General features: G+C 38.3%; 2 protein-coding genes across 2 annotated transcripts; both read right to left on the bottom strand.

Annotated features, from left to right (window-relative positions):
* Positions 1-19,137: 19,137 nt before the first annotated feature.
* On the bottom strand, positions 19,138-72,903 carry LOC110381580 (uncharacterized). The gene is made up of 33 exons (XM_064041914.1): positions 72,479-72,903; positions 51,469-51,904; positions 50,722-50,803; positions 48,814-49,263; positions 47,403-47,545; positions 47,085-47,173; positions 46,734-46,803; positions 46,589-46,644; positions 46,060-46,189; positions 45,018-45,148; positions 44,463-44,565; positions 43,525-43,654; positions 42,401-42,487; positions 41,625-41,754; positions 40,947-41,045; positions 40,005-40,135; positions 38,458-38,568; positions 38,153-38,216; positions 36,149-36,246; positions 34,475-34,831; positions 32,901-33,003; positions 32,361-32,440; positions 31,616-31,712; positions 30,510-30,600; positions 29,919-30,021; positions 29,345-29,476; positions 28,039-28,224; positions 27,414-27,548; positions 26,616-26,755; positions 25,885-25,970; positions 23,482-23,666; positions 22,913-22,961; positions 19,138-22,557 (listed from the first exon to the last, which is right to left on the bottom strand). Exons 3-33 carry the CDS (start codon positions 50,785-50,787, stop codon positions 22,505-22,507), a joined length of 3,885 nt encoding a protein of 1,294 aa, XP_063897984.1. The 5' UTR covers positions 50,788-50,803; positions 51,469-51,904; positions 72,479-72,903; the 3' UTR covers positions 19,138-22,504.
* Positions 72,904-96,291: 23,388 nt separating this feature from the next.
* LOC110381583 (uncharacterized) lies at positions 96,292-117,598 on the bottom strand. Its single transcript, XM_064042238.1, has 4 exons — positions 117,243-117,598; positions 103,168-103,337; positions 100,355-100,481; positions 96,292-98,085 (listed from the first exon to the last, which is right to left on the bottom strand). Exons 1-4 carry the CDS (start codon positions 117,511-117,513, stop codon positions 97,901-97,903), a joined length of 753 nt encoding a protein of 250 aa, XP_063898308.1. The 5' UTR covers positions 117,514-117,598; the 3' UTR covers positions 96,292-97,900.
* Positions 117,599-126,089: the final 8,491 nt, after the last annotated feature.

Here is a 126,089-nt window from a genome sequence, read left to right on the forward strand (position 1 = left end):
GCAGCAGATTTTGTGTTTGAACAACGAAATAATGTTCTTTAGCTCGCTTATTTTGTACTAACGACGTATTTTCAAGGTAGTTTTTTTGTTTTCTTGTGCTTTTTATAAGAGAAGGTTTTGAGCAACGGGTTTCATTTTTAGAAGGGTTTGATGAGGATTTTCGTTTGTTATAAAAGAATGCTTACTTCGTTTATGATTATTTTTATATGCGTTTGGAGTTTTATTGATTCAGATGCTCTGTTCTAGATTTAGAAGTTGTGAGTTTTTGTTTCAGGAATATTGTAATTTTGAGTCAGTTTTTACGTATCTCCAATTTTATTGGGTTGAGGAGGTCAGGTGGGTAATTTGCTCCTTGTAAAACACTGGTACTCAGCTGCATCCAGTTAGACTGGAAGCCGACCCCTACATACATAGTTGGGAAAAGGCTAGACAGATGATGATTTTATGAAGCTCCAATATTACGTTAAGACTCTAGTTTTTTTGTCAATTTCCTTGATCATTAAGTTTTAATATTTAAGTTACTTTTAATATTACATACAAGCTTCTAAAGCCTTATTTCTTATACAAAAATGTCCATTCATGATTTCATTGTTTCTTTATACGGTTTAAAATAAATAGATAAAAAACGTCATTGATAGATCGATTTGTAGATAAAATGGATCAAGATCGTTTCTCAATATGTTATTGATGTATTTTTTCTGGTTTTTCCTATTAATCTACAATGAGATATATCGTGGTTTTCAACAATTTATCTTGTGGCTTATCATTGTTGAGAGCAGTCTTATTTTATTTTGTGTGTCACGTTATGTTGGCAATTATTGAAGTGAGGCTTAGATGTGTGATTGAGAGTTTGAAATTGTCATTGTTTTTAACTGACTTTTAACCGATATCTCACGTGTGTCTGAAACGATTTTGATGCGGTTTTTGAGCATAGTATTTGTCAGACTTCGGAGAAGGTTTTAAGTTATCAACTTGAAATTCGAGTCATTTTATGGGTCTACTATTGTTTAGGTCCTTGTAAAGCTTTTCTTTCTTCTTCTTTTCTTTCCTTGTAAATCTTTGTAATAAACTTTGTCATTTTACCATTGGACTTTCGATTTCTTGTCAGTGGGAACGGTTTATTTATGTACCTACATGTATACCATATACCAATTTGATTCACCATCCCCATAATTATTGTCTTCGAGAGTTCAGAGCTTTGAAAAAATCAGGGTACCTATTTGTACTTAAGCAAAAAGAAGAAATACAAGGTAGGTATAGCTTTATAGAGTGGAGACCACGGACTAGCAAGCGCAGCGTAGGACGTCCGCCAACAAGGTGGACAGACGACCTTATAAAGGTCGCCGGAAGACGCTGGATGCAGGTCGCCTCCAACAGGTATCTGTGGAGATCTAAAGGGGAGGCCTATGTTCAGCAGTGGACGTCCTATGGCTGAGATGATGATGATGATGATGATAGCTTTATTTAGTAATTTTCTCATAGTAGGCTTTAGTTAGGTACTGTGGAATTTCTCATGACACACTTCAGTGATTCACATTTACAGTTTTTGAGCGTTCATGATTCATAAGCCCTTGAGACCTTGATAGCATGATTTTATCAATTGAATTCACTACGTGTCGTTATTCATAACTTTATGAAATAACCCAGTTAAACCTAGTTAGGTACAGGTACCTGATAAATGATGATGTAGTCAATATTTCTAGACATATTCAAATTTTGTGTAGGTGTAGCAACCGAGCGTACCTACATTGAGAATTATTGAAACGATTTTCATGGAATTCTGTATTCCGATGGAACATGGCTGGTTAAGCTACTCCTTAAAAAGGAGGAGGTTCTCAATTTGTATGTTTTTAAGGTTTATCTTGATGGTTGGAAGTAATGTTATTCATCATCATCATCCTCCTGCCCTTATCCTAATTTTACTTGTAGTCGGCGCAACATATTTTCTTATAGGTAGAGGTACTATACCTACTCTTCTGTCTGCCGTCATTTCAAAAGTAACATTCTTATAAAGAAGTTAACGTTAATATGACATTTAATTATCATTCGATAATTATACCAAAACAAAAGAAAACATGTCTAAACATTTCTCATGCTTTTTTACATTGTAACTTAATCGCCATGCCCCCATAGGTTACAGGGTCCAACGAGAAGAATGACCCCTCGGGGTCCTGTCATAGTACGTACTTATCCACTGTTCTATTTGTCACTGGGGCCCTCGTTTACTCACGTGACAAGCCCTACTGTCAGAGTTTTGTTAAATTCACCTGACGACTTTTGACTTGGGATTGTAACAACGACTAGCTGTCAAAAAGCTGTGGGCGAAGGTTTTATGTGCTGTTTTAAATACTGTCAATCTACGCTGTGTGAATTGTGAAAATTAAATATAGTTTTGGTCCGAATTGGGGTTGATTTTTACATGCTGACCATAAAGGTTTATGGTTTAGTGTTATAATATTTATGTCTAGTTTTTTTTATTGGCCTTAGACACCTGAGTTAAATTAAATAAAAAGAAGTATCTAAGCAAAAAAGAGGATGAGAGGAGGAGGAGGAGGAGGAGGCGGAGGGAGAAGAAGAGGATATTTTTTTTGGTTTGCTTAGGTATTATAAACTAACAAGCTCCGAAACTATTTGTGTGTACGCTGTCTGTTAACAAGCTACATTATTCCCGAGTATCATAGGCCATATTATATTCATCCGATAATTAGTTAATAGTATATAATAATTAGTATTACGCGAGAGAAACCGCGGTTAACAGCTAGTTTATGATAAACCACGTTTTTACTAGTTTACGTTAATATTAAAACGCTGTGAACCAAACGTGGCGCTTACACGCGATAAGCGACAAACATCAAATATTGACTTAGTTATAAACACATTAAGTACCAATAATGTCATATTTCTATTTGTACATCAAAGTGGTAATCACATTTTACTTTTACGTGTGAATGGCTCGTTGTAAAACGGTTAAGTGATCAATTTGAAAACGGCAAAATGTCACGAACAGATATTTAAGTAAGTAGGTATACTAGAGTTATACAGATAACGCACGAAAATATGCATATGTTAGGAATATTAAGATAAGTAGGTATTTTTAGTTTTTTTTTAGGGCACGGGAAAGACCTACAGTTATAAAAATAACTAAGGGTGCAGTTTTCGAGCCAGCGTGCGTCCAGTTATTTCTCTAAATTCTAGTATTTTTTTTACGACAATCAAAGTAAATACAGTATTTACGCTAAGATTGTATTACTTTTACTTTAATTTACGTGTATCAGCTACGTACATATTACTACACTAATAATATTTCACTTATTATTAGATACAAAAAGAACGACTTACAAAAATCTAAGTAGCAATACCAAACTTCACTCCTACAACGACAAATAAAACTTATTTAAACAAAATAAAATCACTCTGTAATGCACTTACAGACTCACAAGTCACAAGAAAACAAACGTCCATGATTATTCTCATTCTTACGGCCATCCCAATATTTTATCCATCTGTTGTTTTGGTTACTATGGATAGGAAATTGAGATTACTTGTATGTTGCAATGTCAAAATTGGGTATTTGATGAGGTCACAAATTTAATCTTTTATCATTATTAATAGTACCTAAAGCATGTTAAAATAATGACACTTTAATATATCGTTTTGATGGAAAAAATATTTTAATTTTTTTATCGTTTTTGTAGTCAAAATAAGTACGCACCTTTTTGTAAAAAATCTGTAACGTCATAGTTCGTAGGTATTTTCATACATATTGCATAGAGAGTATCGGTTTTAGACATACCTAACATTAAAAGTATTCAATTTGACTAGTTGTTAAGTACCGTATTATATCTCTAACGATAGATAGCTCGAATATTGGGATCGAACGCAGTGCGAAAGAGACGCTAACTTTTTTCACTTACATCCATTGTTTTTGATGCAAGGCGGGAACTTTTCTAGCTAATCATTGTGCGCGAGAGAGAGAAGGTTATACACTTTTATTTGAGTTAAAGAAAGAGTAAGATGATATTCTTGAAGTCGATTTTGAAATTAGTAAGTATGGCGTTTGGTTTTAATCGCGGGGTAAAATGTTTGACATTTGTTTTTGTGATTCAGTAATGAAAGTGTTATGATTCATTTTTGTGATATTATTGTAAAGTTGCTTGTAGCTTCTTTCGTTTGTTGTTTTTATAATATCATGCACGTTCTTAGCAAGAGTTTTAATTTCTTAAATGTTTTATCTTTATGTACTGCATTTGGATAGATTAAGAACCTATATGAAAGTAACGCCACAAATCAGTAGACTTCTAGACTAAAACTTAAGTAAGTACCTATACTTTTTTCACACCGTTTTTTTTTGTCACCAATTGATAATTTCAGTCGTAGTCGTAAGTAGATTAAGAAGATTTACTAGGTAATTAGTAAATTGTAACCTCATTGCAAGGCTAGGTCAAAACCATCAAAATGAAATTATGAGAATTTCGTAGCAAATAGAAAGTAAATTAGAACTGCAATAAAACTTTTCTTAGTTAAAATGTGAATATAAAGGACAAACAACCAAGGAGTTCCATCAAAAGAAAGAAAAGAAGAACATCTCAAATTATCATTGCCATAAAAAAAAACAATTACCAAAACAAAATGGCGTAACTTTCAAAAGACATTTCGCGCGCAAATCGCAATCTACATAAAATTATATAATGTCGCCGAAATTAGTCTGCTCGGGGTATAATTAATAAATAGCTGTTAGCAAGGGATGAGGGATGGAAGGGGGATGAGAAATATGCACGGAGGGATGAAAGATGAGCGGAGATGCCATTAGGATGGTAGGTCAGAAGACTTCTTGTAGGTCAAGCAATGTATGGAAAGCGTCATCAGGGACACGATTCTACTAATTTTACTCAAGCGACATACGATTCACATTCGACTGAGAGCCAATCACGACTCAATTACGATTGAAGCGTATGTGGCATTCCACTATTTTTTCTTTGAAATAAACGTTTTTATCCTTTTCTGTGATTCAATATTGAATCATATTGTCTGCAAATGATTTACGATTACAACATGATTGTAGAGCAGATTACCCTATGGACCAAATGACAGACCAATCACAAACCAATCGAATGTCACTGGAATACGATTGGTCTTTATTATTAGCAGAATTCCCGATATGGTTAAAACTGCTATTGCGATGCAATTTCTATTAAATTTTGACATTATTAACTTAGGAGAATCGGGCCCCAGTATTAGAACTAACGAGGCTTTTAGGTTTCTTGACAAATCTTGACGAATCGGACAATAACTGTTTTTTTATTTATTTGATTTTTGAAACAATGGGTGATTTCCAAAGAAGGCGCGTAAAGTCTGAGCTAGTAACATTCCTCGTCCCCCTCACACCCGCATGTTGTCGCGCTACTTTCTTAGGAGATTTTGCGTTATGACATCTCCGCTAGTCATTTAGTTCTCGATGGCAGTATGGATGAAATTCATTTGAACTTAAATTGGCGCCATTAGGGAGGATTGCCATAGAGAATAACTCGTTATTGAAGTGGGGTAAGGAGGTTGGTTATTAGCAGCGTTTTACCTGAAATAAAACGCATATTAAATACTTACCTTATTTGAAGCTTACTATTTGAGATAGGCCCTTTCCGTTTTCCGGTTATATATTTCCTTCTCCTTCACTCCTTTACGTCTGTCTCGCTCGCACACTCCCCACCAGGCAGGTCCGAGCTCAGTCGGAGGCTCGAAGGCATATCATGAATCATTGAGTCGAAAATACCAGGCAGAAATTATTTGTAAGCTTCAAATAAGGTAAGTATTTAATATGCGTTTTATTTCAGGTAAAACGCTGCTATTAAATCCGTGACCGTTATTTGAAGCTTACTATTTGAGACGTGTTTGTTATCGCCTGGTGGTGGGGACGCCAATGTGAAATAAGTTTGACTGACTTCAGAAAAATAAAATAAAAACAATTAGATATAGATTAGCAATTATTTGAAGGGTGAACTTCAGAAAAATAAAATAAAAACAATTAGATATAGATTAGCAATTATTTGAAGGGTGATGTATTATCACATAACCAACCAGCTGTATCAGCTTCAGAGTGTGCCAGAAATAAAAAATAAAAAATGCTTTTCTTAGAATCAAGTTTTTTATTCAATAAAACATAATATTTACCTTGTACAAACAAAAAAAAAAAATAAACAATAATTAACAAATCGTAATAACAAACATCAGCATTGTAATAATCAACAGATCAATAGGTATTGAAAATCAAATTTTAATCAGCTGCATTAAACATTCTAGTAATGCTGTTGCTAGCAGGGGCTGGCATTACCTCTCGCCTGTAGAAACGTGTAAAAGTATCTTTGGAACTCCAATTTCCTCTGGACAGAATCTCATCGAGAGGAAGGTTATCAGACCAATTTTTCGAAGACACAGCTGAACGTAGACTTCCCGGTGTAACGGGTATACCAGCCTCGGTTAGTACAGTTTTAACCCATCCCGCAATCACAGTACGAGATGCCGCCTTTGCTTGTCCTCTGATGTTTATAAATAAGTTTGGACAGTTACCCGAAACTCGTCTATCCCTAAGGAGAACAATCATTCTTCTTACCCAAAAAACAGGATCCAGATTTTTATCACTGGCATTAGGCAGTAACTTCCAACCCGATTGCCTATGAGTGGCACTGTCGGTTTTAGAGCCAAATATTGGTTTTAAAACGATGCTGCTGCCATCGTCGACGCAATGATCTGAGTCCACTAACAGCAATGTGAGGTCATGAACTCGTCTGCCCGAGCACAGGAGGAGGAGTGTTGCTGTATGCCGAGAAACAGCAAAAGCGTTATTTCCATCTATAGTGTTAGAACTTAAGAAGGCGGTCAGTGCATCTATATTCCAGACTGGAGGCTTTCGGGTGATCGGCTTCTTTAAAGCAATTGACTTTAAGACGTGCTTAACAAATGTATGCGAACTTATTCGTCCAGCATCCTCAGCATTGCTAAGTGTAGCCACCACCGATTTATGAAGTAAAATAGTGTTGTAAGAAAGCTTGTCGATTAGATGTAGGTCTGCCAGATATCTAGCAACGATGGGCCCGGTAGGATGACAAGGGTCAAAATTATGCTTTTTAGACCAAGATACCCATCGATCCCATGCTACCTTGTAGGTTCTAAGAGTGGAAGGACGCCACGAGGCTTTAAGTAATAGTATTTGGTCTTCATTCCAACCTGTTAAACTTTTCGACCACCCCCACATTTCCATACTTCGAGCGCCATCTCTTGAACCTTGGGGGGTGGCAGGCCGGTCGTGGTGTCTATTATATTCTCCCTGAGATTGGTGATCGACCACGGAGCTGCTACTGCTCGGGCTTTGAGATCGGCCCGCCAGAACACTCGACCCCACCGGGGGACAATTAACAGGTACAGCCCGATCGCCGAGTTGAGATGGGCTAGCACCTTGGGTATTAGGTACGGTGGTGGGAACACCCACGCCAGGTGGTAGTTCCACTGCCGGGAAAAGGCATTGTGGAATAAAGCTTGGGTGTCTGTTAAATCCAAAGACACGTAGTTGGATACCACCTTTGCCCGACTGGACGCAAATAGATCCACTACCGGAATACCAAACTTGTGAAATATCTTGTCCGTGCATGCGGGTAGAAGATGCCACTCTGGAGCTCGTTTGTGTCTGGATAGGTGATCTGCATGTCCGTTGTAAATGCCGGGTATATAACTGACTGTAAGATTTATTTGATGAAACTCTAGTAAGTTGAACACTCTCCGAGTTACTTCCATTAGAGATGGTGACCTCGTACCGCCCTCGTTTCGCAAGTGGGACACAACTGTTCGATTGTCGCACTGAAACAGAGCAGTGGACCTGCCCATTACAGGCCCGTGGGATTCGAGCACCTTTAAGATCGCCAACATCTCCTTGAGATTGCAATGTAGATGCCGTTCTTGAGCGGTCCACGTACCCGACACTGCATAACTGTCCACCTGAGCTCCCCAAGCCAGATCGGAGGCATCTGTGGTCACAAAATGAGTTGGTGGTGGCAGATGGATAGCAGATGGCTGGTGGCAGTTGTGAAGCCACCACCGGAGATCTCCTACGACTTCGTCTGGTAAGGGGATCTCCTTCCTGACTGGCATAGTCAGAGACGCATTTAGGAAGCTGAGCAGAGACCGATGATGTAGTCTGCCCTGTGGTACTACAAAACTCGCAAAGTTTAGAAGGCCCACTAGGCTTTGTAATTCTTGCAGGCAAGCCTTGCCTAAGTTTAGCATTAAAGAGACCTTGTGAATAACGTTTTCGACCTTGTCCTGTGGAAGGGATTTTGTGTTGTCCCAGGGATCCCACTGAACTCCCAGGTACACAAGACTCTTCTGCGGGAATACAACAGATTTCTTTAGGTTGACTTGCCACCCTAGATATTCCAGACGGTTCAGGAGAGTATGAACATGAGTTTGCAGAGTGTCTTTGTCTTGATGAGCCACCAGAAAATCGTCTAAATAGACAATTATGCGCAGATTCTGCTCCCGCAATGTCTGAGCGACCCAGTTGCTCAGGGAAGCAAACACCTTCGGTGCTGTACTGAGGCCGAAGGGTAAGCAGGTCATTTCTAAAAGTTCCCCTTGATAAATGAGGCGCAAAAATCTCCTGTGTGCCGGAGAAATCGGTAAATGAAAGTACGCTTGCGATAGGTCTATTTTGCAAAGCCAGTCGCCTGGCTGAAGGAACTCTGGTACACGAAATACATTTATCAGGCGGAAGGGTTCCGTTTTTACATAGTTGTTTAAGGCTCTTAGGTTGAATATTGGGCGATCGGAGCCATCGCTCTTTGGCACAAGAAACATGGTTGACAGGAAGCTCGGGGAAAGCGGCACTACTTCTAACACACCTTGGTCTTTCATCTGACTGATGAGTGCCGACATCGATTCGGACTCCTGTGTGATGTAAGGACCTTTCCTCACATGTGGCCAGATTAGGGGTGGTTTTAGAAGAAAGGGTATGCGATACCCTGTTATTATGCGCAACAGAAAGTTTGGAGCCCCCATTTCCTCCCATCGATTGTAAAATCGTGCCAGTTGACCCGCCCTGAATTTTATCGAGTCAGTACTTACGATTTTTGTTCCCAGAGTTATAGTCAGAGGAGACTCCGGGGCGTTTACGGTTTCCTTTGCCCTGACTCTGCGGCTTGTAGGTTTGGCGGCCACCTCGTGAGCGAAAGGAACTTCTGTTGTTACTTGCAGGCGCCGTGCGACGGTCACTCAGATTGTTCTGTTGTTGAGGGCGTTCATGATAGCAGTCCTGTGAGGACTGGCGGTATTGATAATGTGGATGAGGCAAAGAGGCGCAGCATCCATGGCTGGTACCCTGCGAGGGTCCATGATAGCGAGCCGACCCCTGGGGGGGGTGGCGTGTAACATTACTTGGTCCTGCTTGCGCAACGGAGCCACTTGTAGGTTTAGATAAGGGCCAGAAAGTCTTCTTAACTCCGCCCATCTTCTCAAGGGCAGCGGTAAACGCTTCACATTCGAATAAATGCCGGTCCGATGGTGGGATCTTGCTTAGCGTTGCCCTCATTAAAGGATCACGAACCTGATTAGTTATTCCGGCTCGGCGCTTTTGTAAAACTTCCGCTCTGTGTCCACAGATAAGCTGCAATAAATCAGAAGACACTTTATGGAAATCACCTTTAGAAAAAACCTCCGTGATCTTGTCCTGCAAGCTATTAAAATTTAAATCCTGTTCTGCGTGAGCCCAGGATAGTAGTTCTGTCAGGGTAGATGATAAGGCCTGCCTTTGTTTCAGTGCACAAAAGGTGAGAGCGGCGTAAGCTTTGTCAATAGAGGCCAAAAAGCGCGACTGATCATACCCACGAATCTCCTCATTGGCCTCTAGGTCAATAAAACCAGGTTTATGGCAATATGATTTTTGCACTTCAAAATACCTAACCTCACTCCATTCACTTTTGTTAAAATGTTGTATATCCTGAAGAGATTTCAACAAGTTTTCTGGTGCTTTAGGGTACGCAGGTTCCTTCAGCTTTGTTTCAATATCAAAATTAAACGGTAGTTCAACTTGACAAGGTTCACTGGTGCACGTGTCGCTAACCTCCTTATACAAGATTCCACTGACACTATCATCAATCGATAAATCATTGTCTACAACTGACGGGGGCTCAACGCCACCACAAGGCACTACCGATGTTAAAGAAATTTGCTGACGTAATGCACTCACCTCTCGAAATAACTTGTGCATCTGCCGATCGTCTTTTCGTGATTTACGACCGTGTTTGCCCCTCCTTCTTTTGTGGCCACGTTTCTTCTTTCGGTCGGAGGAGGACGTGGAATCCGTGGTATCACTTGACGAAGAGTGGCTGCTACTGGATGAACTTCTAACTGAGCGTGCACGTTTCCGAGAGCTGGATTGAGTTGGCTTTGGTACACAATCCCGCGATAAATCGTGTCGCGGCTCCTCAATAATAGCGGTCACACATGTATTATTGTCTATATCATCCATCCTGAAAGTAAAAACTTTCCAAAAGATAGGTAGGTATCTGTAAAACACAAATTTACAAGTAAGACACAGTATAAATAGACACTACACCGAGACCAGGAGAAGGAACAATAGGTAAATGTCACTAAAAAGAACAGAAAAATAACGTTAATAACAGGTTACATACCTTAGTAATCAATTCGAATTACAACAGCTATATTAATCGAATTTAAAAAAAAACGAACGGTAAAACCGTTAATTTTATATATATAACAGTAAATTATCGCGCGCAGCGATACTTTTATTTACGGTTTGTTGGTGAAGACAACCGTACTGGCCGGAAAACAAGACGCCAATGATTCATGATATGCCTTCGAGCCTCCGACTGAGCTCGGACCTGCCTGGTGGGGAGTGTGCGAGCGAGACAGACGTAAAGGAGTGAAGGAGAAGGAAATATATAACCGGAAAACGGAAAGGGCCTATCTCAAATAGTAAGCTTCAAATAACGGTCACGGATTTAATAATTGTATTTATGTATTTGAATTTTGATGTTTGTTTATGCTTGTGTTTTGTTTTTTTGGTTATAAGATTAGTGATTAAGAAGAAAATAATGAAAAGGTGACAAAGTATATATACTTACAGCTCTAAAAAATACAAAACTACCTACGTATAAATCTAATAAAAATATGTGGTTTTGTATGTTTTTAGAGCTGATAAATGCTTAGGTAGTTAGTAAACAAAAATACTTAGTTAGAAGTTCGTCTTTTCTCTGATTCTTTCTCGATTTATTTTACTGATTGTATCTGCATCGTGGACTGCGAAGTGGTTTTTAGGTATAAGTCTAAAAATAATGTTAAATTTAATGTTAAATTATATAAGTACCCTTCTTAACAGCATCTATTATGAATCTATAAAAAATACATCCTAACAAGTTAAACAGCCTCAAAATCTCAAATATTTTCCTTCATGTACGAACATCAATTTATTTACCGAACAAACAAGTTTAGCCTATTTAAACATGTTAAAGAGACATGTTGCAATCTCCGATATATTGTCGTTATCTTAGATAAACTCATCTGAATTGTCACGAGAAATGAATCACATTGTAATTTCCGAACCATTTTTGGGTTTTCTTGAGATTATTGGTGTTGCTAGGTTAAGGATTGATTTTTTACCTAATGTAAGTAACCAACCCGCATTGAGCAAGCGTGGTGATTAATGCTCAATCCTTCTCCGTGTGAGAGGAGGCCGCAGCCCAGCGGTGAGGCGATAAAAAGGCTGTGACATTAAGGAACAGCTACACGGATTGATCTATCATAAATCGTATAGTTGAGCAAAGTTTAGAGCATTTCGATTCGATCTTGACATGATGATTTCTTCCGTGTTTCGGAAGGCATGTTAAATTGGTGGGTTCTGGCTGGCACTTCAACATCTTTGGCCGTCGTAACAGGTCAGAAGTCAGAATGTTTGATAAGCAGTCTTACTAAGGGATATTGGGTTATCCGGGTAATTGGGTGGAAGTGGTGATTTAGGCAGTCGCTCCTTGTGGCACGATGGTGCTCAGCTGCATTTACTTAAGACTGGAAGCCGACCCCAACATACTCTATGAAATGGCTAGGCAGTTGATGATGTAATAATGGGGCTTACTTTAACCCCATAAACTATGATAATCATCTAAAACACAATAATAGGTGTTAATAAAGATACCGTAAGCCTACCATCAATGACCCACAATTACAGTAAAGTTCCTAGTACTAGCAACACCGGCTGCCGTCAGTTATGGCGGGCAAATTGACAGCTGTCACAGATAATGTCAGGCTAAGTATGAATTATTTACTTTTTAATGTCCTTTTTTTATCTATAGGCACGATTTGTTGACGAAATGATGAAATGTATGATCGATAAACTGTTTTTTTTTTTGTATGAAAGATTATTATCGTCGTGTGAAGATCTTGTATGATTTTTAGGTTGTTTACATCTTGTCTGGGGATAAATAGATTTGCGTTAGGGAAACTCGAGGAAAATTATATTTTAAAGTCTGAAATTGGAAATGCGCCTTGAGCGAGCGTTGTGATAAATGCTCATTCCTTCTGACTATGAGAAGAAGCTGCAGTCTAAACGTGGGGTTGTAAAAAAGGCTGATGTGGAAGAATTTGACTATTTTTAGATTCCTTTAATTTAAGACAATCAAAGAAAGAATCAAGAGAATTTATGTTATTCAGAAAATATGTTTTACTAACCTTTTTTTATATATTTTTTAGTAGTTTTCTCTCTGAACTCAGCCATTTGACACCTTGCACATTCGTAGTTATATTGACCTATGTTTTGTTTGTACATTTTTTACTATCATGAAAATACCAGTTACGAATTTCGGAACCTTCATTTTGTCAATAGGTATTGTCTTAACATATCGAATCTTACTATTTGTCGTCAGCTCATAATATATTATATTGTCATTGCTTGTCTATATGGTAGTTTTTCGAGCTCTCTAACTAACCAGCCAACTTAAACCACACTTATCAATATAACCCCCAATAATCTCCCACGGCCCGATTCCCATAATCATATTTTAATACGTACCTGTCTATCTGTAAAAACATCGTGTGGCCGGCTTATCTGCGCGAATCGGACAGACAAACATACAAACAGACTGAACACACATATTATGAGGTGTGGGAAGATAATTACCTATGTGTATGTGGTCTAAAATACTGGCGTTTATGGGGAAAGTGGTGTGTGGCCTATGGTGTTTACTTTTTGTACTGTTTTAGCTGTGTGCCGTGGTTTTTTATGTGCCCTGAGAGTGCTATTGCACTCAATGGGTTGGTTGGTATATTTCTCCCGTTTTCATTAGGTACATAAGTATTCACACTTTTTATCATCAAAATTAGTTCGACTTCTATTCGTAAAGCCTTTATGACTAACTAACGAACCCTTTAGCTTCTCATACCTAATGATGATAAAAATAAAGATGAAAGACTGAATGTAATAGGATATGCTTTATATAGATAGTTACTATCCTGAAAACAATTACACGTAAGTACTATCCTGAAAATAATAATGATTTTTCAAAAGATCAAACGTCAACCTAGCTTGTTTTTAATTTGCTGGGATTTTTACATACAAATACAAGACAAGGGTAATACAAGACGTGCTGTGAAGCTTGCCATTGTGCCAGTGATAAGGACGAGAAAGAAGGAAATACCCTGTGCCTTCTTAATACCGATTTGCCAACGCGTCAACCATCAAAAGTCCTCTAAATAGGATTATTATTATTAAAAGTTCAACATCAAAAAACCCTTCACCAATTCAGCCCGCAGATCAGCCTTATCATCCAGGTAAACCACTAGGTAAGCATAAACAAACATACATAATATACAGTGTATATCATACAGTAGCACTTGTTTGCCATCACTCGCCGTCACTTAGTGTCAATTAGTGCTGAGCTGATAATAGCGATAACGATAAAACATTGAAAGCTGGCTGTTAGGGGTCGGTAACAATTTGATAGAGGTAAAATAGGGCATCTAACATAGCCATTTATCATCAAACTTTTCTCTTGTCATCTCCAGGATTGTTCGCACTCATTACCGCGGCGCTGGTACATAAAGGGCTTAAGAAGGAACATGATGGGTTTTAGTCAGTAAGAGTCTGACACTGTCGGGAGCCGACATTTGATGATTTCCCATCAAAAAAGGGGGTTTGTATTATTCTACGGAGATTATAGAAGTCCGCTTCTAACAGTAGGAAAATGCATTTAGCACTTGTGCACTAATTTCCCTGACGTAGACATTTAAATCGTCCATAATCCATTATAAGATTTTATAATCGTTAATCGTGGTATTCATTATCATTATCTGAAGAAAGTGGGTGAGCCATACTAGTATATGATGCGATTTCCCACTTAAAACTTCAGGTTTGCTCAAGATGTTTTCCTTTACCTTAACACAGTCATTGATATCTATGATAACCTACTTAGAAGACACACATAGGTATGGGAAAAAAGCCTTTTTCTACTGAGTAGATTACTTATATTCTTGTTTCATACAAAAATTGCCTGTAATTAGTTACGGAACCACCATAATAAAACCCTATTCGCGACTCCCACATTGTTATTTAAACAACTTTGATCCGCAGTGGACGAGTATTTGTCGAAAAGCAAAGCTTTTTATGTTACCAATCAAGATAAAATAATAATAATATACACGAGAAATACATAGATAGGAAAACAATGGACTTTACTGGGTACTCTATGAAATATTGCTGTAATCAATACTTATAGACAACTAGTTGTGTTTAGCAGTTAATTCTTTGAATAAATGACTTTGATTTTGGTTTCATCAGCGTTTCGAAGGAAATTATTCCAGTAAACGGATAAAATATGGTCTATGTTACCTCGGGAATAAAGAAGCTTTCGTAAATCACTTTAGTGTAGTTAGTTTTAGAACCAACTAGTGTTGCTTATGGGTGCAAAATACTTACTCAGCATATTCGTAATTCAGAGAAAAATCCGTGCTAATATCATAAGTAAATGCGAAATTAGCCCTGTCTGTCATGTTTTCACGTTAAAAATACATTGAGCCTGAAGTATCTAGAGCCTGAGAAAGGACATAGGCTACTTTTTACCCGAATGTGGGAAATAGTTCCCTCATGAATGAGACTGTCGTTAGTAGATAGTCTTAAATGAAAATCATAGGCTGAATAGATTCATAATACATAGATAATTAGTACATTATGAGTAGGTGTAGGAACATTCTTTCTACATACATATATGTATATAGTGGCTATATATAAATGTATACAGTGGCTGTAGTCGTATATAACGGTAGGTGAGTGCGATTAAAACAATTAACAGCGAATGAAACGTACAGCGTTCGTGCGCTGGCGCATGGCATCAGCGAAAGCGGTTAGAGAAGTTATATTGTTTCTAATGGTATTATACTCAGCTTTATTAATTATTTCGAATGCAAAAATAATTCTCTTTTTTGCTACAAATCTATTGAACTGTTCTTAAAATGAAGTTAGAGTTTGACTTATAGGCTACTTTTTATCCAGGCGCGAGAAGTAGTTCCAAGACTCGAGTGGACCTGCAGGGAACAGCTAGAAATGTATATAACCTTTGGTGCATTTATTTATCTTTCAACATATCATTAATATTTTTAAATATTAGATTATAAAAAAATAAAATAAAAAAACATTAACGTATATAACCTATTGTTACGACCGTGATATAACCACGATCTGTTAAAAGTGCACGATAACAGCAGAGAGTAAATAACAATTTCAATTAAATAGGTAGGTACGTATTTTAATACACCCCATTTTCCAGATTCACAGAGCGTCACAGTGTTGCAAACCGGTGGAATGTCGCCCATTGATAAATGAGCATAAAGGGCATGATGTATTCATCATCATCATCATCATTCTACTATACCACTATACATTTCTCCTCACTATTTTTCCCAACAAAGTACATTACCAAATAATTCCCAACCCCGCTCCCGCTTATCCCCCGTTCCCTACAGGCGGGGGAGTGCCGGGCGGCAGTTCCACCGTCGAGAGGTAATTTGTTAGGTAATAGCTCCCCCGGCATATCTTTAATCTCATCGCTAATTGGATGGCGAACAGGGACGGACTGTGGGGGATGAAATGTGTTAAATGCGGTGGTGAATTGTCGTGCATTGTTTTTACTTGGCTGAAGAAGGGTGGTTGTTTAGTTGTAGGGTATCAAAATCAAAACTCATTTATTCAAACTTGGCTGCAAAACAGCACTTTTCGGACGTCAAAAAAAATATATAAGACAGCCCCCAAAACGCCCACCCTTCACCACTTCCTATGTGTTAGTAATGAAAAGTAAGTAGTTTTTGTTATAGTAATTTAACTGTAAGGTGAGGTAAAAAAACTCAATGGTGTACGATTCAGGATGTCAACAAAATAAATACGTTCTTTTATAAATGTTATTATATCCTAACACACAAAATGGATTATGATGGACTCATTTAATGGATCATAGAGGCCAGATGTATGTATTAGTATCTCGCCGACAATATATTGGCATCATAGCTAATTTCCAATAAATTATAGAAACACGACTTACTACGAATAATCGTTGTTATTAATAATAACAAATTAATGCTAAAACTATCACAATTTAATTTAAAAATAGCCCGCCAACCCATCCAAATCCCAGGCTAGCACAACCGCACAGATCTAGCGATTGTGCTCACAATAACTTTATATAATGTCACATTATTGCCTGACTACCCCCCCCCCTCCCCCGGGGGACAGGGGAGCGGAGGGGGAGCAATGAGAGAACATTTGCAGTAATTGTCGCAATTAGAGAACTTGCGATGTGCTGGGGGAAGCCGGGAGTCGGGTGTGTAGGATGTTTTTTTTTATTCTTTGTATGTAGTTATTTTTGAATGGAAAATCTGATGTTGATGAGGAGTATTTTTGCGTTAGAATAGCGTTTATTGTTTACTAGCATCTGTATCTAGTGATTTTACACGCCTCTCGTGGGATTTTCTTTCCGTACATGCGTACCTAAAATATAGCCTACAGCTTCCCTTGACAAGTGGACTGTACCTATATGGCCTTATGAAGCTTCCCAAAAGTGAAATAAATTTTCAATTGTTTTCAGTAGTTACGGACTTTTTAAAGAACAAACCTTCAAACAATTTTTATCTTCTTAATTTTAGTTTATAAGTGTTGAAAATCTGAACACAAAAAAAAGATGACCTTACCTGCATTTAATAATTTATTTTTAATTTCAAAGTTATTAACGAAAACTAATTTTGAAAATAATATCTATCTATACTTCTTCGTGATACCAAGCTCCCGGTCTACGCAGTGTAGTCGGCTGACAGAAACGAACAAATTAAAGATGAGAGCCGACGAAACAGACAAACTGTAGCCACCGACGCTATAGCTCAGTGGGTAGTAGTGTGCTTGAGGTAAGGGTTCGATTATTGGCTTGTTATTTTTAGTTTCTTAGTTAGGGTTGATGAATTTGTCTGTAGGTTATTTTGTGTTTTATAGTTTGCGTAAAATAACTTTGCAACGATATTTATAATGCTACGTCTTACTACAAACAAATGTGATAGAAATGCGATCACTCCAAAGTTATGAAATAAGCAATAGTTAAATAGGGGTGCAAGCCACAATATGATGTTTAACTATCTGATATTCGCGATTCCACACGCGTCTCGAGATAACTTCATTCCCGCACCCGGTTCGAAAGTAGCCTATGTTCTTTCAGGCTATTAATAGATTATCTCAACTGTACAAAACCTTACTTAAATCGGTTCAGTAGTTTTTGTTTTCAAAGTCAATTTAGGTAGGTATACTTACCTATTTCCTCGTTAGGGTTGTTTTGGGCGTGAAAGACGGACAGACACTTACACATTCATAATATTCTAGTTTCAAAAAAAATCTAGTTTGAAGTAACTATTAGTATTCCCAATTAAAAGATTCAAGTAAAGCTACCACAGCTAGACAGAGACAGAACACCAACCGTGTACGCGAGTGAGCGAGACAGCTGCAGTGGTAGCGTTAATCAACTGGCTGTTGTTGTGAGAGAGACGGGACGGATTTAGGAGGGAGGATATTAGCCAAGAGAGAAGAGAGAGGTTGTGTGTTTTAGTGGGTTGGTAGGCTTTTCCTTTTTATGTTTTATTTAGGTAATTGTGGTTTCTTGAACGGCATATTTTGATGACCTTTTATAACAAAAAATATTTGCATGAGTGATGAATAAGTCGAAATATAATAATATAATTATTTTATATATAATATAATTATTTTATTGACAGTATTTATAATGGGCGTATATTCTATCAAATAAATAAATTTCATTTTAGGTGCTACCTACTGGTTAAATTAAAGATTGAAGACAATTCAAATATTTTGCATTAAAAATGAGAGAAACTTACAACTTTCGGAGTTAACACACGGACAAAGACAGTTTGGGACTTAGATAAAATACCTATGAAATTAATATTGTTAATTTTTCTCAGTCATGTCCTGACACTTCCGTGGGTATATCCTAGGTACAGTTTTAAGAGCCATTCCCAGTGTCATTCCCAGTGTCAGTCATTTAGGTAGTCAACTAATTATTAAATGATCACCAGCTCTAACCATGTGACGAGTCTTCAGCCGTAATAGGCTGTTACTGAGAATATCGTGCTTAACCATCACCGAAGTAGCTTTTTTTATTTTTTTACTATTAGACCCTAAGATGAGATCCTAATTTCGAGTTCTGAAAAAGAAATACAATTCGTAATTTTCAACTGAAAAACTGGTGACGCCATCTGTTGATGATTTCCCAGACTATTTCTCAACAGTTTTTAGTTAAGCTATTCACCTATAGATGGCAGCACATAAAATATATCTAAAAATGCCGCTAGATGTCACTATCAACAGTTGTAACTGTAGTTAAGTTTTGAGCTAATAGATGGCGCTGTACAATATTTACATTGAATTTTTCACCTTGGGAAATTGTTTCAAAATACTATGTCCCATGTTTGTGTAAATTCTTTTCATGAGTATTTCACTCTACGGTACTATTAATCCAAATCGATCGAGTCTTTACATTCATAACTAATCCTAACGCTTCCACTTTCAGGATGTACTATGGTTGAAATAAAACTCAACAATATAGGCTAAAATCTTTATTATTAACAATAATATACTCTACATGTTACAATAAACTTTCTTATAAATAGCGTTCTACTATCCGTGACATTTGAGACGAACTGTCTCTATGGTATCGATCGATAGATGACATTACAATTTTTTTACACAGATCATTTATATTTCAATCAAAATCATCTTTATTTTGTAGCAAGTTTTAATAATTCTGTACTTAATGAGAATAAAATAATTTTGGTTACAGTTAAATCATGTTAAGTACTATTAATCAATCAATATATAATTTTATGTTGTTATGCAGGTATAAGGCCCGGGCACCAATTGAAGACACTTTACGTTGACGCAACAAAAACCTTATCAGTATCGATATAAAGTTGGATATACAATTTATTTCTATACCAACGGATATTAATCAGGGAAAATAATAATGGTTCCGACAAATAAATTAATCTCCAGCGATCTGTGGCTGACTATTATTCTAATTAGCCAGCGTTATAATGAATTACCGACAAAAAATCCAAAACATTAACATTATTCAGTGGCTAGAGACGAGATGTTTGAAGAAAGAAATTTTGTTGATTGTTTAAAAACTCCGCTCCGGACCTCATATTACAAGAAGTAAAAAATTACAACCAAAGTTATATTTTGTATGTCTCTACCCGACCACGGGACAGAGTCCCGGATTTTTGATTATTAAAAATCGCTACAAAATCACAGTAATTTCCATCAATCAAAACAGTGTTTATTTTTAGTCAAATGCCAATATCTCTTATACTTGTGAATACTCATGTATTTTTTATTTAGTCGAAACATTTCTAGACTTTTTGTTAGACTGGAAGCCGACCCCAACATAGTTGGGAAAAGGCTCGGCATATGATGATGTTACAGATTTGTTTAGTTCAACTTTTATACAGGGAACAGTTTTATTTTTCAAAGATTTTATATCATGCAAAAATCTGATGTAGAGGTACATAAATTAAATGATTAAGTTCCAAATACTCAGTCAAATAAATAACAAAAATATACGTCAGCGTTACATATACTTTTGTACTATTTACTCAACTTTAAACCTTTAAACTTGATATATTGCAGTTTAGATCTTTTGAAAAAATACCATCCATCTTTTAAGTCGGTTAATAGTGTGTTTTTAATCATGTTCAATCAAATTTGGTGAAAACTTTAGATGAGTAAGCTGAGTAAAACATCCGTTGTTCTTAAAACAACTGTATACTATGAAAATTGAACTTAAAAATTCATAGTACATTTATTAGTTATTTTAAGAAAACTGACGCTTATGTTGTAGATGAACTTGGCTTTTGTTTTTCACAAAAGTAAGTTTTCCATTGCTCTGATAATTTCAAATAGTTTTTTTACAGTGTCAAATAATTACAAGTTTTGCCGCAATTTTGCTATTGTCTCCATTTAATGTTGTTGTAATGTTTCCTAAATAAACATTTTTAGTTCTTGCCAAATAGCTCTGCCAGTCTGAAGTTAGCCATTTGACGCCTTAATTTTAAAGTCATTAGTAGCTAACTTCAGATTGTCATAGTTATGTGAAAACTGTAAAATCGGGTATGTTCTTAACGGATACTTAAAAACTATTATTACATTGAATGATGTGGGATTGGATTTTATGAATTACAATATGAAGTTTTAGAATTTCAAATAGTACGAAAAATGATACGGATCTCATTAAATAGCTGTGCCACTCTGAAAACCCCCTTTTTTTGAAATTTGAAGCCTCATGCTTACTCAGTATTTTTACCCCGACGTGAAAAAGGGTTGTTATAAGCTTGACCACTATTGTTTGTTTGTCTGTGGCATCGTAGCTATTAAACGGATGGATTACTTAAATGTTATAATTTTTCAAAATCGACTTACTATTTTACGTTATTAGCTATTTTGTGTATATTTTGATAAGTTGAAGGCACTAGTAAACCAACTTTGGTACCTACGGTAAAACTATTTGATGAAAACTTTACATTTTCTTTTGCCATTTTTTATCTTTTAAATTTATTTTTCAAAAAACCCAATCCCACATCGGTATTAACTAAAAAAAAACAGAGAGAGAGAGAGAATGGTAGTTTTTAAACTAAAAGATAGAACTTAAAATAAATTAAGCCTTACTTAGTCAAAGGATACCTATTGCGCAGTTTTTACAAAAAAACTTCAAAAAAAAAAACAAAGTTCTATAACGATTAATCTATGATTGTTTTTAATTAAAAAAATGACTAGATCCGGTTTGTGTGAGATCTTCCGACTACGTAAGATTCCTTTGACTTTTTTGGAGGGTAGGCAGAAATGTAGTGTATACATGGTGTTGTAAAAATTATTTAATGTAACAGCATTTTCTTTCAAATGGTATATTATTTATTAAATTTTGTATTAGATGTTGCAGTCGCTCCTTGTAAAGCACTGGTACTCAGCTACATCCGGTTAGACTGGAAGCCGACCCTAACATAGTTGAGAAAAGGCTCGGAAAATGATGATGTTACAGAATTGTTTAGTACGACTTTTATACAGGGAAAAAATTCTCAGCAATTTTTCTTCATTTTTCAAAGATTTTATATCATGCAAAAATCTGATGTAATGCAATTATTTATTTTCAAATACTCAGTCAAGTAAAGTACATGAAAATATACGTCAGCGTTACATATATTTTTCATATTATTTACTCAACTTTAAACCTAATTTCATTCTATTTTAAGGTTTATTTTACAAAATGGCTGTCACCCCGATGTTTTCTTACAGCCTAAATAGATGTTAACACTCACTAGATGTTAAACTCGTCTCTATCTATGGTAAGCACAACCATTGTATTTATTAATGTTTATTTTTTATTTATTTAAAAAATACCACAACCTTTGTGTAAGCGTAAAGTATTACAATCGTTTTGGTATGCAACCATTTTGTAAACACCTTTTATAAAGTTAGTTTTAATTTTGCGTCAATCAGTATAGTTAGTACCTACTATTGTTGTTTTACAAAATATTATTGTGAACATTTTTGCAGCACGCTGTATAGTTTATTTATCCTTTTTAAACACCATGTATTATTAGAGTTACATTGTTAATTGTTTTGCAGTATATTCTCAACCGATTTCAGTAAATTCTGGGCTATTTTACAACTTAAGTTTTTGTAACACCTTGTATATTATACAGCATGTTCAAAAAATTACAACTGCTTTTTTGCGAACACCATGTATACAAACTTTTATTGAAAAACAAAATCTACACTTCTGCCTCATCACATGACTATACGATGTATGTATATCTGTATATACATGTATGTATAACTGTATATACATGTATGTATACTTGTATATACATGTATGTATATGTATAATGTATATTATTGCTTGTAAGTCTGTTTCTAACGACGTTGGTTCCGATTGTCCGGGTGTGGACGCCGCGGGTTATTTAAAACTGGAAATATAGAAAAAATCATTATAATTATAAAGTTGCTTATTAACGCAAAATTCGATGAACGGATTTAGATGAAACTTTGGGTGTAATATAGCTTATACGTCAGATTTCAAATTATACGTCTGATTAGTTGGAAAAGTCTATATTTTTTTAAATTATATGTAATGTAGGCGTCCTAGGCCGATTTCGTTTCTCTTATATAAGGAAATCAGCCAGCTGCGCAGGACATGTTATAGTGCACGAGCATTAGCTTGGACTGCGGTGCACTCACTATTCCTTCACTCTCATAGCGCGATGGGACTACAATCCGACACCAGCGGAGAAAGAAGTATTATTAAATGAGTTAATTATTTACCTGGATGTACTGGTCCCGGGGAACGTCGGCACCACGTTCCTGGTGACACCTGGTGATAAGAACATACAACAACTCTTCAGTTTTATTATATAAGTATAAATATTTTAGTTTTGTTTAGTTGAAACTATAAAATTAATTAGAGCAGTTCCGTGCACGGGTGACCATCTTGTCATGACGTCTACATCCGTGTATTGGAAGGCACGATAAACTGTAGGTCCCGGCTGTCATTTGAAAATCTTTGGCAGTCGTTACGGGTAGTCAGCTGCATCTATGGAAGTCGAACCCAACGAAGTTGAGAAAAGGCTAGGCAGATGATACAACAATAAAGGAGGCTGGGGAGTTTGTTCCACCATATTATGATTTACTTCTTCCCAGCAAAAAACCGTAAGTGGAAAAGATCGGGTGTTTTTGGGGGCCGGTCTTTGACCTTCAAAAAGTTCTGATTTTCAGTCTACTTTGAAGAAACTGACTTGTCTAATCAAATAAGGCTGTCGGCCTCGCGTCGAAACGTTCCGGCTGATGATCAGCCGACCAGCATCTTTTATTTACTACAAAAATACTTTTCTCACCTGTCTAAACAAATAAGGCTGTCGATACACGGGCACGTTGACCCGGTTCCTCGCGTCGAACCGTTCCGGCTGATGATCGGCCGGGCGGTTGTCCTTGTCCGGTTTGTCGTCGCGGTCGCGGCGCCGGTAGTCCGGTCTGTCCGGTTTGTGGTCCGCGCGGGGGTAGTCGCGACGGTTGTCTTGATCTGTGGGGAATATAAGAAATATTAGCTTTGTAAAGACTTTCTGTCCTGTCGCCTTTCTTTATTTATTAGGATTTTTTTGTGCATACAATAAAGATAGAATGAGTGTGTGTGTACATAAACAAATCGTATAAAAAGCAATGAAAACTTTTGGTTTATCATTGAAATACTAGTCGTTTTTCCACGGTTCCACCCGTGTCCCATGGGAACCACTGCCTGTACGGGGATAAAAATAGCCTATGCCATTTGGAAAGTGTGTAACTTTCCAACAGTAATAGTTATTTGTTATACAAGAGTGCAAAGTTGCTTTTTAACCGCGTGCTCAATTTTGATGACCGAGCAAGCGAAGGATTCTAAAATTGAAACACGAGCGTAGCGAGTGTTTCAATAATTAGAATCCTGAGCGATAGCGAGGGAATCAAAAGAGCACAAGGTGAAAAATCTTTGCACTCGAGTGCAACACGTAACTTTTCATCCCACCTCATCGAGGAAATTACTAAATGTAAAAAAACAAAATGGCGCGCACATATGAGTATCAAATTAAAAAGAAGTGCCTATTAAAGTTCATTTATTTGATAACTCAGTTTAAAAATGAAACGAGGTTAAAAATCTATGTAAAAACAATAATAAAAATTACTTAATTAATTGAATAATTATTTTAAGCAGTATTTTATTTGTTTAATATGTATTTGTTTGAAAAGTCTTATCAAGATTGTCACAAATGGAGTATTGCACACCATGTTCTAAATTCAAATCACTTTGCCGCTCTAGAGGATAAAAACGACTTTTGCGCTCAGATATCAAAGGGTAAAACTACTCTTTCCGAGATGGTGAGATGAAAAAGTATTTTTCAAATCAGTTTAGTAGTTTCTGGTTCACAGGCTTCGGGAAACAAACAAAATAACAAAAAAAAATACTTCTTTATTATATTACTACAGAATCATAAGTATAGATCATTTTATGTAACCTAACTGTGTCCGAACAGGGTCCATAATAATTATGTACCTAGCTTTAAGCTTCTTCAAAATCTATTATGAATATTTTATTTATTTATTTATTTATTTAGTTTTAAAGAAAGCTTACAGACTAATTACACCAATTATTTAACAAAGTATATAAAATAATTGCTAATGACAAGCTTCCACATGTTAACATAATTATATTAAGTTCATATTTTTAACAAACGTGTTTCACTTGCTACACTTTTACGCTTAATTCAAGTAGGAATAGGAGGATGGGAACATTTTAGCAGGAAACACAGGTAAATTGACTACATGCGTCTCCCATCAAAATAGTCCATATTCAAAAATTTTCTTATTTTTTGTGCGCTAGTGCAGAATAGGTCAATATCCAGGTGAGATGGCAATTTATTAAAAGCTGTAACGCTGCGTATGCAGAAGGCATTACCCCTATAATTTGTTGATGCGTGTGGTGCCTGTAGTAGAGGCCGTTTTCGTAATTTATTTTGATTGGTACGAATAAATATTTTGCTCAGCAGTTCGGGACAGTCAACAGAGCCATTTGCGATATTTATTAAATAACATATATCATTAATATTACGCCTTAATTCAAGTGGTAAAAAGTGGTATCGCTTACAACGGTGCTCATAGTCGTCAGAAAATTGCTTGGCTTTGTAATCTAAGTTAAGTAAAAATTTTTTCTGAACAGATTCAATGCGAGATTTGTGTATCTCGTATTATATATATATATTGTGGGTTCCATACTTCAGAAGCGTATTCGAGGTTGCTGCGCACGAGAGAACAGTATAGGACTTTTATTGGTTTTAGTGAACGGAATTCAGAACAGGTTCGAATGATAAAGCCTAACGCTTTGAGTGCCTTCTTAACAATATTTTCAACATGCGTGTCAAAAAGTAGTTTGCAGTCATGTACAACACCAAGGTCTCTAATGCTTTCCTCTTTGCCAATAGGAATACCATTCAAAGTGTAGCCCGTTCCTATTATTGATTTTTGGCGGGTAAATGTTACGTAACAGCACTTGGAAACGTTTAATTGTAATTTATTATTCTTAAAATATAATTCAAAACTATCAAGGTCCGATTGAAGTAACTTAGTGTCATTTAAGGAGCGTACACGTTTGAGGACTTTCATATCGTCGGCGTATAAAAGGATTTGCGAGTTCTTAAAGCAATTGTTTATGTCAGATATAAATATGGACAATATATACGTATAGATTATGTAAGTATAGATGAATAACTCACATGTATTCTTAGCCTGCATACTCCTGATGGAGTCGACGATGGCACGCGCCGCTGACGTCAGGTGGCGGTCGTCATTCGTGCTGCGACTGTACACAAACAGATGTTCATTTTAGTAAGAAAGATGTCTTAAATCCTGCAAGTATAATACTTGCAGGATTTAAGACATCTTTCTCAAAAATAATACAATTCACTTAATATGAGAAATACGTATAATCTTTAAAGTAAACATATAAGAATAACATATGATTAACCGAGGGGTATTGGGTTGCCCAGGTAACTGGGTTGAGGAGGTCAGATAGGCAGTCGCTTCTTGTAAAGCACTGGTACTCAGCTGAATCCGGTTAGACTGGAAGCCGACCACAACATAGTTGGGAAAAAGGCTCGGAGGATGATGACTTACCCCATAACCCTGGCACTGAAGCTGTTGACAGGACAGTTCCCGAGCAGGCATCTGCGTGTTTATCTGTTGTATCTATGGTACAGTTATCGGCACGCATCTTGACCTCTGACCTACATCTGCGCAGAAGTAATTTATTGGGTCCCTTTTGTGGTATGAAGTGAGGCGTGGGGGCGGGCTAAAGCGGTGATTGTCCCGCAGTGCATCGCCGTCATAGCCGTCACTCGGGATTGGTTCTTTGCTAATTAATCACTTATGCGCAGATGTAGGTCAGAGCTCAAGATTCGTGCCGATAACTATATCTATAGTTAATAAGAGTATACATTACACGTACCCCATGACCCTGGCACTGAAGCTGTTGACAGGACAGTTCCCGAGCAGGCCGCTGCCGCTGTTGCGTCGGCGCCACTCGTCGCGACGCTTGTCCCTGTCGCGGGTGTTCATTTGGGCCATTTGGGTTTTTATTTGTTGTATCTGTGGGAATAAGATTAAATAAATATAATTGAAGTTATAACTTAAGTCTTAAAAAAATAAGCTTTCGCTGAGCTACTCGCTAGGACAAAAAGTATCTTATATCCTTTATTCATAAATAGGCTATCTAACACTGAGATCATTTTTATATCGGACCTGGCTATAGAGGTAAAAATTATGTACACCAATTTATATTGTAAAAAAAAAACAAAGTTAAGATAAATGGGACATAATAAGAGGTTTTATTGGGTCTATTTGGCCCACACAATCCTATTTATTCGGTATTTGTGTGTTTAACGAGACCTTAAAAAGATTTATTTATGTATATAAAATTAAGATACATAATACATGTAAAGAGTATTTAATTCATGGTTTTTTATTTCACCTCTTTAGTTTTTATTTTATTTATTTATTATTAAATTAAATACTATTTGCTGTGGAAAAAAATAAATATTGTCGATGTCAATTTAAAAAGACGTTTGAGAAATTATAAAAATATTGTAAAATGTAATAAAAAAAGCTTTGAATGTAGTTTCTTTTTTAAAACCAAATTAAGTTATTTTATTTAGACTTAAATACCTACATGTACATAACTGCATGTTACAATATTTCCTTTCCTTTTTATTTGAAATACCAACTTCTAAACTGCCATAAAACCTACCTTAGCAGCAATATCATTATGCTGCCTATTCTCTTCGAACCGCTCATCATGAGGAGTGTTCCTTGAGGAGCTGGAGACAGAGTTCCTCTTGGAAGGTCGGCTCGACAGGTTCGAGGGTCGCTGGTCTACCAGCTTCTATTTATTTTTAACCGACTTCAAAAACAGAAGTCCTCAATTCGACCGCATTTTTTGTCAGTTCGTTACGCGATTTCTACGCCATTTATTAATCGAACTAGCTTTTGCCAGCGCTTTCACCCGCATTTCGTGGGACCTACTTCCCGTACCGGGATAAAAAGTAGCCTATAGCCGTCCTCGATAAATGGGCTATCTAACACTGAAAGAAATTTTCAAATCGGACCAGTAGTTCCTGAGATTAGCGCGTTCAAACAAACAAACAAACTCTTCAGCTTTATAATAATATTAAGTAGAGATTTTAATGTTTTTTTTTCATATAAAATATTAAAAATAGCCTAAGGTTAGGAAGTCCTTTTATCAGCGAAGGCTATAGGCTAGTTTTTATCTGGGTTCGTGCAGAGGTTTAAGAGGAGATGCGGGTGATTCCGCTGGCAGAAGCTAGTTCAAAATAAAGAAAATTGGTACTGGTAAAAATTGACAAAAACCCCACCTTAGCAGCAATATCATTATGCTGCCTATTCTCTTCGAACCTCTCATCATGAGGAGTGTTCCTTGAGGAGCTGGAGACAGAGTTCCTCTTGGAAGGTCGGCTCGACAGGTTCGAGGGTCGCTGGTCTACTGGCTTCTCGATCACGGGGTAGACTGGCTGGCATACTTGGTAGGGCTGTTGGATTACCTGGAAAAATGATATAGGAATATGTATGTATTTAAGAATGTTAAAATCTTGGCATTGATGAATTTATCTGAGGTTTTAAGTATTATTTAATAGCTCTTTCTCGTGGTTTCGTGGTATTTTATTTTATTTTGTATCCATCATTTTTGACATCGCCCATGGGACAAATATGAAGTAAAGTTCCTTGGAAACAAATAGTCCCGTATGTAATAAGTACCTGTGGATATATTATATTGTAGCGCTGGTACGAAGTAGTTATTTATGTAAAATTCCTTTGGAATCAAGAAGTCCTCCGTGGAAACAAGTAGTCCCCTATAGAAAAAGTAGTCCCCTACATAAACAAGTAGTCCTGTACAGTTACCTGTGGGTAGACGATATTGTAGTGCTGGTAGGAGGGCTGCGGGTACTGCACGATGGGGTACAAGTCCGGTAACATCAGCTTGTGTGCAAGTAGTCCCCTACATAAACAAGTAGTCCTGTACAGTTACCTGTGGGTAGACGATATTGTAGTGCTGGTAGGAGGGCTGCGGGTACTGCACGATGGGGTACAAGTCCGGTAACATCAGCTTGTGTGCAAGTAGTCCCCTACATAAACAAGTAGTCCTGTACAGTTACCTGTGGGTAGACGATATTGTAGTGCTGGTAGGAGGGCTGCGGGTACTGCACGATGGGGTACAAGTCCGGTAACATCAGCTTGTGTGCAAGTAGTCCCCTACATAAACAAGTAGTCCTGTACAGTTACCTGTGGGTAGACGATATTGTAGTGCTGGTAGGAGGGCTGCGGGTACTGCACGATGGGGTACAAGTCCGGTAACATCAGCTTGTGTGCAAGTAGTCCCCTACATAAACAAGTAGTCCTGTACAGTTACCTGTGGGTAGACGATATTGTAGTGCTGGTAGGAGGGCTGCGGGTACTGCACGATGGGGTACAAGTCCGGTAACATCAGCTTGTGTGCAAGTAGTCCCCTACATAAACAAGTAGTCCTGTACAGTTACCTGTGGGTAGACGATATTGTAGTGCTGGTAGGAGGGCTGCGGGTACTGCACGATGGGGTACAAGTCCGGTAACATCAGCTTGTGTGCAAGTAGTCCCCTACATAAACAAGTAGTCCTGTACAGTTACCTGTGGGTAGACGATATTGTAGTGCTGGTAGGAGGGCTGCGGGTACTGCACGATGGGGTACAAGTCCGGTAACATCAGCTTGTGTGATACGCCGTGGGTTGGCATCCCCCAGGGGACTTGCTCTTGGTATTGCTGTGTGAAAAATGGAGATTTTGTTGGTTAAAAGTTAGCTATTGATGCAAGTTCCGTGTAATTTTTTAAATTCTTTAAACTCGTAGGTATTGTTTTATACTTATTTGGATAAATAACGTAGTTTATTTAAAACTATAACGCTCAATCCTTTTCCATGTGAGAGAAAGCCTGTGCCAAGCAGTGGGACGATGAAAAGGCTGCAACGATTTAAAACTAGCGACCCGCCCCGTCATCGCACGGGTGCAACGCTGATACACAACATTATACATATAAAAATCCCACTTTAATCATTCTATCTATTTAAAAACTGCATCAAAAGTCGTTGCGTACTTTTAAAGATTTAAGCATACATAGGAATATAGGGACAGAGAAAGCGACTTTCTTTTATACCTATGTAGCGATTTTAATATTTTTATTATCTTCATAGTAAATAGTATGTTACCGGGTAAGGCTGTAGATGAGGTTGCGGCATCATAACGTTAGGTATTGCGTAGGGTGGCAACACTGGTTGTGGCACTTCCACCGGACCGTAGGGTACACTGTAGCTGAAACAAATACAAATTACAATTAGTAAGTTACTTCGGGAGCCCGTGGCTAGACATGTTAAATTGGTCCCGGCTGTCATTTGAAGATCTTTGGCAGTCTTTACGCGTAGTTGGAAGCCAAAACGTCATACTAAGAGGTATCTTGTTCCATGGGTAACTGGGTTGAGGACGTTAGATAAGCAGTAGCTTCATGTGGCATACTGAATGTCTAACGGAAAATAGTTTAGCAAACGGCTAAGCAGATAATGACGATTGTTGAGTAGAAATGAGTATGTTTACGGACAAAATCAGGTATTAGTTTCTTTCACCGAAAAAAAAAAGATTTTAAATATTTCTCTATATTTTGAATATGTGAGGATGTTTAACTTTTCTAATTGATGAATTAAATTAACAATTTGCTGCATATGGACCATTCTTATACTACAAAGAAGACATTACCACACAAGCACTATATAGACGTGTATCAATCAAGATAAAACTAGCAATACCTGCGTGGCTGATGCTGCAGCGTGTTGGTATCGACGCAGGCGCCGCACGCCGCCGCGGTGTAGTCCACCGCCGCGTACGGGTAGCTCGGGTCTACAACAAATGTACACAATTTATTGAAATGTAAAACAAATGAAATATTTAATAATACTATTTTTGAGGGGTTTTTTTTTAATATATTTTTTTACTTTGACGATTAATTATACCCTAGAGATGTAACTTATGGATATCTAATGCACTGTTTCATAATATTGAATGAGTACATTAATTTTAAGATGGCCGAACCCCTTATCGATTTTACCGACTTGTAAATAAGGAATTCAGATGTTTAAATTTTTTTTACTATCGATTCAGAAGCATCAATTTCTTTTAACGCAAGTTCCATTAAAATTTGATCCTTTAGTCACTTTTCATTACCCATTTCTTTGCCGCCAATTCTTCGAACAAGCCTATAGTTTAAGTTGTTTATAACCAACTATAGATATACGGCCCGAAAACTCTCGACGTCCAGTTAGACTGGAAGCCGACCCCAACATGTGTAGGGAAATGGCTAGCCAGATGGTACTCACCGATCCTGAAGCCGGTATCGTTGGGCTGGGGGGAGGGGGTGAGCTTGTGCTCCTCGGTCGGTAGCACCGGTACATGTGTAGGAAATGGCTAGCCAGATGGTACTCACCGATCCTGAAGCCGGTATCGTTGGGCTGGGGGGAGGGGGTGAGCTTGTGCTCCTCGGTCGGTAGCACCGGTACATGTGTAGGGAAATGGCTAGCCAGATGGTACTCACCGATCCTGAAGCCGGTATCGTTGGGCTGGGGGGAGGGGGTGAGCTTGTGCTCCTCGGTCGGTAGCACCGGTACATGTGTAGGGAAATGGCTAGCCAGATGGTACTCACCGATCCTGAAGCCGGTATCGTTGGGCTGGGGGGAGGGGGTGAGCTTGTGCTCCTCGGTCGGTAGCACCGGTACATGTGTAGGGAAATGGCTAGCCAGATGGTACTCACCGATCCTGAAGCCGGTATCGTTGGGCTGGGGGGAGGGGGTGAGCTTGTGCTCCTCGGTCGGTAGCACCGGTACATGTGTAGGGAAATGGCTAGCCAGATGGTACTCACCGATCCTGAAGCCGGTATCGTTGGGCTGGGGGGAGGGGGTGAGCTTGTGCTCCTCGGTCGGTAGCACCGGCGGCCCGTACATGTGTACAGATGGCTCCTGTTAAAAACGTGGTAAAATTATTATTAGCTGTTTCGTTTTAAAATATAAAATATGTATAGCTTATGACACTCAAAAATAATATGTCTTTTTATAGGAAACTAGCTTCTGCCAGCGGTTTCACCCGCATCCCGTGGGAACCTCTGCACGAACCCGGATAAAAAGCCTATAGCCTTCCTCGATAAATGGGCTATCTAACACCGAAAGAATTGTTAAAATCGGACCAGTAGTTCCTGAGATTAGCGCGTTCAAACAAACAAACAAACTCTTCAGCTGTATAGTAGGTATAGATTTCTAGTTTTATGAAGAGTTTCAGCCAGTAAAATACTGCTTTCCGTTTCCACGGACGGTCTCTTTAAAAGGTTTTCATACGCCAAAATGAAGTGATGTGGACTTTAAGCATTGCTTTCTAGATAAACTTTGTATTGGTAACTGACAGTCACCTGCTGATTTATGTTGTCAATCAAAAGAGCAACAATTAAAGAACATATTTGAATAATATAATTTTTGCTGGGGCTAACCCGGTAAGAATTGGACGTAACACGTGGAATATCTTTAGTATCTTTGACACCTTTTAAATAAACAGCAATTCAAGGAGAAATTAACTAATACATTATTAATTAAAAGAGTAAATTAGTTAATACTTACGACTCTGCATTGGTAAGGATATCCTTGTGCCATGGGAGCTTGATACACCACGTTTGTCATGCTTGGCATAGGCATCGGTCCTGTCAAAAAGTATTGAACATATAGTATGATGGGGTGGTGAAATGCTTATGTTATTATATAATAGTGTGGTGGTCAAAGTCTATATAATTTATTTATGTCGAGGAGTCCTGTGATGTGTTATGTGAACGAGATATTGAGAGAACAAAAAATAATGGTAAGTGGTTTTGTTGTTATTTTCGGTCATTTTTTTTAAACGAAAAAGCTGCTTTCCAAATTATAACAGCAATCGTTGCTGTATTATATTCATTTCGTAAGATGTCTGTCCGCAAATTATTTATTTGATGCAAAGAATTTGCTTTACACAACAATAAGCATGTATTTGCTTTATTGAAAAAGTCATCTACATGATAAAACAATCGAAATCTGTCGTCCATTCTGAGGTTCTTTTAAGCATTTTACAACCTTCTTAAACCATAAAAAATAACAACCTTCCCATATAGTAATAAGAGAAATACTCACGTAAATTAGGATCGGGTATTGGAAGCGGTGCCACTTTTGGCATCACCTGCATCGACACGTCGTGTGGAACGAACTGCTGAGCCAATTGTGGTGGGGATGTTACCTGGGGATTAGGCAAGTGGTTATTGTGGTGATTTGTAAAATATTCTAGGTGTAATCACCTCTGGTTTGAAACTTGCTGCATTGTTTATAACATTATGTACTTATATTGGTTAATTGTTGCTAAAATGTATATGGGCCATAGTTGCTTAATGATAAAGAACTGAATTACAAAAAAATAACGAAGTATTGAGGTAAGAATAAATCTGTTTATCACATAAAGTTCGAGAATTACGTAGCTCATATATTTTAAACAAAAAATAACAGGAATTTTTTGGAGACAATTTCACAACCATACATTTTTAGTTGACCTCTATTGAGACCAAGCGGGAATAATTTGGAAAAAAATGATCTTTATAGTTTTCAATAAAATTAAGAATTTTTACATGCAACGTCTTGATAGAAAGAAGGCTTATTATAGCATTAATGATTATTTAAATGATAGGAATAGTTGGTCGCTAAGTTGAACGCAAGGCAGCTCATTCTTGTTATCACTGTAACTAAATTATTAACTTATTATTATTATTTTTTTTACATTGATTGACATTAATTCAGACATTAATTCTGTTTTTTTCTTTTATTTCTCTTGTTAAATTTTGCTCAGCGTTGTTGCTTTATGGCTTGCTAGTGACTGCAGCACTTCTTACATGTTCTACTTTTGTTGAATAGCAGCAAGCACGTCATGCTCCCTTAGACGGTATGGCCAGCGGTAGCGTTGGGGGTCGGGTTGTCCCCTTCCCTCAAAAATGTGCGAAGGGGGCGATGGCTGATCCTCGCGTTATACTCGTGAACGGGTGCTGCTGGCGGTACCAGGTCGTGTTGGTGGCTATTGACACTATTATTAATAGTATGATTTTCTATTAGCTTATTTTGGAGAAAATAATAATACTGTAGTCCTGGCAGGTATACACCTTGTTTGTGTTGTACAGCTACAACATATCCATCTGCGCATGTGGGTGGGCACGCCGATTTTATGCTTATATTAAAAATACATTCTTATTTTATTAACAGGAGGCTCTAGATACACTTAATAGACTGTAAGTAATGCTTGAGTACTTAGTCTTTATAGGTGTAAATCTGTGTGCTAGCCTACTTGTGTTAAACTTATGTTAAGTTTGTATTGTTTTTTCCTTTCTTAATTTTATATAATGGTTATCATGTGATAATGATATTTTTATTTGACTTGTATACATTCTGGTTCTTCAAACCTTGCAGACAGACATGTGTTGCTGGGGAGTTTGTTGCGCCACTTCTTCTTCCCAGCAAAAACACATAGGAAGTGGTGAAGGGCGGGCGTTTTGGGGGCTGTCTTTTGTTTTTGACGTTCGAAAAGTGCTGATTTATCAGCCTAATTTGAATAAACGATTTTGAGTTTGAGTTTGAGTTTGATATAAGGTCATTGAATTCCGTAGATAGAGGTTCAAAATACCTAAAACTACTAGGTATATATCAATCTGAAAACTTCAACTACGTACCTCTTCAGTCCTATATCCTTGATTATACTGTTGATATCCCAACTCTTGTCCCTCATTGGTCACTTTACCCGCTCTATTACTCAAACCGTTATTCCCAACGCTCTGATTGGTCGATTCAAACGTCCTCGTCTCAAACGGCTTGTGATTGGCCGGCGGCTCGTAAGCCGGCGTCTGATTGGTCGACTCAAAAGTCCTCGTCTCAAACGGCTTGTGATTGGTTGGCGGCTCGTAAGCTGGCGTCTGATTGGTCGGCTCGTATTGTTCCGGCGTCTGATTGGCTGGTTCGAATTCTGGTTGTGTTTCTTGTGTTTCGGTTGGTTTCGTTTCGAATGGGCTTTGTGGTTTTGTGTTTGTTTCCTGTTAAATAAATAAATATCATGAAGTTTATAGTATAACTAGCTTTTGCCCGCAACTTCGTTCACGTGGAATAGTGACTTCCGGCAGATTTTTGGTTTGACCAATAGATGGCGCTATTATGTCCGGAATAAATTTCATTTTTTATTTGGTAATAAAAGCTATCCTATGTCCTTTCTCAAGTTCTAAACATGTCTGTACCAAAGGAGATGGCCAAATTTTCATAGAAAAAAAACCCAGAATCGACAGCAATGAAATGGTTACCAATAGGTTCTTTATGACAGACCTTTGATGGTGCCAAAAAATCCAGACTGAAATCCATGGGGTTTTGGAGCTATTTCATATTATCGCAAAAATAGGTTATGTTGAATATATGTTGATTTTAAAGATTATTAACGTCAAGGGACATAAAAAAGCAAAGTAAACTAACATTATACAAGCCACTAGTAATAAAATAACCCCATAGTTTCAGAGTTAGCCTAGTGGTTAAAAGATCTTGTATTTAACCACTCCAGCTACGATTAAGCACCGACCTTACCTACTTGGAGAGGTTTCGCAGTTACATGCAACCTTCACAAGTGGCTATGAAATGTTTTTGGAGAAATTGTCTTTGAAAATCGCGCCATGTGACATTGTCAAATATAACAAATGACTTAGAAATGCAAAACGGTCCAATCACGAGTCTGCATTCAACTTCTAACGAACATCAAACAGTAAAAGTAAACTTTTTTGTGAACTAAAATCTTGATCGAAAAAACGTTATGAAAAGAGAACCCCATGGTTTTTAGATGATTTGAAATACTTTTTAAAATCCACAAATTATACTGAATCCAATCATACATATGAAGTTCCTGTCGACTCTGGGTGTTTTTTTGGCCATCTCCTTTCACACAAATCGGTTCAGTAGTTTAGGCGTGAAGAAAAGACAGACAGACAGACAGAAAGACAGACAGACAGACAGACAGACAGAGTTACTTTCACATTATAATATTAGTTAGGATGTTGGGAAACAAAAGAAATCGGTTCTTTCATTGCCTATGAATTTGACGTCCCATTTTGGTTTTTCAGTTTCGTATTTAAAAAAATATATATTTCTATCTACTAGCTGTTTCTCGCGGTTTCAACCGCTTCCCAAGGAAACTCCTTCCCGTACCCGGATAAAATACAACCTTGTTACCCGGGGATAGTATAGCTTCCAAACAGTGAAATAATTTTTCAAATCGTCCAGTTATTTCGGAGCCACACCAACAAAAAACTTCTTGTAATTGCGTTTGGATATATTTAGTCAAGTCTGTTTGTCTACAGTTATGTATAACATACCTTGTCATTATTATTATTCTTAAGATGACAGGCTTCGTGTCTCCGACACTCGCAGCAACACTTGTTGCGACACTCCTCGCTTGGTTGACACTCGCACTCTGACACAGTAAACGAATAAAATATTTATACACTCTTTTGCAAAAAAAACGGGCACCTATGCGAAAACTTGGTTTAAAGGACTTTACGTGTATTTCAAAGGGTTTTAATATCTGTAGGATGTTACTAGCATCAAAAGGGTTAGACAAGCGTGCGTGAGAGTGTATTCTAAATTTAAATTTTGGAGAAATGTTAAGAAAATGGTTAAACCTTGCTTTGGACTAGTTCCTGGTAGAAAGTTCGTCGGCGTTTTGAAAAGTTTTTGACGTGATTTTCAGAAAACTGATAATGCAGTTTTAATAAATGATTAATGGACTTTTCTTTTACATCAAAACATTTTTTTAGAACTATGCGTTTTTGATAAAATGTTCACCTTCTCTAAATGATCTATAGTTATGTTTGATGGCAATGTTAAGAGTTTCGGTATTTTTGTGTAACGTGTTCTTTTGTTTAGATATTGTACCCACGCGGTTTAAAATATCCCTTTCTCATAAATAAACACAACTTAGAGTAGTCTTACTACTTTGGGCTTCGAGAAAACCAATTTAAAGTTAGCAGTGCCGATCACAATTCGTCTCCTATCAGACTTTGACATTCAAAAAATACCGAATTTTGTGATAAATTTTAAATTAACCATATTAAAAATAAGGAGGAGGGTTAAAGCTATCCAAACAGTTAAATTATTGTCGCGTTAAAGCTCTGGATAACTCCATAGGTGTCGGGTTACTAAACGATGATTTAGCTGAAAGGGCGTCATGAATTCAAAATTATTGGCCAAAGGTATGTTTCTTAAGAAATGAGCAGGTAGCCAATTATTGTTATGATTTAAGCAGGAAAGTACTGTAGATATACGAAAACCTCGGCGCAGGCAAGTCTATTTAACAAAATGTCCGTTTGATGAAAACACGTTATTTTAACGCTCAGACTCATAGATCTTCAGAGGTCTACGGGGTTTCCCCAGAGGCGAGGTTGTTTAAAAATCAGTGATTACGAGACCTTAAGACCTTAAGCTTACAGTCTATCCGTTATTTTCTGTATTTTGTAGAATTTCAAGATTTTTCAAAATGTCAAAGTCTGATAGGAGATGAGTTGTGATCGGCACTGCTAACTTTAAATTGGTTTTCGTGCAGCCCAAAGTACTGCGACTACTCTAAATTGTGTTTATTTATGAGAAAGGGATATGTTAAACCGCGTGGGTACAATATCTAAACAATAGAACACGTTACACAAAAATACCGAAACTCTTAACATTGCCATCAATCATAACTATAGATCATTTAGAGAAGGTGAAAATTTTATCAAAAACGCATAGTTCTTAAAAAAATGTTTTGATGTAAAAGAAAAGTCCATTAAGCATTAATTAAAACTGCATTATCAGTTTTCTGAAAATCACGTCAAAAACTTTTCAAAACGCCGACAAACTTTCTACCAGGAACTAGTCCAAAGCAAGGTTTAACCATTTTCTTAACATTTCTCCAAAATTTAAATTTAGAATACACTCTCACGCACGCTTGTCTAACCCTTTTGATGCTAGTAACATCCTACAGATATTAAAACCCTTTGAAATACACATAAAGTCCTTAAAACCAAGATTTCACATAAGTGCCCGCTTTTTTTGCAAAAGAGTTTATAAAGTTTTGATTGCAAATTCTGAAGTTAGCCTTTTGACAACTGACGACTATTGTGGAAGTAAACAATTTACTTCGGAAAAGAAAAACATCTCGACAATATCTGTACCTATGAATAAATGCTCAAGGAGTAAAGTAGCTAACTTCAGAATTGCAAAGCGTTTTGACGGGAACTGAAGTCTGTAAAAAACAAACAAATATAAAATCATCTGAAAAGGAAGGTATTTCACCTAACCATGACTCATATTTTCCGCATTTTATGCAATAGAAATAGACTTACCGTTGTCGATAAACGAATGCTGTTTCTCCAATCTGCCGCGACGCTTCTCGATATTCGGATCCAACTGAGAAAATTAAAAACAAAACAAAATGTAATACTTGATAGAGTGACAAATGTTACAACACAAAATAAAATACATACATACTTCAATAGCAACTGCAACGTAGGTATAGGTCACGAAATATTTCTTGAAGCAAGATTACATAATAAAGGTTGAAAAACTCTGGTTTACTTCCTTAGGACGGTAAACCTAAGGAAATACAGGAAGTATATAAAAAGTTAATAGGTATGTAATATGTACTGACTTGTTGTTGTTGCTCATCATTTTGTACGGCAGCTGGGTCGTACAACACCGGCGGATTCGCCGGATCGAACGTGTATACGGTACCATCCGGGTTTGTTAGTGGACGTCCCGTCTGAAACAAAACATATAAATTACATCTTCAGATATTAGTTAGTAAATGCATCGTGGAAGGGAAGGTCAAAAAAAGAGGGGGGGGGGGTTTCTACGAGTGGTAAGAAGCCAGTAAATCTGCCAATGAGTCTTACTAAGGGGTATTGGGTTGCCCAGGTAACCGGGTTGAGGAGATCAGATAGGGCAGTCGTTCCTTGTAAAACTCTGGTACTCAGCTGCATCCAGTTAAAATGGAAGCCGACCCCAACTTAGTTGGCTAGTTACATCATCAACGCTTGCCCTGATCGCTCCGTGGATGGGTGATCATCTTGTCATCACGAGTTCTTTCGTTTTTCGGAAGGCATGTTAAACTGGTGGGTCTCGGCTATCATTTGAACATCTTTGCCAGTCGTTACGGGTAGTCAGAAGCCAGTAAGCTTGAGAACTAATCTTACCTAGAGCTATTGGGTTGTCCGGGTTGTGGAGGTCAGGTTGGCAGTCACTGAATGCGGTAGTTAGAAGCCAGTAGCTAGCTTGACAACCAGTCTTACCGAGGCTATTGGATTGTCAAGCTTGAGGAGGTCAGATGTGCACTCAGCTGCAATATATTTACCATGGGGTGTATGAGCAACGCCCCGGCATGTCCGTGACGCACCACACGACGCCCGTGTCCGTCACACCGGCGGGGCTGCTAGCTAGGGGGTCAGTGAGGCACTCAGCTGCAATATATTTACCATGGGGTGTATGAGAAACGCTCCGGCATGTCCGTGACGCACCACACGACGCCCGTGTCCGTCACACCGGCGGGGCTGCTAGCTAGGGGGTCAGTGAGGCACTCAGCTGCAATATATTTACCATGGGGTGTATGAGAAACGCTCCGGCATGTCCGTGACGCACCACACGACGCCCGTGTCCGTCACACCGGCGGGCTGCTAGCTAGGGGTCAGTGAGGCACTCAGCTGCAATATATTTACCATGGGGTGTATGAGAAACGCTCCGGCATGTCCGTGACGCACCACACGACGCCCGTGTCCGTCACACCGGCGGGGCTGCTAGCTAGGGGGTCAGTGAGGCACTCAGCTGCAATATATTTACCATGGGGTGTATGAGAAACGCTCCGGCATGTCCGTGACGCACCACACGACGCCCGTGTCCGTCACACCGGCGGGGCTGCTAGCTAGGGGGTCAGTGAGGCACTCAGCTGCAATATATTTACCATGGGGTGTATGAGAAACGCTCCGGCATGTCCGTGACGCACCACACGACGCCCGTGTCCGTCACACCGGCGGGGCTGCTAGCTAGGGGGTCAGTAAGGCACTCAGCTGCAATATATTTACCATGGGATGTATTAGCAGCGCCCCGGCATGTCCGTGACGCACCACACGACGCCCGTGTCCGCCACCCCGGCGGGGATGCTAGCTGGGAGGTCAGTGAGGCACTCAGCTGCAATATATTTACCATGGGGTGTATGAGCAGTGCTCCGGCCGGCACGGCGGCCATGTCCGTCACGCACCACACGACGCCCGTGTCGGGAACTCCGGCAGGGATGCTGGATGCTGTGCTGCAAGCTGGTTCAGGACTGGCACCTCCTGGTAACAGGTAATTGTCATGATCAGAAGCCTTTTTATGAGTCCACTGCATAACTTAGGCGTCCTACACAAAGAAGGATTGAGAGAACACACAGAAGACGCAATATGATGTGTATAAGAGCGTCTTGGTTTGCACTTCTATTGCAGTCATGTCAATAACTAAATATACCTAACTGATGATATGATGTCCTCCTAGCCGATTATCGGCTACAGCGGCTGTTCTCATATAAGGAGATCAGTCAGCTGCGCAGGACATAGTATAGTTTGGGCACATTAGCTTGGACTGCGGTGCACTCACTATTCCTTCACTCTCATAGCGCGATGGGACGACAATCCGACACCACCGGAGAGAGATCACAAGCAGGACCGACATTTACGTGCTCTCCGATGTACGGGTGCATCAATCACCAACTTGAAGACTACGGACTGCTTTTTGAAAGTTTCGAAAACGTATAAAGCGATTGCGGCCCGATCCAGGAATCGAACCCAAGACCTCAAGAATAGCTGTCATGCAATGCGACTGCTAGACTAACGAGAGATTCAAAATACGAATTAAATATACACAAAAAAAATTGTTAATCAGTTAAATATAAAAACAATCATAGCAGACATTCTAGACACAAACCGTCGTACCACAAAAAATTTTAAACGTCTGTTGAACACTTGTCTAAAAAAATGTCAAATTATATAACGTTGAAACAAGGTCCGTTAAGCAGCCATATTTTTATTAGACAAGTGTTCAACAGATTTTTAAGTTTTTGTAGTAAGGGCAAAATAGTATATAGACAAAAATGCTCTATGTCAAACTCACCAGTGGGTGAAGGTGTGATGGAGTCGGTGCTGCGAAGACTAAGCGTCTTATACCCTGAACTGGATGGAGAGAGACGCCAACTGCTGGATGCCAGGTCACCTGGGTAAAAGTAGAACAAAATTGATAGATTTTCCCGAAACAGTTCGCAGTTGATGCGTTTTTAATGAGGTGCTTTTGACTCCACCAGCGTCATAAGGGAGCTACTTCCCGCATCAGGAAAAAGTGTATCTTATCTTCAGCTTTAGGCTGTCCGTGTACTTATTTTCATTTAAATGGATTAAATACTGACAAACTGACAAGATTAAAAAAAATATATTTATTTATTTATAACATTTTTTAATATAGTAAGCCTTTTTGTCATTTGGGATTCATGACAATTAGATAGAATGTCAAAATAATTTAAATACTTATAAACATACTAGAGTTGTACTGTGAAAAACAACAAAAAATCATTCATTCCTTATAGGATTGATTAATTCAGAATTTTACTATGAAGTAATTTTAAGTTCCAAAATATTTACTTGTTTGTAATATTTTATGCAGATTAAATTAAAAAAAAAACGATTGTTTGATTTGAACATCCCAAAAAAAGAAATGAGAAAAGGCTCGGGAGATGATGATGGTTTGATTACAACACCATCACCATTTTAAAGGATACCGACGGGATCTAACACATACCCTGCCTGCTCAACAGCCTCGGCGGCTGCGGTTCAGCGGCAGCATACCCTCCGAAGCTGTGACTCTTGGAGACAGGACCTCTTGGTCCTCGCCAGCCGGTACCAGGTCCGGTGCCTTCTAGAGATTGTACCTGAGAAGTATTGTAAGAAATTATTGTTCTCCTGTATATAATCTCCCTTTATATACTCTTATCTATACTAATATTATAAAGCTGAAGAGTTTGTTTGTTTGTTTGAACGCGCTAATCTCATGAACTACTGGTACGATTTGAACAATTCTTTCGGTGTTAGATAGCCCACTCCTATTCTTTTATGTACTACCATTATTTACTCCTCTTATGTACTACCTTCATTTACTCACCTGATGTACTACATTTATTTAATACTCTTATGTACTACCTTTACTACTCTTATGAACTCCCCTTATGTACGGTAGACCGCACATCAGTGGTAACTGTCATGCACCTTAACTCAATAGTAATAAGTACGATTTTCCTATAAAACTGTTACCACTGACCTGACGTTGACTGTACTACCTTTATTTACTACTCTTATGTACTCCCCTTATATCCAATCCTTATGTACTACCCTTGTGTAGTACTCCTATGTACTAGCCGTATGTACCCCCTTTAATACTCCCTTATATACTCCATGAAACAATACAACAATACATTAAACTTGTCTTTTTTCTTCACATTCTCAGTCTACATACAAAAAAATAATTTTAGAAGGTTCCTAAGACTAACAGGAGGAGACTACGTGCTTGAAAATGTATACCTTTAATAGTTTATTTCTGCCTCCTTCAGGAGTCAACAGTTTGATAGGTCCTCCTGAAGTCAACCACGGCCATTGAGCTTCGTCTTGCTGCAACCAAATACATTAATAAATAAAAGTTATATTGACTATATATAGTTCTATTACATAAGAGATAAGGTTAAAAATAAATAGTTGAAAAGGATCATGTAGTATTGTTTCGAAAGGCAAATGAAACTGTAGTTCCCGGCTGTCATTGAATATCCTTGACAGTCGTTACGGGTAGTCAGAAGCCAGTAAGTCCGACACCAGTCTAACCAAGGGGTAACTGGGTTGAGGAGGTCAGATAGGGCAGTCGCTCCTTGTAAAGCACTGGTACTCAGCTGCATCCGGTTAGACTGGAAGCCGACCCCAACATAGTTGGGAAAAAGGCTCGGAGGAGGGTTAAAAACCGTTTGAAAAATGGGCAGAGGTCATGTAGTATTGTTATGTAACGTATTTTTTGACAACAAAATTGGGATAAGGGTAGGATAATGATGATGACGATTGACAAATGAAAGAGAATTCGATAGACGTACATTAGCAAATATACCAGCCGAACATAAAACCTCCTTTTTGGGAAATCGGTTAACCAGAAGACCTTTTCCTGGTGGTATATACTCACTGAGCTGAATATCCTGCGTCGTACCCGCTCTAGGTCCCTCTCCCTCTGCTCCAGGGACTTGCTCCTGTTGCTGGCGAGGGATCCTGTGCCTGCTCGTCCAACGAGTGTGTGATATACTCACTGAGCTGAATATCCTGCGTCGTACCCGCTCTAGGTCCCTCTCCCTCTGCTCCAGGGACTTGCTCCTGTTGCTGGCGAGGGATCCTGTGCCTGCTCGTCCAACGAGTGTGTGATATACTCACTGAGCTGAATATCCTGCGTCGTACCCGCTCTAGGTCCCTCTCCCTCTGCTCCAGGGACTTGCTCCTGTTGCTGGCGAGGGATCCTGTGCCTGCTCGTCCAACGAGTGTGTGATATACTCACTGAGCTGAATATCCTGCGTCGTACCCGCTCTAGGTCCCTCTCCCTCTGCTCCAGGGACTTGCTCCTGTTGCTGGCGAGGGATCCTGTGCCTGCTCGTCCAACGAGTGTGTGATATACTCACTGAGCTGAATATCCTGCGTCGTACCCGCTCGTAGTCCCTCTCCCTCTGCTCCAGGGACTTGCTCCTGTTGTTTGCGAGGGATCCTGTGCCCGGCTCGTCCAATGAGTGTGTGTCCCTTTTCAGTATAGACCTGTAAATTATAGCCAAATTCATTTGCCAGTCCTTCTAGGTTTCCAATCCAATCGGTTGGTAGTATAAGAGTCTGTTCATGTAGACCAGCTCGGAGTGCATTCAATCGGAGCCACACGTCTGCAAGACGCGAGAAAAAGAACGCGATCGGAGCCGATCAGCACCTCTTATTATTTCACACCGAGCGCCTTCGAGCATTCTTCATGACAAAAGCAGTGCACATGCAAAAATAAACCTTACTACATTATACTAAGTACTCGGTTTTCAACGTGTTAAGAATTTGCTCTCCGCTCTGAGCCGGTCTGTGTCAACGGACCCTAAATATTAAAACAGTTACAGGAAGAAAAAAATACGGATCAGCTGCAATCTCTGGACTCTAGATTGGTGTACCGTAAAAGAATGGAAAAATATATAAAAAAAAATCTTGATGCTCGTTTTTAGTTTTAACAAAATGTATATGACGGCGCCACCGTCGATGTGTCAACCGTCGATCTGTCAACGGTGGACCTTATATAAAGCGGCGCGCGCGCACGACTCGGGTCATTCGTTCGCCGACCGTTGCCGAGTGCACACCTCCCACAAATTCGTGATAAATAATTGTAGTGACTAATACTGTGTTAATTGGAATAAACCAAGTGATTGTGTGAGAACCCCTTTGTTTTATTTAACGATGTCGGATCCTGACGCCGACATATACATAAGACTTCCACCCGCGGTTTCACCCGCGTCCTGGGTTTTCCGCCATTCTAGACTCACTGACACATATTTTTTTATTAAATTTAGAGTAGATATAAGTAAATAATACTAACTTGGCATGCGTATGATCTGGCTGATGGCGTTGAGGACTGGGCGGGAACGTGGTGGTACACCACTCCTTGAAGCTCGTACATGGAATACGACCACCTGATGTGCCTGTGACGAACAAATGTATGTGGAATAGATCATTTTAATTGGTTGAGCTATAATGGTTACTCTTTCTTGGTATGAAATAGACGTATTGACAAAAAACGTGTTTCTAACTTGTCTTTCTTTTAGATGAATAAAAAAATTGTGCAAAAGTTTATTTTTCCAACAATTTTGTCTTATTTGGGTGTGCCTGTGGAACGCTAAACAAGTATTTAATTATCAAATATTTTAAATTCATTTTATTTAAACAAATCTAACTGGCCACTGGCCGTTTTTGTTGTTGTATAAAATAAATTTTTATTTGTATACTTTAAATGTTTTGTATCAAATCATTTAAAACAATTTGTGCCCTATATTTTATCCAATTCTAAAAGACAGACTAAAATTAAAATTATTATTATTTTACCATGCCACGTCTATTTCAATGTTTACCATACTGCATGTCTACATTCACTTACCACTTTTGGACACCATGACGGAGGTCTTGTTGGTCATGTCGAGATGGTGCGAGAGCTGGAACAGCGCGGCGCAGCGGTGCACCAGCATGCGCCCGTACGACGTCATCACCGGGAACCGGACTATGCAGCGGCTGGAAGGTACGACACGAGTGTCATCATCATTTATTTAAAAACCCTTCCATTTACGCCTATCTAGCGCCAATTCCTGAACTTCCTTATACGTCACAACCTTCACCTTTTCTTTAATTTGCTTGATGTAGCTGTACCTTGGACGACCCCTTCCCCTCTTTCCTTCGACCTTCCCTTCCACGAATGTTTTTGATAAAATCGTCGTGACGTATGAGGTGTCCTATCATTTTTCCTCTCTTGTTCTCTATATTTTGCAAGGGTTGTCTCTGAGTTCCTATTTTGTTTAGTACTAGTGTAAGATGGCGTAATCAGAAAGAAACAAAAATCAAATCAAAATTGAAAATCGTTTTCCCTTCAAACTTTGTGTACGAGAAGTTCTTGGGTACCAGTTTATTGGGTAAATGACCGACGTTTAAATAGCCAGATAATTTACACCAATTTTTATCATGTTATTTAAGTAGATTTTCTTTAAGAAATATATGTCGTTTATTTTCCAGAACTTTGTATGAGAAATTCTTGGGAACCAATTAATTGAAGCATCAAAATAAAGTTAGTTAGCTAGTTATCGCAAGCGCGGCTGCTAAGCACGAGGTCTCGGGTTCGATTCCCGGATCGGGCTGAAATTGGGTTTTAGAAAACTTTCACAAAACAGCCCGAAGCTTGAAAGTTGGTGATTGATACACCCATGGATTGGAGAGCACGATAATATCAGTCCTGCTTGTGATCTCTCTCCGTTAGTGTCAGATTGCCGTCCCATCGTGCTATGAGAGTGAAGGAATAGTGAGTGCACCTGTGTCCAAGCAAATGCTCGTACACTATAATATGTCCTGCGCAGCTGGCTGATCTCCTTACATGAGAACAGCCGCCGTAGCCAATCATCGGCTCATCAGCACCTGGTAATGGATCCACTCACCCGGTATCATTGACCAACGCATGCAGTTCTCTCTCGATCTTCAGGAGTGCCATTCTATCGCGAACGTTCTTGTTCAGCGTGTCTTTGATAAACGCTACTAGTTCAGGACCTGTTGGCTCGTAGCGGTCATCTGAAAAATATTAGCAAAATTAAAAAACGTTTATTGAAATGAGGATTTATCGAACTTAAAACAAAAGACAGCCCCAAAACCGCCACCCTTCACCACCTCCAATTTGGTCACTTCTAAGTGGCGGTATCGTAAGTCGAAATGGACGAGTAGTTAAAGCACCAATGTCTCAAATATGAGTGTGCTTAGATTTCACCAATCTACATTGAGCAAACGTAATAATTAATGCAAATTCCTTTATTTATAAATAAGGAAAAAACGTCCAGGAGCGAAAACTTATACTAACTTACGTACAGTAATATGTTGGTAATAGGTTTCTATAATAAGTTTATGACTACTGTGACTTGAATGAGTGAATGTAGACAATATTTTATATTTATTTCATTTTTGTACTTAACTTACCGGAATCATTTCTAGTTAAAGGTGTATTCTTTGGTCTCTCTTTACGTTCTGGGCATCTGAAAATGTTTTGGATTATTCTTTCATGTCTTTTCTACTTAGCCACAAAAATATAACAAATTAAAAGTATCAAAGTAGTTGTACTTACCTACAATAATAAGTTTGGTCGTCAACATCGAGACTGCTCGATTTTCTTATTGTATCATTGTTAGATGCACCTGAAAGTAATTTTATCGAAATGTTACAAATCCTAAGCTAAAATTAAAAATTATATTATCCAATCCCTTAAATACCATTGAAAAACTGAAAAATGAACTTCTTCATACTCCATTCATAGAACTTTTTACATTATGTATTTGATGTTAAACAAATAAAATACAATAATACAATTATACAATATATTAAGGCCTCTTGCCTTGTAGACGGGATAGATAATTATAATCCAAGGAGAGAGCTTAGTTTATAGTGGGTAAGCATATTGTTTTTATATTGTTCTCACCATTATCATCGGAGCAGTCGGCACAGTCGTCCGGGCACACGATACCGGAGTCCTGCTTCGACGCGCAGTAATGGCGCCGACGACGACCCCTGTCATTTGAAAATGGAAGTATTGTAATACAGAAACTAACCACAAGGTTGGGAACAGTAAAAAAAACTTTTGCGTAAAAGTTAGCACATTTTTACGCAAGATAAAAAAAACTTTTGCGCAAACTTAGTACATTTTTGCGCAAAACAGAAAACTTTTGCGCAAAGTTAGCGCAGTTTTGCGCAACCCAAAAATCTTTTGCGCAACTTTAGCGCAGTTTTGCGCCGTCACCTGCAGTGTGCACAAGCAGCACAGGAGCCGCAGACGCAGCTGACGCGCGGGTTGTTGGAGAGCAGGTCGCGCGGCGCGTCTGAATGCCAGCGTCGCGTGCGCTGCCTCTCGTGGTGGTTGTCATCCCAGCTGCCTGATGTTATCTAGAAATATAATTAAAATAATTTACACATGTAGCATTGGCACATGATACTTCAGGGATCATATTGAAGCCTAAATGACTGAAAAAGATATGTCAAAAACCGTCGGAACGTTTGGGTGACATAATTATTAACTAGAAAAAAAAATCATTTAAATGAGCGCTAAGTGCAATTTCAAGGAAAAAATTAACAAGTTCCCACACAGTATAAATTGTAAATGAGTTTTACTAAAATCAATCCCATCTTTCTAGAGGTACACCTACCTAATAAAACAGGCAAAAATTCAATGATTACCTGTAAATCTTTTAGCATTCTACGGCCCTTTTTTTTTTTTTTGCGACGTAAAATCATCAAATGACCCCTCCCGCTGTGGGTTAGCAGCGGTGAGGGAGTGTCAGACTCTTACTGACTAAAATCGTCGTGTTCCGTCATAGGCCTTCTATGTACCAGGGCCGCGGTATCTCTTTCGAACAACCCGCAGCCCCGGCAGGCCTTGCCCTGCTGGGCCCGCTGGGTTGCTGACGTCTCTTTGAGGAGCGCGTGGAACAACGCGCGCCGTCGACACGGGTCTGTCGTCTAGAAAGACAGAGGGACGATGAGCCACCCGAACTCACCGCCCACAGACCCACGCCTACGGTGGCCGGGAGTCATCTCGCGACACCCGGCGCCCATGGTGTCTACCTGGTCCAGCGCGGCGGCCGGGATGAGAGGTGCGAACTCTCTGGCGTTCCGCCTCCTCCTTCTCGAGCATGACCGCTTCGCAGAAGGAGGCGACGGCATCCCATTCCCTCTCGCCCCGGACCATGGTCTGAACCAGGGCCGGACGCGAGAGGTCGCCGCCGCCCAAAGCCTCGACGAGGACCCGGCGGTGCCCCTCCCATGCGGGGCACACCTGGACTGTGTGGTCCACCGTGTCCTCGGGGCTGTCCGCACAATGGTGACACCCGGGCGCCTCCTCACGACCGATGCGGTGCAGGTACCTCCCGAAACAACCGTGTCCGGTGAGGACCTGCGTCATGCGGTACGTGAGGGCGCCGTGACTCCTCCCGAGCCACTCCTCAAAGAGGGGACTTACCGCCACGATGGTGGCGTGCCCTATTCTACGGCCCTTAGAATTTTGTGACAAAACAAAAAATATATATATTGAAGAAACTATTGAACGGTACAACAAAGAGAATCGTGATTTCTTTGACAGAGCACATTCTGGAACATTTATAATGTTCAGATATGTTTTCTTAACATTTTATATAATGAATGAAAACTGCACTCACCTGAATCTCAACTGGCAATTTCTTCTTAAAATCATCACTATCACTATTTTTCACATCACTACTGTTAACCACATCACTACACCTAACGCTAACATGACTAGAATCCCCACTCACGCTCACAGTTCTATTTTCATCACTATTTTCTGCGCTAGGACTTTTGTTTCCGACGCTAGGACTTTTGTTTCCGACGCTAGGTGCCGAGATTCCTGCGCTAGGCGACGTGATTCCTGCGCTAGGCGGCGCGTTGTTGCCGTTTTCGACGGGTTTTTCGACGCTAGGAGAGCCGTTGAGTTCTGCGCTTGAGTTTGTGACGCTAGGCGAGATATTGCCTACGTTATTATTGATATTATTGGCGTTTGTGATTGTAGGTTGCGCTGGTGATAATGCTCGGGGCGGAGAATGTGTTTCGCGTAGCGCTTGACTGCGCACCAGTTGTTTTGATTTGAAGCTCTGGAAATACAGAAAAAACGTATATTTTAAAACTAAAGTTCATTTCCTTGAACGGGCTTTTTTCATAACGTCAGGTCCAATTTGAAAAATAAAAATTTCACTATTACATAGTTTATTCATCGAGTCTATCCCAAATTATATTAACTACTGGATGGATGTTTATGTAACTTGGTAATGATAAAGCTTATTTATCAGAATAACACATAGGCTACTTGTTATCCCGGTATGGGAAAAACTTCAAAGTAAAAGTCAAAGTCAAATGTTTTTATTTCAAATAGGCCTTTGCAGGCTCCTATGAAAAGTCACACTAGTTGCACGGTTCCAAAAAGTTGGTCTCATGGAGAAGAGCCTGCAAGAAACGCCATAGACACTTTTTTTAAAAACTCTCTTCACCTGGGGCGCGTGTAATCATGAGAAACAGCTAGTAGGTCATTATTTGATATACCTACATAGTCTAGTTTAATTACCAACAAGACTTGGAAGCTCATTAACTAGATGTTACGTATAACAACCTTGCGAGATAGCGAACACCATTAATATAGCAACCTTGTGATGTCTTGGCCTTCGCCTTGGTAATGCAAGGGGTTTTATATGGTAAGAGAATAGAGGTAGTTTGTTCTTATATGTTTTATAGTAGACGAGGTGTTCGTTTTCACGGAAAAAGCGGAAAAAATGTAGGTACACAGCATATCTATACTAATATTATAAAGAGGAAAACTTTGTTTGTTTGTTTGGTTGTAATGAATAGGCTCAAAAACTACTGGACCGTTTTTAAAAATTCTTTCACCATTCGAAAGCTATATTATCTGCGAGTAACATAGGCTATATTTTATCTCGGTGCGGGCCGTAGCTCCCACGGGACGCGAATGAAACCGCGTGAAAACGACTAGTTATGAATAAAAGTCAGAATATTCCCGAGGTAACTACATAGTTCGACCGTAAAAAAATTTAAAAAATAAATAAAAAGTATCCTATGTATTAATTCTTCCTCGAGAAAAGGGATATCTAAGGGTCTATGCACAGCTCGTTTGGAAACGCAAGTCGACGGCATGATTTTACCCTAGTGTGCAAAGGTACTAACACTGAAATTTTCAAATCGGACCTTATCTTGTTAAGGTAACATTAAGCTGAAGTACTTGGTCCCTTAATATGTTTTATTCTTCTGTACATTTATGTAACTTATTAGGTGGTACCAAGTCTGCTGGTTAGTAGGTACGTAAATAAATATCTATACTAATATATAAAGAGGAAAACTTTTTTTGTTTGTTTGGTTGTAATGAATAAACTCATAAACTATTGGACCGATTTTAAATATTATTTCACCATTAGAAAGCTATGTTATTTGCGAGTAACAAAGGCTATATTTTACTCCGGTGCGGGCAGTAGCTCCCATGGGATGCAGGTGAAACCGCGGTAAAACGGCTAGTAGATCATAATAACGTCAGGAATACCACTTACCCTATTTCTGTTCAGTTGGTTAGTATCCTCAGCGCCTGCGCTCTTTTCTACTTCAGTGGTCTCCATTGCTTATGTGTTCACACTGAAATTATAAAATAAATACCTTAGCTTACAGTTTACTTGAATCTTCGTTGTAGGAGGACACATTTATATCCTAAGGGTGCATCTACACGGTGCAAGTAGCTTGCGCATCTTGAAGCACATGCGCAGGTTACATGCATTTTAAAAACGCGGGTCCAGCAACTCGCGTATGTACTAAAGCAAAATACCCAGCCGCGTGCTCTTGTCACTTGTCATTTGTGACTTGCGCAAGTTAACTTTCTTCAAATACATGCACCATGGAGAAATGTAGATGCACCCTAATTTACGTAAACTTTAAGGTATACTTCGGGCACAGACGCATGGCTGTCGGTCATCGGATATGAGAGCAGCCCGCAGCCAAAGCTGTTCTATGTTTGGGTATGTATGAGACCGTTTCAGAGGCACGCGACAGCAGTAGCGTTAGAACCGCGATAGTAGCTTGTGTCCGAAATGTAGCTTAAGACTGATTTTATTGAGACTAGCAATGTAGATAAAGATGTTTCAAACCTGGCCCACTATATGTACAGTAACTCGAAAAATCAAGAAAAATCTATAAATTGCTTAAATTCGTACTTTTCTTGTAATAATTTATTATTTATCAATGAGTTTTATTGACTTATTCTGGGGATAGCTTTAATATTAATTAAATTATGATAACATACTAACCTTCAATCACACGTTTAAATATAACACCTCTAAAACACAGGTTTTTATATATAAAGGGGGAAAATTATTACTTATTTATTTATTAGAGATTGGACCAACACTGTCTACTGCTAAAGAAGGCAACTATTTTAACATTACATCCATAAACTACAGAGTTAAAGCCTTTTTAGTCAAAAAACTCTTTTTTTAAAACGAAAAATTCGCGCGCTCACGTTGGTAACTATAGTTTGGAACACAGTATTTTTATTTTTATGTTGGTAAGCTCGTATTTCTTTTTTATTTTTAGTTTTTTTATGACTTTTGATGGGTGTGCACGTGGACGGCAGTTGACGGAGCGCATTTTTTTTTAAAAATTCGTTATTGCAAAATGGCGGAAAATTGAGGGGGGACTTGTGTGTTTATTTGGTGTTTCTTCTGTACCAAGGTCGCCATGTATCTGTAACAAAACAAAGGAAATAATTAGGGACTTAGTTTTTAAAGTTTCTGAAAAAAATATCGACTATGTACGAGTCAGGTTCCGTATCTACCACAAGAACACGTTTCTTGCATGAGAGCCTTAACTAATGTTGATATTATTTCGATTCAAATAAAGTAATTAATGTGCACAATATTCTGTCAATATTTCCATCGTCTACTAAAAATATATTACTTACTAGCTGATCTTGCGAACTTCGTTATCGTTTAAACCTTCCCTGGCCCTCTACAAACATTTTAAAACCAAAATGAGCCATATCGGTTCAGCCATTCTCGAGTTTTAGTCAGACTAACGAACAACAATTCATTTTTATTTATATACCTCTAGATTATATAGATAGATAAAATAAAAAAGACTACAGATTTCCAGCAAAAAAATAACTGTTACTAGGATAATTTTCATCAATAATTAGTAAGTGCGTCAGACAGAAGCCAAATAACAGATTCGCCAACAGACTTAGGGATTAGAGCTAATTTCTTTTTTCACGATATTGGCCTTAATTTTTTCCTGCCACGTGATAATTTCAGAAATAAAAAATATCTTATGTATTACTCATTATCATCTCTAGTCTTTCTAGCCTTTTCTTAAGTCTGTTGTGGCCGGCTCCCTGTCTAACCTCCCTGCAGGATGCAGTTGAGTACCAGTGTGCCGTATGGAGCGACTGCCTATCTGACCTCTTCAACCCAGTTACTTGGGCAACCCGATACCCCTTAGTAAGACTGGTGGTCATCCTTTCTGACTTTTTCTGGCTAGTTAGAACTAAAAGTCGAAGAATAATATAAGATCTATATGTATGTACCCATATTCGCAGAAATAAATGAATTTGAATTTAAGTACCGACGAGGGACGGCATACAGTAGTGTTAGCAGTCACCGATCACATAAACGGCAGGCAAAAATCATCACATGACCCCTCCCGCTGTTGGTTAGCAGCGGTGAGGGAGTGTCAGACTCTTACTGACTAAAAACCGTCGTATTCCGTCGTAGGCCTTTTATGTACCAGGGCCGCGGTATCTCTTTCGAACAATCCCGCAGCCCCGGCAGAACGGCAGTCATCTTAAACCTACTTTACACATAAAATTTTTAAAAAGAACAGTTGTTTTAATAAAACCTAACGTTTATATTGTTGATGAACTTGGACCTAGCTCGGATAGGAACCACTATCGTGCTTATGTAAGCCGGAACGAAACGCGGCAATCACTCACTGGTATCGAACAATCTTTGTGTAAGTGTCCAGTGTTTGACGATACGGCATTTATGTATACGACAGTTTATTCAAGAAATAATAAAATTGTATAATGTTACATTGTATTTTGGGAAAATTTCGTCTGGAAAGATTAACCCTGTTGGCTCTGATACATAAAGGTTGAACCAGAAAAAGCCTGACACTCCCTCCCTTTGCATCCACAGCGGGATGGTTCATCTGTGATTTCCCACTTAAAACATAGGGGTGTGTCATTAAAGTTCGATAAAAAATATGAAATCTTAACTTATAACAAACAGCAAGAAAGTTCGTTTGTTTAAACGTGAAATGCTGGTCCGATTAGCACATTTATAGAAGGCAATATGTTACTTTTTATCCGGGTGCGCGAAGTATTTGCCACGGGTTGCTGAAGAAATATTAGGAGAAACTAGTAGGTATTTATTTTAGTTTTAATTTCCATAAGATTCAATTACCTAATAAATGCCGTATAACAATGGAGCCGCAGCTGTGAGGAAATAGCCGTGACCTAATGCCGTGGCAAGTTCAGACGTACGTCACTGACTCACCTCACTTGCTTATACATATACTGTAGGTACACATACTTAGTTATTTATTTAGTCTTTGTAATATTTATTTACTTGCTTCTAACAGCTGTTTCACCTGCGCCCTTTGGGAACTACTTCATACAACGAGACAAAAAGTATTCTTCCTGGATATATATCCATCTGGCTGGGCTTTCTGACACTGAAACCTTTTTTCATAAATCCGTCGAGAATCCAGTTCCTGGGATTAGTGCAAGCAAACTCTTCAGTTTTGTAATTTTTGTGTAAATGTTGCGCTTTCTTAATTAAACAACTGAGCGCATTGAGATCAAATTTTCAAGGAAGATAGTAATTGAAGTACCACAGAGACTGGTTTCTTTTTCAAAGCACAGAATATACATAGTCGTATGCGAGCAAAACCACAGGAAAACCTAGCGAGATGATAAAAAGAACATATATTCATTATAACACACAACTAACTTTACTTTCTTATTTGTTTGATGAAACTCGGCTATGTATGAGTCACCAAGCTACGGGCTACGAGCCTCAACTTGCTACGGTCATTACTACGGCGTAGCAGAGCCTACGTAGCGTCACAAATCGTCCACTATATGTCATTAAGTATAATGTATATTTCAATTAATAAATTGATTTAATTAAAAAGTCTGATTGTTTTTTGTTATAAGACAGACATGTGTTGCTGGGGAGTTTGTTGCGCCACTTCTTCTTCCCAGCTATAACACATAGGAAGTGGTGAAGGGTGGGCGTTTTGGGGGCTGTCTTTTGTAAATTTCTGACGTTTTACAGTAAGTACCTATGTATTGTATATAAACGATTTTTTAAAAGTAATAATATGAACTTCTTCTATACTTCACTGTGACTTAAAGACCTTGCGATACTTAAAGGAAACAATTTAATATGTAAAAAATTGTTGACAATTCATTCTTCATATGAATTACTAACTTTCAAAAATTAATATTTTTTTATCCATATGTAAAACTGAATATGTTCTTATTCTTTATTGCACACTAAACAGTAAATACATACGGGATACAGACAGTTATGTACAACGGCGAGCTTAACCCAGAATTGGGTTCTCTTACAGCCAACCTTAAAGCGATAGAGATATTCGATAGAGGTAGGGTCAATTATATGTGCACAACAAATATGTAATACTAAACAAATATTAAATAACAATAAACTAAACATATGTATGTAGTAGAGCTACACAGTATATAAACATAATACATATAGAATATAATATATATGTAATATAATATAATATAAATATATATAAGAATAGAAATATCATCTTGATAAATAGTGATATATATATGATATGTATGTAGTTTATTGATATGTATGATCTTGATATGTATGTAGTTTATTGGTTTCATTCATTGTTTAAACATTTATTTTTGTGTTTTTGTGATTATTATTTTTCACATACTATGCAAAGGTATGAAAATTATGTAACATTTCTGCCAACATGATTAGCACTGAACCTAGCTAGAATTTAGGATTACGAAATCTGACCTTCATACACACCATGAGTCACCATAGTTAACTTCACGAGTTTTATAGGGCACAACAAATATTTTGAAACAGCCTGAATTTTCCTATAACAGCTTATTAATATTGTGGTGGCTTAGTGGGTAAAGAACCAACCTCTCAAGTATGTAAAAGGTTCAATTCCACTTCAGGCAAGTGCCAATGCAACTTTTCTAAGTTTGTTTGTACTTTCTAAGTAGGTATCTTATACATCAATGATTGTGGTTCAGAGGGCACGTTAAACTCTAAGGGTCAATCCCCACTGAAAGAGCAGCGGCCGGCAGCGGCCGTAAATGCAAGGGATTGAGCGCGAGCGCGGCAGGCCGGGCGGCGCCGCGCCGCGCCGCGCTCTTACATTGTCCGTGCTCTTACGGCCGCTGCCGGCCGCTGCTCTCTCAGTGGGAATTGACCCTAAGTCCCGGCTGTCATTGAACATCCTTGGCAGTCGTTACGGGTAATCAGAAGCCAGATAGTCTGAAACTAGTCTAACCAACGGCTATCGGGTTGCCTGGGTTGAGGAGGTCAGATAGGCAGTCGCCCCTTGTAAAGCACTGGTACTCAGCTGCATCGGGTTAGACTGGAAGCCGACCCCAACATAGTTGGGTAAAGGCTAGGCAGATGATGATACAAAGTCTGATATTCTCAAAGTTTTTAACATTTCTGCCAACATGATTAGCACTAAACCTAGCTAGAATTTAGGATTACGAAATCTGACCTTCATACACCATGAGTCACCATGGTTTATAGGGCACAGAAAATATTTTGATACAAGCCTGATTTTTCCTATAACAGCCCATGAATAATACGAGCTTTGGAATTCGTGGAAATACTTAGGGTATTGCGTGGTAACTATAGAAATTATTAGGTATGGGATTTTTGTTTCTGATTTAGCTGTTTTACTTAGGTGGGTCTAGGTTATAGGTAAGTATTTTTATTTGATAATATTTTCAATCTGATCGATTTGTTTGTTTGTTTTTTGAACGCGGTAATTTCATGAACTGCTCATCTCCAATTTTAATTTTTTCTTCTGTGTTAGATAACGATGTATCCATGAAGTCTATATAAGTGTTTTTATCCGGGTGAAGACGAAAATTTGTGAGAGTGTATGTTTCTTCTCTCGCAAACGGTTATACGGATTTTATGGATATTGGAAATAATATAGCACAATAGTAATAATATATTCAGGTAAAGACAGTTCAAGATTAGCACATCCAAACAAACTATTTAACTTTATAATATTAATAGATTTAACTAATCAACTTTACCAAAGAAACTAACCTACATATTTATTTATGCACCAAACAGCAAACATACAAAAATTATCAAATTACTGTATTTGCAATACCATAATTAACTATCTTAAAATCAATTAACACACCCAAAAAAATTCAATGTCAAAACAAAAAAAAGCAGCCCACAGAATAACGATCAGACCTAGTATCCTAGTTTGCGTATCCCGGGCGGGGTGAACGACCTCACAAATAGGTCGGCGCTCCAGCGAGATGCAATACTAGGCATGACCCGGTTGCAGGACTTGGGTAAATCGGTCATATGGTACAGGGATACTAGGATTTATGAATAATTATGATATTTATAATTAAAGAAGTATAGGTTAACAATGTAGCCTGTAATAGTGGCGTCCAAGATGGATAGCTGTCACGGCGGCTGTTCTCAAAGAAGGAGATCAGAGAGATGACAAAAAAATAAAACCGACTTCAAAAAAAACTAAAAAGCAAAAAAAAAAAAAACTATGTAATTTTGGCGCATCGTGACAGTCATCGTGTTTCAGTCGGTTTTATTTTTTTGTAAAAAGTTTTTTTTTATTTTCAGCTTTTCAGTGTGATACGAATAGTTGTCACTATCCGCATAACTTGAAAGTTCTCATCAATACGAATAATATAAGCCCAAACACGAGGTAGTTTAAATATCCGGTTGTCGAGTTCCCTCGACCTTCTCTGGTCTCCATCATCGGTCGAATTGAGAACCTCCGCTTTTTGGGTAGTCGATTAAAAACTAGTACCTCATTGACGTGCTTCCCGATGGATGGGTGTAAGGCAGAGTCATCATCATCCACCGAGCCCTTTTCCCAACAAATGTTGGGGTCGGCTTCCAGTCTAACTGGATGCAGCTGAGTACCAGTGCTTTACAAGGAGCGACTGCCTATCTGTAAGGTAAAGTCATCCTGCATCAATTGCGAATTGCAATATTTTGAGTTTGAGTTTGTCATCCTCACCGATCCATGGTGCACACTACTGAAAAACCGACGAGCTAACAAATACCCCCTGGCCTTAGTAATAGAGGACCACTTGTACAAACGAGGACCTAGGGTACCAAAAAATATTGATTTAATTTGGTTCTAAACTAGCTTTCATCAGCAGTTTCAGAGCCACTTACCGCAGCCGGTTAAAAAGTAATGTGTCCTTTTTCAGGATCTCTGTATTTACCAAACGTTAAAATTAAATCGGTTGAGTAGTTTTGGCGTGAAAGCCTTTCCCATTTACTAGTATAGTAATGATTATAACCTATTCAATATTATTTCAATATAACATAGGACTCATAGACTATCCCAGTCGATGCGAGGGGCCGGGGGAGACACAGGTGACCTACTTGCCGCTATCCAATGCATCTATCCAATCTAGTCTACACTGACCTATCTATCGTTTGTGCAGGATATTTTATGGCAAATTGACCGGTTTAACCGCTTCTATGCCGCTAATTAGGGAATGATAGAAAATCTAATGTGTTTTGCGTAGATCTGTGCACTGGCTTACAAGGGGTTAATGGTCATGAAAGTTAGTAGTGGTTTTCTGGTTTGGAATAGTTTTGAGATAAACATCTATTTAAAATTGTACTTTTGCAACAATAGGACCTAAAATACCAGCAGTTTCACTCGCACCCCGAGGGAATTTCTTCTCACAAAGGACGAATTAAAAGTAGCCTAAAACTTCTCTCAGTAAATCTAACACTGTAAGATTTTTTCAAATCGTTACCCAATAGTGACTCAGATTAGAACAGTATATACTTTTAGGTCTTTCTTGCAATTTCTTCTGCGTACCCGACGAACTTCTTGCTGTAAACGAATAAAATGTAGCCTGTCTCCCGGGGATAATGTAGGTTCTATATTTATATCAAGATTGTTTAAATAAAACTACTTTTACGGATTTTATCGCGGTTATATTATATTATTTAATCCCGACGTTTCGGATCCTTTACAGCGTCCATGACCACGGGCAGACCATATTGTCATTGTTATCTTGCAAGCCATATTGTTATCTTTACTTAAATACCTAAACAAATAGAGTGTACATTAAATTCCATCAAACTAACAACTAGCAAACCTTTACTTGAACTTCAACCCCTGAAGCTTGTCAGCCTTGAGGAGCTGACTCACGCGACCTTGACTCCCACACGGCCGGTAATCAGCCGTGAATTTCGCTCACGATGTACAGTCACCACTACTTATTAGAGGTAGAAACACTATTAAAATTTTATTAAATAAATAAAAAATAGATAGTTTCGTACCAATAACATAGTACCAATGCAACTTTTCTAAGTTATGTACTTTCTAAAAAGGTGAAGGAAACCATCTTGAGGAAACCTGGACTACATAGTCTGAAATCACCTACCCAGATTGAGCAAGCGTGGTGATTACTCAATGCTCAATTCTTCTCCGTGTGAGAGAAGGCCTGTGCCCAGCAGTGGGACGATAAAAAGGCAGTAACAGTAACAACAGCAGTTTTTGTTGAATCACATATGTTTTAGAAGTAAGATATTTTGGGAAATGTTATGATGTAGTACTGGGGACTTTTGTGCGAAATCTAAAAGCTTGCAAGCTTAGACATATTTCTTAAGAACACACAAAAATTAACTTCGTTTTGGTCAGTCAATAGTACATTTAGTCATGACTGTACTTTGGTAAGTATTGGTGTTCCGAGAAAAAAAGGTTTTTAGGGCATTCGAATATATGGTAATGTTATAAAACTGTGTAGATTTAGATTTTTGATAACGTTTTTAGGGTAGAGTGATGTATGGGCTGACTGTTTTTTTAGCTGAGGTTTTAACTAGATTGGAGTGTGAATATAAGAGAGTGAAAGGCTATGTATGTATCAATATTGAAAATGGTCTAGTTATCTGTCAAATATCTTTATTACTTTTCTGTACGAGAAAAGGCGGCTGCCCAGAGGTAGGATGATGAAAAATACTAACGTCTGAACTGAGAACCTCCTCCTTTTTGGGAAGTCGGTTAAAAAGGCTTATGTCGATGATAATAATCTGCCAAACTGACCGAACCAAGTAGTGTTACATGAACGTGGTATAATAGGCTATTTATTTGGACTTGGTTATTTCTGAAACTGCGGTTTCCTATTATCACATAGAAAGAAGGAAACGAACATACACAGAAGGAAGAACTTTTTGGGAAGTCGGTTAAAAAAAAAATATTTTTCTCTGGAGATTGATTTACCGTTTACATATCATTCTATATAATATATACCTATTTTCTAAGGTACTTTCATCCCTGTACCCTTGCATAAAAACTGCATAGACAGGACAAAGGGCTGTAAGAAGGGTACGCGCGTGTGCGATGCCCCATTGACCTGATAACCGGATAGAACCGGATCGCACCGGATCGTTCGGTTCTCCCGAGCTCGCCCGAACTCTCCCGAACGCAGAGGGCCACTTATTGGCTGCAAATTAGCGGGATTTTAGTAACGAAACGTTTTTATAGTTTTGCTAATATTTGTTGGGTGTTAATTAATGGTTTTTTATGTGATTGCGGAGATATAAAAGTGCTAGATTAGGTTGGGGAAGGTCATTGATATTTTCGCGTGGATATCTGACGTCAGTAATATGGTGTTACTTTTATTAAACGCTATTAAGCATTGCAAAAGTTTCTGTTCAATTTCAATAATAACGAATACTGTTTCAGTTTGTATGTTTAAATGTTTGTTCCTTTCGCAAAAACTGCCGAATGGATTTTACAAAAACTTGGCAGTAATTGCAGCTAATAGGCTACTTTTTATCCGGTTACGGGAAGCAGTTGCCTCTAGAACTGGAACCACTAGCAGAAGCTACTAATAACGTAACTTCTTCAAGATTGTCAACATCTCATCTGATTATAAAAACACAAAATTATTTTTCTCACATAAGTAGGTAGGTACATAATAAACGAAAAGACACCGACTTTACCATGAGAATTTTAAGCACATAAAAATTACTAGAAGTGTAAAGGGCACTCGGGGTGGCTGTGACGCACACACTTTTATTTTTAGTGTCAAGGGTGAAGGGTGAAATAACGTCGATAGGGTGAATACATGCTTATTGAGAACATGGCGGTGTATGGACAGAGAAAATCTCATGGTTAAAAGCATCTGCCTAGCCTTTTCCCAATGATGGGATCGGCTGCCAGTCCTACTGGGATACAGTAATTAGCATGCATTTGTGTAAATAATCATCTCCTGAGTCTTTTCCCAACTACATTGGGGTCGGCTTCCAGTCTAACTGGTTGCAGCTGAGTAGTAGTTTTTTACAAGGAGCGACTGCCTATCTGACTTCCTCAACCCAGATACCTGGGTAGCCAAATATATATTCCATCCAACAGATCTAGTCAAAAGATATGTTACTCGGTCATAATGCAACTTCCCAACAGCGACAGAATTTTTCAAATCGGTTCAGTAGTTTCGGAGCCTTCAGGGTTCAAACAAAAAATAATGTTTCTTCTTTATTGTATCAGTATAGATAACGAACATTGATAATGACATCAACAGAATTAAATTCATTATAAAGTCCCCTCATCTTGCAATGGTCAACCGTTTAGTGCCTATGAACAAAATCAAAACACGACAGAAAAAAAAGTATCTAGACGCCCTTTGAAGAGCTTTAACCGTTATTTAGATCTACCCTCCTAACACGTGTATTTAAACCAGAAAGGGGGATCAAATACAGACAGACAGATGTTCTAACTGGTTTTCATTGTTTTTTGAAGATAAAACTGTTACGGTTAAAAACCGTTGGTAAATCCAAGGATTTCTTGTTCTGATGAATCAGGTAAGATCATAATCTCGAAGTAGTAAGTTTAAAGTATGTGAAAGCTTGAGTGGAACCCTGATTTGAAAGTACAGCGCCTCGAAACGTCTTTTAATTTTTAACCGTCTGCCCAAAAACAAGCAGGTTCTGAATTCGGATGTTTTTAAATATATTTGCGATGAGACATTTAAGTTTTTATTTGGACAATTTTAAACTATAAGTCGGAATGAACACAAACTCGAAATATCTGTTATTCTGTCTCTGAAAAATATTCCTACAACTGTGAAATGGCTGAGCCGATTTCGATGGAGCTAGTCGCCATCACTGAAAAATTTAAATTTTCATCCAAATGTCCGAAGAAGAGCTACAATGTCACATATACTTTTTAAAAATCCTCTTTTTTGTGTCGAGGGATAAAAAAAATGTAGAAAATCTTGACCCCACCCATTTCTAAAACTACAACAAAAGAAAAACAGACGCCGACAGGAAATGCCTACGTATTACATGCAGACACCCACACACATACAAGGTCAACTCAACACGTCAGACAGTGCGCACACATGTAAAGCGCATACGTCATGGAACGCACACATTTGAAGAGGGTATCATTTGTATTGCGGGTGATATTTGGGTGCTACTGTACTGGGTTTTGAAAACCCAGATTACCATGTCGGAGTTCTTTTTTTGAGTTTCTTGACGGTTCTTCTCCATAAGACCCAATCTTTGGAACCGTGCACCTAGCTATTGACGTTTCGTAAGAATCTGTCATAGATCTATTGAAAAAAAAAACCTTTGACTTCGAATTGTAGGATGGAACAATGCGTCAGTCTTTTACTGACTAAAACTAACCTATGTTCCTTTTGGAGTCCCTTATGTACCAGGACTGGGGTAAGGCTTACGAACGGACAGCCATTGCAGTCATCAAATGCCTAGTCTTTTCCCAACTACTTAAATGTTAAGTACGACTTCGCAAATATTCTGTTGGCTGGGTATCTAGATTGTGGAGGTCAGATATGCAGTCGCTTCATGAAAAACACAGGAGCTCATGTCATGGAAACCTACCAAAAACCTACAATTTAGACGAAAAACGTTAGAGTCAATCTTCGGAGTTTGCAAAGTTCGGAAAGATGACATTATAAAGTGGGTATTTAGGAAAGATTTCAGCAATTTTTTCATCAGTTCCGTGCAATATTTTCGCAAGATAAACATCTACTTTTCCGTTGTACGTTACCCACGCATACAGAGCCCGCCAAATGCTGAATACTCATACGTCATTTAATGAATGAATTTCTCTTTGAGTTGCTAATTCTCCTTTTGATCTACTATTATTGCTAACATTATAATATCTTGTATATTTACATCATGTCTATAAACATTGTCGGAATATTTCTGTAGTTTCTTTCAAACTAGATGTTTGTTTCGTGTTTAGAATAAAACATAATAAAAGATTAGTTTTTGTCTGTTTTGTTTTGTCTAACGTTTGCGTCAGGATTAGATACAGTGGTTTAGTGAAATATTATAGTTTATTTTGGTCTAGGCTTTTTCCCATACTGGCTACACGATACTTTGGAAAGTTCCAGCCTTGGTATTGAACTTGCAATATCAGTGTAGGTGTTTTTTGTTGTTTCTGTTGATTCTGGTCAGTTCCAAATATCTGTTCGTTTGTTTATACCCACCGATTTGAAAAATTCACTGCTGGGAAGCTACACTATCCCTCGGAGACATAGGCTATATTTTATACGGGTGCTGGAAGCAGTTCCCTCAAGACACCAAGGAAACTGCGAGAAACAGCTAGTAACTAATATTTCAAACAACTCCTGACTCAAGAACCAAGACTTGCCCACTCATAGTAACTCCTCAATGATCAATAGCATAGAGATGCAAAAACTAGATCACACATAAAATATTTTACTTGATACTTAATACTACATATATTATTTTTGCAGCATCCCAGCTCGAGTCAGGTTAAAATTTAAAATCGATACGGATCCTAAGAATAGACTATCGAAAAGTCTACCAGAGCGATCCGAAATAAAAAGGTTACTAACGAGACCGGTGTTAATAAAAAATTAGGGCCTCTGTCTATGCCCACATTATCACAGCCTGATGAGAACCTCGCCATCCGAAAATACTTAGAAGATCCATATAGAGTGCTGAAAAATTCGCATGTGTTTTGGTACTTTAGGTAAACCTTCCAATTTAAAAAAAACGGCCAAGTGCAAATCGGGCTTGCGCACGAAAACTTTCAAGACATTATCTGCGAAAAAAAATACCCTGTAACTATCACGGTTCATGAGATACAGCCGGCTGAAAAACGGATAGATGGGCAGCGAAATCTTAGTATTATAAGAGCTCAGTTTTACCCTTTGGGTACTAAAACGTAGAAACGGAACGCAAAACAGAGATCAAAAACAGTCAGACACAAAAAAAAATACTACAATTTTATTGTATCGATTCCGGCTTCATAAAAGCATTAAAAAACTCGAATTTCAGTGCGGAAATAGTGTTACAATTTACAAGAATGAATGAGATAGAGAAATATTACAATGTTATTTGTGAGATGACGACGATGATGACGTCAGACTAAGAAATATGGAATGGAAGAAGACATGCTACGCAGTCCCAAAATAATAATAGGGATACGTTCACCACATTGATGAAAATTATGAAGAGGAGTTTTGGATATGAATGAATTTGGGATAAGACAAAAACCAACAAGGCTTGACAAGACAGCGTGGGTGGAAAGGACATAAAAATATTCAAGAGAAAGCAGATGAAAAAACTCAAAATATTCCCACAGAAGACCAAAATTTAACAATCTTAACTTCCAAAATACCATCCAGTTACCCATCTTCCTATAGCAAAAACTTGGTATTTGTAAACACTTATACACATACATAGTTGGCACGCGAGCCGGGCCGCTGAACGGGGTATATAAATAGCACACCAAATGTAATGTGACGTCACAAGCGCTTGCGCATAGTGAGTTACAAGACGGTTTACGACGGGTAATTAGCTCGGCGGTATGGGCTGTTCGGAGGAACTTCTGATTTTGAAGTTTAGGAGATTGTGTCATTTGAGATGCCTAGCCTTTTTGCAGAGTATGTTGGGGTCGGCTTTCAGTCTAAATGGTTGTAGCTGAGTACCAGTGTTTAACAAGGAGCGACTAACTATCTGACTGGATCATCCCAGTTATCTGAACAAACCAATACCTCTTACAAAGACTGGGTTGTCAGACATTCAGGCTTCTGACAACCAGTAACGACTGCCATAGATGTTCACATGACAGATAGGACCAACCAATTTTAGTTGCTTTGCGAATCATTGTGAGAATTATCAGATCTTCCAAAACTAGCAGATATCACCAATTTTATGAACTACGTCGGCAATGCTGGTTATTTCAGCTTCCTAAGGTATTACCAATAAATAAATAGAAGGAAACATTTACATGGAAATTAGTCATAACACGGGCTTACTGCCAGAGAACTGTCACTAGACTGCGTTACAAAAATTCTTGAAAACATCACTTGAAACACGTGCCCGTCATTCGCTACACATGCTGAAACTAATTTTCAAAGTCAATGAAAATTTTGAGAACACAAATGACCCTTCCCGGGGCTGCGGGATTGTTCGAAAGAGATACCGCGGCCCTGGTATATAAAGGGCCTAAAAAGGAACATGGTGGGCTTAAGTCAGTAAGAGTCTGACACTCCCTCACGCTGCTAACCCACAGTAGGAGGGGTCATTTGATGATTTCACATAAAAAAGGGATCACATTAGAGGACGATCAAAGAAACGATGTATGGATTGTGTGAAAGTCGACATGGCTAGAAAGAATGTTAGTTGTGAGATGACGGCAGATAGAAGAGTATGGAAGAAGAAAAACATGCTGCGCCGACCACAAATCAAAATTGGGATAAGAGCAGGAGGATGATGATGATGAAATGACCCTTCCAGCTGTGGGTGCAGTGTTACTGACTAAAACCGACCATGTTCCTTCTAGAGAACAACACAAAGTACAAAGGATTGTATACCAGGGTCATGGTAACCATTTGAGCAATTCCACAGAACATTATATTTTGAATCATTTATATGTACATAAGGCTACTTTTTCACGCGATGAAAGTCGACTGGTCTGGTTGCTTCTATTTTATCATCATCTGCCTGGCCTATTCCCAGCGATGTGGGGGTCGGTATCCAGTCTAACCAAATGCAGCGAGTACCAGAGCCTTCTTCCCTTTTATACTCTCAGCAAATACACATAGAAAGGGGTGAGCATCTTGGGAGATGTCCTACAAAAGGTCTGATTTTCAGCGTACAAAGAGTAAGTTTATTTTACACAAGTGAATTAGACAGTTCAGATTTCAGGTGAAATTAAACAACTAAAAAACAATACAGATATTAAAATCATAACCCTTTTTTCAGCCAGTTAAAAACTTAGCCTTCAGCCAGGCGAGCGTGAAAAACATCAGCATTATAGTCCATTAGCGACTGAATATCGTTACAGTTACATCACTAGCTGGAATGGGAGCATCACTAACGGTCAATGTCGAGGCATAGTGAGGGAAAGTGTCGATGAATTTTTTGTCGATAATTGATGAGGGTTGTTTAGTATTTGAACTTGGATTTTCATTGTGAATTTCTTAAGAAGTTATTTTCAAGTAATATTTACATTGTCAACAAAGTCAAATTATTTATTTCATTTAGGCCTTTACAAGCACTTATGAACGTCAAAAATTATAAATAGGTTTGATTCTAGTTGTCAATTCCAAAAGTAGCTTCCTATGAAGAAGAACGGGCAAGAAACTCCATGGTTAAATAATAGGTTTTACAGTTTGTATGTATTTATACATACGATAATAACATGCGAAGATCATGTCACCATTATTAAATTCTTAACCGACGTATTATATTGAGAAGGATCAAAATTCACAACGCACATAAATCTCTCATATACTTAAATTGACAAGGTAAATACATACATAAGATTCTCTCTAAGATAGATTTGCATGTAAAATTTCAATACAAACCTATATCACTACTATTAACAATGTCATATTAAACTGAATCAACAAACTACACTCAGCGGCACGGAATTTGGCCCAAACAAACACAAGTAGATATCAGCCCAGATAGCTGTTGTAAATTCTAATTTCATATGACATATTGTCTGTCCTTTCGTATTTGTTAATTAAAATACAGAAAAATGTGTGTCTGTTTAACTTTTATAACACTGAAGCAGATTCCGTTGTTGGAACACAAAGCAGAAAGTTAAGTTTAAATTCAGATAGAAATTGCCGAAGTACTAAGCACGTTCCAAAAAAAATTAATGATTATGATCGCTTTTTGTTTCTCTTTTTTCACAATTTGATCTGAAAATTACCCTTACTGCAGTTCAAGTTGCTCAAGTAGTGTTGTTAAGACGTCAAGGGCGTACGCAGTGGATGATGGTTGAAACTTTAAGTGCACCGCGTATAAGTGAAAGATATGCATAGAAAATGCATGACCAGACTGGCCTTTACACAAGAAGACCAGAAAGTGGGGTGTAAGGTGTTCGTCGGCGCACGACGACCGATTTATCGTACGTGCAATAATGAAAAATCGGTTTCTCACTGCGTTAGAGATACGCCAGCCTTTGCAAACAGCAAGAGAAGTCAACGTCCGTAAGTGCACAATAAGAAGAAGGATAGAGGAACGGGATGTGCGTGCTCAAAGACCAACTCGAGGCCCGGAACTCCTCCCGCACCATCGCGTAGCCAGACTTAGGTTTGCAAGAGAACATGCAAATTGGACGCATGACTAATGGAGTAAAATTTTATGGACCGATGAATGCAGAGTTGTCCTAAGAGCTCCAGACGGCCGTGAACGTGGATGGGGAAAGCGTGGACAATGGTTTCTTCCCACCACTACCAAGCAAACAGTCGGTTTTCATGGTGGGTCCATCTTGGTTTGTCGAGGCAGAAGTTCAGAAGCCCTTACTGAATTATTGGTTGTCGAAATTCGTCTGACAACTGTGCGGTATATTGCAGAGATCCTTCTAAATCATGTTTTACCCTGTCAGGGATTCATAGGAAGTGAAGAATTTCGTATAATGCAGGACAATGCTCGACCTCACGCATCTCTTTGAGTAACCGATTACTTGTTCGAGGTCGGTATTCAAAAATTGGACTGGCCTGCAAGAAACCCAGCCATGAATCCTGTAGAACATGTCTGGAACATGCTTAAAAGACAGGTCCGAGCAAGTCGTAACCCACCAAGGACTTTCAGTGAACTGAAAATCGCGCTGGTAGCTGCCTGGGAGGAGATCTCCCAGGTGGAGATAAAAATCACGATCCAGAGCATGCCAGATCGTATGCAAGCATTCACCAGATCAAGAGGAAGAAACATCCATTATTAAAATTCGATAACTTTCTGTTTTGTTAAAAATGTTGAATTTAAAAGTTTATGGTGATTATTGCGGTAAAGGACTCTGTTTTCTAACTCAATTAAACTTAATGAAAATCCTCATAATTCTGTGGTCTGTTAGTCATTTTCTATTGGAAAATGAGTAAATTAAACAATTTTAAAATAAAAATTCTGATTTTTCATTTCAATAATGGTTATAAGGCCAAAATGTGCTTGGGCCAGATTCCGTGCCGCTGAGTGTATAATACCCAACATCGATAAATCAAATATATCGATAACATAAGGCACAACACTACGCCATAAACGCCGGAAATATCGCGTAAAAGCAATCTATCAACATATGCCAGTGAGTTGCGAGATTTTCGTCAGCATACGATATTAAAATTATGTCTGTTTTTCTATTATAACAGAACAACATCAAATATCCATTCTTGTTATGAAAAAAAAACTTTTATCATCATCTGCCTAGCCTTTTCCCAACTATAGGGTCGGCTTATAGTCTAACTGGATGCAGCTGAGTACCAGTGTGCCACATGGAGCGACTGCCTATCTGACCTCCTCAACCCAGTTACCGGTGCAACCCGGTACCCCTTAGTGAGGCTGGTTGTCAGACTTTTCAGTCCAGGTTTCCTTAAGATCGGGGCTGTGGTATTATTCGCAAGAGTTACCGCGGCTTACATAAAAGGCCTACGAAGGAACACGATGGGTTTTTAGTCAGTATAAGTCTGACACTTCTTCACCGCTGCTAATCCACAGCGGGATCACCTTTGCTCAGCCATTGGTACCAAGATATACTTAGATAGTACATACAACTTAGAAAAGTTACATTGGCTCTTGTCTCCACACACTCATACTTGAGAGGCTGGTTCTTTACCCTACCCTTACTAGGCTACCACGCCTTTTTTGACCTGTTCATTCGACCTTTATTGTTTACAGGTCAAAATGTTTCAGTAACTAATAATAAATATTATAAACAATAGTTTATGCATGTGTTTATAATTATAAACTTTTGGCATAAACTTTTAGTATAAGCAACATTAATATTGTTACGCGTTTGCATAAAAATGAGATCTGAAACTATTAGTCATGGTATTTGTCTTGTTAGAACCCCCGCATACTGCAAACTTTTAGTCGGCCTATAGTAAAATCAAGCTTATAAATCAGTATGTATTATGACTGTGCGCACATTACAATGGTTGGTGAGGTTTCGTCAATTTGCCTCTAGCATACATGGTGATTGACACGTGTTACTTCTCAGTATGAAAAGAGGCCTATCAGGGGGGACAATAAAAAAGGCCGACGATGATGATAGGAGAAGTACATCTTTGGCTGACGTTACGGGTAGTACAGCAGCCAGAAAGTCTTCCAACCAGTCTTACCAAGGGGTATCGGATTGCCCGGGTAACTGGGTTGAGGAGTTCAGATAGGGCAGTCGCTCCATGTGGCACACTGGTACTCAGATGCATCCAGTTAGACTGGAAGCCGACCCCAACTAGTTGGGTAAAGGCAGATGATGATGACGGTTTCCCCTCAAATATCGCCTCTATGTTTCTAGACCCATAAATCAGTTCTCCAATCAAAGTTAATACAAAACATAAGAAGATAAATCGTACTACAATCAATCTAACTGGTAAACATTATACCTGTACAACATGGATCCAATTTTAGCGCTGACGTCATCACTCCCGGATCTTAGTACTAAGATGTAAACTAACTTGTGTTTTGTAAAAGTTCATTGGTATAGTTTGAATCAAAGATTATGGCGGTTGTGAACATCGTGCGAGTTGATGTCCAGAAACGGTTTTTAGGGACCAAAAGTGACGCCACTTGCTCCTACTGGTTTCAGGAAGTTAGCTGCGAGACGACATTGAATTTGACGAGAGCAATTCAATCACCGAACAAACCCTAATGTCAGAATTTTCTCAAATCCGCCCGACGGACTCTGACACGGAATTGAAATATCGACTGCTACTGACTAGCATTCGGGGACGCCGGCTTTAAGCGCCTTCCCAAACACGGGGGTGTAAAACCATAAGCTTCCAGACTGTTATTTCAGCCCGACCCAGGAATCGCAAAGACCTATCCTACCTATCTTGACCTATCTTCGAACGAACCCAAGCAAGCACCTCCTGCCCTTATCCCAATTTATATTTGGGCTATACTCTTCTATCTGCCGTCATCTCACAAGTAATATTCTTTCTAGCCACGTCGACTTTCACACAATCTATCCATAGTTTCTTTGATCATACCCTAACAGATCATTATCTAGCTCATAAAACATCAACACAATTGGTCCACCTTTAATGTCAGGGTCGTTTGACTCACTGCAACTGTTTCAACCGACCCCACGAGGCCCACCCCTTGTGGGGGTCGGTTGTAACACCCTTCGTAGAACTATGACTATAAAGGTTAAAGATTAAACTGATTAAAGTTAGTTTTTTGAGTTATTGCGTAGGCTGTTGTAATGCTGTATTTCAGAACTAGGTTTTCTAGGAAAACGCGATAATTTTGATAGATGAGGCCTACGTTCGGGAGTGGACGGTAATCGCTACTACCTATAATATTATAAACGCGAAAGCTTGTATGTATGTATGGATGTTTGTTCCTCCTTCAAGCTGTAACTATTTTATGGATTTTGATGAAAGTTGGCAGTTATATAGCCTGTAATATCAGAATTAAATATAGGCTACTTTTTATGTGTGTGAGGGAAGTAGACACGGATGAATCGCGGGTCACAGCTAATAAGATGATATAATAGTTTTGGAATCTAGATTAATGTCTAAAGTACTTGTTATCATAAGCTATTGTCACATTACATAGGATTTTGATTCTATTAATTATTTTGTGAAAGCTTTAGGTACTTTAAATATAATAGGAAAACAAAGTGATTATATTTTAATAAAATATATATCTAAATCAGTACAGGAAAACCCATAGTTATTCATACTTATCAATCTGTTAGTACTATATGAAGGTCATAATAATTATTTTTGAACTATTAATACGAGTTAACAGTTCAATGATGTTCATATAATAAGTGTAGTTTATTAATTAGTAACTAAATTAACAACATTTCAACATAGTAGTGATTAATGATCCGATTTCAGTATTAAATGGAGGAAATGCTACATATGTAAGTTGTTAGTACATTTTTTCAGCGCCTCGTTCTAACTATTGCAATTTCTTCCTGTTTATTCCTTCTAGAATCTAAAAGGCAGGTGATAGTAATCTGCCTAGCCTTTTCCCAACCGTGTTGGGGCAAGCTTCAAGTTTAACTGTATGTTGCTTTTACATAGAGCAACTGCCTATCTGACCTCCTCAATCTAGTTAACCTGGCAACCCGATAACCTGAAAGCGAACTGAAGTATTTTTAATATTCCTTGTTTTCAGGTTTCCCAGTCTTTTATTTTATTATTTATAGGAATGAATAATAGACACATTACTAACCAACTTCCCAAAAAGATTTTCAATTTTGATGTTTACATTTGTGCCTACCAAAATCAGTTTTACTTAAAGTGCAAGCTGTGTTCTTACAAATATTAAAAAGACTTTTGTTGTGAATTACAGTTAGCTTAAATTTTTTCAGCTATACAGAATATAAACAATGCTGATCTAAGCAGCAAACTATGAGATGTCAGTATAACTTTGCCAAAAAGAGCTCGTAAAAAATCCATCACATCTGTTTTTCCAAAACTTTGGCATGTGCCAAACACACCCACATTTTTGTCATAAAAGTATTTATATACTAATTGTTTCCCACGGGTCTACCTGTGTCCCGAAGTAACTACTCCCCGCATATGGATATAAAGAGCCTTTGTAATATCTCAGGCTTTAGACAGTGTACTAAATTGTATTTAAATCAGTTTTTTTATTTTATTTATTAGGGATGAAAATCAGCTAAAATAAGAATAACACAATGAAATAACAATTTCAGTATATAATAATATTGCAGCCTACTACATTATCTATGGATTACCAAAATGCAGCTGCTTAAAAATTAATGAATTAAAATTGAGATCAATAAATTGGTTAAAAACTATTTCAGTAGTTTTGCATTAAGTTGATCCAATTAGGTAAAACCATAATTACATATAAATTAAATTAACAATTAGATTGCCGGGATAATATACAGTCAGAAATTCATTATTTGAACTGTGGCTAACATCCTGGTAACAGGTTGAAGAGGTCAGATAGGCAGTCGCTCCTTGTAAAGCACTGGTACTCAGCTGCATCCAGTTAGACTGGAAGCCGACCGCAACATAGTAGAAAAAAAAGCTAGGCATATCAATTAGTTATCTAGTAAATAAGCTGAGCTTTGTACAGTGATCTTTTTTGAAAATTTCTCCTATTATGAGCATGAAATCAGAAAACATCATATTTTCTTATTAGACTCTGCATAGCCAACTAGATTTTATAATATAGTTGTCCATACCAGTATGTTATTAGGTAAGAAACTATTATCTAAGGTAAAATAGTTGTTTGTAGTATTCAAATTATATTATTGTTAATTTTGATGATAAAACTAGAATCATTTGTGTTTATTTTTAGAATAAATTGTCTAAAACCTTTGCAGCTCCAACCAAAAACATTTAAATTATGCAACCTTTTTTACTACCTACAAAAAAAACATTGCTATGTACCAAAACATAGCTGAAATTCATTCATTGTCTTTGTGTATACACTTTGTATGTAAACAGAGGTATAATGTAGATTTTAAGCATTAAATAATTATGTATTTCTTTTGTAAATAAAGCACAACAGTCAAACTATGATCAGCACGCTAAATAATAAAAAACAAGTGTGAACTTACGCAATTTGCTCGTATTCATAGAAGTTATTCATTAAAACCGTATCACTCCCGATAAATATAGATCGAAAACGCAGTCAAAAATAGATAATAAGTTATCCACTACACACACGAGTCGTAATACAGTCACATCATCTTCGGAATGTTAAACTAAACAAGAAAATCAGTGAACAGGACACTCCACACGGAAATTCAGAGGGAAACTGCGAAAGAGTCGATTTTCCTTTCAGGATTTAACCACCATGTTAAACTCCCGTTTTGTAGTCCACTAATACATTGTCCAGGGTATTTTATTGAACACAATCGTTCGTTTGTAAACGGCACTCATGCCCGAAGACACCACGTCTTTATATTTCCACAAATTCAACTCGTTTTTACGATATCACTAAATAAAATGATGTGTGAATGACATGAAATTTTGACATGCGTACTCCGTCCATTTGTTTAGCTGGCTCCACCTAGTTTGGAACATACGCGAAATTTTGTACGCGTCTTTTCTTAGCTTTGCAGCAGTACTGCTACTCGATAACAGATATCGCTAATAAAACTGTTTACATTTATCTCTCACTAGATGGCGTTAACAAACACTGAAAAACTTGTACCGTTACTTGGCATTCAAATCGTAAAATAATCAACGACTCGTAACAAATTTAATTATCTTAAGTAATAATATGTTAATCTCGGCTCAATGCTAATCTCTCAGTTACATCACACCTTGTATCAATCAGTATTCAAGGAATATATTTACATTTATTTTACGACAACATGGTAATTAAAATGTAGCCAATTCTATTATTGCTAGCGCCGACATTATAGTCGGTTTATAACATTTTGTAAGGTATTTCTTTTATGTTGTTTCTTGTGTGACAAAGCTACGGTCAGAGATATCAATATGGCGGATCAAAGTCGCATATTTGTCCCAAAAATACGAATGACCCAAGAACGCGTGGTCGGACATTGGAGCATAAAAAATGGATGCGGCATTTACTCTGAGGATGTAAGGCACCTTTGAGTGTATAGGTAAGTCATTAGTAAAGATTAATTCATTGCATAACTGTTTACGCATTGATACTTTTTTGTAAGAAAAAAAAACAATAGTTTTAGTCCCAGCCGTCTATCCAAGTTGGACATGAATTACCTATTATCATAAGCATACCTATTTTATTAAACTTCGAAATCATTGAACTCCCAAAGAAACAACAAGAACTTTGGTAGGTACTTGTCGTCAACTCTATCACCTAAACATTATTTTTCAATGAAATTCGCATGTATTGAGTAGATCATTTTATTACCTACCAAGACTTTTCCCCAATCCGCCTGACATGGCCTCTCAAATAGCCTATCAAAATCTTCGCACCTCCATGAAGCTCTAACTCGTTAGTTCTTAGAACGTGTTCAGGATAATGACGTCATGTCACACACACACACACACAGACACACACACACACACATGTTGAGAATGCAGTATTATTAGTATTAGTTCACTAAGGGTCAACTCTTGATGGTTTAGTGAGCTCAAGGTTGATACCTATGTCTTGGGTTTTGGACCTGCATTTTATTCTTACAAAGACTTACCAATTTTTTTTTCTGATGTTTGTATGTAAAGGTAAAATGTATATATAAAGATCTCCCAAGCCTTTTCCCAACTATGTTGGGGTCTGCTTCCAGTCTCACCGGATGCAGCTGAGTACCAGTGTGCCACAAGGAGCGACTGCCTATCCGTCCTCCTCAACCCATTTACCCAGATTAGTTTATAAAGATAACAATAAAAAAATATTTATTCAAAGTAGGCTGAAAATCAGCACTTTTTGAAGGTCAAATTTACTGGAGACAGCCCCCAAATCGCCCACCCTTGACCACTTCCTATGTGTCTTTGCTGGGAAGAAGAATTGGTGGAACAAACTCCCCACCAACACATATCTGTCTGTATCACGGTCTGTATGGTTTGAAGAACACTATATGCCGAAAAGTTCCTAAGGAATACGTTTAAAACCGCTAGCAGAGGCTATTCTCTTAATTCAACCATGTATCTTAATAAGAATATAAAATAAGGTGAAAATAAAACTTCTTAAATATTTTCTTACGTCAAGTAGGATGCTCCTGAGTGAAAACTATGATAAACTACATAGATTTCAGAAAAGTTACACTTAACTTTTGATTTGACCAAATGAAACTTAGGTATATTACGATTATCACATACCTACGGTTTTGACCAAAGATCATTTTACTGGCAGTTGTTAGTCTAATTTGATACTTTATTAGGTACACCAATTTTACATTATTTATCTTAAATTAGTTAATTTCATCATAACCAACATCTCTGCTAAACCCACTACACACTAATCTTGAATATGTTGTCTCGTCTATGTATCAATATTCCGCCGGCTCCTCAGCAAGGTTTGGCGATCTAACAGCTGAGGCTCACATGTATTATGCATGAGATGACCCGGATGTCATAGTGTAGGAGCTAGACTGCTTAGATTAAACGTTACTTGAGATTAAAGTATCAAGCAAGCTTATTGTAACGTTCTACAAGGGCTGTTTTTCAGCCTATTTTGAATAAATGCTTTTTGATTTGTATATAGAAAAAGAGGCATAAAATATTTGATTTTGAATTGTTTCAGTAAGGAATTAACTATAAAACACCAGCCTCTCAAGTATGAGTTAGATTGCAGTACAGAAAATGTGCGTTGTATGGTGAAGGAAATACTTACCTCGAGGAATCCTGGATTTTTCCTCTGGCGTGAATGTTGCTTATTCTTTCTCTGTACCTAATGAGAACAATCCATTACCCTACAATGGGTCACTAAAAAGGCTGTTGATGATAATTGATCTATTCTCTACATATTGCAGGTTTTAGTCTTAGTTAAAGTAAGAATTAGTGACCCCAGCTCTTAAACATTTCGCATTTGATGACAACGGTGTCTCTCGGCGCGATTAAACTCCTGCGCAGCGTCACACTACTAACTTGCTATTGTAAGGATTTTGGCGAATTTGTCTTGTAGGTAACTGTTCCTAGTACCTAAGTTTATTTGTCATCAAATAACTTTGCTGCTCTGAAGTAAGCTATTTGATCCTTTGCATTGTGTATATTTCGACTATCTTGAAGTTATTAATAGGAATTTTTGTGAGGCAAAGTTCACATATAGGTACTCTTATCCCTTACAAGTCGATGCTCTAATACTGTAATTAAAAACCAACCTTACACCAGCGGTTTTAACCCCGTGAGACAACTCCGCACACCCGGATCAAAAGCCTAAAGCTTTCCTTGATAAAAAGGCTAAAATTTAAAATTGGTGTACCTAATAAAGTATATCTATCTATCTAACACTGAAATAATTTGACAAATTGTACAACAGTTCTTAAGATTAGCGCGTTCATTACAAAGTCTTCAGCTTTATAATATTAAAATAGTATAGAAGCATGTATACTTTAGCACATTAAGTTTTGGCTCATAATGTTATATCTACTTAGTTTTATTTTGTACATATTGTTGGCCCATTAAAATACCGGAGTTTCTTGATATACGTATACCAAAAAATAGGGCAAGAACGATCTCCGGAACAACCAGATGGGTTCTTTACAATATTCAGGAAAAACTGTCATGGCGAGTTCCCCCGTGTTAGGTAAGGTACGTTTAATTGGTGGGTCTCGGCTGAGAGTCTGGAAGCGACCACAAATAATATTGTGATGAGAACAGGAGGATGACGATGATGAGATTTTCTTATGTTAAAATATTTATTCATGTAAAATATATAACTAAGAGGTTCATGATCCAATTAAGAGGTTATATTGAATGAAATATACATATTGTACTTGCAAATTATACAATGTGTCCCGGGGATAAGTGACCGCCCGAATTTTTTTGAATATTTGTACAAAATTAAGGATAATTTCATTTATATTTTTGAAAAAAATCATTAAAAAAATTTTATTGTCAGGCCTGTTAATAACAGGCTTTGCTCTTTTTTTTTAAATTTCAACTGACTGTATTTTTGCATTTGTTTGAAATAGCAGCAAACATTGCTGTGAACTATTGTAGGAAATATCATGTAGTTTATTAATAAATTAAAAGAAAGTGATATTAAGGGGGCATTTATTGGACTTATTTTGAAAAAACTGAAAAAAGGCGTTATTTTCTTTGAATTTTTATTTTCTTTTTTTTCTAATAAATGTTTTATTACATTTTTGTTATGTTTGATAATTTTAATTGATAAACTATGATGTCGGCTAGTCAATAAAGAAAAAGAATTTAAAAGATGTAAAACTTAGGAAATATCTTAAAAAAACTGCAGCACGTCACAGTATTTACTAAAAATCATTAAAAAAAAACCAAAGGCGGTAAGTCCCAAATATAAAGGAAATTATCCTTAATTTTGTACAAATATTCAAAAAATTTCGGGCGGTCACTTATCCCCGGGACACATTGTATAATACGGGTTTTACTACTTTCCTAAGGAACCCTATTTTGTGTTGTCTGATACAGGTATTCTAACACATCCGGCCCGCGATACATTTTGAATATCAAACGATAATTACCTACGATCTTTTGACCGTTTTAGCAGATTCCTGTGAATAGGGATTCCCATTACATACCTAGGTAGTCATTTTTGGCATACCTATTAGAAAAAAATGGTTGGTTGTGAAAATTGTACTGAAAAGAAACAGGTAGCATTTCATCGAGAATAAATATTTTTTGTATTTTCTTTCCCATATTTTCTACTATCGGTTCGAAACGATTTCACCTGAGGCTCTAATCCAGCGAACTTCTTTTCGCAACTGGATAAATGGTCTTTTCTCAGGCTTTACACAGACTATCCGCGTACCTACCAAACATTTAAGTTCAGTAGTTTTGTCGTTGAAATCACCAACCCGCATTGAGCAAGCGTGGTGATTAATGCTCAATCCTTCTCCGTGTGAGAGGAGGCCGCTGCCCAGCAGTGGGACGATAAAAAGGCGGTAACAGTAACGAGGGTTTTCTAAAATGGCAATCCACGAGGTGGCAGCACCGAGTCGTCAGGTCTAATAACTGTCAAAGTGCTTATCTTTACTATGAATAGTGAACGATTTTAGTGTTTTTTTTTATTTTATAATTAAAGCACTGCATTATTGTTTTACTGTTGCGGTTGAGTAAATAAAAAAACCTAAATCATATTGTGTTAACAAAGGAGATGGCCAAAAAAACACCCAGAATCGACAGGAACTTCATATGTATGATTGGATTCAGTATAATTTGTGGATTTTAAAAAGTATTTCAAATCATCTAAAAACCATGGGGTTCTCTTTTTATAACGTTTTTTCGATCAAGATTTTAGTTCACAAAAAAGTTTACTTTTACTATTTGATGTTCGTTAGAAGTTGAATGCAGACTCGTGATTGGACCGTTTTGCATTGCTAAGTCATTTGTTATATTTGACAATGTCACATGGCGCGATTTTCAAAGACAATTTCTCCAAAAACATTTCATAGCCAGATGTGAAGGTTGCATGTAACTGCGAAACCTCTCCAAGTAGGTAAGGTCAGTGCTTAATCGTATCTGGAGTGGTTAAATACAAGACCTTTTAATCTCCAGGCAAACTCTGTAACTATGGGGATATTACCATTGGCTTGTATAATGTTTGTGTACCTTGTTTTTTATGTGCCTTGAAGTCAATAATCTTATAAATCAACATAAATTCCACATAACTTATTTTTGTGAAAATATGATATAGCTCCTATACCCCATGGATTTCAAGCTGGATTTTTTGGCACCATCAAAGGTCAATAATAATGAACCCATTGGTACCCATTTCGTTGCTGTCGATTCTGGGTTTTTTTTCTATGAAAATTTGGCCATCTCCTTTTTCAACAAGCTTTTCCTTAGTACCAGTGACTTTTGCACCCTCTCTCTTAGCTCAATTTTTAGTTCGGAAACCTTATTCTGACCGTAGTCCATAATAAAATCAATATACACTTCCAATATAACAGAATTTCAATAAACAATAAGTTCGGCACCTACAATTCCATACTATTTGACAGCTGTTTGGACCAGACGCATACGTGGCGCCACCCGGTGGCAGAAAAAATTTCAAAAACCCTCACTGAAGTGGTATGTACCTTACCCTAATTTTTTGCATAACCCAAACCCGCAGACAAAATAATAACAAATCAATCAATCAATAAATATAATCGTTAACAGATATTATCAAAGGAATTCAAACTAATATTACTTCTTAATATTTCCCCAACAAGTTGCTCACATTTTGTATCTTTTTGTGCAAAACCACTGACTTTTGAATGTCAATTTTGTTTCAATCTAGTGTTATTTATAAATTAATCAATTAAACGTATTTTGTTTGACATTCATCTGTCACTTTATAATGTCAAACGTTGTTTTATTGATTTTAATCAAGGATGACACCGAATTACATAATCTAAGAAACTTGATAAGTATAGCGCAACTGACGTGCACAGAGTCTCGGGTTAGATTCTCGGGTCGGTCAAGAATTAAACGAAGTGTTTTGACAACATGCATCGGAGAACATGTTATTTTATTACAATTTATAGTAAAAAAAATTTGCTAAGTACCAGGCATCAACAGGTACATGGATTAACCGCCACAACCCAGTAAATCGAGCAACCCGATTTTCCTTTGCAACACTGGTTATTCTGTCTTTTTCTATTTTTCTCCTACAAAGAATCGGTCACCTACAGAGTGGGCGGGCAGCTTTAGCTTCTGCCAGCGGTTTCACCCGCATCCCGTGGGATCTACTTCCCGTACCGGGATAAAAAGCCTATAGCCTTCCTCGATAAATGGGCTATCTAACACTGAAAGAAATTTTCAAATCGGACCAGTAATTCCTGAGATTAGCAGGTTCAAACAAACAAACAAACGAACAAACAAACTCTTCAGCTTTATAATATTAGTATAGATTCATCCAGATTTGCAAATTAGTTCGCTCAGAATGCGAGCGTAACCATAGGAATCAACTAGTTCAATACAATCGTTGAGAAATGAATTAGCTTAGCTGTCCTACCCACATTGTATGACCTAGACTCTAGCAAGTGACCTTTACACAACGTCTATAGTCTAGACTTTACACTTACAGACTAGGTTTTGACTTATGATCATAACGTTGAGAATAATATACCTACAACTATTTTTTTACGATTTCAACCTGTGATATTTAGACGGGAACAACTCCACGCACCGGGATAAAAAGTAGCATATAGTCTTCCTCGATAAACGGGCTATATAATACTGAAACAATTTTCCAAATCGGTCCACGAATTCCCGAGATTTGCGAGTTCAAACCAACAAACTCTTCAACATCACATCTTCTAACTACATATACTTACTTAGACACATTTTTTCTTCTAAAATAAAGCACAAAACATACACACATCCTACCAGACATATATTAAAATATTCCGTGTCAGGCATAACCTTGCATTCCTTTGCCGTTTGATTATAAAAAAAAAACATATATCTAACATGGCGGACCGGTAACAGCTGATTTCTGATATTATTATTTGCTCGTGAGAAAGGATGGACGTTTCTTATAGTTTTTATTAGTTTTTTAATGTGAATTCTAGTTTTTAGAATATTCTTAGCGAATTTTTAGTAGTTAAGCTTTGATGGGGTCCATCTTTCGTCCTAAATTATGGGTAAGTAGACTCCACATTGTGTTTTTTTTTGTCATTTTATACATACGGCTGTCTGTTCGCTATAATTTTCCATACTCATCATCTCCCGAGCCTGTTCTCAAACAATGTTGGGGTCGGCTTCCAGTCTAACCAGATGCAGCTGAGTACCAGTGCTTTACAAGGACCGACTGCCTATCTTACCTCCTCAACCCAGCTACCCGGGCAAACCAATAGTTAATACTACAAAATAGTCTACTAATCCTCATTATTTACCCAAGAAAAAACTTCATCTATCAATATTTCTTCATACCACAGACAATTGAAGGCAAAGCCATAGACACAATAATAAAATTAATTACTTTTTCAATTATAACCAGCCTTGTTTTTTGTATTACATTGATAGATCTAGTTGTTGATAATTACGGAATTATTATCGTGAGGAGATCAGGAAAATTATCGACCTCTAGATGGTACTTAGACATGAAGTAAGGAAAAATGAGCGGAGATATCATAATGCAGGTAGGTCAGGCGCCTTCTTCTAGCTCAAATACGTACGGTGGGCATGACCAAAACGATCAGTTACGAGTGAACTAACGAGGCGTTCGGGTTCTCTGAGACGCTTGTCTACAATTTTTGGTGTTACAAAAAAATTGCGGATCCAAAGAAGACGTATAAGGGCGGAGCTAGTAACGTTCCTCGTCCCCCTCGCCCCGCATGTTGTCGCGCTACTTTCTTAGGAGATTTTCCGTTATGGCATCTCCGCTAGTCATTTTGTTCTCCATGTACTTAGATGAGGAAGACTTTGAAGACTAGCTTCTGGCCATGGTTTCGCTCGTTTGAAAGGTTGAAAATAAAAATGAATGCCAATGTATTTTTTTTTATCAGATTTAGGAGAGCAAGCGTGGTGGAGATCTAAGAGGGAGGCCTATGTTCAGCAGTGGACGTCCTATGGCTGAGATGATGATGATGATGATGATGATGATGATGAAGCGTGGTGGAGCGACGCTCAATTCTTCTCTATGTGAGAGGAGGCCGCAGCCCAGCAGTGGGAGGATAAAAAGGTTGGTGATGACTCAGATGCAGTTATTTTTTAAGTCCATTAAAAACGTGTTTGGTTTCCTCAACCGGATACGAATTTTAGGGGATTCCAGACAGTACAAAAAAATAATACTTGATGCAAGAATTGGAGAACCACCAAACCTTTCTGAAACCTTAGGTACCTAAGAGGTCACAAAATTATCTAAAGGCAAGATTACCGAAGGACACAAATGTATGTATCTTTTGGTGTACTCGCTTTAGCAAACAGTAACACATTGCATGCGAACATTTCTAAAATGTCCGCGAAACTACAACCTTTGTACGTGAACGCATCGAACCGGACTCACAGACACATTTAAATTTTAGCGGAATTTCGCCTTAAAAATACCTACTTTATCGTACATTTTTACGAGAATTAACTTCTTTAAAATCTGGTTTCGTCTATAAATAATTAAGTAATAGGCAGTTTTAGTTAATTCGCGGCCGATGACGGTTACATTAGGCATATAACACAAGAGTCTGACATCATCGGACGACCGGTAACTTTAACCGGTTGCGCGCCAAAAAAGTTGGCACAAAAAATGGCGCCGGCGCTAGCTGCCTCTATGGAGGTTTTGGGCTTAGTCTATGGTCTTAGGTATGGCATAATTTAAAACTAATATTTTTGCCGTAGGCGTTCGATAAAAATTTTGTTTGTAATGCTGGATTTTTTCGTCGATATGACTTGTTAGGCTACTGCCTAACTGCCTGTCAACTCAGTTACCCTACTAATCCGATACAACTAAGTAAGACTGGTTGTCAGACTTGTCTAGCTTCTGACTAACCGTTACTACTACTAGAGATGTTGAAATGACAGCCGGGACCTGCAAACCTTCTGGAACACGGACAAACTCATCATGTCAAGATGGTGATCCCCATTGCTTAAAATTATGATCAATCGAGAGCAATCCTATACATATAATACCTATCTTAAATTCAGAAACAATCCGTTTTCTTCTTGATTAGAAATCATCAAGGTGTAGTGTGAGGGAGTGTCAGACTCCTACTGACTTAACCCCACCATGTTCCTTCTTAAGCCCTTTATGTACCAGCGCCGCGGTAATGAGCGCGAACAATCCCGCAGCCAAAAAAGCGCTTATCTGTTATTCTCATAAAAATCCCCCATACCATATTATATCTGTAGCTTGTTCAAAATACGGGTTTGAACGACATTTTCCTTCTGAAATTCCTACACAAATCAAGTGGTGTAATCACATTCGAATATATTTAGAAAACCCATCTGATGTGAAGGTCAAATAACTGGCTTCAGAGTCTTGTTAAATTGTCTTCATTATTTAATACTGGAAAACTTTTAAAACAATTTAATATATGTACCTACTTAAAAACTGCTTAAACTGGCTTGTCTTAGACTTGTGAGGAGTTCAATTTTAAACTAATATATAAACACGACATAGAAGAAAGAAGACAGTAAGTCTGACACCAGTCTAACCAAGGGGTATCGTATTGCCCGGGTAACTGGGTTGAGGAGGTCAGATAGACAGTTGCTCCTTGTAAAACACTGGTACTCGGCTGCATCCGGTTAGACTGGAAGCCGACCCCAACATAGTTAGGATAAAGGCTCGGGAGATGATAATGATACTCTAAAACTTATATTCTAGCGCTAAACAACAAAAATATAACCGTCTACATCTAATACTATTCACATAATAATAAATACATTGACATTTTGTCTCGTCTGTCCTTGAACATCGACATTTGAGAGAATGCCTGGCGATCCGTGGGCGGATCACTGAATCGACACGTGTAATATTTGACTACATTTGAGAATTCAAAATTGTAGAAAATCTAGTGATTTTTTATATTTTGAAAGTATTTTTGTTTTTATTTCTTAAGTACGTTAGCTGCTTGCCGCGATTTAACTCGCGTCCCGTGGGAACTACTGCCTGTACCGGGATCAAATATAGCGTATGTTACTAGGAGAGAGTGTAGCTTTCCAAAAGTAAAATAGTTTTTCATGACAGTTCAGAAGTTTCAGGGTTGAAATAAACAAAATATCTTCTTTATCACATTAATTAAGAATATATTGGCAAAGTATATGAAGTTAGAAATTCAATTTTTAATTACTTCTTTCCCGGATTTTCATCCATTTTTCCAGAGAACTAGTTACATATGTAATTTTGGGAAATATTTATATTACTGTATGTACTGTTACTGAATCTTAAATAAACCTACAGAACCCATCAAAAATACCTCAGACAAAAAAGCAGAAACAAATTAAAAAAAAAACGTTCCCGTCCCCGAATGCGCGCCATATTTTTCTGAAGTTACATTTTAAAATCCGCCAGTCTTCTACCAGTCTCATCTCAAGAATACCAGCACACTGCAAACTAAACAGTTGCCCGATAGTTGACCGATAGTTGGCAAAAAAATCTTTTAAGAAAATAGTGTATTCAATCAAAGTTTTCAGTCAAATCTTGAATTCAATCATAGAAAAGTACATAAAAGTTGTGGTGGCCTAGTTTGTAAAGAACCAACCTCTCAAGGGTTCGATTTCAGGTCAGGCAAGTACCAATGCAACTTTACTAAGTTGATATATGTATGTACTTTCTAAGACTGTGTTTTGGATGGCACGTTAAACGGTAGGTCCCGGCTGTCATTGAACTTCCTTGACAGTCGTTACCGATAGTCAGAAGCCAGCACGCCAGACAGCCAGTCTAACCAAGGGGTATTGGGTTGCCCGGCTAACTGGGTTGAGGAGGTAAGATAAGCAGTCGCTCCTTGTAAAACACTGGAACTCAGATGCATTCGGTTAGACTGGAAGCCGACCCCAACATAGTTGGGAAAAGGCTGGGGAGGTGATGATGGAATCAGAGCTTTTAGTTATATACCGGACATATACCTGATCGTTGTAATGTGCGTACTACCATTCATCTTCATACCTACTGATATATATATGAGCCCCGATTTAGGTAGACAGGCAGTAGCTCCTTGTAAAACACTGGTACTCAGCTGCATCCAGTTAGACTGGAAGCCGACCCCAACATAGTTGAGAAAAGGCTCGGAGATGATGACCTAATCCTTGTAATGTGCGTACTACCATTCATCTTCATAAAGTCTTATGAGCTCAAACTGTCGGCCGACTAAAAGTTTGCAGTGTGGTGCCACTCTAATGGCTCATGATTAAACTACAACCAGTTTTGTCGATATTTTGAATCGATTCTCATATCGATAACTCGGTTCGTCGCGATTATTGTTCAGTTGCGTTTGTGTGTCTGAGTGTGCGGACGTATTTGAGAGCTGAAGGATTCATTTTTTTTCTCTAAAATATATTTTTTTATTTGGTGTTGCCTTTTCAAAAATATGTGGGTGATATGGTAAGTTTTTCTGAAATTTTTGTTTCTTAAAAATTCGTTTTGAAATTACTTTTGCTATTTGACCGTTTTATTAACATAAAAAAGTAATTTATAAAATGTAAATGTAATGTTTAATAGTTTACCTTGAATTAAGCAATAATTAAGAGTCGATTTAAATCTAATTATAGGTCGTAATCATCTCTTATACAATCTTAGAAATAATAATTTCTTGAGTTTGTTATTAAAATTGTGAAATAAGTTATGTATCTTATGCCAATAATTTATCATTAATTCATTCTCTATCTATACTAATATAATAAATAAGAAACATTATTTTGTTAACTTGTTTTGTACCTCAAAAGCTCTGAAACTACTAAACCGATTTGAAAAATTCTTTCACTGGTACAAAGCTACACTATTCCCTAGTAACATAGGCTATATTTTATCCGGGTACGGGCGGATTTTCACCCGAAACACGGGCGAAACCGCGGTAAAAACAGCAAGTGTATTAAAATTCCTTTACTTATCTTGTGCCTCGATGATAATTAGTTTTATATATTTACCCACTATATTAATTGCTACACAGATTTGCAATTAGCATCTTTATCCAGTTTTTATATAGGTATTTTTATAATATGTAGCTTTTTGTACCTTACCCTCTTCCGAGCCTTTTCCCAACTATGTAGGGGTCGGCTTCCAGTCTAACCGGATGTAGCTGAGTACCAGTGCTTTACAAGGAGCGACTGCCCTATCTGACCTCCTCAACCCAAGTTACCCGGGCAACCCGATATCCCTTGGTTAGACTGTGTGTACCTTGTACAAGTGTTCCTACTAAAAGAACTATACATAATCTCTGTTCTTCCCAATTCTACTAAAAAACGGGATAGATTATAAGAATCTACGTATGTGTGTTTGTTACTTTTTTACACTAAAACTGCCGAATTTTGACGAAACTTGGTAGTAATACTATAGCTTACAATCAGAATGATATATTGGCTATTTTTTATCCATGTGCCGGAAGAAGTTCATTCAGGATGGGGTGAAACCACGGGTGGTCATTAGTTTTTAATATACCTATTTAGTTTCGTACAAAAAATCCTCAAAAGTCATCTTTCTTATATAAGAATGTAAGGCTGGTCAATGTTCAAGTTTATAATCTACGCTGAAATCATTTGCGGTTTAGTCGTTTCTGAGAAAAACGCTAACGGTCTAACAAAGGCGGACATTTTTTGCTTGTTTTCTTGAAACTAATAACTGTTTCGAATATAAAGTGCCAATTAATGTCTTGAAGACCTTTGTTTTGTAACAGGATTGTATGTCTAGACTAATAGTATAAAGATAAAGAGTTTGTCTGTTTGAACGTGATAATCTTAGGAATTACTGGATAGATTTGAAAAGTGCTTTCAGGGTTAGATAGCCCATTTATTGAGGAAGACTATAGGCTATTTTTTAATCCGGGTACGAGAAAAGTTACCACTTTAAAATCTACTAATCTTGAAAAATGAATTTAGATTTTTTACATACTTATTTTATGATCAAAATAAGTTTTTTTTTCTGATTAATAAGATAAATCTTGGCGCTACTGACTAGTGAAAGAAACCATCTTGACGAAACCTTGACATTTAACATCTATCTATACATACATATATCTAAATAAATTAAATATATAATAGGTTTACCTAATCCACCTTGAGAGGAACTGGTCGCTAACCGCACGAGTCGATCATAAGGTTAAGCAACGCTTGGCGCGGTCCATCCTTGGATGGGTGACTATGTCATGACGAGTTCCTCCGTGTTTCGGAAGGCACGATACATTGGTGGGTCCCGGCTGTCATTTGGACATCTTTGACAGGTGTTACGGGTAGTTAGAAGCCGGAAAGTCTGGCAAACAGTTTTAACTAGGGATATTGGGTTGCCGGGTAACTGGGTTGAGGAGTTCAGATAGGCAGTTTGCTCTATTTGACACACTGGTACTCAGCTGCAACTGGGTAGACTGGAAGCCGACCCATAAGACTAGTTGGGAAAAGACTAGGCAAAGGATGATCAAAGATTAACGCTAAAAGCGATTGGTTTGTGAACGAGTGCGTAGATATATCTTATCATAAGGAGTTCATCCATGTTTGAACATCTTTGGCAATTGTACTTTTCATTGTAATTCCAGTGTAATTTTCATACATTTTCATTTCCCGAGCCTTTTTCTTACTATGTTAGGGTCGGCTTCCAGTTTAACCGGTAGGTATCAGCTATTAATAAATTATAATTTTCATACATTTTGACCAACGTAAAGTCAGTAGTAGCCTAAGATAACTTACCAAAACGTTTGGCAAGAGTGCTAATTTGTGATATTACTACACGACAGTTCACTGGTATCGGTGATAATATACTATGTATACAACTAGTAGACATCTTAAATGTGATAATCATCAGACCTGTACTTCGCCAATTGCGGATTTAACTAAATTTCTGTAAAAAAATCGTTAAAACCTGTAAACTTTGAAGACGTGTCGAAGTTTTGAATAATATGACTAGTGCCTAAGTGATAATTAAATATTAAGAAAACTGTTATAATGACAAACTTCAATCAAAATTTGGCCTGTATTTAGCTTTTATATATTTCAGTGTCTTATTTACTGAACTTTTCAGTTAGTAAGTACTGACATTTTCAATGCCTTATTTTTTTTTCTTGCGTAGCCCCCTAAACATGACTACCAGCTTTCACCTGAGTTTCATAAAATCACACACTCTGATAAAAAGTAGTTAATAACTGATTAAAAATTTTCAAATCAAACCACAGGATTAGCGCATACAAACAAAATCGTCATCATCATCGATGGCCTTTCTGCATCTATAAAAGACTAGCTGGTGCCCGCGACTTCGTCTACGCAGGTTTAGTATTTCGAACAATATGTTTACAAATTGTAGTAGCCTATGTGTTATTCTGATGTATAAGCTATATTATTGTAAAGTTTCATTAAAATCCATTCAGTAGTTTTTGCGTGAAAGAGTAACAAACATCCATACATACAAACTTTCGCGTTTATAATATTAGTAGGATTAGTAGGATTAAAACTACATCCGTGTCAGGTTATAAGCTCATGGCATTAAAATCTTCAATCTCCTCCAAAATCCTGTACAATATTACATACAGTTTGAAAACCAAGCACTAACGCATTATCCTTGGTCGGGAGAGTGGTATGTCCTCGTTGTAAAAAGCCAGTATAATGTGTTTGACCTGCAGTCGCGTTGACTTTGAGACGATCTTCCTACGTGCCTTATGATGTCATAGACTAGCCGGATTTCAAGCTTAGGTAGTGATGTTAAAGTGATTTTGTTTTGATCGATTTTTGATTCGTGTTTTTTAGGCTTTCGATATTTTTGAATGTTTTTTCTTAAGTGTTTTTAATTTTTCTTGAAAAATAATGCAGTTGAGTGGGCTAAAAATACAACAAGCTTTAGTGCTAAATCTAAGACATGTGTCTGAAATATATTTTTCGGTCTTAGTAGTGCAAAACACCAAGGTGTATTGGGTTACCCGGTTAACTGAGTTGAGGAGATCAGATAGGCAGTCGCTCTATGTGAAAAATTGGTCCTAACCTGCATCCTGTAGCAGATCCCAACATAGTAAAGAGATGAATTGTAGTTAAAATATAAATAAAACTATACTAATTTGGGCACTTGGATAAATGTAGCGTATAGTCCAGCTCAATAACTGCGCTAGGCATATAACATTGTTTTTTTTTTCAAATCAGACCAGAGCAGTTCCTGAAATTAACACAAACTCTTCAGCTTGATAATATTTGTATTACAGTTGTCAAAGATAAAATAACTGTCTTATATGTGCATTCTTTACATAGTATCTAACTATGTTAAGGATTGTCAAATAGACTTCTGAGTATTGAAATCCATTATTTACACAGCTACTAATCAGGTTTTCTCAGTAACTTATTACTCATTATTTCACGGGACTTTCCTGTAACATAAAAATGTAGACTTCTTTTAATAAACGTATACTTAGAAAATAGCATCCCACCCAAAACAAAAATGTGAAAGACTGCCAAGTTCGATAATATGGGAATGCTTCGCCTATAAAAGAAGTGAGATCTGAATAAGTACCAAGTTCCATACACATACCTCAGTTAAAAATAGTTACTTTTTAATGATGTTACTTGGCAAGTTTTCATACACCTTGTTATTATAAACCTACTATACGCAATGAATCAAGTATTTAATTTTCTATTAAAACTTGTCAAGTAACATCATTAAAAAGTAACTATTTTTAACTGAGGTATGTGTATGGAACTTGGTACTTATTCAGATCTCACTTCTTTATAGGCGAAGCATTCCCATATTATCGAACTTGGCAGTCTTTCACATTTTTGTTTTGGGTGGGATTTCATTTATTTTTGTAAGGTTGTTTATTTTATTTTTTTCTTATGATGAAGTCAGTTAAAGAAATGTCACATTTATACTATCTTTTAGATTTTTTAATATGCACTATGTTTCTTACAAAGAAATGAACTAGATTAACTAAATGGACTACATTTACCAACTGACTGACATGACATGTTATCATATATTATGTTCGTGGATTAAAGTTACACATTCGTTATTTTCGAAAGTGATTCACACTTGGCCGTTTTCAGATTTTTAGTTTACTTTGACTAAATACAAACCTTTGTACCATTCGAAGATATATTATATAAATATAGATAAATTTAGTTCGTTTTAGTTCCTTAGGGGTATAAATTTACACCGGGTATTACACCTTCATTATTCTGAAACTGACTCACACTTTGCCATTTTCAGATTTTTTCCTTTACCTTGACATAAAGACCTACCTCCATGCCAAATTTCAAGTCAATACGACCATTGGAAGTGGTCTAGGTTTTTGATGAGTAAGTGAGTCAGTCAGTGAGTGTATAGTAAAAATAGCGATTTTCCGACGTCAATATCTCAAGACCTACAATAGGTATATTAATGAAATTTTGTATTTTAGATAAGTGAGGGGGTCTCAACCGATACTAGAAATTTGATATGCGTAAATAAAATAGATTTTGAGTTACAGGGGGGTCGAATTTGGCCCGAAATGGTTCGTGTAATATAACCCACGGCCGGTGTGTCGCTTTTTTTGCTCGAACTTGGCGGACACACTGCCGTGTGTCTAGATCATCCTCCTAGCCTTTTTTCCCAATTATGTTGGGGTCGGCTTCCAGTCTAACCGCATGCAGCTGAGTACCAGTGCTTTACAAGGAGCGACTATCTGACCTCCTCAACCCAGTTACCCGGGCAACCCGATGCCCCTTGGTTAGACTGATGTCAGACTTACTGGCTTCTGACTACCCGTAACGACTGCCAAGGATGTTCAATGATAGCATGGTTAGAAAATAGTCATGATACTTTATATTCAATTTTAATATACTAAATAAAATCCCAACTATTCGCCCAACTACAACTTATTATCATACATTAATAATTACCACTTTGACTCGACATTTGTTCTAGTCAGCTTCCCCCCGCGGGGTTCCTAATTTCTTCGCCCAGAGGGGGGAGGGGTACGCCTAGTATAACTGGTTATTTCTGATAGCAACGATTCAAGGTTTTCTAGTATTTTTCCATGCAAACGGAGGTTTTTTTTCTTCATATTATTTCTTGAATAGAAGTTATTTTTTTTCTTGTGTGTATGTTTTGTTTTATAAGTATGGGAGTTGGAGAGATGATTTTTCTGTGTATACCTAGTGATTGGTAAAAAATCTTTTACAGTTAGTAAATTGTAAATAATATATATAAACTATCTGTACCCAGCGTCTTAAGAGAAATGCCTCGTATAAAATGTAACCTATTTATGTCCTTCCTCAGGCTCTGAGACTATCTCTGTACAAATTTCATTAAATTAAGTTCAGTATTCTTAGCCTAAAATCGCGAGCGGCAGAGTTACTTTAGTTTTTATAAAAATAATAGTTGCAAGGATTAAAGTTTTGTGTTTTTTGTGAAACCACTACGTTCATTTTAAAGAAATTTTAAGTTTTGGGACTCATTTTTAGTCAGTAAATGAAACCACAGTAAGTTTGAATATAAATATATGCCTCTACAAAAACCCTACCATTTAGAAACAAAATATTTGCTAGATTCCTATACATAACCGTTTGTCAGCTATATATGTAGCAACGGATTGTTGGCTCAAGTGGCTAATAATATGTTCAAACAAGTTCCAACCGTGTGTGAATATATTTCGTAATACTGTACTTACATACCTGTTGGTCTAGTAGTCATAAGTGTGATTCTATTCATAAGATTCTTCTTGTTCGATCGCTCTGAAGTGGTCTATCTATGTATAGTATATTCACGATAGTCAAAATGTATAAACATTATAGTTTTCAGCCTTACCTATTCATATTACATGCCTTGCTCGGAGATAGCCAGCTGCATTTCCGAAGCTAAACATATCCCACATTGTGCTCACCAACTCATGACACAAGCTGTGAGTATGGACTACTCCTCCAAGCTTGGGCAAGGCAGCCGTCCAGCAGTGGACGTTTTGGTTAGTGAACGTTTTATTCATACATTTAGAGATCGAAACAACTGGAGACAACTGGAGACTGTTAATACATAGATATTCGCAGTCTCTAAGTCCTAACTTCATAACGGGAAAGGTATTTGACATAAACTGTAGATAAGTTCAATTCTATGTTGTTTTTTTTGATTAATGGTGAAAGAAAACAGTTAGGTATGTGAATCCCGGATTTGCACGACAAAATTCCACCTACATATTTTTAGTTTTTTGAAATTATACCTGAAGTTCGTGTAGCAAACAAGTGGTAAAGAATTAAAATTAAAGATCAAAGTTATCAATAAAATAATAATAGATAACTTGAAATTTGTTATACAGGGAAGACAACATTACCAATCTTGTTCAAGACAGATTTTAATTTACTAAGCAAGAATCAGTAGCGCGCGTTGATATCTTTACTAAGAAAATTTTCCTAACGTGCTCAAGTGTCTTTAGGCAAAATAAATTAATATTGGGTTTCTGAAATTGTCAAATTTTAAACTGCTTATTCTATGTTTAAAACTGTTTGTGATTTGGACTTTGTATGAACTTTATTATAGTTATAGACAGATCCTCCTTTATATATTTTTTTTCTAGCTAAACGAAATCAACTGTCAACGTTTGTTTGTCGGTCAATGCCTTTTTAGCCACAATGAATTTTGATCATCAGCAAAGTATATCTGAAGAATTACACGTAGGTAGTTACTATTAGTAGTTATTATATTACCAGCTTGTTTTCCACATTAACAACTGTATACTACTGTACTACCAACATCAACAACACTCAATGCAAGTTCATCACCAACTCGTCACCATCTCGTCACAACTCGTCACCAACTCGTCACAAACTCGTCACCGGGATGTTGACCTAGCCTCTCCTTGGCTTTGTCTGTATCTTAGAGATGTTTCAGACATAGCCTGATAGAGGTTACGTTTTATCCCTTGGGTACTGCGAAGGAATTCAAGAAGATACAGAAGGTTTAAGAAGACAGAAGATTTTTGAGAAGAATGGTGCTTTTGTGTATACTTTACTGCTGTGTACTGTGTTTATTGTATGTGTAAAAACTATGTTTTTTATGTAACTTTTATGTGATAAGTTAAGATGATGTATAATGTAAGGCTTTCGCGGTTTTTATAAAGATTAAGTTAATGTACTAAATCTTACAAAAATTACTAAAGCTTGTATGTAGGTTCATATACTTGTGTCATTTATTATTATGACGATGTTAAAACCTATCTTGCAGATATTTTATATAAGCTGCGTTTAGAGTATAGAGACTACATCCCAAAAACTGATAAAATTTCTATATAGATGTCCTTGCCAAAACTTTGTGTGCCAGTGGTTTTGACTGAATGAAAGCGCGTCAAACAGACAGAGACAGACCAATTTTTAATATTAATTAGTATGTTATATTATAATGTAAATGAAGTTTTGAGATACAACAATCTCAGCAAAAAAACTTCAACAAACACTCCCAACACAAATTAACCTTTAATTCACTTACAAAACCTTTTTATTTGTACATTAAATATAAATATTATTCTCAAACGTCTAAACAGTCGACAAGACGTCTGACGTCACAAATCTGGTCGCCCTTGATAAGAACATCAAGGCGTATTTAAAAGTCAAATGGTTTACCTGCTTTAGAAGCTATTTTTGTTAGGTTTGTTATAAAATTTGGCTTTAATATGTGTGTTTTTCTGTGAGTGGTTTGTTGAATAGACTGCTTCTTTTTGGTGTTGATTAAAAATGGGAAATTTGTGCCTAAATGAATGCATTCTCACTGGTTCTATGTTCTGGTTCTAGGCTCCGAATTAGGTGACTAGTAATTTCGCCATAGTTAAAATCTATGTATAATTGTATATCTAAGTGTCACTAACAGATATTATAAAGCTGAAGGGTTTGTTTGCTTTATGTGTCTCAAGTTCTCAACAACAAGGTACATACATATCCGATTTGAAAACTAATATTTATTTCAGTGTTCAGATTAGCCTATTTATCAAAAAAAGCTTATCCAAGTAAAACCGTTTTGCGAACCTATGTTCATTGGCTAACTTCAAAGCGACAATGGTAAAAAAACAGCTCAGATTAGGACACATTTCAACTTTAGTTTCAACACACAAAAACCTTTAGATTTTTCCTCACAACTTCTAAATCAAGAACAAATGTTTGCCGCGTAAGCGTTTGTCTGTGTGTGCATGTGTGTGTATGTATGTCATATATCTTAACACAATCAGGGTTAAGACAACATCCTTCTTCCATTTTGGAAACACCTTGAGCATATTACCAAATTCTATCCAAAACTTATCTATTACAATAGAGTTAAAAATTAGGCATAAATAGCGTGGGACGCCCTGCAACACGAAAGCGATCAACCATTTGATGAAAATTGCTCTTCAACCCAGTTACCCGGGCAACCCCTTTGGTAAGACTTTCTGTCTTCTGACTGCCCGTAACGACTGCCAAAGATGTTCAAATGACAGTAGAGACCCAATTTAAAGTGCCTTCTGAAATACGGAGGAGCTCATCATGCCAAGATGGCCTTGCTTGATAAAGGAACTTCCTCCCAAACCATGTTAAGCAATAGCCTATGACACCAACAAGTAACATAGCTTTCTATTGATACTATACAGACAGAATTGTGTTGCTGGGGAGTTTGTTGTTTCACTTCTTCTTCCCAGCAAAACACATAGAAAGTGGTGAAGAGCAGTCGTCTTGGGGGCTGTTTTGCGTAATTTTGTCTTTCAAAAAGTACTGACTTTCAGTTTTTTTGAATAAATGACTTTTTTTTAAGAATTTTCAAAATCGGTTCCACAGAGCACATCTTTATAATAAAAAATAATACTATAGATGGACCTTGATCGCTCAGCTCATAGATACCTGTCCCTGACTAAGGCTCTATTCATCAGTTAAAAAAACATTTAATCTTAATTTCCTAAAACTATCAAACAACCAAAGCATGACGACACTGTGTGGGTGAAATCACACTACTAACTAGCTAGCCGAAGATTGTCAGTATGACGTCATACCTGAGGTCATTGTTTCTGAGAAAATGTGACACATGCGTGCTGAGAAAACTTCTACATAATGTTGAAATATACTTACCTACCTTTAGACAGTACTACAAACTTTTAGTCGGCCAATAGAAAGCAAGAAAGAGAGAAAAATCATTTATTCTTGCGTAGACGCACACGAATCACACACAATGAGAATGTAAAAAGAAAATTAATAAAACAAGATTAAAAAATACTAAAATAACTTAATACTAAAAAACTATTTTAGTCTATATAATGATTTTAGTCTAAATAATAGTTTAATCGAGCTCAACGCACACATAACAATAATTAGGTTAGCAACGACTGATTAGCAAGTTAATTGGAATCACGATTTTTCTTGCAAAATAAGTTATCAGCCTACCGTAGGACTAATCATCATCGGCTGAGTAATTAGGTTGAGGAGGTCTGATAGGACAGTCGCTCCATGTGGCACACTGGTAGTCAGCTGCATCTGGTGAGACTGGAAGCTGACCCCAACATAGTTGGGAAAAGGCTAGACAGATGACGATGGATTGGTAATTATCATTTATTTAGTAAAATAGTTTTTTAGGTAGGTTCTTCTTCTTTAGGTAGGTAGGTATGTATATATTTGTAAATAATTTGCTCTTATGTTTGAAACCTATTGTATTGGGGTATTGGATTGCCCGGGTAACTGAGTTGAGGGGATCAGATAGGGCAGTCGCTCCTTGTGGCACACTGGTACTCAGCTACATCCGATTAAATTGGAAGCCGACCCCAACATAGTTGTGAAAAAAGGCTCGGAGGATGATTATGATTGAAACCTTAAAAAATATCTTTCGAACGTATATTAAAATAAAATCTAAAGTTAATAAAACGAAATCTAACAGGCCAGTCATAAAGTGTTATATACCAGTCTCGGAGTTCTAACATTTTGAGCGAGCCAAGGTCGCGTGTCAAGGGTAGCCACTAGCGCACTCTATTGGTATTCTAGCGCAGTGGACCTCAAAGTTTTGTGCTTCAAACTTCTGTGTATAGTCGCTAATTAACTTTGCGTTTCTGAAGTCAGCCAGAATGCATTTTAATTGAATTTTATGCTATGCTAGCGACTCGCTCCAGCTTCGCAGGGGTAACACTATTTAATGCATGTTATCTACTATTTAATGCATGTTTTTATACATGTAAACCTTCCTATCTTTCAAATAAATCACTCTATCTATTAAAAATCTGTTGCGGAGTTTTGAAGATTTAAGCATACAAAGGGTCATAGGGATATAGAGACAGAAAAAGTTTGTTTGTTTTTTGTTTTATACTATGTAGTGATGTATTAATTAACGTATAAAACCAATTCTCCAAACCATATAGACTTGTGTTGCTGGATAACTTGTCCCATTTCTTGCCCTTCTTTCCCCAGTAAAAAAATATATAGGTATAAATATTTTTAAATATATATATTTTTGAGGGCTGTTTTACAGAAGATTAACTTTTTAAGCCTAAGTTTACAGGAGCAGGATAAAACTGAATATGTGATCTTTTTTTTTGTAAATATTCTTAGATTTAGTTTTTTTTTATTTGTCTGTCCGTATGCATATATAAGTTCTTCACTAAATTAACAATATGTATGTTTGTAACAATGTGGAAAAGTTTGAGTACCAGTCATAGAGCTTACGACATAAGTTTGTATTATGAGATAACCCGTCACTAGGTCTTGACGAATAGAATTTAATTAATGCTTGTAGATATTTTGCTCTCAAAAGGATTGATTCCTTCTAGGAATGCATTAACGGCTTCTTCTTTCAACAAAAGGTACCTACTTACAACAACTGGCGATGGGCGGATATTTTGGAGCAGCTTTATGTATTTTTCTGGCCTTAAAAAGATGTTCTGTCTAATTTAATGACGCTATTTTTAAGATTTGAATGTTGTCTATTTTTTAATAAAATAAACTTTTAAAAACAATTGAATTGTGTGTTATTATTTTACCCCATTTTAGTAACGATGAGGTAACAGGATGTTTTTGGGAGTTTGTTTCATCATTTATTCCTGGTAAGTAGGTAAATGAATGGTGGCGTATAATTTTTCTTCAGTGAAACATCTTCATAAAGAGCAATTTTACAGCCTTAAGTAAGTAAATTGTTTTTTCTGATTATCTTTTTAATCCATACTGTCTAAAGATAAATATATATTAAATAATACCTAACATAAACTTTACGGGAAAAAAATGCCCAAGTAAATTAGAAATAATTTATTACACTTAAAATTATTTACGTTCACAATCATACACAGAAATAAATATTACAACTTACACTCTACATTAACTAAATACTACCATTATAAAAATAAATTACATTTCCTGGTAACATTAAAATCAAAGCCTCAATATCCTGGATAGAAACTTCCAGAAGAAATATTTATAGAAAGTTGGACCATTTAACTATAACGATAACCAAACCATAACCAGCCGTATACTTGCCGCCCATTGGTCACATCGGCGATTTGACAACTGAAAATGGTTCGGTTATCGTTATAGTTAAATGGTCCAACTCACCGGTAGTTCGTCTATTCTTGGTCAAAATTTAACGCTCAAGTTATTGCCAATATAGACTATACTTAACTAAGTAAAATGAAATTGCTAAAGTATTTCCAAAATCAAGCGAAAACGGTTGACAATAGAAATTACATACAATATAACATTTATAGCAGATTTCTTCATATAACTTTGCAATCCTGTAGCTAGTTAGTCTGCCTTGTGCCAATTATCTTGGGTTCGGCTTCCAGTCTAACCGGATGCAGTTGAGTACCAGTGCTTCATAAGGAGCGACTGCCTATCTGACCTCCTCAACCCAGTTACCCGGGCAACCCGATAGCCCTAGGCATGACTGGTTGTCAGACATACGTTACAAGTTACAACAGCCGAAGATTTTCAAATGACAGCAAGAAGTCAAATGTCATCATCATCTTCTCAGCTATAGGACGTCCACTGCTGAACATAGGCCTCCCCCTTAGATCTCCACAGATACCTGTTGGAGGCGACCTGCATCCAGCGTCTTCCCGCGACCTTTATAAGATCGTCGTCTGTCAAGTCAAATGTCTCACTTCAAAATTGCAAAGTTTAGTGAGGCTAACTGTACTTAATACCTTCATTAGGTATATTTCTACACATAAAATTCCTTCTGCCACTTATAAAACTTAATAAATTGCTGAACAAATGCTCATGGAAATGAGGAAATGCTAGCAATCTGCTAAGTTGCATAAATAACTACATATTGATAAGGAAAACGAATTCTTTACATCTCCAGCTTGATGGTACGTGGAAGCAGTTTCTTAGAAGCAAAGGTCTGAATCTGAATATAATTATACTTCTTGATGGGTAATCAGAACTAGTGGGAACTGGGAACATGGTTACGCCTTTGCTAATGCCCTTACCAAATCATTCCTTGTGCATTAAGTATGAGAAATATGGATTATGAGAAATGTCTAACTGAAGGTACCACCACATTTTAAAGGATTTTAAAATAATCTCTTCTAATTAAAATTACATCATCTTAAAATGATTCACAAACGACACTGCGCACCGTGGTTTTAATTTCAATGAAATCTGCTCAAACCTTTCCCAAGAAGCCTGTCCGCGCGGAGGAATACTACTTAAGTATATAATCCGCGGTTATACGCGGTGCAGTGTGCACAAAATAATTGGAACTTACGGGTCGTAGAAGTTATGAATTACCTAAGGCCTATTAACACCGACAACATAAACGTCCGTTTTTCTTAAAACAACTGTTAACCTTGTCAATTAAAAGTGGAAATTCATAGTTTAGAGACGTTTATGTTCCCGGTGCTCTGAAGCTAAGTGCTAAGACTCGATAAAGAAGACAATGATGACAAAGCGCTAGGAGAGTCAACCCTAACATAGTTTCCATACGGCGTGCTAATAGTTTGTGGTCCAGCAACCGCAGCGTAAGGGTTAATAACTAAATTAATGTTCTTGTCTGAAGCCGCTGCCGTTCCTGTGCTGTCTCTGTTCCAAGCGGCTGTAAAATAAAAAATGTGTTACAACGCCATCTAGCGGGGAGTAGCAAAAGTTTTTGAAATAACGCCATCTAGTGGTGAGTGGTAAATATTTGAAATAGTGCCATCTAGTGGTATAATGGTGCACTTGAAAGAAAATAATTTAAATCTAAGGAATAGGGAAATTAAAGTAAGCAATAAGTAAGTGTATTGCAAATATTTTTTTTAAGGAAATTTGAAATTTGTTCATGCTAATTTTAAATTGCAGTCTGTTAATTTTTATTTTCTTTTTAAAGTTGCTTTCAGCGCCATCTGTCATCTAAATGACACACTGATGTCAGAATACCTAAATAGAAGTTTAGGTAATACTGCTACTTGATAAGAGGTGTCGCAGTTGACGATTTCTAGTATTTTTATTTAAGTAGGTATATAAGTTACTAGCTGTTGCCCGCAACTTCGTCTGCGTGGGCAAGTTTCATACAAACTTTCATCCCCTATTTTATCCCCTTGGGGGTAGAATTGATCAAAATCCTTTCTTAGCGGATGCCTACGTCATAACATCTACCTGCATGCCAAATTTCAGCCCGATCCGTCCAGTGGTTTCAGCTGTGCGTTGATAGATCACTATGTCAGTCAGTCACCTTTGAGTTTTATATAGGTATTTAGATTATTTTTATAGCAATTTTTTTTTTTTTTAAATATAAATACTGAAATTAAGCATAACTCAGATTCAGTTATGCCAACTAAAGTGTGGTTAATCATCATTTGTTTAAATAATCAAGCACATACATACCTACCCAATATTTTCTAAAAAATAAACAGTCACAAATCCTACTTATTTACATAACAAAAAATACCTTACATGTTCCCAAAGGCCAAATGTAATCTTATCAAGAGAAACTTTCACTCATTGATGCCGTTTTGGCACCGGCACCTCGTGGTCATGCGTCATCGAGAAACCTACTTTTGGGAGATCACTTTCACGTGTTAAGTATTGTTAAAAATGCCTTTGCGTAGTAGGCAGGAATCTTAAGTTCATATGTTTAGTTAGAAGTAAGTAGCTGTTCCTCGCGTTTCGAGGTAGCTATTTCCCGTAAACGGGTTAAATTCATAGGCTATGTCAGTCATTAAAAATATTGCAGCGTTCTATTAGGTTAGTCATATATTGTGAATACTTCTGTTTTAAAAAGAGAGTCTGTGGAGATTCGTGCCGGTTCTTCTCCATATGAAAAGATGGCCTTTGGCTACCTATTGGCTAAATAATTTTCAGAATAGGTTTAGTCGCTGCACGTGCTATTGGCAGTCGCGAGTTAGCAGCTCGCTTCTAAATAGCACCTTATTTTTTTGAATTTAAAAGAATGATACAAATATGGATAGAAGAAAGACTAAGAAAATCATGCTACTAAAAACAAGAAACAGCAAACTCAATAAAGTAGGTAGGTACCTAAAATAAGGAAGACCCAGAAAAAAGTCTTGAACAGACAAGAATTGTATAGGGTGGCTCATAGACATAGCATTCCGTGGTTACAAGATACCACTTACATAATGGAATGTTCTAGACTTTTATATTAATGATTCTTCTGTTTGCCATCGGTGGTGGAACTCCAAGGAAGTAGCCATTCTCTGGTCTTAGCCCAGCAGTGGGCTGTGGGCTTTGGGCTTGAGGATACCCCTGGTATGCCGTATTCTTCCAACCAGATGCGGAAACTGGGTTGAATAAATTCTTAGTACATATTTTGCTAGTTAATAATGGCGTCTGGGCCAAAATTTTAGACCTATTTTGGGCTGTTCTCATATAAGGAGATCAACCAGCTGGCTTATTATATTAGTCTCTTAACATAGACATACACTCTCTATTCCCTCTCTCTCATAGGCCTTAGAGAGTTAAGGGTTTCATAACATCGTTTTAGGACGATTATTTTGATCAAAATCCTCATATTATATTTACCTACCTAAATATGAAAGCAGATTCAACAACTTCGATATCAAGACTTTCATTTTCAGTTAGTAACTGAAAAACTCGAAATACCTCATATTATAGCTATCCTTATCCCATTTATAAATACATTTTAAGTTCATCGATCTACAAAGAAAACCTAAGTTTTTATTGATTAGGTACATTTTTCTTTTCTAAGCTTTCGTCAGTTTTTGCTGTGATGTCTATGCTACTCTATTATCTATGGATAATGACTTCCCGCTATTGAGTATTGCCAACTTTAACCTTAAAATAATTACCAGAGACACTTCCTACGAATTATTTAACTACCAACAATAATAAACAAAACTCCTTACAAATAGCGCCATGCTCATCATGTATCTCTGGATGTGCTCCGTTGTGTATGTGCAGGTGTATCTCCTTCTGCGCCGGCGCCTCCCAGCCATGGCCGTGGTGCGTCTTCTGACCGAATAGGGCTCCCACCTGGAATTGAGAGGAAAAGCTTTAAATATTTTATGATATAGAAGCTTTTAGCGGTGTTATGAGCATCTTTAGAAATCTTAATAATACATTTGCTATCCGTAATGAAACTTCGCTCAACTGTTAAGAAATTAAGCTAAACTTCATCAAGTGATGTCAAGTTTTGACTTTATAGGTACCTACATGCCTACAATTTTCAGTAGTTGCTCTTTATTTCTGTGAGTTCACATCATCAGACCCTGACTTGGTGAAAATGGCTTCCCAAATCATAAATATTTGTTTAAATCGGTCCTGATGTCTGCGAGAAATTGAGGAACAACAACTTTTCAGGTGTAAAATGATCCAATGTGTTTACTTAATTTGGCACTTACACATCATCCTCCGAGCCTTTTCCCAATCATGTTGGGGTCGGCTTCCAGTCTAACCGGATTCAGCTGATTCAATTTGGCACTTACACACAAGCAAATATATTCTAAAGCATTCTTTTTAACGCAATATAAATAATAACAAGGGCAAACTACTCTATTATTTACCGGTTTGCAAACAGCTTCCCAAAATGACAAAGGGCCCGAGGCGTAGGCTGTATAATGATACATTTTGATATTCAATTACACTTTCATTTTTCTAATACGAAGAAAGTTTAAAATTACTACAAGTGATTGGAAAAGAAATAAAAAACGAATTCAAATATGTATCAATTTACTTTTTAATAATTTAGTCCGATGTGTTACATAATCTTTTTATTGCCTCACTAGGCCTTTGTGTTTAGGAGGGCACATTAAACTCTAGGTCCCGGCAATCATTGAACATCTTTAGCAATCGTTGGGTAGTCAGAAGGGTTGCCCGGGTTACTCGCTCCTTGCAAAACACTGTTACGCAGCTGCATCCGGATTGACTGGTAGCTAAAATGCTCGGGAGATGACGGTTATGGGCACGGGCCTCTTCTCACACAAAGAAGGGATGAGCTTTAATCACTGCCCAACCCGATACTCCATAGTACGACTGGTCGTCAGACTTTCACTGACTTTGACTTTGACTGGGTTCAGTGGTTATAACCACTGAAGCCTACATGCGCGAGTCCAACTCACACTTAACTGGTATCTATGTATTTCATAATTCATTTATAATTGGACGTTCTAAAAAGGTCAAGTTACTTCAACACATTCTAGCTAACATCAATAAATTATCGAGGACAGAAACTTTAGATTTAGAAGAATCACGTTTTAAATATCATGGACTTTGAATTGAAAGTCACTTCATATGACTCACTGACTCAAAGAACTACAAAACTCACTTTCATTTAGAAATCCTTAATTAGCACTAAATAAAACGGTATTATGGAGAACAAAATGACAAGTGGAGATGTCACAACGCAAAATCTCCTAAGAAAGTAGCGGGGCAACATGCGGGTGTGAGGGGGACGAGGAACGTTACTAGCTCCGCCCTTACACGCCTTTGTATGTTCAAAATTATATCATCAATCAATCCAGAAGACCAATCTTCGACAGATTAGTTTTGATTTGACAAGGAATCTGATCGCGCCTACCGTACGTTGCTTGACCTAGAAGAAGGCGCCTGACCTGCCTTCCTTATGGCATCTCTGCTATATTTCCTTCCTCTGTAAACGGTATCAATCCAATTGTTTCTTTCTCTTTTCATCTCCTCTTAATCCTATATACCCGTCCTTTTCATTCCAGCAATTTAAGCTAACTTTCTCTAAGCTAGAAATGTGCTAAGTTTATTTATTTTTGTTAATTCTGCCAGTGGACAGTTATTGACCTTGAAACGTCTAAACAACGTGACTTTGACTCAGGTGGGTAAAGAACAATGACCTTGTATTGGGTAGTCCGTTAAGAGTTATGTAGTATGTTTATATTTCGTTTCGTCATCTGCCTAGCCCAATTCTGATGATGGAATACCACTTGGAAGGTTAGAAGCTTCTTATTTATAAACACAATTGCTTCCATTAGCAATTTTGCTCGCGTCCTATAGCAACTACTCCGTGCACCTGGATAAAAACTCAGCCTAAATTCTCGATAAATGGGCTATCTAACACTGTAAGATTTTTTCAAATCGGTTGTAGTTCATGAGATCAGCGATCCAGATTTATAATACCAAATTCGTTTGGAAGTACTTATAAATTGTTATTTTCGCTGGCCTATTTACTGCCTTAGGTTGTTTTTCATATACAGACAAGGCATGAAAATTGACCACCACGCTTGGCAAAGGTGGATTCGTGTGGTTTTTCACGGTCAGTAAATGGTGACCAAAATATACTTACTTAAAAACGACTTAGGTAGCTACTTACTTCAGTGAGAAAGAAAAACGTGGAAAATGCTGCTGAGTATCTGTACTTTGTAATATAAAATCTTTAGCATGACTTGCTCTAAGATATCCTCTATCAGGGCCCTCCGAATCCCCTTTGTAAAATTGGTATTCAGGATTTCTGTATCCTCCCTATCCGTGATTACTGCCAAAAATGTAGAAATTATCTACACTTAAAAAAAAACGTGCCTTCCGAAACAGGGAATCTAGTTATTATTACAGATGGACTTTTTAACTCCCATTTGGTCATAGAGGCTTATGCCAAGAGGCACACCGAGCTTAGGGATAAGTATTATTTAAATACCTATGCAAATTAATAATAACTCGGAAATAAAGGCTATTATTATTTAAGCTCCATTCTTACCTTAGCAGCGCCAGCCATGAGCAGTAGCTTCAGTATAACAAGCGCGACCAGCAACGTTTTGATGCCGACTATAGCAGCGACCACTGCCCACGTGGAAGCCGCTCCGATCTGGAATGCGAGCGGGATGAGAGCTTGCATCATCTTCTTGAGAGGACGCCCGAATGTACGGCCTGGAAGAGAGGAAGATGGTTTATTATAATAAGGCATTTTGGTGGAATGTATAGTTGTAAATAGGAAGCATTTCTAGTTTCTTTGTACCCTAAATGGCTGCGAAACTACCGAACTTTATGGTTTGGGATGGTAGGTACATCATTGCCGATATATTTTATCTGGGTATCATATCACAGGGAAGGTCTTTAACCTTCCCTATGATATGAGTGAGTCATGAAACATCTGGTCTGTAGTCATATAACAAAGAGGAAATTGGATTTTTTGTCTGTAGGGGCTCCGAAACTATTGAACAAAAAAGCATTATTTCATTGTTGGGAAGCTATGTTGTAACTGGGTACAGGCAAGAGTTTCCTCGGGATGCGGGTGAAACCGAACGAAAATAGCTATTTATTTGTATGTAACTAAGTACTGCTACATACGGTAAAACACCGAAATGTAAGGAATGCACGAGTTAACCAGCGTTAACGTAATAAAGCTAATAGAGTCATGCTCTATTATTCCAAAAGATAGGAGAAAACCTAACGGGATATAACTGCTATACTTTCAATTATTTAAATTAGATTTTTGGCCGCCACACACAAGGAAACACCAAAGTTTTTCGATTGCACAGTAAAAAGATGTACTTATATATTTTTGTACTTATTAAGCTAACGTAGTTCAAATAAACTTATGCGTATGACTATAAGTAGTTCATCTATGAGTTAAGTTTTTAAAATTATAAATTTAAAAAAACCCCCGACCCAAAAAAAGTATGCAATAATTATGACAAAAGGTTAAAAACGCTAAACCCTATAAAAAGCAAAAAAAAACTTTTAACACTACGTAAACTAAATTTTGTCGTGTCGGGGGACCGTTCTAATTCATTACTTTAGATACGTGTTTTTTTTTAAACGAATGTTGTAATTAGGTAGGTATCATTTGATTTATGTAAGTATTTATGAAGGTAAAAAGCGGTCCCCCGACACGTCAAAATTTAGTTTACGTAGTGTTAAAAGTTTTTTTTTGCTTTTTATAGGGTTTAGCTTTTTTAACCTTTTGTCATAATTATTGCATACTTTTTTTGGGTCGGGGGTTTTTTTAAATTTATAATTTAATTTTATTTCATGCTTTTTAAAGGAGCTCCTTAATTTTTCCTTCTTTTATTTAATTTATTTTATCTTAAGATGGGGTCGCTATATGCGATCTCGGCCAAAGGAAGCTGTTTAACAATCCTCATGACAAACTGGCGCTGGGAGAATTGCACAGATTGAGAAACAATAAAGATTAACCTTTGGACATTCTAGATTTTCAGCAAAAATATAAATCGGTTTATCCGTTTCATTCCGGCATTCCAGGGTTTCATCCGCCACATCCCATTTGCAGCATTAGGTTCTCGTCAATCAGAAACATGAAGAGAACTCGTCAAGACAAATTCAACGAGCCCAAATTCGATGGGTTTACTAAAAGGCAGTTCAGGGTTAAGTCTCCTACCTTCGTGACCTAACAGCAGACCAGCTCAGTGGTTCCAAAAGACATTAGTGTTTCAAATTTCAGATCCCACATATGCTTGCAAGTAAACTGAGCGTGTAACATTCCTATGACATCTAGCAAACGAGCTGATGACCTTGAAGACCTGAACCGATTTCCACCAAACATAGCTAAGAACACTCCCGACTGACATACCTATTAAACAAAAAAAACCGCATTACAATCGGATCATCCGTTTGGGAGCTACGATGCCACATACACACACACACACACACACACACACACACACACACACACACACACACAGACACGTCAAACTTATAACACCCCGTCGTTTTTGCGTCGGGGGTTAAAAATGGTGTTACGCTCTTACAATATTTTTTCTTGTGGTTTGTAAAGTTCTGTTTGCGGTTTATTTATCAGCCTCGCGGTTTGTGGGTTTTAGAAGCTGCCGGACCCTACCTAAAATTGACTACGAAATATTGCACACGGCCAAATTATGATTCCTGTGGTTTTATGAATAGCATTTTTAGAGGTCTGCTCTCTTTGGTGATTTTTTAACAAGCTTACAGAATTCAGCCCTCTATCCGAATAAAATCCCGTACCATTACTAAAAATATGCTACAAATGAGTCTAGCCAACATGTACCATGCTTAAAGCCAGGCTTGGGATGAAAGTGGTCCAGCTGTGAGGCTGCGTGTTGTAACAGATTGCGACCGGTTTATTATATGTATGTAGGTATGTATGTATATTTATGTATGGCCCCGTCTCTAAGTTAGTAGGTAAAGTAGCGAGGTATTTTGTTTATTGATTTGTGGGAATACTGAGAAATGTTAAAAGGCTTATTTAAAACGTTTATTTGCCAGGTTATTTATTTACCATAATGTTAATATTTGACCTCTGTATAAAATGAAAAGAGTTTGTGGTTTTTTGCTTGAACGCGCTAATCTCAAGAACTAGGTACTGGTCCCATGAGCGAATCCAGTTAATCTAAACTATTGGTCCCATTTGAAAAAATATTTCAGCGGTAAATAGTACCTACTAGGAAAGGATTTAGGCACATCTCAATGAAACCTGGACTATTAAGAGGACGAATTGGAATTTTTGGCGCCAAGGATTTCAATTTTTCTCAGTAAATACAAAACGGATCAAAATACAACTTGGTTACCTGAAAGTTCATGATATAAACCTTATTTTGTTAGAAGTAGAAACATGATTAGGTAACTTTTATAACAGAGAAAAATATATCAAACATACCTCTTTCTAAAAAGAGATTCACATTTTATGGGCATACGGGACCGATTTAAGCCTCTTAACTTTTTTAGTAGTTGAGTATATACATACTCTTTAAAATTGTAGAAGGAATTTTTATCAAATTATCATTTCTAAATAATAAAATTACAAAACCATTTTGCCGCTTACGACTTTTAGTTATAAGCTAGCGCGCGTATTGTTATCCTCGCCCCGCTCAGACGCTCCGACCCCTTTTGGCGCCTTAGATGCGCGTGCCGGTTATGGAATTATTGTTGACCAATTCCTCGCCTTAAGTGTGAAATCACCAACCCGCATCTCTTGTACTAAGCCATATCCGCAGAAATAAATGAATTTGAATGATTTTTAGGCTAGTTTCTATCCAGGTTGAGTAGTAAGGTGGAGTAGTTCCCATGGGACGTGAGTAACACCGCAGGCAGGAGCAAGCTTGTGTTTTTGCATTACTTGACTCTTGACTGGATTTACAAAATGTTAGAGGTAACATGACATCATTATAACAAGGTGAAGATCATAACTCAGAGAATTCGAAGGAAAATAAATATTGTTCAACTTTATTGGCATTTTGGCGAGCTTTTTACCTTGGAGTTAAGTTTTTAAAGCTATTTGTCATTAAATAAAATTTGCGGAAATTCGTAAGATCCTAAAGAGTGTTAAGTGTCAGAGGCTGTCAGGTTGATTTAAATCCAGTGTGTAGTGGGCTTGTTAGATAAATTAAACTGCATCTCAATCGATAAGAAGAAGAAGAAGGCATGTTAATATTAGCTTCCGCTAACGGTTTCATCCAGTATAGTGGAAAATAATCGGCGCACTAAATAAAACAGCAGCCTATGTAAATACTTTACTTAATTTCTTTATTCTATTAAGTAGACAGCGAGCTGCAGGATGAACTGATTCATTCCTTAATAGAAACTTATTTTTCAATTATTTATGGTTCTTAGACATGTTTTATCAAAATGTACTGTTAAGTTGCGATGCCATATTGCGATGGGGGTTTTCATTAAATGATATAGGTAAATAAAAACATGTAAACGGCTAGACTTTCGAACATACCATCATATATCATTCTAAAACGACCAGGAAACTCAAGTCTATTAGCCTTAATGTGTTAAATACTATATTACGTATAAAAACTCATAGTTCCGTGATTCCGTCTGAATTCAGGGTAATCGCTTTAGATATCGTCAACTGTTTTTGCTGTTTTTTGTTTTATGTCATTTTGTTGACAGTTTGTACGAGTAATTGAAGGGAAACTGAGAGAATTACCTTACTAGGTACTTCCTATATTATTGTGGGTCTGATGAAAGTTTACTCAATGGTGGATGAAATAAATGGATGGTTTTAAAATCGTGCGAAGGGACAAGATATGTTGTATGGACTGGATATGAAAACACTGTTGAGCTAATTTTCTTTTAGCTTCTTACCTGTAATAAAACTGTGTACTGTAATCATAGCTGTGTTTGTGAATAAATAAATAAATAAAATAAATAAATATTTTTTTATTGATTTGCCCTAAAAATTCTTAAACTACTGAAAATTCTTTCACTGTTGGGGAGCTACACCATCCCCGAGTAACACAAGGTAAGTATATTTTATCCGGGACTATCCGGCTTAAATATAACCTTATACACCATTTCACTAGAAACCGCGGGAAAACGGATAGTCTAATTTAATAACAGTATATGTTTGCATCCTAAAGACTCCGAAGCTACTGAAGCAATTTGGTAAATTATTTCACTGTTGAAAAGCCCTACCCCTGGGTAACACAGGCTATATTTTAACCATGTACGGGGAGTAGGTAAGTAGTTTTCACGAGACTCGGGTGAAACCGCAGAGAAACAGCTAGAGTAAAAAAATATATAATTTATTTCATAGTAGTTCTTCTTTTCAGTCATTTTAATTACGTGCGTATGAAAACTTACTTATCATTTTGTTTCTAAAGTCTGAAGCAATTAAAATCGGTTTCGTTTTCACAACTCGCTTTCTACACATTAAAAACATCATGTTATTAATATCACACGCAAGTTAGATAATAATATAAGATAACAAATATAATAAGTTAAATAATACTTTCATTTATATCTAGATAGTGACAGTATGTGCAGTTGCGCGGAAAATTATGAAAAACAAGCGAAACGAAGCTATGTATGTACTTCTAAGTATTATATAGGAGGTAAGTGTTTCGGATGGCACGTTAAACTTTAGGTCCCAGCTGTCATTGAACATCCCTGGCAATCGTTACGGGAAGTCTGAAGTCAGTCTAACCAAGGGATTGGGTTGCCCGGGTAACTGGGTTGAGGAGGTCAGATAGGGCAGTCGCTCCTTGTACAGCACTGGTACCTACTCAGCTGCATCTGGTTAAACTGGAAGCCAGCAACATAGTTGGGAAAAAGGCTCGGAGGATGGAGTTGTTTGCATTAATATGTGTGCAAAAGTATGTGCAGTTGCGCGAAAAATTATGAAAAACAAGCGTAACGAAGCTTCAAAGATCGTAAATAGTTCTAATTCTATACTTATAATAATGAGTGTTATCGCCACCCGAAGATAGTAGTCGGCGGCGGGGACAGTCTCCCCAGTTGATGCGACGTGAAGAAGATGTTAAAGCGCCGGTTACGCCGCACCCCGCGCACCCTGCCTGTGCGCTGAAGAACTTGACACGAAGTCACACAGATACGCCTTCTCGGGATCAGGATTTCAGGAATAAAACACGAGCATTTCTTGGTTCCAACAGTCCGGACGCGTCGTGTTGCTTCAACGGAGGCTCGATGATGACTGACTGTGTGGGCGCCGCGGCCCGCCTTTTATTGAGCGGGTCGTGGGCCCGCGTTGAAACAACACTAGCGCTCGGTTGTGGGCGGTTTTATTTGTCATACATAGGTAAATTCTTATATTACAATGTATTTATTCTAGTTACAATTCCAATTTTAATTATAATTAGTTTCTAATACGTATACATTACGTTATATATTATTCCCATAAGAACCTACCTAGTTTTCTATGCTAAGTCTCTTAGTAGGATCACCATTTTCTAGGCTAGACCTAATCTAGGAAGCCTAAGTGGTGATCCTAACCTTTGGCCTTGGAGACTTAGCACATGGCTGTGATCCGTATGTACCAACCACCCTTTGACCCATTCATGGTCACGAGGTTGTGTCCTGGCTCTCTGGCGCTGACACCCCTCGGCGTTTTACCCTAGGGTGGTGGTACTCACCGGATTCTAACCCTGCTCATCACGTCCCATGGTGAAGAGCAGGTCGCCTATTCCTGTAACTAAGCCGCCTTTTCACCACTAGCAGCAGCGGGCGAGGCCCTTCAAAGCATGCTGCAGGCGACTTAGTTCTAGGTATCCTAAACATTGACTAAATAAAACCACCCCAATATAATACGTTTATTTTCCAACATTATTTACAAATATAAGACATCTTAACTTATTGTTAAGGTACACATTAAACTTAAACAACATAACACTTATACGTACATAAATCACAGTAAAACATGGCACATAATAATTAAATAATAACATCTTATCTTAATCTAAACATAATATTACTACATAAAACAAGTAAACAAGACACTTAAAGTTACGAAATATTTACAATTCAAGGAAGGAGACCGGTGCGCGCCTAACTGTGGATGGCTCTGCCTGCCACTACTTGAGACCCCCGTGTCCGAGGGTCTATGTTTCGCTCGCCGCGCGTAGTCCGTCGCCGACAGTCTCCCCCTCGTGCGTAGCACCGTCCTCCTGGCTCGGCGACTCTCCCGGCGCCTCCACCAGCACCACCAGACGCGTAGCAGGCCGTCGTAGCACGCCGCCCTTGGTTGTCACGTCCACGATGCGCGTTCTGCCGTCTGGACCAGGATACACGGCCGCGACCTTGCCGCGCGGCCAAGTGCACCGTGGAAGAGTGCCGTCGACAATGAGCACTACGTCGCCCACGCGCAGATCTGTAGCGCAGGCTCTCCCGCTGATCTTCCTCGGTAGTAGCGTGGGTAGGTACTCCCGCAACCACCTTTGCCAAAAGTGGTCGGCAAGGCGTTGCGTAGTACGCCAGGTGTGGCGTCCCACTAGCTCGCTGTCTGTGAAGCTCCCGATGCGTGCTCCACCACAAGAGCGCCCGATGAGGAAATGGTTTGGCGTCAGCGCCTCTTCTTGCCAATCCGCGGCCAAGTGAGTGAGTGGCCGCGAATTGACGACGTGCTCTGCTTCCAAGAGGAGGGTAAGTAGGACCTCCTCTTTGGGATGTCGTTCCTTCAGCGTGGCGTCTAGCGCTGCCTTGATCGAGCGCACTAAACGCTCCCATGCTCCCCCCATGTGAGGAGCGCCAGGTGGGATGAATTTCCATTGTAGACCCAGCTTGGCGGCCTCGTCGGTGATGTCAGGCTGCAGTGCAGCCATCGTGTCTTGCAGCTCCTTGTTGGCCCCCACGAAGTTGGTGCCGTTATCACTATAGATAACGCGGGGCATGCCGCGTCGCGCCGCGAAGCGTCGCAACGCCAGGATCATGCTGTCTGTTGACAGCGATGACACCAGCTCCATGTGCACGGCCCTTGTGGTGAGGCACGTGAAGAGTGCGCCCCATCGTTTTTCGGTGCGTCGGCCCACGGTGATCACCATGGGGCCGAAGTAATCGACGCCGGTGCACGTGAAAGGGTGGCACCCATGCGCCAGCCTCCGCAGGTAGGTTGCCCGTTGGTAGCGCGTGTGGCTGCGCTCTCCGCAGCTTGCACCACTGGCAGTGGTGCTGCACAGCACGCAGCGCTGCCCGTAGCCCGAGGATCCAGTAGTGTTGCCTTAGTTCGTTCATCACCGTGGCGTGATTCGCGTGATTGAACCGGTGATGGTAATGCGCCACGATGAGGCGCGCCACCTGGTGGCGCCCGTCGAGCACCAGTGGACGCCTGTATGCAAGGCTGACGCCTTGCACAGCGTCGATGCGGCCGCGCAGCTTGATGACGCCGTCCTCGAGCACCACGTCAAGGCGACGCAGCTGGCTGCCTCGCTCCAGCTGATGCTGCAGCCGGAGGTTGCGCAGGTCGTCTGCGAAGCTGTCGTGCTGGCTGCGCGCCAGCAGTAGCAGCTCCGCCCGTCGCAGCAGCTCTGCGTCGAGTGGCACAAAGCGCGTGCTAGGCGCCTGTGCGGTGGGTGGCGCCCGGGTAGGCGCCCGCTTCGGGCCCGCCTTGCGCCAGGCGGGGTCGTGGCAGGCGTGCACATGCACGCGTCGTCGGCACAGTTGCGTGAATTGCAGCGCGCTGTCGCGCGCAGCAGGCGCGTCCAGGCGCTGAAGCGCGCCGGGTCGGGTGTTGTGTGCACGACGCTCTGCACCGTTGCTACCGCGTCGACTGCTCTCTTCGCCGGTCGGCTCGGTCTTAAATGACCGCCTGGCCGGCCATTTGTCCTCGCTATAGGCAAGGAAGTCGGGACCTGTGAACCAACGGTGATTAGCATTGAAGTGTTCGGGGACGTCGCGCGTCGCGTCGTCGGCGGGGTTAAGTGCGGTCGGCACCCAGCGCCATTCTTGTGGGCGCGTTGATTCTTCAATTTCAGCCAGCCGATGAGCAACGAACGTCTTAAACGTCCGCGGGTCCGTCTTTATCCATGACAATACGACGCTGGAGTCCGTCCAGTAGACCTTTCGCTCGACTTGCAAATCTAGTTCCTCTTCTACCGAGCGCGCCAACCTGCTCCCAAGTAGTGCCGCCTGCAGTTCTAGTCTCGGTACCGACACGGGTTTCAACGGTGTGACTCTGACTTTAGCTGCCACCAGCCGCGTGTGGTTTCTGCCGTCTGCAGTACTGGTCCGCCAATACACTGCGGCTGCATACGCCTGCTCACTTGCATCTGTGAACGTATGCAGCTCCCCTTCTGTACAGTGTGGCGCCAGGCACCTAGGAATCTGTAAGTCCTGTAGAACCTTCACGTCTTGCAGGTACTTTCTCCAGGCAACGTCCTCTCGATTCTCGATCTGCTGGTCCCATGACACTCCGCTGCGCCATATGTCTTGTAGTAGTTTTTTTCCCTGTATTAAAACAGGAGACGCTAATCCTAATGGGTCAAAAGTCGACATTACTGCGCTGGTTACCTCTCTCTTAGTGGGCGTGCGTATGCCCGACGCTATGTCCTGCGGTGTGTTGCGCAGGTTAGCCCTAAAACCTAATTTGTCTGTATTTGTAAACCAGCGCAGACCCAGCGTCTTCTCTTCCTTCTCACCCAGGTCCACTTCCGTTTTTACAGCGCTGTTCGTGTCGATTAACTCATGCAGGAGCCCCGGTTTATTAGACGCCCACCCACGCAATTCAAAACAAGCCTTCTTGTGTATCATATTTACTTGCGACGTCACACTTATGAACTCTGTTTCTGAATGAAAACTGTGCAAATAGTCGTCCATATAATGATTGTTTATTATTGCCTCAGCCGCGGCGGGGTATTCTGTAGCGTGTTCTAATGCGTTTTTGTTTTTCACATATATCGCTGTGCTTGGCGACGACGTCGCCCCGAATATGACCGAAGTCATTCTATATTGAGTGGGCGTTACCTCTCTATTGTCGCCTCGCCATAAGAAGCGTAGACTGTCGCGGTCCTTTTCTCTTATTTTTATTTGTAAAAACATTTCCTTAATATCGGCCGCGACAGCGTACGGTCCGCGTCTGAATTTCAATAAAACACCGAATAACGATTTTAATAAGTCCGGGCCCGGCAACAATGCATCATTTAGGCTAACGCCACGCGACCTGGCGGCTGCGTCGAAAACTATTCTTATTTTCTTTTTTACCGGGTGCGTCACCGCGAAATGAGGTAAGTACCACTGCTTATCATTTTTTATCTCATCAGCGCATGTCGGCGCCTTTTCTGCGTAACCGTTTGTTATGAGGTGGTCGATTTGAGCAGAGTATTCTTTCTTTAAATGACTATCTTTATCTAGTTTGCGCTCTACATTTTTCAATCTATTAAAAGCAGATGCGTAACTCTCCGGCATACACTTGACGTCGCGTTTCCATAATAGGCCGGCCTCAAACCGCCCGTCTTCTAGTCTTGTGCACGTATTTTCCAATATGTCAGTGGCCTGTGCCTCTATATCTGTGGACGGCCGTCTAGGTGTCACGCCTAATGATTCTATATCGAAGTGACGTTTAATTGTCTCGTGCATTTCTTCATCTTTATTAACTAAATGTGATATCGTGTTGATGAAGTTTACTGGGCGTGCTGCGCCCGCGTCGGTTCCGTGCAGCACCCAGCCTAGGTTAGTACGCGACGCCACTGGTTCACCCGGCTGACCTCGCCTGACCTCTCGAGTTACTATGAGGTGCCAATTGTCTTGGCCAATTAGGAGCCGTGGTGACTCGGGTGTATAACATAATTCATGTACAAGTTTGCTCAAATGTTTACATGCACTAATTCTATTTTTATCAATATACTGCGGCGCCAGCTTTAAATTATCCATGGTTCTAACGTGCTCTAGAAGTCGTTTCGTATTTTGGTGAACGCCTCGAATTTTAACATTTAATTTTTCAGATTCTAAATGCCTTATTAATCGACCGCCTACTGTTTCTATTAATAATTCCTCCTTTTCGCCGTTAGCGCCTATCTCTGTCGCCACCTCGGCGTCTAACAGTGAGACGGTAGAGCCTTCATCCAATAAGGCCATTATCTTTTTAGAACCCGTGCGCCCATAGATTTCAACCGGAATCATCTTTAAATATGCGCGTGTAGTGCACATAGTGTGCACAGGTGCGACCACGTTAGTTGAAATTTCCTTGACTTTCTCGTCGTGCGCACCTTTATTATCACTGTGAAGTAACTTGTGATGCCAACGTTTACATATTCGACACGGCGGCTTCCTGCATGAGCTTTTTCTATGTCTGTCTTTCAGACACTTGAAACATATGTTCGACTTTTTGACAGCTTCCCAGCGGTCATCGACCGACATCTTTAGAAAGTTGCGACACTCGTGCAGCGCGTGATCATTATCAGTGTTATTGCAAAGTGGACATACCTGGTTCCTTTTCGTGTTCCTGTTATCACTGCAATCCATGTGGTTTGTGCACTGACGTTGCACTCGGTTATCACTGCAATCCATGTGGTTTGTGCACTGTCGTTGCACTCGGCGAACACTGACATTTTCACTATTGGCGAACGCACCGCACTTGTCCGCTTCTTTGTTCAAGAACTCACTGATCATTGTCAAGTCGGAAAGTTCACTGCAGTCCGCACCTTCATGGTAATCGTACCATCGAAACTTTAACACTGTGGGCAACTTGTCAACAATCTGTTTTACCATTTCGGGCGAGCACAAATACTGTGGCCTTTTCAGACCTTTTATTGCCGCAACACTATTGTTTACTTGGCTCGCAAACACACATATGTCCCGCGGGTTATCACTAATTCGTTGTAACGCACGCACTTTTTCTAACTCCGCGAGCACTAGCGCCTCTGGGCGGCCGAATCTCCTCTTGAGCGCGAGGATGACGTCACCTGGCGCCGCCTCGGAGTACAGTAGACTCTTGATGGAGTCCCGGGCTGCCCCTCGTATAGCGCGTCGCAGGCGCGCCATATTCTGCGCCTCGTTGAATAGGGGCGCCGTATCTTCGTAGACAACCCGGAAGGCCGTCCACTCGCTGCTGCTGCCGTCGAACATCGGTAGTTCGTGAAGATACTTTGGCGGTGCCGTTGCTGCGCCGCTCCTCCCGAAGGCGTCCCTTAGGGCGGCGGCGAGCGTCTGCACCTCCATCGACGCGCTTCCCGATGCGGCCTCTTCCTTGGCCGTGACTTGCTGCACCTTCTTGGCCGGTCGTTCCGGGCTTTTCCGCCGCGCCTCTTCTCTGGCGCCGTCCTTAAGGACTGAGGTCTGGATCCAATCCTGGACCTGGGCGGTCTTCTCTTCGTTGTCTACTTCCAAATCTGAGTCGTCATCTTCACACTGTGCGAGTTCTAGGCGCACGCGGGCTAATTTAGTCGCCGCCTGGGCAGCTTCCAGCTCCAGACGCGCGAGTTCTTCCCTTGCTTCTAGTTCGCGGCGCCTTGCTGCTGAACTCGTTGACTTGACGCTTCTTGGCCGACGACCTGCGCCCGCCGGCTTCTTCGAGGTGGCCTCTTCCTCCCCGACTTCCGGCGTTTGGTGTGGCGCCTTCTTGGCAGTCGCTTTTTTCTGACGCGACGCTGCCGTTGTCACAGTCGTATCCGTGGTGGCCGTAGTCTCCGTCAACGTTGTCGCTGATGTTTCTTCCGTTCCCGTTGTACCGGTGGACGCCGTCGCGGACGACGCCTCTTCCGACGTCGCTCCCCCCGTGGCCGATGAGGGTGCTTCTTCATCCTGACGCGTCGGCGGCCGCACCGGCACGCTCTTTTGCGACCTGGTAACTGGCATGTTAAGTTCTTCGATTGCAGGATCCGGCTCGAAGGACCAGCTGTTATCGCCACCCGAAGATAGTAGTCGGCGGCGGGGACAGTCTCCCCAGTTGATGCGACGTGAAGAAGATGTTAAAGCGCCGGTTACGCCGCACCCCGCGCACCCTGCCTGTGCGCTGAAGAACTTGACACGAAGTCACACAGATACGCCTTCTCGGGATCAGGATTTCAGGAATAAAACACGAGCATTTCTTGGTTCCAACAGTCCGGACGCGTCGTGTTGCTTCAACGGAGGCTCGATGATGACTGACTGTGTGGGCGCCGCGGCCCGCCTTTTATTGAGCGGGTCGTGGGCCCGCGTTGAAACAACACTAGCGCTCGGTTGTGGGCGGTTTTATTTGTCATACATAGGTAAATTCTTATATTACAATGTATTTATTCTAGTTACAATTCCAATTTTAATTATAATTAGTTTCTAATACGTATACATTACGTTATATATTATTCCCATAAGAACCTACCTAGTTTTCTATGCTAAGTCTCTTAGTAGGATCACCATTTTCTAGGCTAGACCTAATCTAGGAAGCCTAAGTGGTGATCCTAACCTTGGCCTTGGAGACTTAGCACATGGCTGTGATCCGTATGTACCAACCACCCTTTGACCCATTCATGGTCACGAGGTTGTGTCCTGGCTCTCTGGCGCTGACACCCCTCGGCGTTTTACCCTAGGGTGGTGGTACTCACCGGATTCCCTAACCCTGCTCATCACGTCCCATGGTGAAGAGCAGGTCGCCTATTCCTGTAACTAAGCCGCCTTTTCACCACTAGCAGCAGCGGGGCGAGGCCCTTCAAAGCATGCTGCAGGCGACTTAGTTCTAGGTATCCTAAACATTGACTAAATAAAACCACCCCAATATAATACGTTTATTTTCCAACATTATTTACAAATATAAGACATCTTAACTTATTGTTAAGGTACACATTAAACTTAAACAACATAACACTTATACGTACATAAATCACAGTAAAACATGGCACATAATAATTAAATAATAACATCTTATCTTAATCTAAACATAATATTACTACATAAAACAAGTAAACAAGACACTTAAAGTTACGAAATATTTACAATTCAAGGAAGGAGACCGGTGCGCGCCTAACTGTGGATGGCTCTGCCTGCCACTACTTGAGACCCCCGTGTCCGAGGGTCTATGTTTCGCTCGCCGCGCGTAGTCCGTCGCCGACAATGAGGAAAAATTGCTTGTTTCTTTGTACCCTAGACTCCGAGAATAATGAACCGATTTGAAAAAATATTTCACTGTTGGAAAGCTACACTCTCCCGAGTAACATAGGCTATATTTTATACCGGTGCGGGTAGTATTTCCCACGGGACGCGGTTGAAACCGCGGGAAAACGGCTACTACCTACCTAATATGTTGTATTGCCTGAGGCATCAATTGGCTAATTTACTGCAAAGTTAATACACGCGAGCTGTAAGTATTTCGTAATAATTTAAAGCAAGACTGTAATAATTTCCCTTTGATTAAATGAAAACAATTGGATTTGTCGCATTTCCGCTCTCCCTAGATCGATTAAGTTAGAGAAATTGACCTCCATAGCAGTTTGATTGATTATATCTTTAAATTAAATTAAACAACTTACGTAAATTAGAATATCTACACTAACTCTCTTTTTTATGAATTTTGTTTTTACTGCATATAAGTTATGTATAAAATAAGCCGCACTATTTAATATTTGTTCAAAACAAACCATAGATAAAAAATAAAAAAATGGCGTTGAAAATAAAATATAGCTTACTTACCGGTTGACAAATCCAGGCTTCTCCCGTCATTTCTATCCATTTTAACATCATAAACATCACTTTGGTTATATTTACTGTCTAAATAACTACTAACTACATTTTTGGTATCAATACTATCACTAACTAGGTTCGCGTTCGCGCCACAACCGGGTCGCCAAATAAAAAGTAAAAACAATACTATATACGTCAAACGGCCGAACATTTTCACTTTTTTTAATAGCAATATATGAAAACACGGGATAAACCACTTAATAATTTCTTTTAAATCCATTTTTGTGTATATTTGTTGTTTTAGTTACGTTTTGAACGCGGGAAATAAAAAAGCGCGGCAGTCATTTCGCGCCAAACGCTCCGTTCGAACTAAGCGCGCGGAGGTCGCTCACCCATTTCTTCTTTCACTCCACGGATGAAGGAAAGATGAGCGGAGATGCCATAATGTTAATGACATCTTTTTCTTGTACATGATGAATTACATAATTTTTGTATTGAAATTGTTATTTTAATATATTTTTTTTATAAGAAAGACATACATGTTTTAATATATTTTTTTTATAAGAAAGACATACATGTTTTGATACCTAAACAACGCACAGTAATGTTCAGTAAAAACTCATATTGCATGGCTATTAGAATTTATAACAAATAACCTAATTACCTAAAAAATGAAACATTGAATTTATTTAAAAAACAATTATTTGCCATGCTTATTGATAAATGTTACTACAGTGTAAAGGATTATTTAAATGATGCAATGTAAAACGAATGTAATAAACGTAATGATAATGTTTTTCCGGCAATTTATTTACTATCGCATTATATAACTTTGTTAGTTTATAAGTTTAATATTTGTACACCAGTAATGGTAGAATACAAGAGACCAATACTTTGTAACACCTTAATGTACTGTATTCTGACAAATAAATCTATCTTTATCTTTAGGCAGTTTGTTGTGCCACTTCTCCTTTTCAATAATAACACATGGAAACTGGTAGAGTTTTTGGGGTTGTCTCATGTAATCCTGAAGGCGCGTACGCACGTACGAACACGAACATAGCGAACACAAACACCAGACCCGAACATTTGGTTCGTACGTATGGACGGCATATTCGAACACGAACGCAAACCTAGTTCGAGTCGAGTTCGCGAACAACAGTCGTGAACTCTATCTTAGTAGCCATGACGGCGCCGTTGGAAGTGGTCGATTGTGAAGTTATTAAAGCGCTTCGAACACCGTCCATACAGAACACACTACAAGGATCGCCGCGAACATGTTTGACGAACAGAGTGTTCGATGTTCGATAGTGGTACGCACGTGCGAACCAAGTTGTTGCATATCATGTAACGCAACAAATTTGTTCGTACGTGCGTACGCGGCTTGATGTTCGAAAAGTGCTGTTTTTCAGCCTACTTGAATATATTTTTAAATGCAGGTAGGTCCGGCCTTCTTTTAGGTGAAATACGTACGGTGGGCATCAAACGAAGCGTTTACGACAAAGATAGTAACGTTCATCGTCCCCCGAACACCCGCATTTTGGCGCTCTACTTTGAGAGAGATTGAGAGATTGTTGTGGCACCTCCGCTAGTCATTTCGTTCTCCATGTTTCAGACTGATAAAGACATTTGCACATTGGCCGTTTGAAAAAAAAACTTTGGACCAAACTTTCGCTTTTTCACATTAAAATTCATATCCTGTCCGATTTTTACTTTAAATGGACTGTCAAAAACCGATTTTACGGAAACGGAAAAGGCGAGAAAGTTTCTTTTTTCATTATTTAGGTCGCGTTCGCTTTAGGCATTGTTTTTAACGATGTCGGAAGTATTTTGGCTTAGTGTCAGGAAAATTGCGTACTTATTATGAATTGTTTAGGCAATTAGTGGAAATATTAACATACCTAGTAGTTATTTACTTTCTAAAAGGAAAAAGTTTCGGTTGACGAGTTTCTAAGAACCGTGTTAGTGTCGTAATTTTTTTGAAGCACTATTTTAATTTGGTTGCAAAAATCGATTGTGGGATAAACATACTTATTGGTGACAGAGTTTTCCTAATGCTCCTGCTACACCTGCGTTAGCGTTAACGTTAATGTCAATGGCCAACTACGCGTTACTTATTGCATTAAAAATGCGTGTTGGCTACACTTACGCAAAGAGTTAATCCCTCATGAAGTAACGCGTTAACATACATTAAAGAGATTAAACTCAGACACACAAAATAATTCTAAAAACTAAAGCTTTCTCATTTGACCATTCCATTACCGTGCTCGTAAAATGCAGTTACAACTTAAACAAAGTATCTACACTCGTCCTTGCATGCGTGCAATGAGATGGCATTAATGTAGCCAACATCACTTAGCGCTATAAGCTACGCACTAAAACCCTTTGATGCGTCCAAAAAACCGACACCCGAGTTATCGCTTAACGTTTAATGCTATTTATATTGCCATTAGTATAAATTGACATTAAAACGTTGGCCACATCTGCGTAATGCCAAAATTTAACGCGTTAAGACGCAGGTGGAGCAGTAGCATTAGACGACCCACTGACCAAAATCGCTCTATTTTTGTAGGTATAGGTAGGTAAAGTACTTTATTTTAAGTTTAAACAAGTAGGTACTTTTGACCCGTTTCTTTTTTTTTGTAAAATAGCCCTGTAGGTACCTAAGTATTTTTTTACTGTGTGATTATTATTTGTAAGTGTAGCCATATTTGTATTTATAAATGACACGCGACTTAAAATCTCACGATAAAATTAAACAACACGTGGTGATATAAGGAGCTTATTCACATGCATGTCCCAGGACCGATGTAGTTAGGAACGTCCGTCTTCAAGTCTCTACCACCTATGCATCTCTGCTCCTACCAAACCTATCAATAGGTTCAACTACTTTCTCAGTCATCATCTTCACTCTCTTCTACATATTTGCCGACGTCTCAAAGCATCATTCAAATAACTCAGAGATTAACTTTCGAATACTTAATAACTAGGTATATTATAAAACTAGCTTCCGCCAGTGGTTTCACCCGCATCCCGTAGGAACTACTTCCCGTACCGGGATAAAAAGTAGCCTATAACCTTCCTCGATAAATGTGCTATCTAACACTGAAAGAAATTTTCAAATCGGACGAGTAGTTCCTGAGATTAGCGCGTTCAAACAAACAAACAAACAAACTCTTCAGCTTTATAATATTAAGTATAGATAAGATTGCATTTGTTTATGGGCTTGTAGTAATAAGTACCGCTATATAACTGCTTCGCGAAGGGCCGATGTGGTGCCCTTGTTTACAATGCTACGCCTTTCAAACCGCATTACATCAAATATATTGCCTTGACAAAATTACATACCTAATGGGCATAGTTAGTTCCGTTGACTATAAGTTTTTGATAGATTAATGTGAACTTTGTGAAGCTGCCCCACCTCCTCTATTGTTTTTGAGCTGGGAGGTATAGGTAAGTAACGAAAACAAAAACAAGTACCTGGCTATCAGTAATAGTAGGAACCTATTCTTATTACCTTTAAGTAACATTTGAATAAACAGTTCCGTTCCACAGTGATTCACTCTAAGGCCATAAATCGAAAAATGTCATTGGCTTATCCCGATTAGATCTACTTACTAAGTGATTAACAAGTAAAGAAGCTTTCGAAAACTCTAAATACCAGTGTCATAAGGTCAAATTATTATTCACTTTTGTGCATCGGAAGTTAGCGCATCTCGAGTCTAATTATCGCAACGTGTGAGTCATCAAAACTTAACACTTTGTTTTTGAGTGTCACTATTCCAAATCAAGTGTTTACGTATGGTGATACTATGGAGGTCCAAGACCATGGTATGTACTTCTATTATCAACTACTTTTTTATTTTTTTTAATGCGTTTAATATTTTATTTTATTTTTTTATTGAAGGTAGCGTTTTTGTAGATTTGTTTGGTATACTTTGATTTCATTTGGACCTATAACTTTTTGCTGCTCAGTGCTGCACTTGAGGCAAATGTTTTTCGAATAAAGAGGATGTTCTTATAAAACCATATAAGTTTCATCTGCATCTTTCTGCCCCTTCTTGGGTTAAAGGAGTGTCAAAGTATGCATGTCCATAGTAAAGAAAAAACTTTATATTTTAAGTTCAGCTTTCATGTTGTTTTGAGGTAAAGTTTTCAAATGTTCTGTTTCGAGGACGACTATTTTTGACATCTGGCACTCTAAAGAGGGTAGTCCAAATGAAAAATGCAACATGTCCTGAATACTTTGACAGAAACATCGTGCCTTTCGGATGACATCGAAAATATCAAACTAGAGACTTTAACTAATAAAATTATGAATGTATGTAAACGAATTTCTCATTATTGGGCAAAATCAAATCGTAGGAGATCTAAGTTTATAGAAAAATATTCAGATTGGCTGAATGCCAAATATTGATGTTGAAAATATTGATGTAGAGCGAATTGAGTTACATGTATCTCAGAATGCTGACAAAGTTGAACCATCAACTTCTTCATTCCGATCCCTTCCTAACAGATTTACGAAAGTTACCTGTCAAAAACAAAACATGTACTATCAAAATTTGTACTAGATTTGTTATCTGTTTGTAGTAAATACTTTTGAGCTTGAATGTATTCTGGTATATTTTGTGTTTTGTGTGTATTTGCAAAAAAAGGTTGTTCATGTATTTTTGTTGTTTTATTTTATTTCTTTATGGTTGTTTTTAATATAAATAACCATTATTTATATATGTTATGGACCAAGTGATAAATTGGGCAGTATACATAATGCCCGGTCATTATGAATAATGCCCAATATGAGAGTGCAATTTGATAATAATTACTCAAACAATCAAATTGACCGGGCACTATACATATTGCCCGTGACCTTTTGGGCAAAGTAATACAAACATATTTAATTTCATTTTTTTTACTGTTATTGACATTTAACTTAAAATGAACTAAATATAACACATCCCATATCAATTGACAGAGCATAGAAGTAAGCATGCAACATGCAGCAAGCATGGCTTCTGTCACGGCTCCGGCGCTGCGGGGCGGTCCCATGCGAGCTTATCGTCGCAGATTGTTTTCACGCTCACCACCGCAGCTTCGGCTTGCTGGCCGGCCCAGCCGGCCAGCCTCAGCCGCGGCGGCGAGCGCTTCAACTACCTGCGCCTCAGCTCGCAGGCCGCCTCGCCCCTCCGCGCCTACGCGGTTTTGAATTGCACTCTAAGGGTAGGGCAGACAAGACTACGTGGAGTCGGTTTTGCAGCAATTCGTTTTCGTCACTAAGTTCAGTTTTTAATACAATGTTTTGAATCCAAATTAAATTCTACCAAAAAAAAAAAACGAGCCAAGAAAAATACCATAATTGCCCATTAAAATAGAACATATAATTTAAAACAATAATCTAGCAAGTAACAGGATTTATTTATTAGAACAACTGCCACCCTCGCAACACATAAAATATAGCTTTATTATCAAATTGCCCAACTATCATGTAGCAATATAATAATGCCCGTGCAATGTGATAAATAATGAAGTTAAGATAGTTATTAATCACTTGGCCCGATAAAGCTAGACATTATTCATAATGCTCGGGCATTATAAATAATGCCCGAATTAATCACATGGCCCATAACATATAGATTTTTCATTAAAAGTCGCAGTATGACATGTTCTAGGTTTATCGTCTAAAACAAAATTACTGCGAGACATTTTTACACCTAAATAGTAATGATATTTTTTTTAAATAAATGTGGTTATGTTATAATTTTAATAATTTACACTTATCTTAACATATTTCAACGTGTAAAATAAATTAATTAAAAGTATTTGTGAGTTTCGTATTTATGGCCGCCTTTGTATGGAGCGTGAATCACTGTGCGTTCTCTCGCTCGCTTTAGAAGTTAAAATAATCTTGTCATGTAGCCAGGAGAAATGGAGGCGAGGAGTCGAGGAGCGAAAGTGTCACTAAGTAGGTATCACTTAGCATAGATTATTTATTTGCTTATTTCGTTTTAAAGTTTATTGTAATTACTAGCTGCCGCCAGCGGTTTTGCCCGCTAATCTTAGGAACTGGACAAATTATTAAATACATTTCTATGAATTGACTACGGAACTACTAGCTTGATTTAAAATGCTGTTAGAAGTTCTAACCGCTGAAATCTAAGTTAGAACTAGCCGTTTTCTCGCGGTTTCAGTTGCCCCCCGTAGGAACTACTGTCCGTACCGGGATAAAATATAGCCTATGTTACTCGGAAGAGTGCAGATTTTTTTTATTTTTTATAATAAAAACAAATAAAAAATGTTTCCTCTTCATTATTGTAAATAGGCTACTTTTCATGCTAGCTACTTAGTAAATAAATAACTGCATGCAAGAGGAAAGCGTAAGTAATGCTCTAGCTAGACTAAACAAAGGTATGTTAATTCGTCACAAGTCAGTGACATGTTGCGTGTTTGTATGTTCACGGTCGAATGCTGATCGAGTGTGTTGCTCTGAGAAGACAGAAGGTAAAGGCATCTTCATATGGTTACTCTGGAGATCAAGGAACTTGAAAAGGAAAAATTAAACACAGAAAATAAATAATTAGCCATATTACCCTGAGCATTCTGAGCTACCATTGAGTATTCTGAGCTAGGCAATGCTTCCCGCACCCGAATGAAAGTAGTCTTTATCCATCATTAGGCTTTAGACAATCTGTGTAATAAATACAATTTGAATCGGTTCTGTAGGGGAGATGTTCCTAAAACGGGTACCCCTCCTAAAACGGGTAGGCCTTGCCATTCGAATATTATAGATCTTAGTGTGAACCTGTGAGTGTAGAGTGGCGCACTACCCCCCTGCCGATCACGGTCAGTCGGCTCGCGCACCTAAAGCGAGCGTGTTCGAGGTAAGACGTAAAAAAAGTTTTCTGCTGAACTTATTAAAAAAAATCGAATTATGCTAGTGCTAACTACTCAAATATGGTGTAAGATATGGTTTTCGTAGTTTTGTATTATCATTTTGCATGTTATATGCTTATTAATTATGAATAATTAGTGGTGTCCTTGTTTACTATTTTATGGATAAGGTAGTTGAAATTTAAAACGTGCTTTTGGGCAAAACGGGTAGGGGCATAACGGGTGACTATCCGATTTGCCCTGGAATAATTTATGATATGTATTAAGCTGTCCAGTGCCATTATTTATCTGACTCAAATGTAAAAAATACCTAATTTGTTTTGTTTTTGTTTTTTTAATTGGGTGAATAAATATAAAAGAAAAACTTTAAATGCTTCGTGGGATGTGGAAGTTATGAAATTGGACCGCAACCTCTTGACGAAGCTATAAGTCCACCTCATACTCCAACACCAGTAGGCCAGTATATTGAAGAACTTTCAACACCATGCAAGACTATAACGGCAGAAACACAAATTCTTAAGGATTTTATAACACCATGCAAGACTCCATCACAAACTACAATCCTTCTTCAACCTGAGGATCATCATGTAACACCAATAAAATAAGGGGCACTTCCTCAATTGATCCCACAGAAAGCTAATCGAAGACAAAGAAAGCCATAGAGAGCCGAAGAAGAACAGGAACAGCGTGAAAAAGAAATTTAAATGTTTTTTCTTTCATTTTTAACAAAATTATCTGTTGGTAGCATTATAATTTCAAATGTAACATTTAATGACGTAAAAGAGTAATCTAGACTGATCAAAATAAGACAAATTTTTAACATAATTAAGGAGACTAACTAACAATAAAGATTTCCTGGATAATAGGAGGCTAAGATATTTTTTAAAATGTTTTTTAATTCATTTATCACATATATTCATTCATTACCTGCTTTGCCCAAAGGCGCTACCCGTTTTAGGACCCCCACTAGGGCAGAGCGGGTATTTCGAAGGGGTTTATTTTTTTTGATTTTTTTCAGAATTTTGAAGAACATTACTAAGACTATCTTATGTTTTCCAAAGTTTATTATATAAACAACCCTATGAGTACAAAATACAAGTCGCATGTAATGTTCTTGGTTAATTTATTTAACATCTTTCGTTAGCTTACCCGTTTTGGGAACATCTCCCCTACCTATTTTCAGTTTTAAGCCCACTGGCAGGAAGCGTACACGAATTTAAAAATGGTTACTGAATAAAGTTTCTTCTAACATGCTTCTAACCATATACTGATAATTGTGAACGTCAGTTATGAGTGAACGCTTAGCTGACAGCTGTGAGCTGTCTGTTACTCAATAATTAATAGAATCTGTTGGTTCATTAGCTTCAAGAGTGAGGTTGATGAAATCATTATCTTAACGCTATTTGAGCACGTAGATTCTCCCGTCTTTTAGACCAAGTCTACCGACAACATAAACATTCGTTTTTCTCAAAACTTTTGATCATAGTAAATACCTAGGCGATTCAAGAAAATTGATGTTTCTAACCATATGCAGCTGGGTACCAATATACCGTAGTAAGGTGCCTTTCTGACCTCAATCCGATACCCCTTGGTCAGATGGTATCAGACTTTGGCTTCTAACTACCTGTAACATCTCAAAAACGCCGTTACAAAGAATCTCAGGATAACATTTTTACACAGATGGTCATCCATCCACGGACCTACCGCTACAGCTGAACATAATCTATACCTACTTGATTTTAAAAATAAAATTCAAGAATTCAAAGTTATGCAACTAATTACTGTTATTGTTTTTCACAGTAATTGACAGCAAACTTTCAAAACGCAAAATTAAGAGGTTGTTGGTGAAAACGGGCATTTTTGAATGCATTTTAGTCACGATATCGATATTAATCTTACTTATGTGAGATGACATTTGAAATTATTTTAACGTACTTTTCGTTTGAATTTTTTTCTACTGCATTCGAATAA

The sequence above is a fragment of the Helicoverpa armigera genome, chromosome 27 (assembly GCF_030705265.1).
Source record: "Helicoverpa armigera isolate CAAS_96S chromosome 27, ASM3070526v1, whole genome shotgun sequence".
Lineage (NCBI taxonomy): Eukaryota > Metazoa > Arthropoda > Insecta > Lepidoptera > Noctuidae > Helicoverpa > Helicoverpa armigera.

Bases quoted from the DNA above. Each gene is read 5' to 3' on its own strand.
- LOC110381580 (XM_064041914.1), bottom strand. From the start codon at position 50,787: ATGGAGACCACTGAAGTAGAAAAGAGCGCAGGCGCTGAGGATACTAAC. The intron at 49,264-50,721 runs GTAAGTGGTATT...CTGTATTTCCAG, and splicing joins ACCAACTGAACAGAAATAGG to AGCTTCAAATCAAAACAACT. The intron at 46,190-46,588 runs GTAAGTTAAGTA...AATATTTTTCAG, and splicing joins TTTAACTAGAAATGATTCCG to ATGACCGCTACGAGCCAACA.
- LOC110381583 (XM_064042238.1), bottom strand. From the start codon at position 117,513: ATGGATTTAAAAGAAATTATTAAGTGGTTTATCCCGTGTTTTCATATA. The intron at 103,338-117,242 runs GTAAGTAAGCTA...CCTCTCTTCCAG, and splicing joins AAGCCTGGATTTGTCAACCG to GCCGTACATTCGGGCGTCCT. The intron at 98,086-100,354 runs GTAAGGAGTTTT...TTTATTTTACAG, and splicing joins TGATGAGCATGGCGCTATTT to CCGCTTGGAACAGAGACAGC.